General features: G+C 38.3%; 2 protein-coding genes and 1 long non-coding RNA gene across 5 annotated transcripts in view; 1 reads left to right on the top strand and 2 right to left on the bottom strand.

Annotated features, from left to right (window-relative positions):
• LOC134141493 (uncharacterized) overlaps window positions 1–120 on the bottom strand; it is an 18,068-nt gene extending 17,948 nt beyond the window's left edge. The window contains exon 1 of the long non-coding RNA XR_009958625.1: window positions 1–120. This exon is cut by the window's left edge and continues 24 nt beyond it. This is a non-coding gene — a long non-coding RNA (uncharacterized LOC134141493).
• A 24,220-nt stretch (window positions 121–24,340) lies between these two features.
• Window positions 24,341–53,075, top strand: DKK3 (dickkopf WNT signaling pathway inhibitor 3). Its single transcript, XM_062577871.1, has 7 exons — window positions 24,341–24,593; window positions 26,507–26,644; window positions 27,160–27,243; window positions 45,649–45,741; window positions 47,811–47,955; window positions 50,459–50,615; window positions 52,610–53,075. Exons 1-7 carry the CDS (start codon window positions 24,396–24,398, stop codon window positions 52,848–52,850), a joined length of 1,056 nt encoding a protein of 351 aa, XP_062433855.1. The 5' UTR covers window positions 24,341–24,395; the 3' UTR covers window positions 52,851–53,075.
• A 2,850-nt stretch (window positions 53,076–55,925) lies between these two features.
• Window positions 55,926–115,261, bottom strand: USP47 (ubiquitin specific peptidase 47). 3 transcript variants are annotated; one of them, XM_062577869.1, is made up of 29 exons: window positions 115,130–115,261; window positions 100,844–100,903; window positions 97,629–97,832; window positions 96,559–96,672; window positions 95,597–95,735; window positions 93,574–93,670; window positions 92,737–92,882; window positions 91,804–91,883; window positions 90,819–90,968; window positions 84,833–84,928; window positions 84,587–84,739; window positions 81,956–82,120; window positions 79,914–80,045; window positions 78,678–78,754; window positions 78,321–78,376; window positions 75,441–75,553; window positions 74,416–74,520; window positions 73,325–73,532; window positions 72,766–72,881; window positions 71,320–71,439; window positions 69,127–69,904; window positions 64,253–64,428; window positions 63,990–64,070; window positions 62,704–62,819; window positions 61,248–61,366; window positions 59,012–59,142; window positions 58,064–58,111; window positions 57,852–57,982; window positions 55,926–57,369 (listed from the first exon to the last, which is right to left on the bottom strand). In XM_062577869.1, the coding sequence occupies exons 1-29, from the start codon at window positions 115,166–115,168 to the stop codon at window positions 57,195–57,197; spliced, it is 4,125 nt and encodes a 1,374-aa protein (XP_062433853.1). In that variant the 5' UTR covers window positions 115,169–115,261; the 3' UTR covers window positions 55,926–57,194. The 3 variants fall into 3 exon arrangements, with proteins under 3 accessions (XP_062433853.1, XP_062433852.1, XP_062433854.1); XM_062577868.1 differs by having other exon boundaries at window positions 81,956–82,123; XM_062577870.1 differs by lacking the exon at window positions 100,844–100,903 and having other exon boundaries at window positions 81,956–82,123; window positions 115,130–115,260.
• Window positions 115,262–144,179: the final 28,918 nt, after the last annotated feature.

A 144,179-nucleotide genomic window follows, 5' to 3' on the forward strand; every position in this document is an offset into this window, starting at 1 on the left:
GAAATACCAGCAAGTAATCTTGTGGTTCGTGGTCCTGTATGTTATTCCTCTCTGGCTGGTAAAGTGGCGGCTGAAAACCCCCAGGGACTGGGGCGCGGGCAGACGACCCTGCCGAGCCCTCGTCGCTGCGTGGAGCCGGGGTCAGGTGCGATCTCGGGCAGGCTGCAGGCGCCGAGCCGCGCGCTGCGGCCCAGGCAAGGGCGCGCTTGCCCTCAGCGACCAGCGCCCGGCGCGGACGGCACCGCCGCTGCAGCGCTCACCGGGGCCACGGCAGGAGCAAAAGGCGCCGTTGGCCCGGCACCGCGCACGGCCCCGCTCTGCCCGCAAGGCACCGCGGCCCTGCGGCAAGCGGGAGGGGAGGGCCAGGAGGCGCCGCGGGCTGCGGCGCCCCGGCCCCGCGGGTCTGCAGGGAGGGCTGGCAGTGGAAAAGGCTGCGGCAGGCTGAGTCAGCCTGAGTGAGCGGTGATTAACGCCGGGTCTCCTGGCTTTTGGCGTTCAGATGGCGTAAAATCATGGGATTACTCAGGGCCTGGTGCCAGACCCGTCACAGCAGTCACCGTGGACAAGACGGGTCACACTGCAGAGCAGAAAGCAAAGGTTGCAAGGGAGAGAGCACTGTTCACAACAACTTCTGCTTCAGTGGAAACTCTGCTGCACCTACAGCAAATAAACTATAGACTTTGGCACAAGAGGGGCCCAGGACTGAAGCAGCAGGAATGTTGCAGATCAAGATTAATGAGCATTGGCAGAGCTACATGGAGAAACAGGCATAACACCTGTCTCCATCGTGCCTGTCTGGAGCTCGTGACACTAATCTCCTCGTTTCATAACCACTGCCTTCAAACCTGTTTTAAAACAACACCTTGCAAATCATCATGTAGAATATTTTGAGGGAATCTTTGCTAAGAAGAAGCTCCATTCACATCCGTGACAAGCCAGAAGAAGCAAGCGATACATATCTAGAAATGCCTTCATACAGACAGCATCTTATCTATTCTTAGGGATATATGTGTGTGTGTGTGTGTGTGTGTATAAAATATGTATGCTCCATATGTGTTGATAACTGAATAAGCATTAAAATGAGTGGCCGGGCAGAAGAAGGTGTTTCACAATCCCAGTCGGCCAAGGTGCTGTGCAGTTCCTCTCTGAAACCCTCCTTACCCTATAGTTATAACCCCAGCATGTGCTGCAGCCTGGATTTAACATAATTCAGTTTTGTTCATAAAGAAATTCCTAGCCTTGGTGGGAAGCTGGAGAATCTGAGCCTGGCTTGCAAATATCAGCAATAGGCACCTGATTAGTTAGATGCCACCATATAATTCATCCTTAAATAACTACTACACTATTACAGCCACTAATCCTTTCTGAGAAACAGAAGCAAAAAGAAAGTCATTAATTGGGTGACCAGTATGTGAGTACTGTACTTTCTTTAGGACTGAATGTACCACAGGGTTTGCTATGCTGTATTCCTTCCAAAAATGTTCCTCACTAAACCCTGTTCAGTGTCAGAACTCCTACAAATTTCAGGTGGTCTAGGAGCAAACTCTTTTTTTGTCAGCTAAGAGTAATTCCCTCAAAAAGACAGGAGTGAGAGTAGATTCAGGATTTTTCACTGTCTCAGGTCAGGATAATACTGTATTTTCACATTGTCCTTGCATGCTTTATCTTCAAGAAGATAATCATAGAATCATAAAATCAGTAAGGTTGGAAGGGACCTCTGGAGATCATCTAGTCCAACCTCCCTGCTCAGCAGGGTCACTTAGAACATGTTAGACAGGGTTACATCCAGGTGGGCCTTGAAGATCTCCAGAGAAGAAGACTCTGCAACCTCCTTGGGCAGCCTGGTCCAGGGCTCCGTCACTCTCACAGTGAAGAAGTTCCCCCTCACATTCACGCAGGACTTCCTGTGCTTCAATTTCTGCCCACTGCCTCTTGTCGTGTCGCATGGGACAACTGAAAAGAGTTTGTCCCCATCCCCTTGGCACCCTCCCTTCAGGTACTTATACACATTGATAAGATCCCCCCTCAGTCTTCTCTTCCCAAGGCTAAACAAGTCCAGCTCTCACAGCCGTTCCTCATAGGGCAGATGCTCCAGCCCTCTGATCATCTTTGTAGCCCTTTGCTGGACTCTCTCCATCTCTCTCTTGTACTGGGGAGCCCAGAACTGGACACAGGATTCGAGATGAGGCCTCCCCAGGGCTGAGTAGAGGGGCAGGATCACCTCCCTCTGCCTGCTGGCAACACTGTTCCCAATGCACACCAGGAGACCATTGGCCTTCTTGGCCACAAGGGCACATTGCTGCCTCATGGTCATTTTGTCATCCACCAGCACTCCCAGGTCCTTCTCTGCAGAGCTGTTTTCCAGCAGGTCGGCCCCCAGCTTGTACTGGTGCCTAGGGTTATTTTGCCCTAGGTGCAGGACTCTGCCCTTGTTGAACCTCATGTGGTTCCTCTCTGCCCAGCTCTCCAGCCTGTCCAGATCTCTCTGAATGGCAGCACAGCCCTCAGGTGTATCAGCCACTGCTCCCAGTTTGGTATCATCAGCAAACTTGCTGAGGAGGCACTCTGTCCCCTCCTCCAGGTCATTGATGAAGAAGTTGAACAGGATGGGAACTAGTACTGAGCCCTGGGGGACACCCCTAGACACAGGCCTCCAACTAGACTCCACGCCACTGATGACGACCCTCTGAGCTCTGCCTTTCAGCCAGTTCTCAAGCCACCTCACTGTCCACTCGTCTAACCAACCCTGTTATGGGAGACAGTGTCAAAAGCCTTGCTGAAGTCAAGGTAGACAATGTCCACTGCTCTCCCCTCATCCACCCAGCCAGTCACTCCATCACAGAAGGCTATCAGACTGGTTAAGCAGGATTTTCCCCTTGGTGAATCCATGCTGCCTACTCCTGATCACTTTCTTTTCCTCCAAATGTCTGGAGATGACATCCAGAATGAGCTGTTCCATCCCCTTTCCAGGGATGGAGGTCAGGCTGACTGGCCTATGGATGCCTGGGTCCTCCTCCTTGCCCTTTTTGAAGACTGGAGTGACACTGGCTTCCTTCCAGTCCTCAGGCACCTCTCCAGTTCTCCGTCACTTTTCAGAGATGATGGAGGGCGGCCTGGCAACAACATCCGCCAGCTCCCTCAGTACCGCGGCTACACCCCATCCGGGCCCATGGATTTGTGGATGTCTCGCCTGCTCAGAAGGTCTCTAATCCTTTCCTCCTCAACCAAAGGAAAGTCTTCCCTTCTCCGGACTTTCTCCCTCATGTCCAGGCTGCAGGATTCCTGGGGGCTGCCCTTAGCAGTAAAGACTGAAGCAAAGAAGGCATTCAGTAACTCTGCCTTCTCTGTATCCCTTGTCACCAGGGCCCCCGCCCCATTCAGTAGCAGGCCCACATTTTCCCTGGTCCTCCTCTTGCTGCTGAGGTATTTGAAGAAGCCCTTGTTGTGCTTAACATCCCTGGCCAGACTCATTTCCAGCTGGGCCTTAGCCTTCCTCGCAGCATCTCTACATACTCTGGCTGCATTCCTATAATTCTCCCAAGTAGCCTGTCCCCTCTTCCACATGTGAAGTGATGTTTGAATACTAGCCAGCTCTCCTGGACCCCCCTTCCCTCTAGGGCCTTAACCCATGAGATTCCGCCAATTAGGTCTCTGAAGAGCCCAAAGTCTGCTCTCCTGAAGTCCAGGGTTGCAATCCTGCTTGTTGCCTTACTTCTTTCCTGCAGGAGCCTGAACTCCTCCATCTCATGGTCACTGCAGCCACGGCTGCCCCCAACCTTCACATCTCTAACCAGTCCCTCTCTGTTGGTAAGGACAAGGTCCAGCAGGACACCCTTCCTCATAGGCGCCTCCACCATTTGTGACAAGAAGTTATCATCAGCGCATTGCAGGAGCCTCCTGGACTGTTTGTGCCTTGCTGTCTAGTGCTTCCAGCAGATGTCAGGGTGGTTGAAGTCCCCCAGGAGAACCAGGGCCTGTGATCGTGAGGCTACTTCCAGCTGTCTATAGAAGGCCTCATCAACTTCCTCTCCCTGGTCAGGTGGCCTGTAGTAGACACCCACAACAGTGTCCCCAGTGTTAGCCTGCCCTTTGATCTTCACCCATCAGCTCTCAGCTGCCTCCTCCTCCTCCGTCCCTAGGCAGAGCTCGATGCATTCCAGTTGCTCTCTCACATGAAGAGCAACTCCACCACCTCTCCTCCCTGGCCTGTCTCTCCTGAAAAGCACATAGCCATCCATGGCAGCGTTCCAGTCATGTGAGCTATCCCACCATGTCTCCGTGACTGCAATGAGATCATGGCCCTGCGATCTCACACAGATCTCCTGCTCCTCCTGTTTGTTCCCCATGCTACGTGCGGTGGTGTACAGGCATTTCAAAGAGGTGGTCGTGCCTGCAGGTTCCCAGGAAGGGTGTACGGGGGTCCCCCACAGCCATGTCCTAAACACACATCCCTAGCTGTATGTACCCGTTGGAGGCCCCCCAACCTGATTTGTGTTTTGTTGTCTACCCTGTCTGTACGACACCCCTCCCCCCCATTTAGTTTAAAGCCCTCTTTACTAGGCTGGCCAACCTGTTTGCAAAGGCAAATACACCCTGCTTGGTGAGGTGAACCACATCTCTTCCCACCAGCTGTTGATCTTCAAACCATGTTCCATGGTCATAGGATCCAAAACCCTGTTGCCAGCACCAGCGGCGTAGCCAGTTGTTGACTTGGAAAATCTTCCTATTCCTCCTCCCATGCCTCCCCCTAATCGGCAGGACTAATGAGAAGACCACCTGGGCTCCCAGACCCTTGACCACCATGCCCAAGGCCTCAAACTCTTCCTTGATTATTTCTAGTTTGTCCTCTGCATCGTTAGCACCCACATGAAAGAGCAGCAGAGAGTGGTAGTCTGATGAGCAAACAAGCCTTGGTAGCCTTTCAGATACATCTTGTATTCTTGCCCCCGGCAGTCAGCAAACCTCTAGAGGAGGAGTCAGGTCGGCAGATAGGCACCTGTGTCCCCCGCAGCATGGAATCACCCACTACAACCACCACTCATTGCCTCTTCCAAGTGGTCATACAAGGCACAGGGTCAGACAGCCCAGCTGCTTCCCTTGAGGCCAGGTCTGGGTTCTCCTCATCCTGGAGTGCACTAAGCCTGTTCTTCAACTGTAACTCCAAGTCTACAGGATGATTAGGGATCTTTCTTCTTTTTGTTCGAGAAGCAACTAGCTTCCAGCCTTCTTCGACAGTGCTGTTCTGTATTATTTCACTCTTCACAGAGTCCTCCAGCAACTACCCTGCTGCAGGGGATAGGGACTCTGGGAGCAGTACAGTCTCTGAGAATGCCCTGTCTATCTCCTGCTCACCTTCCCACATGTTTCGCAGTCTACTGACTTCATCCCGCAACTCTCTGACTTGACAGCACAAATTGTCAACAAGAGCACACCTCTTGCAGGAGGGCGGACCATCAGTCCAGGCCTTCTGGAGAGGCTCCAAGCACTCCCTGCAGCCTGAGACCTGTAGGGCAGCATCTGCTGCAAGCAACTCTGTCTGGGTTGAAGCTTCCGACACAGCTGATGCAGCAATTCCCATAGCTACTGGCAAATATGCTTTACAGAGAGTTACAACCATGTTAGCAAGAGTGGGCACTACTAGCACTGGAAAAAGAAAGATGTCCTCTGGCACCTAACTGCGCTTGTCCTGCGCAAACTGCTGGGCAAACTGCCGCGCAAACTGCCGCGTCTGTTCACTGCCTCTGTTAGCTGCGCTCAGTAATGACTATTTCACAAATATACCACCTTTCAAATCCCATTGAACTCCTTTCCTTTATGTAAAATAAAGCCTGAGATAAGCAGGAATTTTAACTATGAGAAGGGCATGTCAAGTCTGAAAGTTTTTCAGTGCTTTTCATTTCTCTTTTAAAACTCATTCAGAGAATCCATAGGCAAAACATTAGAGGTATTTTAGCTTATTTAGTCATTCTGTATCCAGTACGCACTTTAGTGAGAAAATCAGAACAGTCTGTCATTGAAAGACTACATTAAATATCATATGTATTTTTATAATGCCCCTTGGAAAACCACATTAAATACTGCATACATTTTTATAACACCCCAGTAAAATGTGAAATTATTTTACAGATTATAGGAAGTTTCTACTTTTGCTGTTTTCTTTCAGGAAAACAAGCAAATGTGCCACTGCCATGAAACCAGAGTGACAGCCAGTGTCCTGGCAGCCCAGGGACACCCACTAGATGGGGATATTTCCATAGGACACCCCAGGCCTCCTCGGTGGGGACCGTGTTCACGCAATGCCGCACAGCTCTGCCAGCACTGGCCCACGTCACCGTTTCAGATTCTCAGTTTGGATAGGAAACTTGTTATAAATATTAACTCTGAGTAGCGACATGCTGTTTGTGTCAGCTGGGGAGTTTTTCCCTTTGAAAGAGCAATGGATCCAACTCATTTTTAAGTTAGGATCCGTGGATGCATGTGTACCTTGGTATGTGCGCACACACATACATACTTACACGCACACAAGTGTCTCAGAGCCAAAACGCAGCACAGATCCTGCGCTTCTTAGCTGGAGTAGGTGCTCCAACAGCCTTTAACAGTTCAGCGCTTCTTAGATATGCAAGGCTTCAGGCGTAAACTAATTTTTCAAAGGTCCTTAAGCATTTGGTATCAATTAAGCTCATTCAGATTTTTTAAAGAATATTTAAAATTTGTCTAAAAATCGGACACTTTGATTTCTTATATGTACGTGCTTATGTGTAGGGGGCATGTAAAAGATGGTTGACGGGCATGTAGGGTATTAAACAGCCACCAGTTGCAGTGAAAAAACACTGAAGTGCATTAATGCTGTTTTCTTTTTGAATTTCCACTGAGTGGTTTCTCAGGACACCTTAATACAGGCTACAGAGATAAACTAACTTGGTGACTAATCTCAATAAGCCTGGCTTTTCTTGTCTGGTACTCTTACTTCTTTGAAAAGCAACACTTTCCCATGTTTAAATCATCCATGGCTTACTTTCTGCTGTAGGTGTTCAGCTGAGACTGACCTGACTATGTGTAGGATCCTTTTCTGCAGCCCAGTCCTTTTGTCAATGACCGTGAATTTGGTCAGTACTTCCTATACAACGGAGTCCACAAAGAATAGTGAGCTATGGAAATGCTGAGCTTTATGAGGCTCTGTTTCATGTATAAGTTTCAGCTTCAGAACTGAAAATTTCTCTTGGTTCCGCCCTAGTGATTTGTTGCACAGGTTTTGGGAGCCATGGGGATCTGCTAGACTCACTCGCATTCTGTTTGCAAGGACACCACATGATATTCCTTTTTTGTGAAAGAAAACAAAGATGATTTTGAAAGATCTCTGCATTCTTTAATGAGTGTTTCAGCTGCATTCTCTCCATCTCCCAGCCTCCCCATGTCCCTGATGTGTCATGCCCAAAATAACTGGAGACCTAGTGGTTTGGTATTTAGTGCGACCATGGACAGTTAAATGGTCTTTTTGCAAGCCTTGGGGAAGGCAGGTCCTACGTGAGCTCCCAGGACCCCTGGACGCCATGGCACATACTGCGGCACTGATCCACCCTATAAACATTATTGCCATTAACTGTTTATTCTCTCCCGCACGCAAGCTGGAGGAGAGCACAGGAACCTACGCTTTGCTATCAGCAGCACCACGCTGCTCTTTCATTTGTCGCACCCCTTTCCCATAGCACAGATAACAGGGGATTTTTGCCAGCTGTGTGTAGCTTTTGGCTGGCATTTGAGAAATAACTTGGCTGGTGCTTGGGAAAAGTATGCGGGGATGATCTGCCAGAGCAGGTTAACCCCTGTTTCTTTGACACAGCTAGCTTTCCTTTAATATTAGTTTCTACTAATTCAAATTCTCTGAACTGCTTTCCTTTTTCCTCATCCTATCTATTTATTCTGAAATATTTCAAATGGCTAATTAGAGGTGTGCATTAAGCTTGAGTGTATAACACATGGGAAAAAAAAACTTAGGGCCCCATCCTAATTACTTAAGTACACCATGAGTAAAAATTTTCAAGAGAGCTGGCAATTTTTCCCCAGTTTGTAGTTTTTCTGAAATAAACTACTGCTTCATAGTCCATGCAAGCTTAATTCCAGAAAGCTTTCTGACATCAGAGATACAGCCCAGTGGAAATGCCAGAAAGAGTCGTCCAAGCAAAGACCTTTAATCAAATAAATCAAGTTTTTATTATAGGGCAAGACAGGTGCTCTTTGTAAAATCATGTTTTCAGGTAAGTGTCTGCCTGGTCTCTTTGTAAGTAAATAGATACTTCTGTTAATGATAATGCCCCATTAACTTAAGAGAAGACAAGTGGGGCTTTGGCTCCAGATGCTCCAGGAGCTTGTAGGGCAGTGTGCAGCAGCACTAGCAGCCCAGCAAAGGTTACAGAATCCCTTAGATTCAAAACCACTTCTGATTTCCAGCCCTAGATCTGAAATGAGAGCAATACGCAGGCAGTTGGGTTGGATCTAGTCCAAGCTAGCATATGAAATTATACACAGACAACTGTAAAAACTGCAATTCCTAATGACTTTTTTTTTTTAAGTCTTGCTGTCATTTGCAACAAAATATTAGTCATTGGAAAATTCTTTTCTCTTACAGCTTTGCCATGTTTCAGGCTGCAAGTATGACCCTTTCTTATCTTTTATAAAAACAGTAGCAGTATTATGGTTCATGTTGTTCAACAGCATTCTCGTTTTCACAGTTCCTTATCACACACACACATCTTTATGCTTCCACATTTTTTCCATTGGCAAAGGAGAGAAATTATTTTAATCAAATGAGTGCAGAGCTTGCAGGAAAACCCTGTTTTGACCATCATTTAAAAGCTAGCCCCACCAGCTGAGTAACCCTGGAGATAGCAACCAGATCAGCTCAGTGGGACCCTGAGCTGACCCAGGCACAGGGCCAGGAATGCGCCCCATGTGCTGAACTGATCTGTCCTCAGCCCAGGCCTTCCAGCCACTCCTTCTTCAACCCTCCCCTAATTTCATATACATCTATCCATGCCAATGTGAGTCCTGAAAGGACTCAGAAAAGAAACAAGAGAGGCTGTGACTGAAACCAACATCAAGAGTTCACATTTCTTATCTTCAGAATATCCCAGCCTGAGAACTGAATGCCATGCTCATGAAAATCAGTTAGTGGAGTAGTATCGCTATAGGTAGCAGTATAGGTGTGCTATGCTAATGCTTCTAGTTTAGTGGCATGCTTTTTCTTTCCAGGAACAGGCTGAAAATGGAGGCAAGGGGAAGAAGAAGGGTTCATTCAAGACAAATGTGTGCAGGAATGACATATCAGTTGGTAGAAACCTCTCTACACAGGAGCTGGCAAGAAGGTACAGCATCATAATTTCTAAAAAAAAAATTGAGAATTAAATAACAACAGCAGAAGTAGATAATTTAAGGTACAATCCTGTTCCTTCAAAGGCTGACACAGATGTGTGTACATATGTGCAGATCTATGTAATTGCACTGTAAACACAGGGCTTTGACAGGTTGGTGCTCATACAGATGGTTTGTGTTACACAGGTGTATATAGACCATTAGCCTGCTTCTAACGAAGCTAGACATGATGCTGTCACAGACTGCAAGTCGCACCCTACAAGAGCCGTAGGAGAAGAGCGAGGGCCCCAAGAATTTCAGAGATCAAAAGAGACCTACTTTTTTAGAAGCAAAAGTGAACCAATAACTTTGCATTCCCAAACATAGCTCTCTCTTCCCTTGATGAGGTGACCGAGGTTATCACGAGTGACCTTGGCTGCAAGTTAAAGGGAGGTCACTCATGTCAGCTCCGCAGCGAAAAAAACACATCTCAAAACGTCATAGGAAAACCTTTGCTCCGCCTACCATCTAACTTTCTAAAAGTAAGTTAAAACATTGAGATAGCTGGCTTATGAACAAGTCTTGTACCCTGAATGATGGCAATACTGGAGCCTTCTGGGAAACAAGAAGAAGAGGCATGTGCCCCTTGACATGTCTGTGATTTAAGAGCATTGGTCAGAGTGATAGGCAAGGTCTTCTCTTCTCAGTTCCACAGGATGGCCTGCAGCATGCAGGAGGCAGCACAGGTAACTGCAAAGCTCTGCCAGGTGGCAAGGCAGGAAGAGCCCCATTCCCTGACAGGCTCATTAAAACTTATCAATAGCACTTAACACTTCCATTATTTATAGTCTTGTGCTTCACCTGCTTGCCCAGTGCATAAAACCTCCAACTCTCTCCCAACAAAACTTTTTATTTTCTATTAAAAAACATGGAAAATACAGTGTCCTTTTTTTCCCCAAGAAAATAAACAGAGATTTATTAGTTGTTACTCTGTTTTATTAATAAAATGTTTTTTGGAATACTTATGAATATATCAGTCTTTAATATGCCCTGGAATAGTTAAGCAAGTAGGGTACCCTGACAGTTTTAAATCACATAAATATCATAAAATGGATGAGGGTGGGATACAGCATACTGAGAAATTGGGTTTGCTCTTGCAGGACTTGACAGCTTAATAACATCAAGAAAATCTTTGATTGGAGACTTGGGAGCGGTAAATCAGAGAGAGAAAAAAGTATGCAGTCATGTGAAAGGCAGAAGCTGAAGTATAAAGCCTTTATTCCTGCTAACAGTGTAATCTTCCTAGTCAGCTCCAGGTGACAGGGCTGCTTGCCTTAGCCTGTGTGAGTCCAGAAAAAAGGAAAAACTTAGCTCACAAATCACAAGTCAATTGCCTTAATGTATGTAAGAATAAGATATAAAAATTACTGTCATTACCAGAGCAAAGTTCTTCACATGCCCATTGGACTCTTTATTCCAATAAGGAGAAAACTGAAACTACTTACTGGTGCATCTACTATATTGAACTCTCAGCACATGCACACCCACACAGGAAGATGAATGCATTCCTTTACCAAGGGAATTGCAATTCTATAGTCCTTCATAATTCCTTATTGTCCAGCAGTCCTTACAAGGTAGAAAGAAAGGTATGCAAGAATTTTAAAATAATTACATATATTTTTGCTTTTCACTCAGGAGTGGAAAGAGGTTCAATCATTAATAAGCATAGCAGATAGCATACTAAGATCACTTGAAAAATACAGCATACAAATTGATTAGTCAAAAAAAAAAATACATTTAAATACCTTGAAATACACAAGGACTTTGAAGGGGGATGTAAATCATTTCCAGTATGGAAAAATCTGAGAATTGAAGAGAATAGTGCCACTTAAACAAAATAGAAATGGAACTACATTTGATTAAATAAATACGATCAAAAATGAAATATAGCAGGAAAATACGACTTCACAGTCCAATCTCAGACTCCCAGACTTATTCAGGAGAACTATCCAACAAGTGCTTCCAAGTCTGAAATGTACAATCGGATGGACAGAGACGAACTGGCTTTTGCCCCCTGCTCACTACCACAAGGTGTCCCGATCCCACTGCTCTATTCCCAAAGTGCCACCCGAGTGTCCCTGCTGTCCTTCCCCAGCTGCTGTGGTGCAGTCGTAAATCTTTAATAGACTGGAAGCAGGAAGGAGGGAAATGGCAAGCTGAGTTTTAGGCTAGTTTGAAACAGAAGGCCAGCTCTGGACCTGGTCTCTGGAAAGCGCACTGGCCAGTGTCAGCAGAGACCTTCACTGAGGCTGCAGCAACATGATGCTGAGGGAAGAAAAGCAGAGACTTGCACAGGGGTGGGGAGGTGGGCAGCATGCAGGTAGCTCTGAAGTGGTCGTGACAGCTGTGGTGCTGAACTATCCCTCACTGACCTGGCTCCTGGGTGCTCATCAGTCAGGCGCGTTGCACAGCATCACCCTCGCAAGGCTTTCAACAGCCCTGTCCATGCAAGGGTTGACTCCTAACATCAAAGTAGGGCACATGGATCAAAGAGCCACAGCAATTGATACTCTCCATAAGGGACAAGGCTATAACCTGTGCCCTGTTCACAGAAAGACTCTCAAAGGTCCTGAAACAAAAACTCCGCACTTAGGAGACTAACAGACTTTCAAAACCCAGAGAAGCCACATTATTTAGAAATCAGAGGGATTCATAGGTGAAAGAAGTTATCTAATGCATTGACCAGTGAATGATTCACTCACCCTGGGCAAACTCACAGTGCTGATGAGACCTCAGTTGCACCGTCTCTGCATAGTCATCTCATGCCTGCTTGGTCCCCCATTAGCTCATCGCATTAGAGCAGGATCTAGAAAGTTGACGTGGCTTGTTTCACTGCAGGCTCACAATCATATTGATTTGCCAGTTTATTTCAAAATATGACTGGCAGTTGTATGCCTGTGTTTGAATCAATTGCTGATTGCCTGGCTCTGTTAGACACATCATTAATGCTCCCTTTGGTTCCAGGAGTTCTGTCCTCGGTACTTTGCAGCAATCTGGTCATTTCTTTTGTCCATTCATTTATTCTGAGCTAATCGCAGGCATTTCTTCCTCTTTTGCATAGGACCATACTAAAATGGTCATCATTAATACTTTTCAGAAGTTCTTGATGAATTTTATTTGAAAACACCATATTCTCTCCTTTTAACAATTGCTCTTTCCACAGTTCATTTTTTTAATTTCAGTTGTCCCCTATGGCTACGGAATATGTTGCTTTTCTGCAGGCATCATGACCTTATTGTTTTTTGATTGTTTCCAGATTAGTCACATCATCACTCTTTGTTTCTTCTAGTCATTCTGAGAGCCTGTTTCTAAATCATAAATTTAATACTAGTATGTAAACTTCCTCCAACTATTCTTCCTTTTCTTGCCTTTGCACAAAATAAGATCAGCAACAAGAGCTGCCTTCAAGGCTCGAAGCTCGCTACACGTCATGTTTTTGTAGCTTTCAGACTATGCGCAGAAGCTAGAGACTTGTCAGTGATGTTTCCTAACAGTCTGTGATCTTTTTCAACTGTTGCTGAGCAGCCATGCATCTACTGATAACATTTGTGGCACCTGGCAACGACATCAAGTCATCCCTCCTCCATTCATGCTGCACTGGCATTAGTACTCAGCTGCTCCTTCTGGCTGCCGTGTTGCACCATCTGCTGTTTGTAAAGCATCTGCTTTTAGTGTTTATCAGGAGTTTGTGATGATCAGTTTTAGCAGTGTTTTAAGGATGATGACAACCTTCATGTTCTGGGAGGTCTTGCCCAGATTGCTTTCTTGGTAGCATTCACTGTTTATTTTCACAGCTCTCATAGCAGTGCAGCATTTTTTCCCCATATGTCCCCCTTCTAGCACATTTCCTCTCCTGTTTGGGTAGTTGCTGATGTTAATGTCAGTATCACTCAGGTTTTATTTTGTACAGGATTGATGGCTCCTATTCCTAAGAGGTGACTATTTGCCTTTCACAGCACAGTAGCACTCTGGCCCGCTTACATTTAAGTGCTTGAAGATAACTTGTAATATAAAGTATTTGCTGCAGTTTTGGTAGTTTGATCATTGCCTCTGCTTCTAATTCTAATTATTAAGTAATTGTAGGAAAAAGTAGAAAAGTAAGTGTAGGAATTACTCCATGAAAAGTAGAATTATCATTCCTACCGAAGTTACAAAGATAGAGATATAAAAACCTTCCCATGTAAATGACCTCTTCTTAATTTTGTTACATTAGTAGATGTATGTATTTATTATATAAACAATGAAAATTTATTTTCATAATCTGCCAGAAATATCATGGTCCATTACTTTAAATTTTAAAGCACTCTGAATTTAAAGGAAGACGGTTTTAAAATATTTTTGTGTGTATAATATTTTTTTATTAAAGCTAGTTAATCATCATACTCCCAACAGATTGCAGGTGATGTGAATTTACAGGGGGGGGATACATAGTGATATTCTTAAAATCATATTCCATATGGTTTGTCAACCATGACCTTCAATAGGAATTCAAGTAAGTGTCTTGCCAGAAGGATGGTGGAAAAAAGGGCCAGAAAATAGCAGCTGAATACACATTCAACACAGCATGCTGTTTTGAGTTCTTTCATCTTATCTCAGAAAGTGCATCTCAGAATATTTATTAGACAGTTGCCAGCTCTTGCTATTTGTTCTTGTTGTTCTTGTTGTTGCAAGGGGGTTGGAGCCAGTAATGCCAGAGCTTGCAGCCCTCTCCCAAATGTTGCTTTTTAGTGGAAGCTCACTTTGATGCTTCCCAACAGCCTGGTGACTAGAAGGGGAGGCAGATATCCCCTCCCCACTCCAGAGCAGCAGGGAGGGCAGTGGGGCTCCTCCCTTTGCCTCTCCTGACTCCTGGCAGCATGTGAGAAGGCCCCCCGGGGTCCCCCACCCTCTCCTTTCCCTTTGCCATTCCTATGTCTCCCAACGTAAGTGCAAAGGTGGGTAGCAGGTGAGCATTTTTAATCAGAAAAGGAAAAATGCCTGAGAAACAGAGTGAGCTGATTTCTGCAGAGCCAGTCTGTTTTCTCGGATGAAGGTAACAAGGTAGCCCCTTCCCTCACTGCCTTGGCTCCAACAGCCACCTTGCAAAGCAGGTGGCATGGAGACACAGTATACTAAAGTAAAAAAACACACCCTAGAAAAGCTGGATCATGTCATAATGATTCACAGACTTGAATAAGGGAAGATGGAGGGACCACCTGTTTTCTCTTAATGAGATACATTTTGTTGTTCTAAATCATTCAATAGCTTTTTCTTATGTACATTAAGAAGAACCATATGCAAGTTAAAGTATTAGTTTATTAGTGACTTTGTACTTGCACTAGCCATTTTGAAGAGACAGTCAGCTGGGAAAACTGGATAGTCATAGTTGGAGCAAATGGATTAAGGCATCTTTAATTATGAATGTAAAAGTCAGATCTTTTCAAATGACAGATTCATATGTTTTTGCAGCCTCAGGGAAGCAGCCAGCTGTTAATGGCCGACTTGTATTGTGGGGTTTCTATTTTCTTCTCTTCTTTAATATATAAACCTATCCATTCTAACAACCACTAAAAATGTGTGGCACACAGCAGCTGAAAAAAAAAAAAAAAGAAAAGAAAAAGAAAAGAAAAGCAATATTCATCCTTGAAGGAACTGAAGGAATACTAATTGAAGCATAGTTTAGTAATTGAAGCATAGTTTAGTTTCACAATGAAAAAAAAATGTACAATACCGTAATTCAAAATATTAGAACTGTTTTTCTCTCACATGGGTATAAATCATGAGAAATCTGCTAAAAGCTGTGAAAGGAAGGTACAATGCCCAATTTTAGCTTGAATTCTGTTGTGTTTCTAGTGAAATAAATAATTGTATATGTGATGTTAGATACATAGGCACAGTGGAAATACTTTCATGAGATATCTTTACAAAGGGAAATGGAAAACCAAAATAAAGAAATGACTCAATTTCTTTTAAGGTTTTATCAGATTGTTTTCATTTGTTTTTCATTTTGAAATGACACTAGAAAAAGTTTTAAGTACCTACTAAACTTCAAAAGAACGAATTAATAAGGATAATCACTTATAGTGTGCTATTTAGAGACACTGGAAAGTCTAGTAGAGGAAAACTATACATTACAGAAGAGGAAGTACTTTGTTAGGGCTTAATCAGTCATACTTTATGTTTTGGATGATGCTATAATATACAGTTCTATGTTTTTCCCGACTTCATAAATGTTTAAGATATGAGGCTAAATTACCATCTAGTGTAATGCTCACATAGTTTCACCAAATCTGCAAGAAAAACGGTTTGATCTCTTATGTGATTAGGGAAATGTTTGGACCACCAGGTCGTGAGTTATCTATGAAGTCGCTGCTGCCAAGTAGCTGAACTTGATGCGTATTTTATGAACCTTGGAGGATTTCTTGAATGCCTAGAATCTGCAGCTGATCTAAATGGGTGGTTGATACGTGATCTATAATATTTTCCTAACACTTCTATTATTTTTGAGATTGTTGGTAGCAGCAAGGGCAAGAAGGGAACGGCCTGGCCAATATATGACACATATTCTTGGCCAAGGGATGAAAAATTTTTACTCTTGTACAGAGAGTACTTTCATTTTACAGGGAATGACATTCAAAATTGGACTGGAGAGTGAGGGATAGCCTGGACATATCACATACCCTACCGTCCACCAAGAGCAGGAGTGATAGAGCGAATAAACAGGCTGCTCAAAGAGCAGCTGTGCAAATTGTCCCCTACTGGTACCCCTACAGCTTGGAGCAAAAACACGTCAGGCAACTGCCTGCCTTAATGACAGACCACTGCTTGGCTCTACCCCGTATGCTTGTTTCAAAAGGGAATCCACAGAGCAGCTGCATATGCTTAGAGTGCAATGGCTGCACCCTCAAGCCTGCCTCCCCAGGAAAGCCATGCCCAGGAGTGCAGCGTTGAATCTATGACTCTCACACAAAGAAATAACCTGGAACCAGAAAGCCACTGTCTTCTGAGTATAGGGTTGGCAGTTGCCATACCTCAAGGGTATTGTCACAAATCTTCAACATTTTTTCTGAATCACAGAATCAGTAAGGTTGCAAGGGACCTCTAGAGGTCATCTAGTCCAACCTCCCAAAGATTTCCTGGTGCTGCTTCCACTGGGGCTTGAACCCAGGACCTTCAGCATGTAAAGCAGATGTGATAACCACTACACTATTATGGTCACACGGCACCCTATAATAGTTTAGCTCCCCAGGGGATGGACATCATTTCAGGGCTCTGACAAAATATCTTGAAGAGGTGAAGGTTGTGATCCATCACAGCAGGTCCCAACCCCTACGATGTACACAGGGAGATCAAATAGCCCAACTGATTTGTGAGTGGACAGGGATCCCCACTATACAGGAAGGATATTCCTTGCAACCCACTCAGCAAGCAGGTAGTTTCAGGTCTATGGGGCATGCTGTATGGGTGCATGATCCAGCTAAACCTGAACAGTCAGAAAGAGAAATCTTTGTTGATGGGCCAGGAGACAACCACCTGGTACTAATCAAAGGGGAAAATGTCCCAGTCTATGTCCCCCCTAGGAGACTCTCACCCAGAAAACTGTGACCGGATGAATGTACCAAGTAGAGTCACAACATTGCTACTCTCCATCCCAGCCTTGTACACTGACTGTAGTCAGAACACCAATGAGCTGTGGTGAGCATATTGAACTCAACAACCACAACAGCCTACTGCTGTAGAGTCCAAAGAATCAGTGCAGAACAATGTCTAGCAGTGACTGTTGTCATGGCTGTTGAATTTAGGACTGTGGGGAAAATGCATTATGCCCCTGGTTCTGGGCTGATTAGTTCTGTATGCATACATGTTATAATTTACTATATATATACACACACACATACATACATATTCACTATGATTTTGTCACTTGTACACCTTAACTGTTAGTTAAGCTAATACCAGAAAGGCATGGCTGAGCTTTGTCCACATGCTGTTGTCACTGATACCACGTCTCTGTCAGTCAGGTATGGAGTGTAGTGAGAACACCTGCGTGAGATCTGGCGAGGAGTCGGTGACTGGCAGGGTATGTGGTGGCAGGCCCATCATGTGAAACTACACAATGACCAAATTCCCATCAGGGCCAGGCATGCATATTCCATTTTGTCAACAACATCTAGCTGCTTCCTGGGCAGAAGCTACACAAGGGTAGCACAGCTGAGATAAGGGAACAGTTCTAGTAGATTTAAGGGGCCCTTACGAACAATGAATCAAGTCCTGCCTGGGTGTCCGACCCATGCGTCTGACCCAGGCCTCCAGGAGCCTCACATCGGCAACCCCTCCTTCCAGGTCCCATGGTTCCCCATGCAGCTTGTAGTGTAAATCCTTTATTAAACCTATCCTGTTTAACCCCTTATGAACACTGAGTGTCTCTCTCCACCAGTGTCTGACCCTCTCCCGCCCATCTTGCGGTCACAGAAATAAATACTGTCTTACAACTTGCAGAACCTCATTGCCACAAGCCACTATTTTTAAATGAAGCCAGTGGTTCTGAGTTGCATTTAAACCATCATGGAGTATGCGTGCCTGAAACCTGTGTACACAATTTGCACCTGCTGTTCAAAACTTTTCTATATTGAAAACATTATATGTGTAGAAAAGACCTCTTACCAGGCTTTGCAGTTTGCATAACTCAAATTCAGTATGCTGTATTTCTGTGGTCTGAAAAGCAGATACAATTTAGAGGTTTCATCTGGTTTCTTGCTGCCAAAGCTCTAACAGCATCTGGTAGGTGACTCACTACTCCCTCCGTTCTGGTCACGACTAGCTGGGTGAATACAGGGCACACTAAAAAAATAGACACTGTTGCTTAGTCAGGTCTTTACTCTTTGAAACTCAGGGTACTTCAAAAGGAAAATACAGTCCACAGAGCAATAAAAATGAGATCAAAGCATGTACATATCTCAAACACATAGCTGCTATCTCACTAAGTAACATGTCAATGGAACCAAAAATTGTTTGTGTTCTGCGTAATTCTGTTTTTCTGAGCAAATTACAGCTGCCACATGATGATTGTGTCTGAAAAGACTGAGGAGGATTTACTGTGTGTTGATAGGTCAGTATTTCACAAGTTGTTGGCATATGATCATCTAACTTTCAGAAAAGATTATGATCATCCTTGGTGAGTCTAACATGAAATAATGGAGCTCCACTCTAAATTCTGCAGGTATGAAGATAAAACTAACACAAGTCTCTTTCTTCCTTAATAAAATAAAATTAAACAAACCACAAATTTCTCCTTCAATCTATTAAATGCATGAAAAGATCCCCGAGATGTTCATCTGCATCTGAAAGTTACTCTTATTCTGACAAGGTGTGAAGTTAAGGATAGTCCTGTTTATAAGCAGCTCTGTGTGTGCATTTTTTTTAAACAAAGTCTTACTGCTTTGTGATTCAATTGATTTTCAAAGCAAATTCAATTAAGGTAGAACAAAGCTTCCAGAAGAGTATTAGATTATGGAGTTTTTCAGAAATAGTTATTCCAGGAAAGCTTTTCCTAAGTTACTCTGTTGATATGCCTCTCATTACGGTTAGGTTTCTTCTAAACATATGTTATCATTTCAGTGTCCTTAACTCCTGTTTACTTCAGTGGGATCTGAGAAACCTATGGTCATTAAACAATTCTACTCTAATTGCTTCAAAATCCCTATTTCTTTCCTCAATATTTCCTAAAGCTCCTAGATCTCAGACTAAGCTTGAAAGTTTGATAAACATTTAATGTATAAAAATAGAGAGTTAAACACTGACCTGACCCAGCAAAATAACTCTGTGGTTTTTTACACTTACAGTTACCCAGTCCTGACATTCACAAGTTTCCGTACTGGAAACCCTCAGGTGAATGGAAAAGATTTTTTACAACAACTCAGAGCTTGGTAAGTCCAAGCAATCTGATAAAACATAAAACAAGCAAAAAGAGTAGGCATTAAATACTGCTATCACATCTCTAGCTGTCTAGATATTCTCTCTCCCATAGAAACCCTTAGCTAGTACCATAATAAAAAAGCAGTCAGTTTCTCATGGAAGTTAAACTTACTGCTGATATGCTAAATAATATTTTTCAAGATCATAGTATGAATATGTAGATTGACTTTAGGCCTTGAGTATTCAGTTTGTCACTTGTTATTCCACATTGTTGATTAGTTGTATTGTGTCTGATTTGCACTCGGCTGCTGCCACTTTCCACTTTGAAAGCTGCTGTTAATGGGGACAGTGGCAGGATTCATGCTCCCACAGGACGCCAATTGCGATCCTCCAGTGATCACCTGTTATTGAACTGGTCAGCTCTCCTGTGCGCCTCTGAGCAAAATCACTGTGGGCCAAAAGCCACAGATGGGTACTGTGGCATGGGCACCCTGCGTACTTCATGGGTAAGGGAAAGGAGCAAAAGGGGGGGGACAGTGATTTCCTGTGGATGCTGTGCGTTCGCTCCAGAGCTTGGTGGGAGCTTAACAGGGGAAGCCCAGCTGTGGGGTGACCTGTTGGCAGTATCGGGCGCAGCAGCCCTCCCGGCCTGACACCAGCCACATGGCACAGTCTCTGCAGGGGAAATGCATGTGAGCTGCCAGGACACGTACGGCTGAAGATGGTAGAAACTGAAAACTGGGCCAACGTTTGTAGTTACCTCTCTTCACTCTGCTCTCCCTCTCTCATCCTCTCCCTTCTCTTTCAGCAGGGAATTTAGGTTTTCAGTTTCTGGGATTTTTGCCTGCTGGTGATAGATTTTGTCTTTATTGTATTGTTTTATGTTGTTTATGCTGCTGTACTTCAGAAGGCTGCCCTTTCATATTATAGCTTGCAGATTAGCTAGACATCTTGCTATTCTTTTTTTATGTCACTAATTAATTGATTGATTGTTCACAGTACCTGAATTGTTGGAAAGAGAAAAGAAGTCTAATAATGAAATGATAAATGAACAAGCAAAATAACAGATATTTGAAACACAAACAGTAGAATATAATGTACTACCTTTTAATGAATAAATAATATTTAGGGGAAAACAAATCAAACATGCACAGCTTTATACCCTGTTGCTTTCAGGTACACACTCTTTTGTCTCAAAATTCATTCAGCCAGAAGATGGTTTCTGTTCTCCAGAACCAGTGATTCAGATGATGTCTGCCTTTGATAAGAGTGCATTCACCATGACAGGGGACTATTTTTGACTCAAATCCACCTTCAGGATCTTGTACTGGGGCTGACCTAAATATTGCAAATTCTTTTATCTGATATATGTTGTTCCTAATTATGCTCCTCAGGAGAATTCTCCCAGTTCTTTAAATCTTTCCTTTTCTCAAACCTGCAACAGTCAGACTGTTGCTGGCTTTCATTTTCTGCATGTGCTTTTCCATTCCTTTCTATCCAACTGCCTCTTGTTTTAAGCTGGAAACTTACCAGGAAGAACAGCCTTTTTTCCTATATTCTGAACAAGAGTGTAATCCTAGTTCACTTAGTATTGTATGTGTTTTAGAAGGAAATTTGTTTTTAGCTGTATTACTTTGTCCGACAAAGGTTACAGCTCCTTGGGCTTCACCTTTACTATGAAGAAGGGGCACAGTTCAAAGCACAATCCTTACCATGTCTTAATTAATATGATTTCAGACAGCACTTTGCACTGGTCTGGCATGAGAACAAGCTATTCATAGTTAATTCTCTTTGTCCTCAGAAGCATGCTTTCAGACAGAAGCAATATTTCCAATTCAGGCACAGCTCTTTTCCTGTTTTAAAAATGAGCTGGAGATATCTTTTAGATAGTTACAGGTTTCCTAAATACAGATGAATTTTTATCTTTTTTGATTTGTTTGTTGTCATTGTTACTTTAATTATGCAAGAGGAAAATGGTGGAAAGAGGTGATAAATACTACAAGTTCCTTACAATCCTCAGCAATTCAAGACTGAGCATAAGACCCACTGAAATTCATGGGCATTTTCCCACTAACCTGGATTGGAGATAACCTAAGTGTAACATTTTCAGAAGTTTAAGTAATTAATACGTGTAACATTTTACTAGGTTTTATCTAAGCATAATTATACAAGTGTAACTATTTTCAGTAATATTGCACACATATAACTATAAAGATACAATTTTCTACATGGTCAATCAAATTCTGATACAAAAAGTCAACTTGGAAAGCTGCATCCCTTAATTATATCATAACTGTAAATCATAAAAGTACTCAGATATCAGAATAAGAGTATGGACTTGGATGGTTACATTAATGCAGCCATATCAGATTAAAATGCATAACCCAGAAGAGCTTTCTGCGTAGACAAATCCCTTTGTTTAGGCCCTCAAAACTGAGCCAATAAGGAAGATAAAGATTAATCATTACAACACCTAAGTTTCAGGCACACTACCATCTATGGTAATTTTTCACCCCAACATCCCTATACCCAACAGAGTGAGTAGTATTGACAGGAAAAGCACCTAGCTCTGCAGGGAGGAACATGATCATGTAAGGAATCACATGCAGCTGCCAGCATAGCACCATGGCCTAATGTATATTTATCTGCCTTCCAGTAAGGCTAATGAGCTCAAGCACACAGTGTGGTCTCAGTGAGGTAGACCTGGGTCACATCAAGCCAGCTCAGTGTATGAGCAAGGCGCATTACCACTTGTGATGCTGCCCATGGCTGTACCTGCAGAGCACTGTTAGGGGTGCAGTGAGCAGCAGCAGCTCCAGGTTGAGATGAAAAACTAAGCAGGTACTCCAGAGTGCTGTAGTCTGAACATAGAAGACGTCACTTGGCAGACCTGGCTATAACCATACAGAGTCCATGGCTTGTGCACACAGAAAAGTGACTGTGAAGTATACCAAGGTGATCATGTAAGAGCAGAAGAGCTACTCCACATTGGCTTCAGGTGCAGATGTGTCATTCTGTCCTACAAGTGCACCCTCACAGCTCACTCCTTCATGAGCTGCGAAAACGGAGTTCAAATCCATTAAAACAGGCCAGGTGGCAGTGGTTGCATTTTAAACTTATTCCACAGTGTTTCCCCATATTGGAAGGTGAAGGTAGTCTTAATTCACTGCTGGCCCCAACCACTGGCCCCTCAAGCAACACTAGTGAATAAAGCATATGCTGCAGCATCTTGTTAATTGGTCAAACTATGCATGATATTTTGTCCTGTAATATATCCTATTGATCTCAGGTTTATTTAAACCACTGTCATCAAGGCAACATGGGTCATGTTTGCAAGCACCATGTTTGCAAGCATCTGGCACCATGGCCCTCATCACATTGAAAGAGAAGGAGACTTTAGCTGTTCAGACCCACCGCCTCTAAAGGAATTAGGCAATTAGCCTGTGTTTAGATTATTCAGAAAATTGGTTTGAGGCCCAGATTTACAAAGATATTTAAGTATCTGGTTTCTATTTCATTTCTGCAGGAGTTAGATGACTGAATTCCTTTGTGAAAAGCCCTTGGGTCATTTTAAAATGTTTTCAGTGTGTCTGGTTTGATGTTGTGTCCAAGACCCTTAATTATTACTCTTAAATTTATATACAAATGCCCTGCAAAGAAGTGTTCTCACTCTCCCTGTCCCTTTTCTTAACAGATGTTCAACTATAGAAACATGAACAAGTCCTATATAAGTCTACTTCCTCCATTATCTATTGATAACAGGCAAGCAACAATAATCCAGCAACAAAAAAATCAGTATTTTCCCCACAAAACATGGTTACTCCTCAAAGCTAAGAAACTAAATTTCTAAATATCACTGGTGTGATTTGAATTATCCTCTTGTCATCCATACATTGTCAAGGGCAACATTATTAAGCTGACGTGAGATACTGAATGAACCAGGAATCTGAATGAAACATAAATTTAAAGGTGAAAAAGAGCAGTAAATTGTCTAAACATTTCTCTTCCACCACAGGATTGTTTCATATGCCATATTTCCTGGACTGTGATGGAACACAGCTAAATTATTAATTCATTCCAGACAATTCTCAACCCTCTTTATTAGTTGCGTTGTGTAGTCCAAGAAGTTTATATACGAAAATCAAACTATTTTACTAATAAACTAAGATTTATGATGTGTCCAAAATGAAAACTTCTATGGCACCAAAGAGAAGCATGAGGTGCTGGGCTGGGAGACTGATGGAAGGGTTTCTTTCCGGGACACAGGACCTTCTCATCCCCAGCAGCCTCTCCTGCATGTCCACAGACATTCTGAGCTGACCAAAGCTGCATTAGGCTGCCAGTAACTTTGGAATTTATATTGGTGCTTACTGTAATAATTCATGTACAGGAAATACTTAAGACTTAAATATTTTTGGTAGATATATTTACTCACAATATGCTACTATTTTACTCACCCAGGCTCCAGAATAAAATGAAGCTTATCAGCCAGTTTTCTCTTGGAACAACAAGGATGCCTTGCAACAGCCAGCCTGCCCGTGAAAGCTGGGGCAGTGCAGCACAGGGAGGAAAAAGTAACGTAGAGATTGGGGAAGATGCTCACTGTGAAGGTACATAATGATGATATGGTCTGAAACTTTTTGAGAAAAAATGTTTGAAAGGAAACAAGCAGGGGTTGGGGTTGGGAGCAGGGTGCTGGCCAGCCAGATGCAGGAGATGTTGCCTCTCAGAGATACAGCTGATCCTCAGAGCTGAAAAGATATAAACAAAGACATATAATGGAGAAGTAAGGCAGCTCCCACCAGCCTCTTCGCATTAAACCTGTTTAAAAAAATCGGTAGAAGCAAGGTCTCAGGGGCTGAGAGGCTCCTTTCTCTTAGCATCTCTCCTCCTCCCGCCTGTGCTGCTGCCCCCGCGTGAGGGCGTCTGCCGCAGGCCTGCGCCCTCCCTTCCCTTCCCTTCCACTCCCCTCCCTTGCTCGCGGGGCCGGGCCGGGGGCGGCCGCCCCGCCGCCCCCGCCCCGCGCCACCAGCCCGCGCCGGCGAGGGGCAGCGGCGGGAGCGGCTCCGCGATCGCACAGCGGCAGCAGCGGGATGCGGCGGGGAGCCGGAGCGGGGCAGCCGCGGCGGCGGCGGCTGCTGCTGGCGGCGGCTGTGCTGGGGGCCCTGTGGTGCGCCGCGGCGGCGGGCGGCGGGGGCCGGCGGCGGGCGGCCAGCCTGGGCGAGATGCTGCGGGAGGTGGAGGCGCTCATGGAGGACACGCAGCACAAGCTGCGCAACGCGGTGCAGGAGGTGAGGGGGCGCCGGGCGGCCGCGGGCTGGGGCTCCCCGCACCTGCGGGCGGGCAGCGCCGCGCTAACGGTTGCCGCGCGGCCGTTAAACCGCCGCGTTCTGTCAGCGCCGCAGCGCGCGGCCTCGGCGGCGGCTCTCGCCTCACAAGCGCGGCGGCAAGCGGCCGCGGAGACCCGGCCACCGGTGCGGGGAGGCGGGCGTGGGTGCCGGGCAGCGAGCCCCGCACGGAGCCGGCACCGCCTCTGCCGCGCTCCTGTCTGTGTCTGGCACGGTTTTTTTGCACTTCAGGCGTTTTATTTTATTTGTTTATTTATTTACCCTCCTTCGCAGATCTTCCAAGCAGTCTCTGCTCATTTCTGGTGTTGTGCTGCTACTGGCTCTTGCACAAACCTCCTCTGCGTTTGCGGTGCATGTGTTGTGGCGCTGGAGGGTGCTTAGCAGCAGACCTGTCTGTGCCGGCAAATAGCGAGGGGTTTGAACTAAGGAAAAAAACACATGGCAGGGGGAGGACTGGATAGTTACTTTAGTATCACTGTACAGATAGGGACTAAGACACAGGAGATAATCCCAAAAAAGGATTTAGAGAGGTAAGGCTGTCCTGAAAATACAGGTAGGGAAGCAGCTTACTCTTGGTATCATTGTCTCAATCTCAAATTACATGCCTAAAATCTCACAGGACCTGTTTCAAAACCAGGAGGACTTAAATCTAGATCCTGAGCCATTGCCTTATATCTCGGTCAAAAGATTCCTGTTATTTATGGTCTTTTTTTCTTTTGTGTTAAAGATCTTTCTTTTAATTCTGTCTGTCTTGAGGGGGAAGAAAAACATTTTACTGACAATCTACTGGGGAAACAAAGCTTTGTCTATTTTAATCAGATTGTTTCTGATTTTTTTTGTCATCTAGACAATTACTCTGTTCTACCTCTTTGCTCCATTGTATTTAGACTGTAAACACAGTGAGACAAACCATTTTTTAAGTATGCTTTACAATGCCAAAAATATGCTCAGTCATAAATAAGGTTGTAGTTAAAATTTCTGCTGATTTTACTGTTCTTATAGACAATGTTTATTCTGGATTGAGGACTGATCTGTATGCAGCACAAAATGGGGAATGTCTGAGCCACATGATAGCAATTAATGCTTTATACTTAAAAGGGTTTGCAGCTGTCATTTAAAACAAGCAGACACACCAAAAGGAAGAGGTTTTGTCCTGGAAAAAATTCTGTTGTTCAGCCTGACTGAACTTGTGGCCTCATAACTCTGTTACAGAGATTGCAAAATAACAAAAGTGACAAAATTTACTCAGAGTTTGTATTGTTTACAGGACTCATACCCTTTTGTTGTGCTTACTCTGTTTTCCAATTCAGAGAGCACTCTCATGACCTTCTTTTCTGCATTTAAGTCTTTATCTGGCATGCGGAGACAATGGGAAACGAAACAGGGAATCCAGCAGTCTGGATGTGTGTGCCCTGATCTAACAGGACCCCTTCTGTTAACTTTAAGGGGCTTTGGCTATGGCTCTTTGTCCTTCCAGAATATTTTCTCCCCATTGTTGGATGGGAAAGCCTGTCCTAAGTGTTTAGTGTTTTTCCGGGAAAGAGAGAGAGCTGGACTCCTGACTGATGCAGATGCCTGTGTAGATACGAATAGTCACTAATCTCAGCATATTTTTTCCTTGTTACCTGCATAGTCCAGAGCTCAAGGGTTTAGCTTTTCAGCATTTCTCTAGTCCGTTAAAAGCTGCCATGGTCACTCTCTGAAAACGGCTGAGTGAGTGCTTCCATGCAGTGGGGATCTTTACTAATAACATCATGTAATTAAACAAGTATTACTAAGGGCAGGACGAGAAGTGTTACTTGTTCTGTTTTATCTAATCATTGCTAATTTTCAGTTCATTTATTTAAATTTGCCAGATGGAAGCTGAAGAGGAAGGGGCAAAAAAACTGTCAGAAGTAAACTTTGAAAACTTACCTCCCACCTACCACAATGAGTCCAACACAGAAACCAGAATTGGTAATACGACTGTTCAGACTCACCAAGAAATTGATAAGGTATGAGAAAACACAGATAGAAAGCTGCTGGGTCTTACATAAGCTCTTCTCCAAAAGTAAAAACGGTTCTGCATGCTTTGGGGAAGAGTACTGTTAACTTCCTTTGATGCTGATTACTTTGGGGTTTGATTGTGTGCAATTTGCTTGCCTGATCACTGTGGGGGCATATGTGGTTAAAGGTTAATGTGAAATAATTTATTTTGTTTAACTGCTGCCAATAATGTGGGCTTTGAAGAGAAATGCCTACTAAAAATGGAGCATGGGTATGGCAATTATACAAAGCATAAAAGAATGATCATCTCCTGCTCATTTAGCTTCGTTACAGTGACATATTAAATAGATGAGGAGGTAGCCTTGTCAGTCCTCCTTCCTCCTCCCCCATGGTTTTATCCAACTCCAAGAAAATGGGGTGCGGTGGTGGGGGAAAGTTACTTTTGAAGAACATCAGACTGAGAGTAAGAAGGGGCTAATACAGTATCACAGTTTGATTTATTGTTCCTCTTTTGCCACATCAGGTTACAGATAACAAAACTGGATCAACAATTTATTCTGAGACAGTTATTACATCTATAAAAGATGGAGAAAACAAAAGAAATCATGTAAGTGAACACACATTTCCTTTTGAAAATTAAACAAATACTTAGCATTTATCATTCAGAAAAAAGTGGTATAATTAATAGATTGGGCTAGCCAGATTTCTGAGTATTTTAAAATAAACAAAACCATTAGGTGCAAGCAGTCAGATTTTTTTTCTTGGTAATATTATATTACAAATTGGAAGGAGAGTTTCAATGTGGTGGTTAGTCAGGGTGCTTTTTCTGATTATTGAACTCTTCTGTCAAATGTAAATATTGCACTCAAGTGGCAAAGGTAGTTATACAGCTCTTTCCAGTAAGTCTTAATAAGCCGTTCATATAACACTGCATTCTAGATGTTCTGTCTGTGCTTTTGAGTTTTATAAAAAAAATGCTTTACAGAATTTTAACACTGGAAAATAAATCCCAAACTGTCTATGATGGGTAGGCAGTTGAACAATATATGGCCCTATTTGCTTTTCGGCCTAGCCTAGTGGTGGAGAATTGTTTGTGAAATGTCATTTGGGGAGGGGAAGAAGGGAGCGAAATAAATTCCTGTCACCTCTAGAAACAGTTGTTTGGACGTTTTAAAGAATTAAGAATATTATTTGCCTAAGTTTTGCAAAGACAGATGCATTTACTGCACTTGTTTGTCGATAGTCTCATTAGAAATTCCCATCTTAAATGCAGGTTTTAGGGCCCTTGTCTGCAAGACAAGAGATGATGAGTTGGATATATCAAATAGTTCCACATTTTTGTATCAGAGTAATATCCTTATCCACAGGACTCATGAGAAAATGAATCTACATGAAAAGAAAATCCTATATTTTTGATGATAGAGTTGTTTTGCTACATAAGGAACCACAGTGAAAGGCAGAGGCAGTGAAAACTATTACTACAGGAAATAGTAAAATCACATGCATATTCTTCTGATCTTACGAGCATTTAAATGAGCACTTAAACTTATACATTTTGTCTCAAGTTTTTAACTGGCACGTGTTGGTAGTAACTAGAAAATCAGCTTCTGTTGGCTGGCTTTTTAATATTCCATCCAGCACTAGACCTCCCTGCAAATTAGTAATAAAACATTGCACCGTTGAAATTGGTAACAGTTAGTAAGTATTTCATTTTCCTTTCACTCCAAAGTCCAAATGCTGATTAGATTAAGAAACCAAACTATCCAGTGATTCTAGCAGTTGTCAGATATACAGCTGCAGCAACAACCAGGTGTTAAGTCTTGCAAAATTTCTGCCAGTGAAGACAATGGCACGTACCTTGTCATATTCTACTTAAAACAGCTATTAGATTTTCGTCAGTTCTGGTCACCTCAATGGACTTCCTTCATGCTCTTACTAGGACAGGGCTTCCTGTTTACAGAATCACACAATCACAGAATGGTTGAGGTTGGAAGGGACCTCTGGAGATCATCTAGTTTAACCCCTCTGCTCAGGCAGGATCACCTAGAACATGTTAGACAGGATCGTGTCCAGACAGATTTTGAATATCTCCAGAGAAGAAGACTCTGCAGCCTCTCCAGGCAACCTGTTCCAGGGCTCTGTCACTCTCACAGTGAAGAAATTCCCCCTCACATTCAGGTAGAACTTCCTGTGCTTCAATTTCTGCCCACTGCCTCTTGTCGTGTCACATGAAACAACTGGAAAGAGTTTGTCCCCGTCCCCTTGACACCCTCCCTTCAGGTACTTAGTCTTCTCTTCTCCAGGCTAAACAGGCCCAGCTCTCACAGCCATTCCTCATAGGGCAGGTGCTCCAGCCCTCTGATCATCTTTGTAGCCCTACGCTGGACTCTCTGCAGTAGCTCCATCTCTCTCTCGTACTGGGGAGCCCAGAACTGGACACAGGATTCGAGATGAGGCCTCCCCAGGGCTGAGTAGAGGGGCAGGATCACCTCCCTCTGCCTGCTGGCAACACTGTTCCCAATGCACCCCAGGAGACCATTGGCCTTCTTGGCCACAAGGGCACATTGCTGCCTCATGGTCAACTTGTCATCCACCAGCACTCCCAGGTCCTTCTCTGCAGAGCTGTTTTCCAGCAGGTCAGCCCCCAGCTTGTCCTGGTGCCTAGGGTTATTTTGCCCTAGGTACAGGACCCTGCACTTGCCAATGTTGACATTCATGAGGGTCTTCTCTGCCCAGCCTGTCTAGAGCTCTCTGCATGGCAGCACAGCCCTCAGGTGTATCAGCCACTGCTCCCAGTTTGGTGTTGTCAGCAAACTTGCTGAGGAGGCACTCTGTCCCCTCCTCCAGGTCATTGATGAATAAATTGAACAAGACTGGAGCCAGTACTGACCCCTGGGGGACACCACTACCTACAGGCCTCCTTTTTCTTCTACTCTCCATGACCTTTCAAAGATGATGGAGAGCAGCCTAACAATAACATCCACCAGCTCCCTTGGCACATCATGGGTGCACCCAAGGCCTATGGATCTGTGGGTGTAAGGTTTGCCTAAATGATCTCTAAGCCAATCCTCCTCAACCAAGGGAAAGTCTTCCCTCCTCCAGACTTTCTCTCGTGTCTGCAGGTTCTGGAGTTCCTGAAGGCTGACCTTAGTAGTAAAGACTGAAGCAAAGGAGGCATTCAGTAACTCTGCCTTCTCTGTGCCTTCATCACCAGGGTACCCACCCCATTCAGCAGTGGGCCCATATTCTCCCTAGTCTTCCTTTTGCTACTGATGTATTTGAGGAAGCCCTTCTTGTTGTCCTTGATATCTCTTGCTAGATTTAATTCCGAATGGGCCTTTGCCTTCCTCATTGCGTTCCTGATCCTCTCACAGTGTTCCTGTATTCCTCCCAGGTGGTCTGTTCCCTTTTCCACATTCTGTGTTGTTTTTTCCTTCTGTTTGAGTTTTGCCAGGAGCATCTTCCTCATCCATGTAGGTCTCCTGCACCTTTTACTTGACTTCTTACGCATAGGAATGCACCAATCTTGAGCTTGGATGAAATGATCTTTGAATATTAACCAGCTCTCTTGGGCCCCCTTTCCCTCTAGGGTCCTAACCCATGGGATTCCTCCAAGTAAGTCCCTGAAGAGGCCAAAATTTGCTCTCTTGAGATATTTGTGATCCTACTTATTGTCTTGCTTCCTCCATGCAGGATCCTGAACTCCACCACCTCGTGGTTACTCTAGCCAAGGCTGTCCCCAGCCTTCATATCTTCAACCAGTTCTTCTTTGTTGGTTAGTACAAGGTCCAGCAGCACACCTCTCCTTGTTGGCTGCTTCCCTACCTGGGTCAAAAAGTTATCATTTATGCTCTGCAGGAACCTACTGGACTGTTTGTGCCTAGCGGTATTGTCTTTCCAGCAGATATCAGGGTGGTTGAAGTCCCTCAAATTAGTTTACTCTGATAGGTGGCTTTGTATGACTATCCTCTGACTAAATTTTCCTTCTTCCAGTTCCTATTTTAATACTGTTATGAAAGTTGAAAATGACAAGTAGCAACAATAAAGTTGCTTGTGTATTCTGTACTTGGATTTTCTTGTATTTGGCAAAGCTAATAATGAGATGATGTGTTAAGTCAAGGTACAAAATAAATTTTAACAATTCTAAGCTACATTTTGGTTTTATATACAAACTGGTATATTTAACATATTCTAAGATGCTTTTTAATAATGAAATGTATTTAATGAAGGAAATTCAAGTGGGTTTTTGTTTTTGTTTTTCTTTTTTAAGCAAATATGGTCATCTTCAAAAATGGTGTATAAAGAAAAGCAAACCTTTCAATATTCTTTAGCAATGGATACAACACTCTGGTGTAGTTTCACAATGTATTTTGTTTGCTTGTCATAGGCATCTATCCACTCATCACAGCTGTAAAAATCTACATTTTCCTTTTGGGAAAATTGCCTCACTTACCGAACCAGTGCTGCATCCAGATCCAACATCATGATTAGTCTTCCAGCAAAAGAATTTGAGGGCTGAATACAAACATTTGTCAAATTTCATGATAGCAGTCCTTATTCCATTATGAAGTAGGTGTAAGCAGAACTAACAAGTTAACTAAGTTAACTCCAAATCATTTAAACACTGGGGAGCTTTCTTCATCAACATCCTTACTGCAGCTTCTGATGAAAATTCCATTCCCCTCTCCCACTTATTTTGAACTTTGAACATGTCAAGGGTACAGACACCTTATTTAGAGGTTGCCAAGTTAGATGAAAAAGGTAAATGCAAAAAACAACCAACAGGCATGCTTGGTTGTTATTTAAGGAAAGAGGGCAAACATGCATATATTAGTTTGGCTGAGAGATGCCTAGCAGAAGGAAGTCTAAAAATACTTGAAAATTGTAAACGTTAAGGAGGAATATGAATTACTTAGGGTACTACAAGGGCAAAGAACTATTCTAGGAGTAATTGCATGAGACTGAGAACTGGAAAATAGGATTAGAGCAGGAAAAACATGCTGCCAAGGAGAGATCTATCATGTGGAAGAAAGATTTTGTCCAAGGCCCTATTGCTTTGATCTATAAATTTAAGATAAAAATACTGGGAAAATGAATTGCAGAAAAATTTGCAGTGGCTCCTTAGGTCATTTTTAGATACTTAATTTTCATATCTAAAGTGTTGTGACATTGTGGAATGTTGCAGTTGCTCTCCAGACAGCAGGTTTCCCCTGCATGTTTGATGCTGGAAGAGTTGTTCTGCTTTTTTGCTGCTTATTTTACATGGTAGCAACAAAGCAATGAGTGTTTAGCTCTTGTATTCTCCAGGCAGCTGCAAATGGAAACCTTTTGAAATCTGTTTGGAGATTACCTCTGTGGACTTCTGTATACAACTAGTATATGCTGTTCTGTAAAATACATTCTTAATATTTATCAGTGATTTATCCCGCTGCTTGGTGTTGTAGTTTATAATTATATCTGTAAGTATTGACAGTCATTTGAAAAGGGCAGATACTGACATTTTCTAATAAAGCTCTTTGATGGAAAAGTTGGTAGCAGAGGCTGTAGGGGGCCAGCTGCCTGGAACAGGACCTGCATTTTGATGCTACTCAGGTAGCCTTCGGGTTGGTGCTCTCTTTAGAACAGCACTTCTGTTTATGTTTTCACTCTGAAAAATAGAGGAAATAGGCATGTGGTACCACATAAACTCTAGTTTTATGCTTGCTGGGAACTTTGACTGCTGAAAGCCAAACCTGTTTCATAGGTTCAGTTTGTAGGTTCAATTTATAGGTGTGGTTTAGAAAAGTTAAAGATTCTCACAGCTCCTGTTCTTTAGGTACTGTGACTACAATTAAGTGGTAAATATGAGAATTCATTGAACAGCTTAGCAAACCACCTATTCTGAAACGTGATCTCTGTATAATTGATTACAGCAGTAATTAATGATAACTGCAACTCCACAACAAATATATGTATATACAGCGCACACACTCATGTACACACACACATACACACACACACACACTGCATATACGCTGTTACAGAAATATTAGGGATAATCTTCGCCCCATACTTTTCTCTCTCAGACAGTGTTTCTTTTTGGCTTTGCATCACACAAGCATTCACTTTAGACAGTCCTTGTTGTTAGTAAATGATTCGGTTGATTGTATTGTGCTGGCCAGAAGACTATCAGTGTTCTAAGTCTCCAGAAGAGGAACTGGGCTGCTTGCCATTTCTGGCACTGAAATCCAGCTCTTGAGTGGTGCTGCATTATTTGGAGGTGCCATTTACATTCCCAGACTAACTTTCCCTTTCTCGGATGTCAGTGAGGATTGACAGTCACCAACATAGTTGACAGGCTTAGATCCAAAAGTCCTGCATCACTAAAGAGGTCAAATACAGGCTGGTCATGCAGATTTTTGTATCCATAAAGGGTTTTACCCCTACTTGCACCTGGGCTTAGAGCCCAAATGTTCTGTAATTTACTTCTCTTGGGAACGTTTGGTTAGGATGCAAGTTAAAAGAATTATTACAGTAGCAAACTCAAGTGTAGAACCTAATTAAAATAGCATCATTCTTTAGTAACATTCAAAGATCAAAATATTGCCCTTTTTTGGCTAGTCATGTTTCAATTGTGATACGTTAGCCTAACTAGTGAAAAGCAAGCATGAAAAATAAAATGAAAAAGAAAAGGTACAGTAAAGATTCGCTACATAAAGCTGAATTTAGCTGAATTTATCACTTTCATTCAGAATAATATTTTAGATAAACTACCTGTTTAACTCAAGGCTAGTGTATCTAAGGATTTTTTTTTCTGTGTTCATTTGCTTAAAAAAAAAAAGCAATAAGTGTTTTTTATCAAGTATATATTTTTTGTAAATCAAACTTTCTATGAAAGTTGGTATGTAGTAGTATGTATGTGTACATAGAAAGTATGTATACATAGAAGTATACCTGATTGCTCTCAATTCACTTTCTTAAAACAGATTTTTAAAGATGCTGATTCTAAGGATGATGTACTAGTGAGCTGGGAGAGTATCATGCATTATTCATTTGGCTTTAGCACAGTTCCTGTAAAAAATACACCTTTCTTCTGCCTGTCTTCATTTGTAGAGTTTTTTTTTTTTTTTTTTTTTTTTTTTTTTTTTTTTTTCCCAAGCACAACTGTGTCTTGTCAATATTTAAAAAGTAAGGTCAGTGTTTTTTTTGTGGGAGAGTTAGGAGAGTTCCATCTGCTGCAATTCTGTGCAAGGTGCTTACTCTTTCTCTGCACGGGATGTGGTGTCTGTATGCATACATATGTTTGGTATCTGCCTTCTGCAGATACAGCAACTAGCTAGTAAGTATTTTTGAACAGTCTCAGGTCCTTAGGAAATAAGCCCATGAAAGCAGGGCATTATTTCTGAAGCTAGAGGGTGCTGGCTGGATCCCTGCAGCTCTGTTCAGGAAAGACTCGCTTACCATTGTGAAATCTCTTTTATGCAGAGCAAGCTGACTTGACAGGTTCTGGAGGTGACTGTCTGGTGGTTGTTTCTTAAGTAATTACGGGCTTGACCTTAATGTTTATTTAAGAAAGTTGCCTGGAGAATAGAAACTTCAATAATTTTAAAGATTTATCTGTATAGATAAAATAGAATCCTCATACTGATGGCCCATTTAAAGCCTCTTACAGCCTGTAAGTAGAAAGATTTATCTTTACTTCAATAACAAAATACTAAACAGAAATAGAAAATAGTAAATATTACTCTCTTGGTACCTATCTCCCCCAAAAGCTTGCAAGGCAAAATTTTCTAGAGAAAAATCTCTTTTAAATATCTAAGCTGTAGCACATCATAACCAAGCATCCAGTTCTCTGGGGAGATCCAGAACTGATAAAATAATTGCTGGAATCCCTTTTGAGCAACTTCTATATGATTTCCCTAAATGTGTTCACAGCCACATACTGGAGTTGCAATATCAGAGATTCATGCTGCTCCAAGGAGGGGGTTCCTACCAATACTGAAGAGAAAAGAAACTTTGAAAATTGAGAAGCAAGCATTAGTGGAAGGGAAATTGCAATTTGTTCATTAGCAGCACTGTAGGGAAGTAGTTAATAGGAGAAGTTAGAACATGCAACATCTTGGTGTTGCCTTCTGCTTCCTGTTAATATCTCAGGACAGACACTTGTTTAGGTCATTCCAGTCCAACATTTTAGTTCAATCTTTTTGTTTCATTTTTCAAAGAATTTCTAGACCCTTGTGACTTGTAGTCAAAAACCTTAAACTATCAGTAGAGATATTAAGTGCATTCTTGGCTTGAAATCCTGGTCCCTTGCTAGCCAAATATCCTGGAATAGCTAAATCTGGTAGTTTTTCTATCCTTAGGCATTTAATTAATTTGCACTTTTAGGTTCCTTTTGGTTAACTGTCTAATCTGCACTGTTGACATCACTTGTTACATGCATCATCTCTTGTCTAGTACATTCCTCCCCTTAGGTCATTTTTAATGTAGGGGTAGAGAAAAGTACACAATTTATTGTACTTCTTAAGTAATGATTTGAGAGAGAATTAACAGATCTGAATCAATTGTCATTCTTTTCATATTCATATACTAAACACAGTAGCTTGAATAGATTATTACAATCATAGTGTAGACTAAAGTTTTCTGCAAAATGCATGAATAGCTTACAGCAGCACTCATTTTAAAAGGTGTAACCTAGTTCCACCACTCCTTTGTAAGCAGAATATCTACATGCTATTGCACTGTCTTCCTTCACATTCTATTGTTATGTTTTAAGTAGTTCTTCTCAAGTGCTTGCAAATCATAACTTTAAATTTTAAAACAAAAAGCCTCTTGTAGGCTAGATTCCCTTCTAGTCCCAATCTGCCTGAATTCCTGCAGCAAGACTACTATGTCTTTTCTTATCTTACCCTACACAAAAAACTATTGCTTTTCACTAGCAGATCTACCCTCTATTTCTGTCAGTCTCTTTTATAGCCTCTCCAAAGCATTGTGATGTGCATTTTACCGTTCTAGTGTGTAACTTTGTTAACCTGTCGAATCCTAGCAATCTACTTAGAGTCCACAGTTACTTCACTGGAGAAGATATCTAGTAGTCATGCAAAGTGAAGCTAGGAGTTGGGGATTTTGAGCCCACTTAATGAAACAGCATTCTGATAATGATCCTGAGAGGCTTGGATAGTGATACCAGTGTCCTGTTTTGAAATGAGCAAATGCATCCCCTGGCTTGTGTTGGAGAGCCAAGACTCTTCGGTCAAGCAGGGTTCAGACATTCTGAACATTTTTATGAAGATGTTTGTTTTCATTTCTTTTTTTCAGTGCCAATCTTGGCAATATAGAGTGTGAAGCTTAGGGGAATGTAGAAAAGAAGACAAGTAGCTTGTGCTTGTTGCAGTAGAAACACAATTGAAAATGATAGAGAGAATGTCAAAAAGGGAGAGAGGAAGTAGCAGAGATGAGAAAAATTGTGCCAATGGTCTATTGTCTCTGCTTTTGGAATACTCTTAGGGTATGCATCTTGTTTGTAGAGAAAGATATACACCCTTCCTGAACAGAAGGTATGATGGAGTGTACATGTACCTCGAGTGTTCATATCTAACTCCACAGGTATGAAGTGCTTCTTAGTGATGCAGAGGCTATTAAGAGATTTAATTTAGCTCACTGATGATAAGATGGTTAGTACAAGTAACAGTGTATCTCTAAGATCAAAATTTTATTGGTCATCTGATGTTCACTGGACTGCAGCCAGAAAAACCTGAATGTTAGCCTCAGTGAATGGAAAGACCTGTCAGCAGGGGTTTGCAAAACATGAGTGTTGCTACTGATCCTGCAGGAAGAAATGTCTCCAGAGAAGAATGATGGGAAAGCTATGTAATCACCAGCAGAAATGTGAATCATAGGGCTCTGACTACACCTTTATTTTCTGACCTTAGTGCATTCTGTGTTAGCTTGTCTCCTTAAAGAGAACACTACCTAGAAAGCTGTGGATCCACATGAAGAATCAGGAACAAGTGTGTACAAATATATGAATATATGATGCTTTTGTAATACTGTAGAGCTGCAATAGCCATGATGTGGAGAAAAGTGAGACCACAGTTTCTATGGACTCAGATATCATGCTTGGTGATCCTGAACAAGCAAGCAGGTGTAAACAGCTGCAAGACCTTATCAGAGTGAAGAGAAGCAAGGTGCCATTTGCTGAGAGATGGGGCAAACCAGGCAGGTGTTTTGGCTGAAAATACAGCAACCAAAGGTCAGAAAACACAGCTCATTATCACATATTTCTTACCTTAAATAGTGTTTTTTAAATTTACAGGAAAAGAACTGATACAAAAGAAACTGGGATACTCTTAATTAAAGGTATCCTGCTCTCATTTATATCTGCAAGAGTCTGAAGTAATTCAGATAACTTTAGTGAATTAACTTTACTAGTAAAGAAAAAACCTAAAAAAGAATGACTAGGATTTCCTGTATATTTTTCTATTGTTCTGGTTCAGTGCAAGTTTCCCCTGTCAAGTAAGGCAAACAAAACTCTTTAGTACTAATTAATATTCTGAAAGCAATGATCCTTATTAGTAATTCAGGTCTATGCCTGTGTTTACAGTTGTTTTAAAATTTGCCAGACCCTCATATGCTGTAATAAGGTGTATATCTATTCCAGTTAAACTCTGAACAAAAAGAGTATTTTAATGCAAAAACATACTAGCTGAAGAACTGCCTCTCCATTTCTATCTGCCATTTGAGTGGCTAAATATTAAAGGGAGAAAAATTTTCTTGGAATAAATATATCCTCACCAAAAATAAGCTATTACTGTAACACAGTCACAGTACCTAGAATTAATTCAGTTCTCAGGGTGATCGTGTTAGTACAAACAGAACAAGAAATCAGGTTTATCCCTAAAAGACTACAAGACAGACTTTCTCTTGAAGGGAGTAAGCGTGCATCCATTGCTTCTTTAGTGTCCAGCTGAGAGCCTAAAATATCAAAATCTTCCAGTGATAGAAATGATGTATTCTAATGCTTTTCTACCTTCACTAGAAAGGCTCTATTGCAGCAATTTAAACCCATTCTTGTCCCATTTACATCTAGGAAAATAAAATAGTCCCTTTTGTCTATGGTAACAGCAGTCTCCCACATAGTCATCTCTGCTTTAGGCATAGTCTGTTGTGGATGAGTTATTACCCATATTTAGTATTTCTGTTCTTATTATTATAGTATAATTATCTTTGGCTGACACCTTAAATAGTACCCTATTCCACAGTAAGGCTGTGGAAACCGTGAGCTCTCAAAAATGTGAATCACGTAAGAACAAAACACATAAGATTTGAAAGAAATTCTGAATAAATTCTGAACTGGGGGCAGGCTGGCATCTTACTGTCTGTGCTACCCTTAATTTAGTGATTAAGATTAGCAGGGAGCTAATAAATATAGAAATCCTGTTTTTCCTTTCTCATAGGTATTTCACATCATTGCTTTGTAGGGCTACTCTAGATTGTTTTGGTTTTAAAAAATTTCAGAATTTACATAGTTCGGCAGTGAATCATGGAAACCTCGTAGCAACTTCCAGTTGTAGAGAGGAGATGCCTGCATTAAAGTTCAGCCTCTGGGCACACCGTTTTTTGAGAGCTGTATCTTTATATGATTACTGACTACTTGGAAATAATGGCCCTTTAGAGCTCAGTAGCACAAGTTTACAGTGTTTCCATAACTGTTACTGTTTTTCAAGTTACTTGGAATAAAAACTGCAGTGTTCTAGACCACAAGATTTTAGACATATTTCTGGATATTAAATGTCAAAGAATTTCTGTTGTCCAATTAATACCTCCATAGGAAGGATACACTTTTATATTTGGACAATTTATTGCAAAATACTTAGGGAAATTTTCTTCATAAACATGAATCATATTTTATCCTCATTTGATAATCATATACCATGTGAAAGAAGTTCTCTTAACATGGACATTAGATGTAAACGGCTATTGCTCTTGGGTTTCAAATACTCTGATTTCAGAACCTTCTTTTCTCTATATTATTACAAATATACAAGATCTTGAAGTTTTTGTGAAATAAAAAAGGAACTGAGTCCACAGCATGGCATCAAGTTTCAGGAAGGCTTAAGGGAAGATTTTCTTGCCTGAATTGCTACCATCCTGCTTTGCCTATTGTAGATATTGGCTTGACAAACAGAAGGAAAAAAACAGAATTTTTCATGCTAAAACTTGTCATTGCTACTCAAGGCCAAATGCATGGGACAAGAAGAGACTGCTGCTATTGAATGCAGCTATTGCAATGTGTAGCCATATATGTATGTGTCTCTCTCTATATATGTGTATATCCTATGGTCCACTGCAGATTAGGTAGGATTTTGTTCCCTTTACTTACACACGAAAAGCTGTTCCAGACTTCACTCCTTTCTTAGTTGGATACCTTTTAGTTTGCAGACTAAGTTAATTCACTGCCAGGTTATGATTTACATATATATATTTTGTCTGCCAAAACTGAACAGTTCTCCTAGTGTGCTTCCTCTGATACCATTGCAAAATAGACTGAAATAAGTATTTTGCACTGTGTTCCTGATGGTGCATCTCTACCAATGTACTGCTCAGAAGCATTCACTGAGACTGTAGTCTTGCTAGGGTCAGATTATTGCAGCACTTACTGAGTAAAAGAGGGGGGATGGGAAAAAAAATCAAGTGAATGCTTTTGCAGAAGGTCCTGCTCTGTAATTGTAACAGGACATACAAAGTTTTGGAGGACAGATGAACAGAATGTGATCTGATGGAGCATCCAGTTATTATTGTCCTTAGTATCCCAACTGAGACATTTATCAGGGATCTTATATTATTTGATTTTGATTGTGTGTCCTCTTTTTCCCATGAAATCTCAGTTCCTTGAAGCTGTAGATAATGTGAGATTTTATTTATTTTTTAACCAGAAACACTAACTGCCTGGGAGTCTGGTCAGTGATAGGATCACTGTGTTTGTGGTGAGAATAAGCAGATGATAGAGAAGGGGGTGAACTTCTTACACTAGCTTTTGTGGCAAAGCTGGTTTATCAGGTGACTACACGCTGCTCAATTAATTCCCTGAGCATTTCTACAGCATATTAGGGCTCATGTAACTATGCTGCTTTTGGTACCTAAAGCCAAGTTCAAATAGCACTGGATGTGACCAACACCCCATAGTTTTCAACTCACATGACCAATCTTTTCAGTGTCCTTTTTTTAACGATAGTCCTTATTTTTATGAGTGATATTTACTTGGCAGGACAGGAGTCCTTTGCTTTGCTGAAAAGGATTACAGAGCTTTTAAGCTATTTCAAGGCAAATTAATTCATATCTCGTTAAAGATGAATGCATTATGATGTGCCCTGCCCAGACAATTAAGAGGTTAGGAACCAGAACACTATTGCAATTCAAACTATAAAGCAGTATTCCTGTCTATGTAATTCTGTCATTTTTCTAATACATGTAGTATATAAAGCAGTTTTTATGCTTTTTCCTTTAGTACTCAGTAGCTTTTAACCATCTGCAAGAGTAACAGAGAAGTTTTTAAGACCAGTCCTGTGTGGTGTGTCTTGTAGCAATTAAAAACTGGAAAAGGACATGTAAACCAAGAAGTAAACATTAACCCTTGGAAGTGCTAATTGCTGAGAAATTCCAATTTTAGTGTGAACAAGTGATTTTACAAGAGCAATTCAGCTATGGCTGAAATTATCAGTTTCTCACAGCTATGCTCTGGTAAGCCCTGGAACTGGCTGGGAAGGATGCATAGCTACCATTTATGGAGGTTCACATTTGAGTTTTACTTGGTTCACAAGTCTTGGAAGAGGAAATTTCTTCCTCTTGGAAGAGGAGTTTTTAAGAAATATGTGAAGAAGCTTTTTGTTTAGAAAAGCTTTTGAAGCACAGTTGTCCCAGCAGACTGCAAGAGGTTTCCCCAGATTGTTATTAAAAATAATTTTCTGATTATTGCACCAGCTGCTTCTTTTAGCATAGCTTCATTTGTGTATCTCCTGGCAAGATTTCTGAACATGTCTGAATTCAGTGCACTTTGCCTCTATATTTTACAGCTTGTGAACGTGAAATCCATAGAGGGTTAGAAATGAACACTTCAGAATGGCCATCACTTTGATGCAATGCGCTATTTTGGCTTACAGGCATTGCCAAAACAAAAAATGTGCCTGCCTCTCCTGGGTTGTTAGATGGTTTCAAAAGGCTTGTAGTCACAAACTGCAATAGGATCAGAATAAGCAAGGAAATGAAGCCACTTAGTTTCCATAGGGAAGGAAAAAATGGTTCTACTGTTTGAATGCCACTTACTTTTCTCATGGATTCAGTGTCAGAGCAGTCAGTGATCTTGGCAGACAGCTGTAGTGAAGAGTTTCTTCACTACAGCTCTTCACTACAGCTACACCTTACCAACAGGAGTGTTTTCTGTTCCATTCACTTCCTCCTTTCTTTTTCAGGCTTGATAAATGTGTTAATTACCACTGAAAAAAATGTATATGAAGTCACCAGCAGCCCTTTCCTCTCTGCTTTCTTGGATTCTAAGTTAAAGCCTGAAGAGCCAAGAAGGCAAGGGAAATTTGTTCCAGACAGACATTTGTCTGTCCCAGACAAATATTTGCTGAAGATATGAGTAGTGAAGAGAGAGTTTTGTTTAAAATTATCTTTGAAGAAAGAGTTTTTGAAGATGTGGTAACTATAACTATATGAACACTATAACTATATGAACATTGCAAATGAAAGCGGGTTTCTGAAGGCAAGCAGATTAACTCTGGCCTTGTAGTTCTGCTTTTTAAACTTACGGTGTTATATGGGTAGAGGATAACACAGTCCACATTGCAGTTGGCTGTCCTCCACCATTCAAGTACGATCTGCCAAAATAGCCCAAAGTGCTTTCAAGGACAAAGGCATGTCACTAGGTGAAGTGTAGAGACTGTCCTATTACACTGAAAAAAAAACTGTTGTATTTGTATGCTTTTCCACATAATGTAAACATTCAACTAGAAGGAATGTGCTCTTGTCAAAACCTGTTACACCAGTTCTGACTTGTTCACTCCCATGCCATTGCACACCTGGGCATCTATTTCATTTTTCTGGTGGTGGTGTTAGTGCCATACTTCACTATCACCATAGTCCTTAACTTTTCAAAATCCCAAATGTAGAAGCTAACCATTTCTTAAGAAAGCAAATGATATGTTGGCATAATATGCCAAAGACAAGAAAATCTAAGTTTCTTTCAGCCACAGTTCAGTTTTAAAAGCCTTACTCAAAGCAAAGGGAACCTTTTCCACAAATTTCAGTTGTCTTTTGTTTTGTTTTCTTTTGTTTTTTTCCTGTGGGCTTTGGAACAGATCCCAGCCTCCAAATTGCTTTCAGGTGTTACAGGATATTAACTGTAGGGTACAATATTATAATTAAGAGTCCAAAGGATGCTAAGTTTATACTTACAGCTCCTTCCTGACTTCTGCTGTTTACAGGTCATGCCATACTAATAGGCAATCCTACTTTTACTCTGCATTCTTCTTTAGCAGCTCTCAATAAGCGTATTTCCTTGCTGCTACATTAGATTCACTGGTGTAACTTCATAATGCATTTCAGAGAGATATACAGCACTGGAAGTGTAGCTAATTCTCTGCTGCATGTCAGAAGCTAGTGCTTTCTCTCTGCAGTGTACGCACACTGCTGCCTCTACAAAGACAAAAAATAAGTTAGCTTGCAGAATTCTAGAAAGGATTTTTTTTTGTATTCCATTGCAGTTAATGAAGATACTTAGTTTTGCTACTTGTTTGACAGTTGTTCTTTCTCAAGTTTTTTGTGAAGCTATAGTGTGATTAAGGGGAAAAAAAAGCTACATATATTCATGTGTAAGTGTTGCTGGGTTCTGCACTGACATTTGGATTATAATAAATACTTGAGTGAAGGAGGCTGGTTTGGAGGGTGGCACCAGATTTCACAGATTTAAGAGAGTATATGAAAATAGTCTTTGCCTTGCCTGGAAAGAAAACTGTGAAGGAATTTTTTTCCCCAACTGAAAAAAACTCGTAAAATTGGGATTCTGAACTGCTGAGACATAATTCAGTAAAAGGATAAAAAGGGGGATTTGGCAGGGGAATCATGAGTGCAAGAAAAAACATTGACTGGAGAACTGCAACTTTGATGTTAGGTGGTTTCAGAGCTAGAGAGAGTTATTCCATGAGCTTAAAAACGATTATGGCAAGATTCCTCCTCTAGAAAGTAACAATTGGAAAAACTGACTAAATGAAGCCTGGCTGCTTGCCTGAAAGCCTATGGAATAGGAATAAAATAGTATAGTTTATTTTGAATATAGCTTGGCGCAGATAGAGGGATTCATGAAAGAAGCTGACAGAGCTAGCTGCTAACTGGGAACCACAAAACCTCAAACATACTACATAACATTTTGATTTCTACCCAGCTGATTATGTAGCAACTCAAACTTAAAAGTAAACAAGCAAAGCACATATTATTACTGTGCTAGAAAAATGAAGCTGCAAATGCATTATGGTAGTTTATAGAAGCCTGGATTCAGTGATACTGAGTTCTTAAAATAATAGCTGAAATAACTGCTTCTTAATTATAAACACGTAACTGACTTAAAAAGGAACGAGGATGCAGATTGTGCTTGCCTTCTGTTCTACGCACTGCGTAATCAAAGTGTTTGAAAAAAACATCTCTAATGGCTAGAATGGGTTACCCAAACTCTGCTTTTCATGAAGAGCAGCCTTGTTTCATAAAGTGCAAGTAGCTTTTATAAACTTGAATATGAAGAAGATGTGAAGACAGTATAGCCCTTTCAGAGTGTAGTCATTTCCGTTTTCAAATGATTATGGGTGAGCTTCACTTAAATTTCTTACTGAGCTGCCTGTATTATTTATTCACAATTTACATTTCAGCCCAGCTGATCATGTACAAACAAAACCCAATTAAAGTGGGGCTGAGGAAGTCAGTGAGTTTGGGGGAAAATGACCTAAGGAAGTAGAAATACAAAATTAAAAGCTGAATAGAAACTTTAAATAAAGGATGCACAGCCAGGAGTTGATCTGCTCCAGAAAATTAGATTAATATCTACAAAGGAGTTGTCAAGTAGTTTCTTCAGAGGCTTCTGGAATTTTTGTATAACTCCTTTATTTTGATACTGGCAAGTAACAAAAATTTAACATCAACCTTATGATGACAAAAACCAAAATGCAGTACAAGTGACTCATGCAGGAACTGTGCTGTAATTTTTTCTTCTATTGGCTAGATTGTTTCTAGCCTGGAGAAAACACATTTCAGAGAACAGGGCTAATCACAGTTTTGAAGAAGTAACCATTAAATGGGAACAAAAGGCAGATTCCCTGTGAACCAGATATTCCAGAGATACACAGGCATACATACGTACTCTCCATATTAGACTCTTCCTCACTGGTGTACCTAAAGAGCCTGCAAAGCTGTTTTGTTCTTTAATTATGTATTAAAAAAAAAGGAGGGGGAAGAATTGGACCAGTTTGTACTTTCACCCTGTGCAGCACAGATGGAAAGCGAGCCTTCTCCATCACAGCACTTGTGGGATTTCTGGGTGGAGCAACTTCAGTTGGAGTCCGTGGTTCAGATAGGAACTTGGACATCCCTCTCAGCTCAAGCGCATGAACACTTTTGTTAAGGCCATGAAATACTTCCAGGCTTGAAAAAGCTAAACATGTTGCCTAAGCACCTTGCAAGCTTGAAGCCTACTCTGGTTGTGTAGCTAGAAGCAAAGGTTGATATAGCGTGCATTAGGGAACTGAGTTTTTTTTATTATTATTTATTTATCCTCCCTTTGATGTATATGGCTCTTAAATACATGCCAATCCTAGATTAGTATTCAAATCTATCTACTAAATAATCATGTGCAGTAAGTAATCTCTGGGGGGGAGGGGAACACTGAGTTTGTAATATGCATTTTGAAAGCATGTGAAATACAAATTACATTCTTGGCCTGGCTAAAACTTAGCAAAGGTGAGCTTGCTCCATTGACAGCAAGGAACTAGCAGAGGAATGACATCAGCTGAGAATCTATTCCTGCATATTTTGCAATATTGAGATGAAATTGAAAGGAGGATTTGAAATTTGTGTGTGTAGGTATTTAGATATTTGCAGCTGTGAGCTTGCAGGTGATGAGCCATAGCAATAGTTACATCACAGACATGCTAATAACCAAGAAAAGGAAATTAAGTGGCGTAATGACATATATTGCCTTCCAAAAGTACAGGCTGTAACATAGTGCTGGTGTTACCATAATGTTTCAGAAATGCTTAATTTTCCAGTCCCGTGGAGAGCACTACAGTTTGAGCATAGAAGCTGTTGCTGACAGAAGTGCAAAGATTCTTAAGTTTGTCTTAGAAGAATTTGTCTGCCTCTTACAAAGGAGGCCAGAGGAGTTAGCAGGAAACAGATTTCTCCCTTCAGCTTGTTCTTACTTGCTTACGGCGGCTAGCTATGCTGCTGTGTTTCTGAAGTTAGCACTGGTGTTGCTGGGTAAGAGGAGGGACACAAGTATAAAGCTACCTGGCCTGGAATCAAGCAAGCTGTTGCAGATATCTCCCACAGAGCATGAAGATACTCCTCCTGGCTGCTGCAGTGTAGCCTCTTCCCTTCAGTCTTGCCTGCCTTCTAGAAAACAGCCTGTGGTAATGAATCACAGCTAAACACTGATACAAGTGGAAGAGACTTAATGCAAATTTCTTGTTTCCTTTGCTCAAAAGAGCACAGCAAGGAGTGAATTAATTTTCTTAAATTTGCTTCTATTAATATTTCTACAAGAAGCTAAGCCACCTAACGCTTTGAGGGCAACAACTAAGTGTGCCAGGAGAACAATTATTTTACTATAGAGCTGTTGTCATATGGAAAGACCCAAGGAAAGCTTTTTTTCTGAGTTTCCAAATAAGAAATATAATCAATTTCCTTTTTTAAGAACTTCTGGCATTTCAAGGAGAGATATGGATTTCTGTCACATCGTGGCAAATCACACTTTTATCCTTTTCTTTAGGAGTGTATCATTGACGAAGACTGTGAAACAGGGAAATATTGCCAATTCTCCAGCTTAGAGTACAAGTGTCAGCTCTGTAAAACCCAGCATACAGTAAGTCCTGAATGATATGTGATGTTATGTGGTCTTTAGAAACTCACTACGTATATTATTGTTGCTGATGTCAGCAAACCAAACTGTTACATAAAGATGTAGTTTTCCCTGTGAAGCTGAAAAATGGATGAGTGGTTTCCCTCCCCCCCCCCCCCCCCCCCAATTTTAACACTACTAAGTTACAAAGTTTCTGTTCTTGCACACTTAAAAACCTGCCCCTGCTCCACCTGACTCCTGCTTGACTTCAGTTAGGTGGAGTAAGGACAGCATAAACTAAGGCACTATTCCCATAGTGATGGGAAAAGAGCGAGTATCATCCTAATTCTTCAGGCTCAGTTGAGAGTTGGCCATTTCCAGGTATTGACTCCCAGAGAGGAGAATTGCAGCAGGCTAATGTCTTCCCTGCGTTGACCACTTATACAATGTTGTAGCTCAGTTCTTACTGTCGGGATCTTATAGGAATCATTTACATTATTTGAATCCATGAACCTCAGGAAGCAGTCTGTCTTTTGAGTTAAAAGACAGATATTGTTGGTAGTAGCTATAGCTAGATTATTTACAGGAGGTGACAGCTGTGTGAGAAGTTCACGCTTTTTTTTTATAAGGAGAATAAGCTTTAAATTCAGTCTTCTAAAAAAAAGTCTTTTATCTAAACATCCCTTTCCATTTATCACAGTGATGGGCTATGGTGAAGCAAATCATTTCTCCAAGCATTTGCAGACTATTAAGTCCAGAAGCAAACCAACATTGCTGTAAAGTCAGATAATCAATAGAATTATTATAATCTAAAAGCAACAGGCTGCTCCTGCAATGATTTTAAAACTAAATTTGGTAACTTCAGGGAGCTTTAATGACTTTGCTGGATTGAATGCTTGCTTAAACACAGTACCTACAGAATTTCAGCTCAAGCATCATTAAGAAAGCTTATTCTTTGTGCTTTACAAGCTGTTAAATTGATCATTTTTCAAATTAACACAGAATAATTAAAAAACAAGATTAGGATGTTGCTGAAACCTAAACCCTCCCCCAACCCTACTTTTCTATGCAGTTCTCAGTAGAACATTAGTAGTATAAGTAAGGTAAAAATTGTGTCCTAGCTCCACTCCTGTTGCAAAGTGAGCTGAGACTGAAGGTGGCTAATAAGTTCTCTTAGAACCTCCACAATAGCACAAACAAACAAAAAACCCTCTTTATAATTAATAGGTCCTAACAGTGCTAGTGTAGTACTACTTCTAGCCACATGCGAGCACATCCCATGTGTTACACTGGAAAAGAAATACTTCTGATTTTGTATGGCTGCCCAGACAGGGCTTTACGCAGACTAAAAACAAAACAAACAACAACCTCTTAAAGTGCTGATCTTCTAGGAATCTTTAAGATATTCAAACTACTTAAAAACAAAACCCCCACCCAGAATGACACACTGATTTCATCGAGTTGATTCATTAGGTTTGTGCAGTTGAAACATTGGTACAACTGTCATCAAGGCTATCTAGAGATTTGCAATTCTCCTTTTCAAAGACACTTGGTTACAACTAAGGCACAGTTCATATTAGAAGTAAAAACAGGATTTTGCTAAGATTGAGTTTTGCTCCTTGAAAGCAACTCTTCTGAACAAACTATAAATTAGTGTGTTTAACAGTGGAAGAAGCAATATTTTTGTACTTTTTTTTTTTTGTTTCCCTTGAATGCAAAAGTCTGTCCTGAAATGCACGTTATACTTCAGGATGTCTGACTTTGGACAGTTATCATGTAAATGCTAAAAAAAAAAAAAAAAAAAAAAAAAAAAAAAAAAAAAAAAAGTTCAGAGCTTGCAAGACTGAAAGTATACTATATGTTAAGTGGTGCCATAACTCTGTCCTTGAGGCCTTGTCTATCAAACAGTTCTAGGTGTGCTTAAGTTGAGAACATATGCATGTAATATTCCTGCTGTTTAAACAGACTTGCTTATGTCCAAAACACTCACAGTTGTCTTCAGGACCAGGGTCTAAATCTGTGCTTAGCTGCCTGTTGATACATATAATTAGTGTTAGAGTGACAGTTTTGTCTTGTACTTTTCCATTTATAAGCATTGCTCACGGGATGTTGAATGCTGTGGAGACCAGCTTTGCGTTTGGGGTGAGTGCAGGAAAGCTGTTTCAAAGGGAGAGAATGGCACCATTTGTGAGAACCAACATGACTGCAACCCTGGAACGTGCTGTGCTTTTCAGAAAGGTATAGAGGTTTTGGTTTTTTATTCTATTTGTCTTACAATACAGGAGTGTTCATATTTAGCTCTTTTGCCCAAGTGAAGTGGTTAAATCTGTATGATATCACTGGGTTGGTCATTCTCCCTTGTCCTGTGGAATACACTATGCTAGCTTCATTATAAAAGCTTTAATAGCATTAGGAGTAGGAAGTAGTGTGACAGGAGCATACAATGGTGAAAGAAAAGCCTACTGCACAGAAATAGTGAGAACAGTGTAAGAAATATAAAAATTTAATGTTTATAAAGCATCTGAGTCATTTAAAAGCTGCAGATCTGTCAAACTTTCACTCAACATAGCAAAAATAAAGACATGAAAAATGGCTGACAAATTGATATGAGCTTATTAAAAGTGGCTTTACCCTTACGTCAGCAGATTGACCATCAGAATCAAATTGCAGATACATTTTGTACTCTGAGTTTTATACAAACTGTCTATGGCACCTCAATATGCAATACTCACTGGATAGACAGGACACACAGGAATGATATTTGAGATTAGGTTGCCAGTTCCACACAGGAATGTAAAACTTTATTTTAAAAAAAAAGGAGAAGAGGAGGAGGAGAAGATAAAGAGGCCTGGAATGAGTCCTAAATCCTACCTGGTCAACCCTCTCTCCTCCCAGCTTCTTTGCTGTTTTCCACCTACCAGTTTCTCACTGCTTCTGTCATAGCTCTTCTAATTTTTATACTGAGAAGACACAGTTCTAATTATCTTTCTATCCAGGGAGACATTTTGCTGTATTGCTCTCTCCTGTTTCTTTTTAGTGAGCAAGGGGTTACTTTTTACCTTCACTGACAAACGGTTGGGCTGCCTCTCCTGCCTTATCTCACTGGTGGATCAGGCTACTAGGGCATTTCAGGAGAATGAAGCTCATTTTAAGCATCATCTAAATGCAAGTCAGCCTGGTTTTTTTTTTCTTTTTTTTCTTTTTTCTTTTTTTCCCCTTGTTGACTTGGAATAATACACAGTAGACTTGCCATGTTAAGAAAACTTGGTTTCAGTAAGATTTGGTTAGATCATTTTTGGTTTATTTTCCCTTCATCAGCATTCCCTCCTAAAGCAATTACAGGTTTTGCTGAGCTCTATCAGAGATTTGTTTGTAATCTCTAACCCTGAAAGAACAGTTTTCATAAGGGCTCATGCTGCCACATCAGTAAGGTGTGGCAACTGGTGTGAGTAGTGTTAGGCAAGGGAATACTGCTTCTATAGCTCTGACTTCCATGGGATTTGAACAAGCAGCATCTTAATGCTGATTATTTCCACTGCATAAAACCTTCACACTGGTTTGAACACAAGATAGCGCTTGGCCTGAAAACAAACAAATTTAGAATAAACTTTTAACTGAGGAGGGAAAAATAGATAAAAATATTGACTAAAATTGGTGGAACACTCATTAAAACTTAACAGAGCTCCTCATTAAAGGCGATAGATTTCATTCTCTGTGGTTGTCTGCTTGAGCAGTGCTTTATGGTCTTCTGGTTAGGTGCAAGTGCAATTTAGGCTTAACCTTAAGGCCTTTTTCCATGACTGGAGCATTGCAAAAGATTGCACTAATATACGGTAAGACTGCATTTTTAATGGATATTTTGTATATTAAAAAAACAGAGTATCCACTACTAGTCTGTTTTGGAATTAGAAATTGATGGTACATAAACATATGTATTTTTAAACAAGCCTGTTGTATACAACTTTGATTGTGAACTCTTCAGGTCTTGTCTTATGTCATAACACAAAAAGTGAGGTGAGTGGACTAGAGAAGAAAGAGAATCTAATAGGGACATCTGGAAAAGTTGGATTCAAGATAAAACTCAAAACACTGCACCTTACTAGCACCAGGAAACCCAAACTACGTAGCCTAAATAATTCCTTAGGCAGGTTGAAATTCACCTCTGTGCAGAAACAGGGTGTCAAGCCCCCTATTGCTGTCAGTTTTGCTTATTGTAGAATCATCTATGTAACAAACTGAATGGCTGGGTAGCAATTATAACAACCTCGTTATTTAGTCTTTTGAACAGTTGTTCTGTACTTGCAATCTCTGTACTTGTATGTAAAGATGTAACAAAACAGGCTAATTAACACAGATACTTCTATAACAGAAATATTTCTACATGCAGGTTTTAAACCATTAAAACTGTGTTGCAAAGAATTCAATGGTAGTTTTATCCTCTTTAGAACAATCTTTAAAATCCCCAAGTGATGGAGTTGCACATTATATTGACAGTAGTTTTTATGAGTAAGTGGGAGTGGATCTTGCTCATTAAGCATAAATTTAAGTCTTAATAGCCTTCAGTTGTCTTACTCCTACCTAGTGGAAAGAGGGTTAAGCAATGTGTAAGTAGACTTAAAAAGAAGTTAAGTAATTCTGTCTTTGCCTGTCTTGTGTATAGAACTGAAGTTTTGAATTAGATCAGCTCGGTTTAACACTCAGTTAATGAGTTCTCTTGAACTTAACTTGCTTTGTCATGCAGAACTACTGTTTCCTGTATGCAGTCCATTACCTGAAGAAGGTGAACCTTGCCATGATCCTTCCAACAGACTTCTCAACCTGATCACCTGGGAATTGGAACCCGATGGAGTACTTGAGCGATGCCCATGTGCAAGTGGCTTGATCTGCCAACCTCAGAGGTAAAAGATCCTCACTTAAAAGCGTTTTGACTTACCGTGGCGTCACTGATGAGAAAAGATCTCAGACTTACTGTGTTGTCCTAAACAGATGCGCCTGAGTTTGGCAACAGCTTATTCCTGGTGTAAATGTAGTCTGTGTGTCAGTTTGGTACTGCTTTTTTAATCAAATGAATAATAGCAGCTGTTTAGAAATGACATTTTGATTTCATTCTTCGCACATAGCCCTTGTCCAGCATTTTTCTCTGTTACATCAGGTTTTGCTTGATAACTGTTGCTTTCACACGTACAGATCAAAAATATTTTAGTACATGAGATAGGTATGAACATGCTTGCTCTTGTACTGATGATTTACAGAAGGTAATTTCTATTACATGGAAAAAGGCAAATGTCTCTGCTTGCTTTTCTCATCATTTTCGAAATGATCCAAAAAAACATTTTCCGACAGCTGTCTTAAGATCTGCTGTCCAGATTTGAAACACTTCATACTGTGCAGACTTCTTCAGTATCATTATGACTTTCACAGAGAGTGAAGTAGACTGACTCCATATTTTCTGCTGGAAACTAGACCTTTAACCATATCATACCTTTCCTGCCATTCTTTAAAAGCACAGTTGTTTGCATTATCAGCATCTTTGGAAGAAAGCAGGATCGTTTCAATAAGCTTTCTTCAAGTTTCTTGCTACCTTACAACTTTCATTCTAATGGCTTTTAACAAAACAGCATAGCTACATTTCTTACACACGGCGATAGAAATGTAGATTAATTTCTTGTCTTACCTGCCCAACATTATTTCTACATTTTTTTAAACACATGAAAAGCTATGAAATAACATTTCGTCTCATAAATTTGATCTAAGGAAGCAAGCAAAACTGACCCTATCCTTATAGCACTGGAATTTCAATTAATGAGCAAGTACTGTCAGCTTCAGACAAGATATGTCAGCAGTACATCATTATGTAGTGAGAAGGAAAACATTTCAGATGAGAATATGGAAAAACAGAAATATATTAGGATGAAAATATAACTGAGCCACCCAGCTATAGCCACCAGAATTATTCACCTGTCTAGATAAATACTACAAGTGCAGTAATACTGTGCATACTGCCCTGCCAAGCACTCACATGGACAACAGGCTAAAGCTAGTTTTGTGAAATTACGTGGTGATTTTGAACCTTTGCTATTAAAAGAAACAAATCCTCCCATCTCTGCTTGATGTGACCCTTGGCTGAATGTGTGCCTAGTCCATCCTAGTGCCTGATAAGCACAGTGAAAACTATCGTTTATCACTTCAGTTAGTTGAGGAGAGCCTGGCTGGCCCAAGCAGTAGTCAGCCTGTATGCCATAACAGGGACCTGCAGTCCTGTACTGCCCCTTGCAGTGCTGAGGAACATCAGATGCACAACCTGACTAATCAAGTCCAAATCCCCTGTCTTCAGTCAACAGATATAAATTATTATTGTTCCATTATAAAGTTTCTGTATCGAATGTGGGATGTTTGTCTGCAGGTAACTGGACTCACTTTTCGAACCAGTAAGAACTGCAGCAAATACAGCTATTGGGCTGTCCTATTTAGGAGCAAATCTATAGTGTTCACAGTTTGCCAGATTTAGTTTGATGACAAACATCATGGACATTTTTTCTGCATTCCTTTGAAACTAAAGCATTTTGTTTCTTAACTAGGTACTATGCCATTAACAGAAAGGAGCAGTCACCACGATTGCTTGTGCTGCAGCCCACTGCCATCTTGTGTCCCAGTACTGAATGTGTTTTGCTGTTAGGTTCTAGATATCTTGGTTCTAGCTCTGGGTGTGGAAATCTCATCTTCAGCTCTCCAGCTGTCAAGCATATAAGAGTCAGATGACTGTCAAGTCAGCTATGTAGATCTGACAGTTTTGCGTGTCTAGCGTGTTTTCATGTGGGGAGGGCATCAAAAATTTTTATTAAGGAACAGGCAAAAGATGCACTGTATGACTATGTCTTTCTTTTCCCAACAGCCATAGCACTATGTCTGTGTGTGAACTGTCCTCCAGTGAAACCAGGAATAATGAAAAAGAAAATCCCTTAATCGTGGATGAGATGCCGTTTCTCAGTTTGATACCCAGAGATATTCTTTCCGATTATGAAGAAAGCAGTGTCATTCAGGAAGTACGTAAAGAATTAGAAAGTCTGGAGGACCAAACAGGTTTGAAAGAGCCTGACTCGGCTCACGACCTGTTTTTGGGAGATGAAATTTAATGTCCAAATATAAGACAATTTAGTTATCCATAGTTATTCCTAGGAATTTTTGTCTAGTGTCTTGCTTATACAAACAATAAACACATACTGCTGGATAGAAGTGCAATAAAAGAGGTTTTCAAAGAGCATCCTTTCCTGTGCACCAAAGCTGCATGTTCCAACTATTGTTGATTTTGTTTTATCAATCCTTCAACCAAACCTCTGATTAAAGGCAAACGAGAAATATTAGTGTTTCCTTTGGATTGGTACTTCCCCCTTTTTACGTTAGAACTAAAATTATCAGTGCTTGTACTCATTAAATATATTAACTTATTAGTGACCCTAGAAGTTTTAAGTATTTCCTGTACATATTTTTAGAATGGTTTATTTTTCTAGAGTAAGAAATATCTAATTGCTTTGGACTGTTTTTGGCCATTGATCTTAAGCTATGTATTTTTCTTTCAAAAATATAATCAGTGAAGCTGCAATATATAGATACTGATTTTTTTTTAAACGTTGTGGGAGGATGAAAAGGATACCTACCCTTTTATTCAAATATACCCAAAGCTCTTTCTCAGCTGTGTAGAAGGGAGGTCATTTGTCTTACAGTAAACTTCAATCTAACTTAAGTGCTTGTGTTCCACAGCTATAAAGTTTTCTGCTTTCACAAAGAATGTTCCCTAACCCCTGCCCTCCCTCGCAAGGGTGTATGGAGCACATTACCAGGAAAACAAAAGAAACAAATATCACCACAACAAAGCTCACCAAAACTCAAACCCCACACCCTAGCCCTCCCATTTTTGCATATGGAAAACAAGTAATGTGTGCACTTATACATATATAGATTCGGTTGTATATAGGAACTTTCATGCTGGCTGTTCAGGGCTGTTTATCTCCCAAAGGCAAAAAATCTACTATTTGAAAATGCAAAAACAATATAAATGGACTGAATACCAAGAATACAGATTCTCTGTTTTACACTGAAATATATCTATCTATACATATATCTCTATTGAGAATAGTGCAGCTGCATTTGGAAGGCTACAGCCTTCCTAGAGTAAATTACAGCACCACAGAGAGGGCAGCATTTTGCACTGTATGAACATACCTTCTTGGGTAATGTCGATTCAGGGATCTGTGGACTATGCTCCACCGTCACTTAGCATTCTTGGCAGAGAAAGGGGTAGCAAACACAAATCTATTAGTTCAAATCAGCAGTAAGACAGCCGAAATGGCTTCTTGCTCGTATCTAGGGCCTTCACACCTCTCCCACTTGACTCCGTCTACATCCAGAAGAAATTCTTCAAGAAATGGTTTGTGCTTTTAATACACTTCATAGGTATAAATCTCTGTGTTACAAAGCGTGAATATTATCAACCATTTTAACAGGTCATTGATTTAAGAAATCAATTGAAAGTTAAGAATAAAGTCTGCTCCATCGAACTCCCAGGTTCCCAGCTGTCTCACAAAAGTTTGCTACAATTAATGTCTCTTCCACTACTAATGATTTTGGGGGGTACAGATTCCACCATCTGCTATTGGTTATGTTACCAGATATTATGAGGCTCCAGCCAAGTAACTTTTCACAGAGCTGCTTCCCAAACATCAGTCCCCACTATCTATGTCAAAACGGTGCACCAAGCACCAATAACTAAGCAAGAACAGTTAGACTGTGGTATTAGCCTGCAAGTCTCCCACCAGTTCTGCTCTATGAAAGCCTTTGAACAAATTGCTTGGGTGCCAAAATTCGGGTGAATAATGATGATCACTATACTACATACAGGAGGGATTAGAACAGCCTGGCCTTTAACTTAAGGATTCATTTCTACCACCAATTCTCACATCAACACATGCATGCACACACACACACGATCTCTGCTCAATTTGAGTTCACTGAATTACCTCTCCTTTCTATCCCATATAACATTATGGCACTTCAGACAGCCCATCTATACAGCAATTTTCCTGTTAAAAGATCTTCCAAGAGAGTGGAGATTGTCCATAAACATAAACCTATTTAAGAGGAACAACATTATTCTCCCTTCAAGTTTCCTGATGTCTCAGCTCCTGAAAGGCAGAACAGTTGATTCTCATTAGCAAGATTTCAGCAGAACTAAAGTGATTAGAAACTCTAAGAACTAAGATTTGCACTAAGGAAACTTCATTTCCTTTAAAATACCCATAGTCAAACTCAAAACAAAAATGGTAAGAATATAAAGCAGATGCTGGAAAATATCTCTGACAACACCCGGGACATACATGCCAGTACAGAAGTGTGCTACTGGAGAGAAAAATCATTCTAACGATGCCCTTCAGTTTTCCATCCAGGTTTTCATCAAGACTTGCAAGTTTAAAACAAACTGCTCCGAAGAATTTGCTCAGCTAAAAGTTCCCAAGTAGTGCAAGAGATTAAGTATTTATTCAGTCTCTAGCTTTTGCATCCCTACATGGCTGAGCCTGAAGAAAATTCATGACAGATTTGATTAATTCCTTCCCCCTACCTTCCAGCAACTCGAAGGCTCCTCTGTGGCCTCTGTATGCATGTAACTGGTAGTTTAGTTAAGCTATTCCACCTACTGGCTGGTGCACAGCATGCTTCCTGCCCTTCTGCTTCCACCTCACCTACGTCGGAGGCGAGGCAGCACAGACGGAACAGAAAAGGCTGAACGAGGGAGCTGCTCTGCACAGCCCCGTTTCTCAAGCTGCTGGATTCCCCAGGCTGCTGTATGTCACTGCGCACAAACTGCACATTCACTTCCTCAAATACCTATGTCTTCTCTGGGACAAAACTTAGCTGCCATCATACCTGCAGCCTGCAAGTTTCACTGGTGAGGAATCCAACTCTAGAAAGGAAGCTCAGAAGTGAAAAACATTCCCTGTGAATATAAGCAAAGAGCAGCAGCAGACAGGTCGTAAACCACCTCATGTAATAATACCCTGTGTAAAAGTATGGGGTATGTGTGCATATATGCACACATGCATACACACAACCTTGAAATTCAGACCCACTGTCTTGGAAAAGTCTGCATTTCCATGAAATAATTCTGTAATTTTTCAAATAAATCCACAACATTTAATGATTAAAATAACACAACAGAATGAACAAATGTTTTATTGGCATGTTCATTGTTGTAAACAGCATCTGGCATGAAAAAGTTTACCAAAATCTTTCAATTATTATAAATTAGGTGGTTTTCCAAAAACTACGGAGACTTGTTCTCTATTGATCTTTATGGACCAAAGCAAGAAAATTGCTGTTCCTAGGCTTTGCAATGAAATCATGTTGACTGCATCAGTCTTTGCACCACAGCCTGAACTACCAAGAAGTTTGTATGTTGAGGTGTTAGAGGTTGCCAAATATTTAACTACATATAGCTACGGAATCAACTCTAGGAAAAAATATAATGATTTTCAGTGGGTGGAAAAGATGCAAACTTGTAATAGTCTCAAAAACAAAATGTACAAAAAAAAAGTAGATGAACAAAACAAAGACTTCATTAACAAGGGGAAATACAATCCTAAAGTACCCAGCATTGTCAAACATAAAATGAATACGAATTTAAATAGGCAACTATACTTTCAAATGTACACAATGAATGCTGATATGTGAAAAGAAATACCATGGTAAATAGCTGAACTGCAGTTCTGTTAAATGGAGAGGGCAAATTTTATTTACACATTGAATGCAGTAATAGAGCTGCTCACCAGCTTCCATAACCTATTAAAAAAACAGTTTACCTTACAAGAGCGTTGCTGCAAAACGAGCCAACACCTGCTGGTAACTTTCTAAAGACACCTGTCTTAGCCTGTCTGTTTTGTGGAAGAACAGTCTAAAACCTTACACTTGTAGCACTTCCATTACACTCTTCGACCCCTTGTTGCTGCTTTCCTATAACCAATGTGTTAACATTTACTTCAGACTCTCTGATGAGGTAATGTGTGTATCAGTGAAACAAACAGAAGAAAAAAAGGATTCTTTCATGGCCTTTGCACAGCTTTTATTATTAAGCTATGTATATCCTGTTTGAGGCTAGTTTCACTAGCTACTATGTGCACACAGTCCTCAAAAATTCCCACTCATTTCCCTCTCCGCCCACTTTTTAGTTCTAATCTTTTATTTGCACATCCCTTTCAGCTTTACAGTACATTTGACTATAGTGCACAACATGATTCCAAGTCAAACAGTGACCCAACGGGGCACTGTGCTTCTGACTGGGAATGCAGCCCAATCAGTGCTGGTGTCAGCGCTTTACACCTAATGAGTGTCCTGCCGTAATGGCACTACACAGTAGTAGTGAACCTTTTTTTTTTTTTTGATTTTATTTTAAACAAAAAAATTCCCCGGGGAAAATGCTATAGCAAGTATCAGTCTTGAGTCAAATCTTTATTTGGTGCTCCATCCAGATAAATTTTTAGTGCTTTTTCTTTACGAGGAGAGTAGGTTACCCGGTGTCCAGTTTTCTGCAGTCTGCTGCTTTCTTTTTTCATCAGTTCATTTCTCTGCTCCTCCGTTAACTCCATTAATTCTTCAGTTTTATCCCTAAAATGAAAATGTACCTTTAAAAAATACCTATCTTAAAATCACCATTTTTCATGGCAACATTTTTATCCTAGTATCATGTTTCCCAGGAAGCCACATAAATGTCTCAAGAGATCACCTCAGAAAATAAAATCTTTGCTTGCCAGAACTTACAGCAACACTCCCACAGATTTCAGTGGGGATTCACATATATACATCTAAGCATAGCAAATATTTTTATATCCAGCATTATTTTTGATGTTTTGAGAGGAGGAGAAACTAAGACAATAATGTTAGTTTTTGTAAACAAAATAAACATCATTAATATTCAGGCTTGCAGGAAGCCACAGAACAAGCATTTTAGCGCAATGTTTTCAACCCTCTCACCCTAAGTATTTGTCTCCAAGACAACAGAAAAATAATATTTTTAGGCTTCTGTTGATTATATCATTCTGCAATCTAACATGCAGATTTTACACAGTTTATTATACTGTAATACATACCTATAAAATATTACTGCACCATCATCACAAATGTACAGAGGCCAGACATTCAGCGTAGATACTTTAGGATTCCAGTCCAAGTCCTGGTGAATCTCCAGTACAGAAATGTCACATGGAAATGTTCCTCTACCCTGAGAAGAAGCAATTACTTAGTGAATAAAATCACACATTTATTCCAATACGATATAAAATGTACTTATAGTCTTACTAACCTTTGCAAACTCTATGTTTTCTAAGGGTATTCCACTTATTTCACTCAGCTGTAAAATAAAGAAAAAATAATGGTTTAATACTATTCCACACCAGTATGTTATGCAGCATCTACACAAAGTCAATAGGCATGCCAAATCTAGAAGTCCAATAAAATATTCAAAAGATGTCAAATAATCTTAAAAGTGAAATGGTACAATTTTTGACACGTCTGCTGTGACAGTATATCTCATTTCTAACCCCACCAGCACAGAGGCAATAAAAGCAATTGATAGTAGGAAAGTTCCAAAACAAAGTGACCAGCTGCCTCATATTAAACGTTAACTCTGGCAGCTGGTCCGCATCATTTTGCCTGTATCGAATGAAAGGTATTGCCCAGGTGACCTGGCACTGGGGAAAGCTGCAAAAGGAGTGGAAGGAAAAGGAAGGGAGGGGAGAGAAAAAGGAAGCCATTTTTCTTTCCAACCAGAGCATAATTCAATTTACCAGATACTATTACACAGTCCCTGAACAAGAGCTCCCAAATTCAGACATGAAGACACTGAAAGGTTTGATATTTTAGAATACCAAAATAATCCCTTGGGGAAAGAAAAAAAAAGTGACAAAAGTTTAACTTTGCTTTCACAGGTTGTGTTTTTAAAGGATAAGGGCCACCAGCTGAATTCAACTTTATGTTTCCTCAAAGCTTTTTATTATTTATTTTTTTATTAAATGCATGCATGCCTGCACTCACACTCTGATACCAGCTCATTTTATGAAGCCAAAAGGTAAACTGATAATCCCTATGGATTTGGTAACAGGAGGGGATAGGCTCTCAGTTCCTGGGGGTGGGGAGGAAGCCACCAAGTAGCAAGATTTTGTAGCTATGATGTTATCAGTGCTACACAATGAAAGAAATCAATAAAGCTCTTAGAAACCACAAGAAACTTGCATCATATTACACATTTTACCTTCTCTCTGAGTTCCTCAACACTGCTGCTTTCCAGCACTACTTCCTGGAAAGAATCTAGTTTCATCTCTGATGGCCTCCATCGTCTTGATAAAACAGCAAGCTGTGACATAGATTTCATTTTTTCTATTCCTAGAAAGTGAAAAGAAAATGAATATAGTAACATCACAAAATACCCTGTTCAAGATTAGAAGTTTTTCCACAGCACGCAGCTTGACTACACAGCCAGTATCTACTCATCTAACCAGGGGCTGACCTCCAGATCTTGTATTTGCATAATCTTCCTCAACAGTCGGGTATGTGTTCTTTACCAGAGTAAAATCGCCATCTTTTACTTCTGGATTTTAGTAAGTTTATAGTTAGTGTGTGAAATCTGCTTTACACCTATCATCTTTAAGGAGTTTTAATATTTCCTCCAGTCTTTTCGTATCAGTTTCAGGTAACAGATTCTTCTAATCTAAACAATTATACTGCTAATGTAACTATCAGATAAACACAAGTGATATTAAAGGGCTAACGTTTTAAAATCAGTCCATAATTTTGTTATTCAGCATGCAGAACAAGTGGCTTTAACATTTCTGTCTAATATTACAGTCTCACTCCGCATGAAATCACCAAAACTGCTTAAGCTTCCTTAGTGCCTATTACGATCTCATCTATGACTACATTTGTGCTGCAATTCAACACTAACCTATTGTCTGAAATGAGAATGCAACTGCTTAATCCTTCTTGGCGTTTATTTCAAGTCTGAACAATTACACAAATTTTCTTCAGAACTTAAGAGAGTTATTAAATTAAATATATTTGCCAATAGTATGATGTAAAGCTTAACTGTAAATTATTCTAAGTCCTATCATTTAGCTGTCTAATGCCTTCAGTGTTTTGCTGAAGAAAAAGTGTGAAAGTGGTGATGGTGAAAGGCCCTACAAACTCAGACTTAAAGCAGCTGCCTTAACTCTTCTGCCAACATCTGTGGTGCAGCAGGTACCCACAGCTTTCAGCTCTCACGGAACACAGTGGGATCGGCTGCATCTTCTACAGCTGGATTAGAGCAGCACGTCTCGAGCAGGGTTGGACAGTTATACAAAATATTACAAAACACCTGGAAGCCTCATGATCTATAATACAGCATTTCTGTGAACTTGGGTTGGCTACAGTGATCTACAAAGTTGTCACTTCCAAGATTCAATCACTATGGAAATTGTGCAGCAAACTAATCGAAAATTAATCTAAAAACTTTAAAACTGTGTAACTTTAAAGCTATTGATCAAGCGTGAAAGGACAGAAATGTCCATGGGAACCTGCGAGCCTCCTGAGCTTCCCACACTCATTTCAAAGTTCTGCTAAAATTCTGACAATGAGAGCATAAAAAATAAAAATATCATGATCGAACACAGCTATAAAAAGTGTTTATAATACTAGTGAATGGAGTAACAGTTATATGAGACTTCTAAGCCAGTAGGCTTGTAGACTTTACTCATTTTCGTCTTTCTTCACACTTCTTGTCTATCCTCTAACAGAAACATTAGAGAAAAACAGCAAGGCCTTCACTCCCCCCTCCCTCATGATGCTTTTACATGTGGAATAAAAATTCAAAGTGTATACGCAAAAGAAAATTTTAAAAATGCCATATTTAAGGATATTTCACCAGAATTTAAGAAAGAAACAATCTGTTCACTGAAACTGGAGTTCAAAATTATTTTGACATGCTAGACCTGCTGAAAAAAGTTAGTATTTCATAAACAAAAATGAGTGCTTTTTCACTCCTGTCTGAAAACTACTGAATAGTTCTGCCATCTTAAAAAAAAGTGTGTGTGTTTACACACACGCACGTATTTTTCTTAACCACAAACATTACCAATACAAGTCAAAAAATTAAGGATAAATAAAAACATAAGGTGCCAGTTAAAGCTCAAGTGCCTGTATAGTCTAAAGTATAGGTGCTCTTACAATTATTATTATTATTACATACAATAAAAACATATGCACAAAACTATCTACAAATTGTCAAAAAATTTCCAGAAAACCTCTGTAAAAGTATCACTATCAATTCTTTAGTACACTGCAGCCATAGGAAATCTACACTTACACAATCCCCGCACAGCTTTACACAAAACTTTTGAGTCTTTTTTTTTTATTCTTCTTTGGCTGCTTCTATTTGTCTAATAAAGTTCTACTAAAATGTCACTAAAAAGAGTCAAAAAAGGAGGAGGGGGAAGGAAAAGCATCATTATTACCATCAAGTATTTCTAAGAAGACCTCCCAATTGCTTGAAATATTGATATCTTCTTCATAGACATGATAATCCAGAAACACAGTGCCTGGATTCTTCCAGGTTTTCTTTCGTAAACGAAACCTGTAAATGCGGAGCAAACACTAAGTTTTCAATCTGCTCACAGCAAGCTACCACTGCCACATAGTTTAAAACAGAGTATTTTCTGACAAAACTGAAATATAGCTCATTTATATGAGGTTTGTTATGCTTATCAGGTACATCTTTAGCATTCTGAAAGAGTCTTGAGAGCAAGGTATTGCTCATGCCTTGTAATGCTGCATCATTCAGAAACACAGGCCTGTGTGTGCTTGTTCGGTGCAAGAAACATATAAGGAATAGTAGGAAGAACAGTTTCCTCTACAGGATGAGAAAGCAGTGTATTTCCCAAACACCTCCCACAGTTTCTTCACCAATTTGGGAAGTGGCAGGGGAGCACAGAAGAGCATTGGTATCTGGTTTATGTAGTTAGTCATACTGCATCCAATCCAGTCACAAGATAAAAGGATGAATTTTGATTCAGATACAGAAGTAAAGAACAGTATAAACAACTAAAATGGGATAAAATACAAGTACAGAACTCTAATTGTAATTGCATATTCCAACACAGAAGTAAACATAATTTTTGTTGTGTGTCATGTAAGCACAGGACACTGGACAACATGATCAAGCACAGCAGACAAATCCTCTGGCCCAGTCAGGGGCTGTACTAGCGAGGCAAGAGAAAAACCTTGTCCAGGTCTATGTTTCCACTCCCTTTCTAAGCATGCAAGGACCAACACTCCTCTTCCAGTGTTTTGCTCTGGGCTGACTTTCAGGCATATCTCAAGACCCCATGAGCTTGCTTACCAGATCTTAAAGGTTTGTCTTAATTCCTGTTGGAAGAACTAGATATTCCACAGCACCTACCACATCCTTTGTCACTGACAGCAGAGAGCGACTACGGGGAATCAAGGCCCCAAAGTGAGCTCAGACTTAAGGAGATGATTGATTGTGGATAAAGAGGAGGATACTGTGTGCTGGATCAGTACTGAAAACATACCCTATGACAGATTTCAGAGAAATGCGCAAGATAAAACTCATTGCAGTGAACTGCACTTGGCCTGCCTCCATAGATAAGAGTGGTTTTTTGTGGACTATTTAATACTCTTCTTTCCGAAGAAAATTATTCTTATAGATACAACAATTTTTTAGATCTAAAGTTTTAGTTATTTTGCACGCAGAAATTCTATGCAAGTAATATTCCAGTTGATAGAATGATGTCAAGAACTGTAAATTAGCACCCGTATCCCAACTTGATACAAACATCACAGTAACTTCTTTCTGCTCCAGTCACAGCTTCATTTCTCTCACAAAAGAAATGATACCTTTTAAAGTGACATTTAATCAAGTTACTTCAACCCTGATTGCAGTCTCCCTACCTGTCAATTGTCAAGTCTAGGCCACACTGTTCTCGAAGCTGAGGAAGCAGTTCCTCTTTTGACTGTCGGACAGTCATTCCTTTTGCAAAAACAGCATCCAGAAGAAACTTGCATGGCTGTGAATGTAACAGATACAAAATAATCACACAGTTGTAAGTAAACAAACCCCCAAAAGAAACTGAGAACCACTCTCCTCCTCCTCAAAAAAAACAAAACAAAACAAAAAACAAAAAAAACAAAAAACCACACCCCCCCCAAAAAAAAACATGCCCACACCACCAAAATCCCAAACAACAGAGGAAACAACACTGGCCTCTCATTCAAATTTTGAGACTAACCCATCTACCAAGCAAAATGACCATTAAAATGCCTTTCCATAAGTGAACTAGTCAACAAATTGATTCAAATAAGGCTTATCTATTTTGTGTAGCAGCAGCCCTTCGATAGATGATTCAAAAACTCGGAATGCCACTGCACAAGATGTCTTGTGTTTGAATTATTAACTACTAACATTTTATTAACAACTTTAAAGAATCTGAAGAGAGTGTTTATAAGAAAGCCATATCATAGTAACAATGTCATCCTTCTTGACTTTTTAGGTCAGATAAATCAGAGCTGGAAATGATTTTTTAATTAAAACAGTCTTGTTCCTTTCTTTACCATTTTAGCTGCACTCTCTTATGCTTATCCATTAACAAATATTTTGTAGTTTGGCCCAAAAAGTAAATTATAAGATGCACATGAGGTCAACTTCTAAAGACTGCAATCTCTAGAGGGAAATTACTGTATAGGTGAGCTATGTCATTCCAAAAGAGGCTTCCCCACACACACACCTTTCAGGATTATTATTTTGCAAAAAGCACTGTATTATCCAGCTAATCATTCCGATGAGCGCTGCCTGCAGTACAAGAGCAGCAAATTATTCTAGCACTATACTACTGAAAAGCGCAACCACAAGCAAGTACAATTCCTTATTTTTCTTAAATGTAAGAAATGTAGAATTCGTGCCAAACATTTTCATTTATTCTCAATTCACACTGCAGAAATAAAGACATTTAAAGGAGGAATAATAGATTACATTCCAACTGAATACTTCAGATAATATGAGTAGAAGTAACCTCAATTTCCTTTTCTAAATCCAAGAAAGCTTGCAGGAAAAGAGGCAGAGAAAAGGAGAGTATTTTTTTTCTTTTTTCCAAAGATTTCAGAGAACAATCTTGGCTAAGGCATGCATTAGTATCTTCATGAATCACTATTAATTGATCTTGAGCTATTCAATCCCTTACCTCCGGCTCATTTACCAAAAGCTGGTAGACTTTGACTCTGTATTCCCCCTTCTTAAGGGCTCTTCCAAGCCTAATAGTAATCTAAAGAAAATAGTATCTGTTAGAATTGATCTCAAAATCAAAACTGTATTTTGTAATATACTACCAAAAATGATATAATGATACAACCTGGCAATTAAGAAAAAGATGTAGATTATGGTTTTTAAATTTGGCTACATTGTATCAGTGTATCTTTTAATTATTCAAAACCACTTCTGAATAACCTTATTGTCATCAGAAAATGACGAAAGTGTCTCATTCAGCCGAACACTCTCAAACTCTTGATTGCTGGCATAGACTCTAAAGACTTTGAAGTGAGAGGATGGAACTCCAACAAAAGGCTCCAAATGTTGCTTGAAGGCAGACAGTGTAATTCTTTTATCAACATGCACCATCAACCCTAAGCAAAAATGAAGACGGAAACAGCATGAAACACTGAGCTTCAAAAAAAAAAAAAAAAAAAAAAAGTATTACTTTGATATAGTCACAGTTATCACCTGTAGTAAAATTACTGAAAAGTCAAAATTATGCTCAATAGCCCTATTCACATTTTATCTCTTGAGAGATAAAATGTTACCTTTAAGACCTGTGCAGTATTTGAAGTATTTATGGGCAGATCTCTCTGGAAAACACACTAACTGCAAACTACACCATTTCTCGATCAGCAAACCTGCTGTAAGCAGCACCTTCCCTGTTCAATGAGACCACAGACAGTGGGAATGAAACAGCATGGTTGCAGGCGATCCCCTCCCCAGCTCAGGGAGAGCTACCAGCAGGCCACAGTTGGGCCTGGCTAGGCAACTACCACCCAAACTTTTTTTTCCCCCCTCATTTTCAGGATTAAAAATTTTGGTGAACTCTCTGAGATATCAGAAGGCAAGTACCAGTCTAGATAAAAGGAGTTTTTCACTGAATATTTTTCTGTTAAAGTAAGAAAAACTCCATTCTGGCAATCATAAAATCACAGAATCAGTAAGGTTGGAAGGGACCTCTGGAGATCATCTAGTCCAACCCCCCTGCTAAGCAGGCTCACCTAGAGCATGTTAGACAGGGTTGCATCCAGGTGGGCCTTGAATATCTCCAGAGAAGGAGACTCCACAACCTCTCTGGGCAACCTGTTCCGGGGCTCTGTCACTCTCAGAGAAGAAATTCCCCCTCACGTTCAGGCAGAACTTCCTGTGGTTCAGTTTCTGCCCATTGCCTCTTGTCCTGTCGCATGGGACAACTGGAAAGAGTTTGTCCCCGTCCCCTTGACACCCTCCCTTCAGGTACTTACACACATTGATAAGATCACCCCTCAGTCTTCTCTTCCCCAGCCTAAACAGGCCCAGCTCTCACAGCCGTTCCTCATAGGGCAGGTGCTCCAGCCCTCTGATCATCTTTGTAGCCCTACGCTGGACTCTCCCCAGTAGTCCCATGTCTCTCTTGTACTGGGGAGTCCAGAACTGGACACAGTCCTCGTGATGAGGCCTCACCAGGGCTGATAGAGGGGCAGAATCACCTCCCTCGACCTGCTGGCAAATCTTCCTAACGCACCCCAGGAGACCATTGGCCTTCTTGGCCACAGGGGCACATTGCTGCCTCATGGTCAACTTGTCATCCACCAGCACTCCCAGGTCCTTCTCTGCAGAGCTGCTCTCCAGCAGGTCAGCCCCCAGCTTGTACTGGTGCCTAGGATTATTTTTCCCTAGGTGCAGGGCTCTGCACTTGCCCTTGTTGAAACTCAGAAGGTTCCTCTCTGCCCAGCTCTCCAGCCTGTCCAGGTCTCTCTGAATGGCAGCACAGCCCTCTGGTGTATCAGCCACTCCTCCCAGCTTGGTATCATCAGCAAACTTGCTGAGGAGGCACTCTGTCCCCTCATCCAGGTCATTGATGAAAAAGTTGAACAGGATGGGAACTAGTACTGAGCCGTGGGGGACGCCACTAGCCACAGGCCTCCAACTAGACTCCACGCCACTGATGACGACCCTCTGAGCTCTGCCTTTCAGTCAGTTCTCAAGCCACCTCACTGTCCACTCCTCTAACCCACACTTCCAGAGCTTCTCTAGGAGGATGTTATGGGAGACAGTGTCAAAAGCCTTGCTGAAGTCAAGGTAGACAACGTCCACTGCTCTCCCCTCATCCACCCAGCCAGTCACTTGATCACAAAAGGCTATCAGGTTGGTTAAGCAGGATTTCCCCTTGGTGAATCCATGCTGGCTACTCCTGATCACCTCCTCCATATGCCTGGAGATGACATCCAGAATGAGCTGTTCCATCCCCTCTCCAGGGATGGAGGTCAGGCTGACTGGCCTATGGATGCCTGGGTCCTCCTCCTTGCCCTTTCTGAAGACTGGAGTGACACCGGCTTCCTTCCAGTCCTCAGGCACCTCTCCAGTTCTTCAAGACCTTTCAAAGATGATGGAGGGCGGCCTGGCAACAACATCCACCAGCTCCCTCAGTACCATGGGTGCACCCCATCCGGGCCCATGGATTTGTGGATGTCTAGCCTGCTCAGAAGGTCTCTAATCCTTTCCTCCTCAACCAAAGGAAAGTCTTCCCTTCTTCGGACTTTCTCCCTCATGTCCAGGCTGCAGGATTCCTGGGGGCTGCCCTTAGCAGTGAAGACTGAAGCAAAGAAGGCATTCAGTAACTCTGCCTTCTCTGTATCCCTTGTCACCAGGGCCCCCGCCCCATTCAGTAGCGGGCCCACATTTTCCCTGGGTCCTCCTCTTGCTGCTGAGGTATTTGAAGAAGCCCTTCCTGTTGTGCTTAACATCCCTGGCCAGACTCATTTCCAGCTGGGCCTTAGCCTTCCTCGCAGCATCTCTACATACTCTGGCTGCATTCCTATAATTCTCCCAAGTAGCCTGTCCCCTCTTCCACATGTGAAGTGATGTTTGAATACTAGCCAGCTCTCCTGGACCCCCCTTCCCTCTAGGGCCTTAACCCATGAGATTCCGCCAATTAGGTCTCTGAAGAGCCCAAAGTCCGCTCTCCTGAAGTCCAGGGTTGCAATCCTGCTTGTTGCCTTACTTCTTTCCTGCAGGAGCCTGAACTCCTCCATCTCATGGTCACTGCAGCCACGGCTGCCCCCAACCTTCACATCTCTAACCAGTCCCTCTCTGTTGGTAAGGACAAGGTCCAGCAGGACACCCTTCCTCATAGGCGCCTCCACCATTTGTGACAAGAAGTTATCATCAGCGCATTGCAGGAGCCTCCTGGACTGTTTGTGCCTTGCTGTGTAGTCCCTCCAGCAGATGTCAGGGTGGTTGAAGTCCCCCAGGAGAACCAGGGCCTGTGATCGTGAGGCTACTTCCAGCTGTCTATAGAAGGCCTCATCAACTTCCTCTCCCTGGTCAGGTGGCCTGTAGTAGACACCCACAACAGTGTCCCCAGTGTTATCCTGCCCTTTGATCTTCACCCATCAGCTCTCAGCTGCCTCCTCCTCCTCCGTCCCTAGGCAGAGCTCGATGCATTCCAGTTGCTCTCTCACATGAAGAGCAACTCTGCCACCTTGCCTCCCTGGCCTGTCTCTCCTGAAAAGCACATAGCCATCCATGGCAGCGTTCCAGTCATGTGAGCTATCCCACCATGTCTCTGTGATTGCAATGAGATCATGGCCCTGCGATCGCACACAGATCTCCTGCTCCTCCTGTTTGTTCCCCATGCTACGTGCGGTGGTGTACAGGCATTTCAAAGAGGTGGTTGTGCCTGCAGGTTTCCCAGGAAGGGTGTACGGGGGTCCCCCACAGCCATGTCCTAAACACACATCCCTAGCTGTATGTACCTGTTGGAGGCCCCCCAACCTGACTTGTCTGGAAACTCTGGAAGGCAGAATGAGTAGTTGTGTCTTTAGAAAGCTGTTTTTTAATGTATGCAATTTGGACTACACCACAGGCTACAATATGACTCTATTGTGTCATGACTCAATGGGAATAAATAAAATGCTATATATTTGTATTATCTAACTAAATATAAATTACTTGAATTATAAACCTCTTCATGTTGCCATATTAAAATTTTCCCTCTCAGGATAAACATTCATATAGCAACTATGAAGGCATCAGAATTACTCTGAACAACTGCATTTAACTAGTCCTACCAAAACAGAGGAAAAAAATTACACTAGTTCAAAACTAGCCAGAAAGAAAGTTTTTTTGAGTATTAAAGACAACAAAGTTTCGTAGCAGCCTTTTTTTACTTTCGTAATTACTTAATTTCTATCACTCTGATTTTAGAAGCAAAAATGTTACTGTTTAGAAAGTAAATTGATAAAAAGACCATTTGACTCTTTATGCATTATTATAACTATGTCAGAATTTCTGGGTTTATAGAAAAATCTTTGCCTTTTGGATTATCTTACAAATATCTTGTTATTCTTTAATTATGCTTCTGTTCATTATAAAACATAGGTAGACATTGAGCATTGTTTTAAAATGACTCATCTTTCATATGACAATTAAACTACTTAGGCTTAGCAAAAATATTCTTCTGTATTGTACTGAACTTGCACTGACATTTTCACACCTGTCAGCCATATGCTTCATGCTACCTAGAGCACTTCAGTTACTGAAGAGTAGCAGTCTATTAAAGAATGAGCATAAAGTAAATTTGAATTTTCTTCACATTAAAATTAATACAGATTTTCAGGTTTGCTGATGTAAATGTTAACACAATTATTGCTCTGTGAGCAACAGTAATAACTGCATTTTGAAACAGGCAAATCAGCATCAGATGTAAAAAGAAAATAGTTGCTATAAGACACCTCAGTTGTTTATCCAGAAAATACTTTAAATGAATGGACATTAATGTGTCACAATACACTTCTAATTTTCTTAAAAACAAAAGATGATGTTCAAATATTTAATCACTCTTAATTAAAAAATATAGGCTAGGTTTTAGCTGACTGAGATACTGCATCTCCCATCTCTGTGCTTTAACTATTTTTTTTTGTATCTGACGTATCAAAACCAAATTTTTCAATACTATCATTAGACAGAATACATTATATAAATTAATTATATATATATATATATATATATATATATACACACACACACACACACACACACAGTAATAAAAGCTAGGTTATTTTAAGACACTTAAAAATACATACATTTTTGTCCTTCTCCTGAACCTTCATCTGTAGTGTAGGGTTCTGACTTAAAGTACATATATTGTGCTTCTCCTCTGCTCTTGCCACTTTCATCATATTCACTGTCTGTGCCAGAATCTTCTTCAGCTGTATCCCAGGTTTCTTTTTTCCCCTGATTTGCTTTTGATCGCCTACTGCTTGTGATACTATGAGAATCCAATCCATTAGCCAAGGGAATTGGGGCATTGTCCACATTGCATAAAGTATCGCTGCTGTGACTGGAACTCAGGATGTCGCTGTCCACCGAACTCGTGCTCCTGTCGTTATTCACATCTGAATCTGACCGCTCCTCAGACTGGAGGTTTTCCGGATCAGAAATCTGAATTTGGTTTTCAAGTTCTCTGTTTTCTGCTGATGCTGAAGAGTCTATTTCATTTAAGGGTGATTCAATGTTTTCAAAATCACTGGCTTCTGTGCTTTTGCTGCTATCCCCATTATCTGCCTCCTGCTGCTGCTGCAGAGAGTAGCTTTTAAGTTTTTCAGTGCTTTCTTCCAGAACTGCATTTACATATTTCATATTACCAACAGGTCCTTTTACTCTTTCACAGACTTCATCCAAGTTGCCTGAATCTCCACTAGACTTCTGATAAACTGTTCGTCTGAATTGAGATCCAGGAGACTGCTCTGGTAAGGAAACATATAGTCTGATTGTATTTGCATGACGATCCAAAAGCTTCCATAAGTGAGAGTCTGTATATGCTGCATGACGATCTAAAGATTCTGAGCTTTCAATAAATACCTGAACATAAAAAACAGTATTTAACCATAAAGTATTATTGTAGGTAATAATAAAAAGCAACAATAGCAAACGCAGAGGCGTTTCTTCAAATAGCAAACTTCATGTACTAGAGGTTTTATCAATATACAAGGTCATCTTCAATCAAATATAATTTAAAATATACTTTGGGGGAAAGATGCAATAAAGAGCATATAGCTTAAGAGCCATTTCATTCTTCCTTATTTTCATACTCATGTTAAGATTGAAGTAAACCGTAACTAGACTGACAAGCTGCAAAATAAGCACAATCAAATATTCTTATGTTCAGAAGGATAATTATATACCAAAATATACACCACAACACGCATCCTCAATCTGTACAGCAATACTGCTTATGGTAGTATCTTCATAGCACGGATAGTGAGGCTAACCGCGACCTCTTTAAAGTTGGCAATTCTTTTCCTAGTTAATATATAGCATAAGCAAGAAATCTTTAAGTACATAAAATGGGTAAATATAGGCCAACTTAGAATACACATGACCAAATTTTTCTTTCCCCTTTCTCAAAGACTACTACATTGTAGCGACAGTCTGGTTGATACAACTGAGTAACAAGTCAATCAACGTCATTCTTTCGTTCAGCTATAAACCAATGAAGTCTTCATTAATCTTTTGCTTATCCAGGACAATGTGTTCTTGAGCTAAGTTTCAGGGCTGAAAGATGCTTATAACAGAAGAAACGCTCATGACTAGCGACCAGTTAAACTACTACTACTTTAATAAGAAGGGCAATACTATCAACATTATTGAAGTACTAAAGTTACTCTTTTCTATACAACTATTGGAAATATTTACTAAATGCTTTTTTGCAAAAAACTATGTAAATTCAGTTAGGGGAATCTACACAGTCAAAGTTACTGGATTTAAGGCCAGAATCCACCAAAAAAACCCTGCTCTTAGCATTTATTTAGTTATATTTAGTTATAAATATATTTAGTTATATATTTAGTTATATTAGTTTATTTCTTAAGAGCTTTCATACTGAGCACAAGCATAGCTGTTCAGAGTGTTTAGAAACCAATTAGATAGATTTCATAGTAATACACCAACCCTTCTGCCCTAAAGAGTTGATTTTCATTGAACCTTGGTTCAGTAAAACCAGTGAATCTTCACCATAAGGTTTTTATCCTCACTATCATTTTGACTTCCCAGTACTAACCAGACTTTTGATTCTGAATCTGCTCTACCTTGTTATATACATTCAGTTTCATATACAGCCTACAGTATCATCAGCATCACATTTGCTAGTTATCAAAAAAGACAGTGGACAGTTATCTATTAAAAGTCCTACATAGATATCCCTAAGTTCCACAGCCTGTCAGTAAAGCCTACAAATACAGTACAAAATTAAAGATTTAAGATCACACATAATGTACCTTGTTGCTTCTAAAAAAGCCTTCAGCTTTTAGCGTTTTGCTGGACACATTCAGAAGACGCAAGTCATTGTAGCAACGTTCAAATACTACTCGCATTGTTTCAGCGGGCAGGTTCGTAGCCTAAAATAGGACATTGACAGTATGGTAATATTTGCATTATACAATCATTTCAAATATTTGAATTAATATTTCTAGGAGTATTCGAAGTTGAATGTTTGTTTATTGACTTATTCACTCCAAAGGTAAAAATGGTCTAATTAAAAACTACAAAGACAGTGGGAGGAAAACCTCCCAACCCCACTCAGTCTCAGTCCCTTTCCTCCATCCTTTGACAGATAGTTTTTCCCATAAAGTAGAAAGACCAAAAATGTCTGGATTTTCTGAGAACTGGCAAGTTGTTAATTCCTATAAGAGGAATCAATCTTATTCCTCAGGGTATAAGCCAACTGAAAATATACATTACTGTCTAGCATCAGGTTTTGTACATTCTTTACTTAATTCTTAGACTGAAATAGAATTATTAAAAACAAAAATTCCACCTATTTCAAGTCCTACAAAATACAAAAACTAAAATGTTGAAATTGTTTCCATTTCAATCACTTTTTATAACTAATACTATGAAAAGTGACACCAATCCGAGAACTGAATTACACAGAGCTCATTAATTAAAATGGTTGTCTTTTCCCAGTGCAACAGAAGCAGTAAAGTTCCATGGTGTAAGACTATTTAAAAATTAATCTTGGATCTTAATGACACAGAGCTGCTGGGATGAAGAGGGGTCTGTGGGGAGAACACGGACAGCTTTGGATAATAACTTTGATCATGGAAGCCAACATGGGAAGTTATATGCTGGTTCAGTTGTATGGTAACAGTTCACTAGTTCTGGCACTGACAGGGTAACTCAGTGAGATAATTCAACTTACCAAGCCATAAGGACACAAACTTGACTCTTAATGGAATCACAGAACAGCGAGGCTGGCAAGCACCTCTGAAGGTGCCCTGGTCCAACCCTCCTGCTCAAAGCAGGGTCAGAAAGGGGAGGTTGCCCAGGACAGTGTCCAGTCAGGTGCTGACTATCTTCAAGGATGGAGACTCTTCAAGGACGGAGATTCCACAATCTCTCTAGGCAGCCTCTCTCACAGTAAAGAAGGTCTTTTTTGTGTTCATTCCCCCAAAGTACTATTTTCTGATAAGTTAGTAAGCCAGACAGTGGCTAAGCTGGTGCAAAGGACAGCACAAAGCTATGGATGGAAGCAAGAACCAGACTGCTGCTCTTAGCAGCAGTGAGCAGATAGACAAGCTCAACTGTAAAAACTAAATTCTTACATGATGCATAGGACAAATGAGCTGTAGCAGGTGCAAGCTCTCATATATTTAAATTATGACATTTTTACAATTAGACTAAATTAAAATATTATAATACAATGCATGATAATTGTAAATTACCTTTGAAATTAGCTGTTTGAATTCTGAAACTGTTTGATTCAAATAAGCTCGTACACTTATTGGAGGAGCAACAGATTCAGTCTTTAGATCAACTATATGAACCTTTACCATGACCTCTGTAGGGAAGAGGGAAAACAAAACAAAAGCACATATACATGAGAGGGAATTCAACAGAGGAGAACACCCCACATATATATTTGATATCTGATGTACTAGTTAAGGGCTTTCATTAAAAACATGCAAACAGTAAAGAATTTTAAAAATAGTCCCATTGCAGAATTCATTTTTCAGACTAATTTTAGTGCCAAAGAGATTTCAAAAAAATTTTAACTTGCCAAGTTTTCCAACACCTTGCAACTGCTTCAATTAGAATGGCATTTGCAACAGAGCACAGTATGCAATTTTGAATATTGACAATTTCACAAAATGTAGTATAAGAAGAGCTTTTCTTCTCTCACACATCATAAGCAATTTCTGTATTACACAGCTTTTATTTTCATGCCATCGCATAATGAATGGTTTTAGTGCAACTTTGTCCATAAGCAACTATGTGACTTACCACCAGGTTTGTAGCACTGGAAAAATTGGTCTGGTCTTCTTGTTTCCAATAGCAAGTCAAACATGTAAGTTGACTTCACTCCTCCAAGTAATAAACCCATTGGCGTATCCTCTTCTCCTTCATAAGATCGCTCCAAGTAGTCATGGAACTCATCGTATTTAACGAGACGGCAGCAGTCCAAAGGAACAGATTCTTCTAAATCCATTAGCTAAAAGGGGAAAAAATGAAATATTGTTTAATAATGACTTATCTGTAGGTTTAGCTTTTTCCTTGTAAACTATTTGTGTATATTCAGGATGAATCTATTACTTTTACTTGAATCTACAAATTTCAATCTGGTTCAGGTGAAAAAAAGCATATAAAAGTGTGAAGTTCTCTTCAACAGAGAAGACAATACGGAAATTTGCAAATACATACAGAAGCACATCAAGAAAGGTCTCAGAAATATGTTCAGACAGATGAAAACACTGCATAGCAATTGTATCAAATGGTATCTTAAAAAGCCAGATGAACTCATATGCACTAATCATCTTTCACATATCTCAAGGTGTTACTCTCTCCAAGTCCATACTGCCTTGTTAGCACTGTTGCAGCAAAATACGTACATTGTAAGAACAAAACAGTACAAGTAGGTTCAATTCAGCCATTCAAGCAAAATTGCAGGCCTTCAACTGCTGCCTCTTTTTGGTGGACAAAGATCGAGAGATATGTTGGTGACCTATGATGTAACCGTATTAGTTATGCAGGAAGTCTCTTGAAAGAATTTTCTTAATATTAATCTAATACCACACTTTTACTGTCATAAAAATATAAAAGTTCAGCATTCTTTCAAATTATTAAGACTACAGACTAAGTAGCTCTTAGATTATCTTATTTTAGAATATTGGTATGTAAAGTCATACAGCCTTCTAAAAGGATGCATTGTCTGGCAAGTAACAGAAAAACTTGGACAATTTCCAGATAAAAGAAGTCTTCTATTAGAAAACCCACAGCATTAGAAATACAGAGATTGATGATGCACAACAGCAGAAATACAAAATGGCAACAAATTAAATCTAAAAATTTAACCATACTGTTAACCCATGACATACCTTGTAAGCTATTTCAACAGCTTCCTTCAGCGTCCTGTCCTTATGAACCTCTAACTTGTTCTCCATCATTATTTGCTTTATAGGATGCATGCAGAACAATTTAATCTATGAAATACAATAATAAGTTAATTAAAAATTATCACAAAGGTATTCGCAAATTTCTTTCATATTAGAGTACATTTAAATTTACAATCCTATTTTCAACAAATATAATATACATCTCTATTTCTACTTCAGCTATGGGACAGTTTCTGTTCAGCTGGTTACAGAACTGCAAATAGAAAATACCAAGGGTACAATAGATAGCATTAGGGTATTTATTTATGTGCCGATATCTTTTTGCAGGCTGGGGCATAACGTGATAATAATCCAGGATATCTTTAAACTCTATACAGCATACAAACTAAAACTTAAACACACAGCCTACAAAACAAAATGCACATAGAAACAACTGATATGAAATTCCTTTTTCACATACACAGCTACATATCTTACAGCTGTACAGAACTTTCTAAGAAAGCAGCTGACTGATTCTTAGGCAGAACAGTGCACTGACATAAGTATTGTTCACCTGAACTCACAGATATGTTTTGCTTGCTATCATTGGGGGGGCGGGGAATCTACCTCCTTCTACTGAAGGATTAGTTTAGAAATGTTTTTTCAGAAAGCAAAGGGTCACAATATTATATGAAAAAGATTTAATAGTATGAGACAGCTTATATATAGCACAGCATTGTTTGGAATTCATTTTGCTTAAATCAAGTGATCGACAGATTAGTATTACTAGAGGTCTACGTATTTTTTTAATTCTAATTCCAGTTCACATAGAAAGTATGAACTCTGTCTCTGGCGACCTCTATTAGAGCCTTCCACTGTGTACAGGCTTCCAGCAGGTATACAATTCTTTAGAAAGAGCTATAAATATGAACAGATTTATCATAATAGAGTTATGGCATTGCACTAACAATTTATTTTTTAAAATTCTTATGGGAAATATAGTTACATTATTCAGTAGAAATTCTAACCTTGCAAGTGTTGCGCTCAATTTCACGCTGTCTCTTCTCTTGTTCTTCCAATTCTCTCTCTTTCTGTACCAATTTTTTAATATGCTCTGGATATTCATGTGCTTCAAGAAACTCTGCCAGTAAAAAAAGAAGAGTCTTAAATTCATACCAGAGAAACAGAATTTTGGTAAATTTCTTATAGATTTTCTACTATGGGCAATGTTTTAGCAATTATGGATAATTTAACTAGTTACCTTTCTTGCTTTCTTCCTTCTGCTTTCCCTCCAAATTTTCCAATAAATCATGTCACATTTTCCTTTTCATGTTTTAAATGAAACTGATGTCAGCCCCCCCCTTTTCCCCCTCCCCCGTTATATATCAAAAATACCAGTTAGGACAGAAAATGCTATTAGCACAGGTAAATTAATAATACAGTCCCAGTAAAGTAAGTTTTGCTGTTTATGAAGAAATATGCTAAGATTGAAGTATATAAAAACTGCTTGAGTCATTTTTTATTATACAGAAAAACTCTATTCTAGGGAAATGAATAATCTGATAATAAATATAGGACATATTGTCTACACTGTGATAAAATAAATATAACACTTAATAGAGATCACTGTACTACACGAGATTTTGTTCCATATAGACATAAACAGAACATGTAATACTTCAGCAAGTTAAAAACAAACAAAAAAATAAACTCTCGCATAGATAGTCATCTCCCAGTCCCAGAATCACACCTATCCCAAGGAATGGGACAAACTGTTTTCCTGATTTAAAAATGCATTTGGCATAACAAAGATGGATCTCAATTATTTCACATTTCTTTGCTACTGAGTCATTTTCAACCATAGCACTAGTGTAAAAATCTATTCCTAAAGACAGCTTGGTCCAAAGATGTTCTTCGTAAGATTGTTAAAAGAACGGTTTTGTTTATATTTTTAAACTGCATAAAACTTAAAATCACTGCCTCTTGTTCAGAATGGAGAGTATTGTTTCAGTCAAAATACTGAAACAGTTTAGGTAATATTTTTTTATTGTTCTTAAGATTACTACTTCATCTATTTTTTCATAAAAGGCTTTTCCCAACAGTATCCTACTTGTGTTGAATACACTTCCAACCTGTATAAACTATCCAGATACTTTTATATTAAAACCAAATAATGTATATAAAATAATTGTACAGTTAAGAATCATGAATTCTCAGAACAAATGGAAAATTTTATCTTATAGAATACTTAGGGTTTTTTTGTATTTCCTCAATGAAAATGTAATTGTTCAACTTTATAGAGAAAACAGTACAAAAAGGTAAGTATTCCTAATATCATGTCTGAAAATACTGTATGCAAGTTGAAACAATTTCTGCTAAAAAATAGATGTGGCTTGTGCTGATTAGAATGCTGACTTGAAATGAAGAATTTGCTCAAAAACTCCTTCTTAAATCAGGATACTGATACAAAAGTAGTTGCAATTCTCCTTTCGTTAATTTGAGGGTTTTTGCATAAGCTTAGTTTTTTAGTCTGTATTCCAAGAAATGATTAAAACTTGTTTTACTACTTCTTGCACTGCTAGTTTGTTTCCTTGCTTTTGTTAACTGTCACCCCAAGTTTCTCATAGTAAAATTCCAAATGTTATCCCAACAGAAACAGTTCAAGGAAAGGGGCAATTATTTGTTTATCTCCTAAAATATTTACAACAACAGAGTAAAACATGCAGAATGTTATTTGCAAAGGGCTTTTACTCCATCCTCACTTGACATGGAACTTCATATGCACATAAACATATCCATGTGTGTCCTATAATTTGTATATTAAGTTCTGGAATTCATCAACTCTATGCAAAAAACAGATAGATGTTACACGCTGATGTGTTACAAACATAATAACCAAACATACAGATCTTTTGTGCTCTTGCATGGTCCTCCAAAATAACACATACTCCCCAAACGGGGCTACCCATTGTGAGGTGGTCCAGTCCTAAGATTCCATTTTAATAGTAAGATTCAATTACAGTGTATCAAAATAAAAGTAAATGAAATCCAACTACCACAATATTCTCCCTACAAATTTAGATTTTAAGATTCCTAAGAGCTCAAATCCATTCTTCAGGACACTTTACCTCCAAAAAGGCTGGGATAAAAAGAAAAGTGACAGGTTTTACTTCTCTTTCACAGTTTACGGGACTTCTCATCTGCTCAAGCTATTATGAAAAATTTTTCATTGATTGATTTTTTGAGCATTTCATGACAGTAAAGTTCCAAGAACTGAACTTTGTACACCCAGAAAACAAACAACTTACACCAGGCTAACACTACAGCCTACAAACTGATGAATCTCTCCTTATAAGGGAATCAAACTGCTGATCTTTTCCTTTAAAAATATAGCTTTGAAATTACAAATTCATCTTTGTCTTAGTTCCACTAATTATGGTATTAGGAAAATACTTGATTCTTACTGGCACCACAATAATGTGGTTAGCCACTGCTGTTTGGGCTTCATTTCCATAGCTGAGCTTAAAATGGCAGATGAACACAAGTGGGTAAAACAAAACAAAAACAACCTTAGTGCTATTCCCTTCTAGGCTGATACTAGTTTGAAAACAGAGTTATATTTTTTTCAGTTTTTATTTCCTACTACATCATTTTGGCTCCCCCAATGTGCTAGCGCTCAAAGAGATTTTAAATCAGAAACATTCATGTTTTTAAGCAAAGTGAAGTAATGAAAAGCTATAGAAGGTAGCTTGCTTTGTGAAAGTAGCTTGCTTTGTGAAAGTTACTTTAGATTATCCTAAAATTAGTGATACCATCATCCTCACAAAAATCAGAATTCTTATCACATGTAAAACGTCCCCCTATTCCAAAATAGAATCTTACTAGCTAGGAATTGAAAACACACTTACTTGCATTTCTTGTCGGATCCTTCAGTCTATATATCAGCATGTATGCATTTGTGGAGCTGATGGAAAAATAAAAGTAATTATCTGAATTTACTGAGTAAGGCAATGTGACCTTCAGAAGTTGTGTTTTCTTTTCTTTAAAAAAAAAAAAAAAACTACGTCATATATATGTTAGCTATACACTAACCAAAAAGATTTTTAAAAAATAAAAAAATATCACATTACATTAGGTGATCTGAAATAGTTGTCAGGACAGCTTTAAAAGCATTTTAAGCAGTTGTCACTATTTTTAAGCTAGCATGCTGAACGCATGCATCTTGGCCATTCATTTGATTATAGTAAAACTAGAGTAGTACTAACCTAGCAAAAGCACTGGAGTAATAACCTCTGCTTCCAGAAGATCCACCATATGTTTTCTTAATATCTTCCTGAGTTATCTAATAGGAAATCAATTTAATAATTATTTGAGAAACTTGCAATTACTATTTATTCACAAGAGGAAAACTGGCTTCACTCAACACACAACATTTATCATTCTAAAGTCTTTATTATTTCCCATCAACTTATTTACTGAATGCAAAAAAGGTCTTTCTCTTTTGAAGTGATCTGTCTCTTCTTTTTATACTGAACATAAGTATAAACCTTCTTTTTAAACGTGAACTTCTTACAAAACTTTATCCAGGTTCTGGATTGCAACAACATTTATGGATACATTTAACACCTGAAAAATTTCAGCAGGACAAGTATAACTGCACAATCTGAGTTGTAGACCTACAAATACACTTCTCTAACCAAACACAAAGTACTCTTCACATATATTGGAAGGCAAGTTACTAAACCTAGTGCAGCTTGTATGCAAATAAAGGCTTCTTTATAAACCATCCCTCTCTGAGCATCACAATCTTATGTAATGTCATGAAAACTAGCATGAAGTGAACTATTCTGCAGCCTGCTTTTTATAAACTTTTCCTTACAAAACAGATAGAAATATTATAGTAAAAATGTCATGTGAAGAATATGCTATGTTTTTAAATATAGAGAAAACATGGGGGAAGATGGTGAAACTGAAGGAAAGATAAATGGGAGAGCAAATGGAGGCTAAAGACCAACTGTTCCTATCATATGGGCTAAATCTGGACACAAACAGCCTAATAGCACTCCAGGCACCTAAATTAAATCTGACTAGCAACTATAGATAGTATAGAACAGGTTACACTGGAGACCAGTGTCATGGTAAAACATACAGCTAGCAAATAATGTTGGTACAGTATCTGATAAGCATTGCTGCCTGAAAGGAGAGCTGTTCTTTTATTTCAAGCACAATGCAAAAAATTGAGGTGGAAGAGAGAGAAGGAAGAGAGAGGCATTGATAAACCTCTTGCTGAGTGAAAAATATGCACATTAAGATGAAAAAATAAAACAAAGTAAATGCTTGAAACTCCAAGCATAGATTTTGAAAATACAATACACTGAGCTTAATTTAATACAACCGAAGGAAAAAAAAAAGAGAGAAAAAAAGAAAAAAGAAATCACATTACAAATTTAAACTCATGGGTTCATTTATGGATACAGGGGAAATAAAAATAATACTTTTACCTTGCTAACATGCTGATCATTAAAGCTGTACCATTGGTCATCACTGAAAGATTTTATACAGGCATAGTAATGGCCACCAGCAGCACTTCCAGAGTGAACCATAACAGAAAAGAGCTCATACAATAAAGAACTCTGGGGAGAGAAGAAAAGGGTGGGTAAAATAAATTAAGTAAAGAAAAGGTAATCAACTGATCATTTTAAAAACATTTCTTTCTAAAATAATTACATGAACCCAAATGTATAAATATTTGTACATTTCAGAACAGAGCTGACATGCTAAATGCTATACAAGAGGCAAATACTGGAAGCAGGGAAGAATTTCCTGTTTTACTGGTGGAAAGAGAGATAGGAAAGACCAAACAACTTAACAAAAATGAGACAGACAAGCTTTTGAACTGGCTTAATGCATTATTGCTGTTGCTTTTCTGTACAAAGACATACAAAACCAGAAACCTCTACTCCAGGTTATTTACTAAATTTTCATACCCAAAATGAAACAGCAAGGTCATGCAGCAGGACACGAGTTTCATATTAAGCAATACTGAAATTATTTCTCAGAACTAAGTATCAGACAGAAACCCTAAAGGTAATAAAGAAATTAAAAACAACAATCAAACTCCTAAAAGAAATCACTAACACAACTAACGATGCCCTAAGATTACACTATTCCTAGGCCCTAAAATAGTAAGTAAGAACAAGCAAACACCTTGAAAAATGCTTAAGATGGAAAGCAGTCTTAGCATTACAAGGTTTCATTTCCATTACACGATTATCTGCCACATTCTTTTAATTCCTAGCATTTGGAAGTTACTTTTCTCTACAACATCATATAAATTTTATAGTATTTTCTAAATATTTTTACTTTAATTCCTCTTAAAAGGAATTAAAAGAATGCGGCAGATAATCATGTAACCTTAATACATATTGTTCAACAGTAACACTGCATTCAATCAGCACTTTGTAATAATTTTCCCTATGCTATCATAAAACTTTTATAAGTGAGAGGATGAAAGTTACAAAGGATGCATCTTCAATGTTGCATGCACCTAATTCTAAAAACAATTGTTTGAACAGTACTTTGGCACAGAAGTGTTACAAGAATTAAATATTTATAGATTATACAGAAAAGTAGTGCTCTGTAAATGTTTAACATATACTGTATCCACCTTAATATATCCAAATCAAAAAAGTTGTAAAAAGAGCCCAGAACAGTCCATTGACAGCTAATTTGTCTTGACAACAAGTAATAAAAAACCTACCATGAGTTAATCAGCCAAAGCTACTGTCAAAACTAAGATTTGACATTTGTGTTATAATACTTTTTCCCTGTTCTAATCAAGTGATTATCAAGTAAATTTCTTTTTTCAGCTAAGGTTGACAGAACATTTCTCAAAATCACTTTCAAGTGACTTAAAGTAAATATAAATAGGGATGGAGGTACACTACAAAGTACAAGCAAGTCTTAAATATTTAATGTCAGTAACAGCTGCTTCCTAATTGGGATAAAATCTACTGGTCACATTTCAGATTAGCTAACTAAGGACACACAAAGCATATACACTGTAGGCATCAGCAAGATTTTACAAGAATTTTCTGCTGGCAAGAAAACCCTTGCAGGCTTTTATTTCCAAGCTCTTTGGTAACCTCTGTGTCACAGAAGAGGATGAGTGCTATCCTACACTGACTTGTTCAATTTCTATATATTAAGTCAAGATGACTGAAAGAACATTTAACACTTGTCAGATCCATCACCATATTTACCCAACCATTTTTTTTTTAACTAACAACAAATAAATGACAAAAACTGATCATAACTTTCCAATTCTTTTCTACTAAATTGCAAGACACTTCCATAGCAAAAGTTAGTAGGCCTTTGACATCCTCAAATAAAGAACACTGCTCACAAGACAAATCTATCTTCTATTTGAGGATCTCTTGCAGAAGTAAGTTATCTGGGAACTCCCAGAGTCTGGCCAGTTGGCACTGAAAGGCATTTAATTCCCACTTTCCTAAGGAAAAAAAAAAATATATTATTTATTTACCTTTTCACTGCTAATTTTAGAAATTCTTTCAGCTGCACTGTTGTTTTCGAGGCAGATTCCTTCATCAACACCATCATCATTAGAGAAATCATTGCTCATCTGATCACTGTGACAGCTGCCTTCATTCTCTGCTCCACTATCAGTGCAACTCTCAGTCTGAGGAGACTTCTTAAAAATAAGCCGCTCATATTAATACTGTACAACACTTAAAGTTATATGGAACAAGAAATAACAATACATTTATGAATTTAAAATATTAGGCATTGTAAGAGCAGAAACATAACATTTTATAACTCATCACAGCAGCATCATTCATGTTTTATATGTGGTGAGCCTGAGATGCAGAGAAATTAAGAGAATGAACTAACAGAATAATGTTAGAAAGTTACATTTAATTAAGATGTAATGACAAAGAGCATGAAACAGTTCCTACAGATTGCATTATTTGAAAGACAAGTGTCATTAAATATCTCTATTTTCCAATTTTGAGATTCCTATTCAGCTCCCTCAAAGTTTTTCCTTTTTTTTTTCTGAGTATGCATCATATAATGTTTTTAAAGTTCTACAGCAGCTAAAAACATACACAGATGTTCTCATCAGCTTTCCAGGGAAGCATACTTAGTCCTCAAGACAATGCAGTAAATGCCTGTGAGAGATCAGTATTAACAGTCCGTCTGTCTATAAACGGAAAGGTACTTAGTGAATATAGGATATGTTTACACTACAGCTGCTATTTCCAAATGATTATCATCTCCATGTAATCAGAAAAAAAGTATATTTTTTCAACTGCTCAGACTTATTACTTCTCAAAGGGTTCATCTTAAAGGTTGCATTGCATACACAAGTTCATGTCATGGAATTTAATAGAACTATAATATTGCATTTTGAAATACTGCTATCAGAAAATAGTTTTTTCCCCTTTCTTTCTTTTTAGAGAAAATAGAATAATTTTAAAATTGTATTTCAAGATTCCAAATAGCAGCTTTTATCTGCTTTGCTATGAAAATTAAATCTAGATCTTTTACAGAAATACTAACATAGCTGAGGCAAATGTTAAGAAAAGCATTTACCTACACAAACAGGGAAAATGTTTGAGATTAAAGACTCAGCACTCCTTTGGCTTGCTTCATGAGGCACTTTCAAATCTGTCTAACTAAAAATATTTGCCCAAGTCTATCTACACAGCATACAACCAAGTCCAGCAAATTTAAGACTAAAACTCCAATCTGCAAAGCAATGGAACACCTCAAAAACCTAAAGAGATATGCAATTCAGCCTCAAGAAACAATTTATTTTTTCCTGTTAGTTACCGTATTTGGTCAACAATCAAATTTAATACCTGGCAAGATTTCATCAATTACTAGCCCGTTTCATTTACTACTCAATTCAACCAAATTCCCTGAATTGTAGTAGCAGATATCCTGAAAGTAATACTCTTGAATACTCTGAATTCTAATACCAGACACTAAGCTCTACTATATCTAAAATTCTAAATCCTGTTATAGCCAAAATTTATATAGGATTATCAAATTATATATGTCTCCGTTAATCAGAACCCATTTGACTAGAAATATTTTCACAAACAGTTGAAGTGTTTTTCCATTTCAATTCATTGGACAGAGTTGTGAAAGCAGAGTAAGACTGCCTAGTGTTCTGTTAGCTTAAAAGGAAGTTGTCACCAACACTGGGAAAACAGTTTATTTAGTACCACTGCTATTAGCTGATCCTCTTTCTGTTTTCCAGTGAACATAGTTGAGATATTTTGGCTCAGTTCTAGTCCCAAATCAATCATCATTTTCATTTAATCCACCACTAACATCCCGAGATTTATCAAATTACTTACAAGGCATATTTTGCAAAACAAATGTTTTCAGATGTTTTTACAGAGCTATACAAGCCTATTGTACTACATATAAAATGTAGCATTTTTCTTATTTCTTCCCTACAAATAGGAATACATTGCTGGGTAAACACAATAGTTACTAAAAAGAGCTAGCAAAGTTGCATGATGTTTTCAGGAATGGAATGGGAGAAAGTCCGTCTTTAAAGTAGAACAGCATTAAATAATTTTTGGTGAGTTTAATTGTACAAAATTAATTTTGTCCAAAAGTAGGAGCTAGGTCAAAATAAGTTACAAATCAAAAACAGAATTTTGCGAATCTCATTTCTACAGCATACACAACATCATGATTCACAGGGACAAAATTAATCATGCATGTTTTATGGACTAACCTGTGTTCACAGCTTCAAAAGTTTACACCATTGCTTGTGAAGAGAACAGATTCAGACACAAATTTAAGATACATTTCATTCTGGATTTGCTTGATATGAGGAAGCCTTGAAACCTGTGCTTTTAAATCTCTTATCTGGTAAGATCTCGTAAGAAGTCAGGCAACAACTCTTCATGGAAGCACGCAAACCTCACAGTGATTAGCAAACGTATTTCCTTTTCAAACTAACAAAAATCCCCACAAATATATTTTAAAAGTTCAAATAAAATGTTGCCATGTCTGAAGAAAATTTTATGTAGATGAATAATATTGCTAAAATGGACTTATTAGACTGACATTTTTAATCTACTTATTTCAAGAAAGTTAAAAAGAGATTTTTCTCTGAAATTGAACACTTTACCTCATCTTCAACATCAATGAAGACATTCATGTCTAGCTCCTCAGGAAAAGTCATGCGATCATTGAGTTTAATTCTGTGCATAGTGGTATAATCAAAGTCGAATCTCTTGAGTTGCAATGTCAGCAGATATGGAAAATGCAAGAATCGTAGGCCCTAAGCAAAATAAAGTGGAACAGAAAAGATTACACTATTTTCAGGATCAGTATTTCATAAATAATTTTAACAAATTATTTGGACAGCATTTACCTTTCTTGCATCGCATTTTTTCTTACATCTTTCACAAAAATACTGATTGGGGCCATCAAGAATCTCAGGCTGAATGAAAGCATGAAGTGCTTCTTCCTAATAATAAAAAAGATGGTACCCAATTTTTAAAAAATGCTTACTATGTGTGCATAAACCAGAACGATAAATTTACAATGAGATTGCAATCACACACAAATTACTCCAATCACTTAAATCTATGATCAAAAATTCAAATGACAAATTTTGATAGATTGACGTAAACAGAGTCAGAAAAACATTAAGAGAGACCAACCTCTCTATTCAGCCCAAAAGGTAAGCAGTCAAACCATGAACAACAGCAAATTATTCCTAAGTATATTTCATTCAGCATTTGATGGATCCATATGGCCCTGATATTTTATACATCTTCTAAAATAAAACTTATCCCTGTTATCTTGCACATCACATTCAGTTAAGTCTGTACAATCAGTGTCAGTGTTATGCATCTGTGTAATTATGCTTATTTTTTAATCTACTCGGGCCCCATCATCTCATATTTCTTCTCCTAAACTTTTGGGATGGTTCTTCCCCTCTATTCTTTCAAGAATAGTTTTTCCAAGCAGATGTCACAATATCAATGGGTTGGCAGGGGAAGAAAGTAATAGTGAAAGTTGCCGTGTGTGTGTGTGTGTGTGTGTGTGTGTGTGTGTGTGTGTGTGTGTGTGTGTGTGTGTATAGGAATTTTTGAGCTTTACTCCCCATGTAGTGAAAATCTTATATGGCCATCTTCTATGAATATATAATTAGCTTACTAGTAAAAAGACTTTATGAAGTAACTGACCAACAACGAGTTACATCCTCCAATAGCTACTTAGATGATCTGCCTTAAATAGGAGTTTAGTAATTTCCATCTTCCTCCTCAATGCTGCAAGAAATAGTCCAAACAACCAAACCGACCATTACTCCTCCTCTTAACATTGTTTTCAACAATAATATTGTACAGAAACTGTGTTTGTACTTGGAAAGAAAACTGTTCAAACAAAAGCCACTAAAAAATTGCGATGAGCTCAGTAAATTATTTTACTTCCAATTTTTTAAAAGGTAAAGTCTTTAACCCAGTTAGGTTTGCAAGCTGAGAGCACACCGGGTTTCTGAACTTTAAGTGGTACTCTGGAGTTTTCTGTTCACCTGTGGAGGTTAAAACAGAAATACCACTAGCATGTTATTTACCTGTTTAAAGAGAAGATCGACACAAACAATGCTTTGAAAAATCATCTATTATGATGGAGTGCAGCTGTTCCCTGAAATCTGAACAAGTAAGAGGGGCTTAACTGGGCAAAGCAAACTCACCAATTGCAAAATGGCTGGCACAGAACTTAAGATTACTATCTAAATCATGTTGTTTGATGAATCAGACTTTGGGAGAAAATCAAGGATATGGAAAGATCTTCAAAAAGCCTCCAATTCTTTCCTTCTCCCTCCATTTCTTTCTGAGAATTCAGGGAAGCACTAAGAACAAATAACAAAACAAATGTTTCACAGCCCTTGCTTTTCCCATATGAAAAAAGCTCTGTCACTGTTCTAAGAGGAGTGAGTTTACACAAGGATTGTACTCATAAGTACTCACAAATGAGAAATGTGCTGAACCCATCAAGAGCACAGAGAAGGCAGTCATCTCGCTTCACTATTTTTGTATTCAACCAGAAAAGCAGTTTGCCTCTGAACAAGCCTGAAATCACAGTTCTCAGGCAGAAAGACTCTTTAGATACGTGAAAACATTTTAAAGAGTCCAAATGCGACTACTGTCCACATAAATGTGCTTCTTAAATACAACAGAGGCCTGGTTGCTTTTTACTAAAGAGCAGCAAACAAGTAGGAAGATACCGTACTGAAGTGTGAGGAAGCCAGAAGACTAATGAAGTCAATGCAAGCTATAACTCTGCTTAAATAAGGCTGGGGGCGGGGGAAAGGATTAGTACATTTTGACTATTTTGTAAATTGATTGAAGAATATTGAGCAGTATCTAAATGAAAGCAAAAAAGACAATAATCAATATGAAAAACACCAAATGTAGAAGGTAGCATTAATGGCCACAGAAGTGTCTCTTATGAGAGAAACTGAACCAAATGCCAGTTAAGACAATGTAAATATATTTGCAATGTTCCAAAGGGGGAAAAAAAAGAAAGAAAAGGAAAAAAAGTTGCAATTCAATCATCAACAAACAAAAAAACAAACTATATGTGAATGATAGGACAGAAATGATTATGTAAACTCATGTGATGTGCAATTTAACAAGGAGCCACATTATACATTTTTTATGTATGGAAAAAAGTGATGTTCATACAGTCCCCCAAAAACTGAATGAAGTATCATGAGATACAACGCATTATGCTTAGTGATTTCATTGCTTACCACCAATAGAGCTGTGCTTTGAAAAACATCAGTAATTATCTTAAGAAATTCATTATTTTGAGCTATATAAATATTCAGGTATCTTTCAACCTTTGTATGAGTACTATATTGCTGTTCTTTTTGTCTACTCCTTTAATTTTTTTCAGATTTTCTATGTAATCTTTATAGCAAAGTAAATTTTACTGATTACGACTATAATGCAATTGACATTCTAATGCACTTCATTTTCTACTCTAATTACTCCTAGTTCACTCATGAAACCAGTGACACATTTTCTACCCAACACATTTTAATCACATGACCCTTTTTTGCACAACTGTTCCTCTGGAAAAAAGTTTGTCTCTGAAGAAGTAACTCTTATGCAGTTTTATATCACATAAGCATTTCCAACTTTACCATGAAAATATACCATGAAAGATCAAGTAATAGATTACTATGAAAAAAGTCATTCCAACTTTTTACAGTTAACAGAATCAAAGAACAGGGCGGAAGGAACTTCTGGAGGTCATCTGATCCCACTCCCAGCTCAAACCAGGTTCAGCTTAGAGTAAGTTGCTCAGGGCCTTGTACAGCCAACTTCTGAGTATCCCCAGTTCTTAATTTTCTAATCATGAGACTTACAGTTCTTAGCATACTCAAAAGCCATAATAAGAAGGCCAAATGAATTGCCTTGCTAGTGAAAGGCACTTAGGACACACTTTTCTCCACAAAAACGCATTATGACACAGCCAGTTGCTTGACAGGTATCTTATTGCAAGTATTTATTTAAAACCTGTGAACAGGTGCAGTAGAATCTTTACGAAAAGCCATATAATAAATAGAACTTGGGCTAGACTGTTCCTAGACGTCCATCTCAGACTTTCAAAATTCATCTGGTTTTTCAGTTATCCTCCTCTCCCTTTGCTAATCTACATGCCCAAAGAATACACTCAACTAAAAACGAAAGTGTATTATTACCAGCCTAGCTTTGCTTTTAAGACCATAAAGAAAACCTTTACTGCTGTCAAATTCAGGCATTTACACAAAAGATAATACTATTTACAAAACTTACTGTGAACTGCTGTTCCTGTTTACCCACCTAAGCTAAGTTAAAAGTTTTTAGGTTTGTAACTCTACCAGCCTCAAAAAGGGCCTGACACATTGTATTTAATGGTTTTTAAACCATGTCCTTGAACAGAGCAGTTAGTCACTGAAGAAGTACTTATATGATTTGAGAAACATACTGACAAGATCCCAGTGCCCCAGTGATGCCCTAATGAGGTTAAAGCTACACTACATAACATGAACTTTGGTATGTCTGTGTGGTGGGGGGGAGGTTGAGGAGGAAATCAAAAAAAAAAAAAAATTAAGATTCAAAACATAAACCTTAGAAACATACTGAATAATTTTAGAATTACTTTATATTAGGAAATAAAGGAAATAAAACATTATTCTTCTCAAAAGTTCTTCAATGTTCCCATGTATTTAAAAAACAATATATATATATGTATAAATGCAATGTTTCAGGTATCTACTTTTTTGGTAGTACACAATGTCGAACAGTGGGATAATAAACTTTACTTGGCATTCTATAGATTAACCTTACTTAAAGCTTGTATATCCATTCTCTCTTTTTAGAAAGTAATGGAAAATCACTTACCTCTAACTAGAGTTCTTTGAAGGTAGTATCCTCCTTAGATCCCCTATCTTGGGTTGTGTCGCCTGCTGCAAGTTCCCTCAGGAGCTGACTAGCAAGGTCTAAAAAGTTTTACATTCCCTTCTATAAGCCCTATTAGCGCATGTGTCAAGATTTTGATCTTTCACTCATACCCTTCCACCTACACCTACTAAATCACCATCTATGGATCAATGGAGGATACTACCTTCAGAGAATTCCATTTAGAAACAGGCGATTTTTCCCTTCTCCAAAAGCAAGTATCCTCCATATCTCCCCACTGTTGAAGACTACAAAACTAAAAATAACATCTGCTATAGATAATACAAATGCAGGGAGGAGAATCAACTGAATATAATCAGAGTAAGTATTAAAAATAGCTCAAAAATTGAAGCATCAATACAAACTGCAACCATGTAACACACTCAGTGTAACAAAAAAAAATTTTTTAAACTGTTTTCCTTACAATATAGTAAACCCAGTAAATGCTGATTTACAGGACAAATATCAAATGTTAAGTAATCTGTTCTTAATTGTTCCTGTGTTTTTACAAATATACAGATATTCAGGTTTCTTTATATCATTCTGCTATAGACTTCTTCCCTATCAAATAATTTCAATTTGAGACACATGTATGATGCATTGTTAAATGCAGAATGCAATTATGAAATGAATAAAGTTTTCAATTTTCTTTAATAGATCAAAAAAGTCTTTGGTCACTGAATAAAAATTACAATGAAAAAAATCTTGTTTTAGTGAATATTTTTAGAAATGAGTTTTAAAGGTGAAAAGAGAAGCCAGTTACATAAGACACCAATCTCTAACTGGAATTGCAGCTCAAAATACAGCTTCAATTAGTTGGATGAATACTAAAAAATTTCAATGCAATGTTAAAAAAATTTCAAAGGATTTTACAAATTTACATCTTTCTCGTGAGAGCTCAATATCCCTCATATCTTTACTACTCCTCAAAATTGGCATTTAAAGATTTAAAGCATGAAGTACTCTGAAGCTACATCACAGTTTAATCTAATTTGATAATTCTTAACAAAATTATTGTTAAGAATGACAGACTATTAGAGCTTTAAAAAATAGTGCCAATGTACTAAACACAAAAGGCACAAATACTTTATATACAATAAATAATCCTGGTAAGCCAATTACCCAACATGTGATTATTTTAAATAATAAACTGCTTGATGTATTCTCATTCTTTCTCATAACTTCATCCACATTATAGATATTTTTAAGCCACAATAGTGGAATTTTACAGTTTGTAATGACTTCTTTTTGGGAAAAAGAAAGAAATAAGCTTTCACAAATTTACTAACAAATGTATGTGCTTGCCAACATCAGTAATACTGGAGCAAAAGCAATCAAGAATATGGATGCACAATAGGATTTTGTGTTACCATTATTATAACTTGCTTGTTAAAAGCATATGGTATGTAAGAAATGAACTTCAAAAAGTACAACAACAACATGGCAAATAAACTAAAGATTCCAAGTTAATGTTCTGTTCTTTCACTAACATTTTCAACAATGCTCAGAAAATTTTGCAGATGTGCCAATAAAGAAAACAGCCCAAATAAAACTCAGTGATCTCACAAAAATATCTCGGGTAAATTCCTGAGAATTTTTTTAAGGAAGAAAATAATTGATGACTGCAGCCCTAGCGCAATAAAGCTGCATTTTCCCTCCCCTTATACATGCACCAGTAGGACTCATTGAAGGGTGAAAGAAAAAAACAAAACAAAAAAACCAAAAAAGCAAAAAAAAAAAAAATCTTCTAGAACTTGCTAGCTGGTTCACTGCACAAAGACGAACACCCCAAGATGGAGTATCTAGGATGATACTTACCATGTAACAAATTATACCACTGTCGCATTATGTATTCTATGTGTGTATGGATGCACTATTAGTCAGCATAATAGTACACACCACGCTAGCAAATGCCTGGTTGGAGCCATACGGCCGGATGACCAAAGGAATATCCAGGTAAGTGTCGATTCTCCAGCCTTCATAGCCACATTCTAGACATCTTACATAGTCTTTCAGTTTGCCTTGATACAGCTGATTTATAAGATCGGCCTGAAACAGAAGTGTTCAACACAGCTTGAAACAAACAAAACATACTTCTCTTTAGTTTTACAACAAAATGCCTTTTTTATTAAATTTTAGTTGCACAGATACGCATTTAGAATGTACCTTCCCAAAAGGGCATTTATTTCTTCCTGTTTCTCCTCTTTTTCCCAGCCCCATCCCCTGCAAATCAAGCCAGCTTCTCTAAGTACACGCAACCATGTTACATCAGCTTCACTGTATACCTCACACTAAAGTTCTAAGAGAGATTATAAAACTACCAAAATCACAGATCATGTTGAAAACAAGCACAATTTTGCAAGTATCATTAATAGGTTAACTGATATTGGAGTCCTCTTCTGTGCATAAAAGGCTAGCTAAAGAAAAACAGAAGAGGTATTTCTCCCTCTACAAACCTGAAAACTGGCCCACAGCTTGGCCAATCATCAGAACATAATGTGTTATGAATAGATACCCATCCTTCTCCTACATTAGGAGGGGCTTGAGCTGAAAGAGTCCACAGCCTAAAAAAATGCAGTCTGAAAAATACTGACAGTGAGGAAATCCCCACAGAAGGAGCTACACACTCGCTTTCTGCAATTCAAAGACTAAGGATCCAGACTTCAGAATATTTTACTTTCAATCAGGGAATGAAAACATAAGCACTACTCTCAGAAAAATCTTACATGAGAGTAGCCTAAACAGTGCCTCGAGAAAGAAACAAATTATAACTACTACAGACTTCAGTAATCTGATACTTAAAATTCAGTTAACATTTTTCACAATCACCACCACCCACATGCACCAAATATACCCCCTCAAAATACCCCCCTGATACAATTACCTGCTCTGTTTGTTTCCATTTCTGCTCCAAAGCATCAAACATGACTCTACAAAGCTCTTGCACATCATGCTGTTGCCATGCTGTTAGGAATTGAAATTAATCTTAATCAAAACAAGAAAAGTAAATTAACTGCAATATTACCTGTAGTCTAAAAATGCTTCTTAAAAAGCTACACATTTGTTTTCAAATCTGTTCCTAAAATACTATTCAGTATATTGTACACAACTGGGCCAGTATTCAATTCCACAAGCAGTTACCTCTCAAATTAAGTTAGAACAATGAGTAGCCAACTTGCTCACAATGTATGCGCACAAATGATAATTCTGTATAAAAGAATGAATAAATATGGAAATAGTATGGAAATACTAATGTTCTAAATTATAAAATAAGCTGGCCTTAACTTGTTTCCCACTGTGTGCTATTTCTCCAAAATTCAAGTTTATTTCCATGTCAGTGTAAGGACACTGAAATCCAATTCCTTATCATCACTTAAGTACTCCACAGGGGATAGGAAGAGGAGAAATCAGCAGGTTATGGGGAAAATCTGTACTGTAGAAGTGTCAAAAAACAAATGCAAAGTTTGATTTTAAGTAGAAAGTAATATGGAGAATTCCCTAAGTGGAATATGCATTTGACATCTGTACTTCAGAAGAGATGCAAATTTCTTAAAAAGAGCTACTTCTTCAAAATAATTAATAATCATAATGACACCTAAATTAAAAAAGTACTGTTTTTAATTTAATGGCCTAAAACTTACAGAATTCACTTCTTAGAAATGAAGCATCCATTTAAGCTATTTTGTTTCCATTGAGGTGGACTATAATAATTCTTTTTAATAATTCAGGTATTTTTCTATCAACAGCAGTTTAAGCCTCTAACAGGCAACTGATGATGAAAGATAAAAATCACATAAGCTTAATAGCTTCATATTACCTTCACTACTATCCCATCCAAAACTCCGTGTAACATCTGTTGTTTCAATTGCTCGTTTTTTGCTGGTCTGCAGTAAAACAAATAGTCTTTGAAGCTGGTAGGGGATGCTTGTCACTGGATCCTCTTCAGATTCTTCAAATTCCCATCTATTTGAAACATAAGATATTTGACAATTAAAAATGCTTTGAAAGTAATATTCAAAGGGGCATTTAAATCAGCATTTATTACATTTCAAGGGGTTTGCTAGATATCAGAGGTTAACTGAAAGTATCTTGGAGAAAGTTAAAATAATTCTTAAAGTTTATTTTCATATTTGTAGTGAACTAAATACACTCAAGTGTATCAATCTAAAATATCAATAAAATAATTCGGAAACCATTCTCTACACATATACAGACATGAACTGCAGTTAGCATCAAACTCCATTTCAGGTTTAATGCTTTCAAAACCGGACAAATTCTTTAAAAGATCTGCCACACCACACACCAGTAACATACCTGAAAACTCTGGTAAAATGTGATGTTTTTAAGCAGGTATAATTTACAGTAGCCTATCCAGCTTGCCTTCAAGTCTTAAAAGAAATGATCTTTTTCCATAGGCAATTTTCTCCAATCATTTTCCTGCAATCTATCCTTCATCTCTTATCCATACCACTCTATCCACTTTGGAATTAAAGATTGCTACTTAAGTTCAGATACATTTCAATACCCAAAGAAGAAAGTTTTGATATGAGAAATTCATACAGCTCTTCTAGCAATACATACTTGGACAGATGTAATACAGATTTTTTTTTTTTTATTAAGAATTTAAGAACAAGTTTTGATCATATATACTCACTTGTATAACGCATTTCTAAATTCTGGAGTCATAAAAAGTGTTTGTAAAAGGCTATTCAAGTAGCAAGTCATTGCTTGATTTACTAGCCCCACATAGCCTATAAATACAAGAAGAACGAGATTGAAATACTGTAAAAGATAGGAAATTACTTTGAGAATTAAAATATATTTGACTAGAAAAACAATTCCATGACCTTGTTTACTCAATAACTGCATCTGGCTGTTGTCATTAAAAATGGTTTTGCACTATAATTGCTCACTTTGAAGAGCAGTAAAACATTATAGTTTACATGTTACACATAAAAGTGCCTTGAATTTCATGAAGTTATTTTAATGATTACCAATTGTTTCACAATAATAACCAATATTTTACGTCAACCACTCAATCAAGACATAAGCAACACTATAATAGTTTTAACATATTTTACTGAAGAGTCCAGAATTTATTTTTAAAAATTTTGTATTCTAGTTTATTGCCTAGATGTCAGTTAAGAAATACTCTAATTTAAATATAATTTTTATCTGTATTGGTTTGTACCATCATCTCAGAACTACAAATCAAAAATCTCTAGTGTGACCACACATTTTGAAAGACATGTATCTCAAAATCTTTTCCCATAATAACAAAGACAGATCAATTCAGCATCACATTTTTATTAGCTGATGAAATAAATTATTTACTTATATTAATCTTACTATCATTTTGGGTTGTCTCCAAAATGTGTAATATTAATCATTGAAAAGCAAGCAGCTTATGTGGAAGCACAGTGCAATAAAGAAATTAAACATGCCCATTCACACTCTGAAGCTCTCAAAATTAAATATTAAAAACATCTCAACTCTATATTGGTAATAAAAGGCAGCTACTCCTTGTAAAACACAAAGATCTTCTATGAAGAGACTAAATTAGAAGACTTTTAACTCCAATCTATACAGCTTCTCTTTTCACATTTGTATTTAGGTATGTAGCAAATAAATATACTAAACTGTCAAAAGAAAGATCATGAACAAACACGAATTGGCCTAATAGGAGTATTTTCTTTGTGCCTGCTCAAAACATTAATATCAGCTAGTGGTCTTACTACTGAGTTATAACTTTATGGGCACATCACAGCATATGTGTACGTGCAGAGCAAAAACACTTTTTCCATTATGTATATTGTAGGACTCCGATAATAGCTGAATAAATGCACACGAAAGAATTAAAAAGAACACTGCTAAAAACCCAAGTGAGTGGTGGTACAGAATATAGGTAAAGGATAAAATCAGAACATAGGAGAGTATGAAACTTGACACGGACAACAGACCCAACTAAGTACTTCATACTTGTGATGTTACAATCCCAGAACTAAGCAGCTGTCCATCCTTAGGCACAGCTGGATGGCATTTTGGCAGAGAGCAAGAGAGACAACAATAAAAAGCTTGAGGACAATTCCAGTCAGCTTGTTTTCCCTCCTCCTGCCCTCGGCAAAATCTCTTCCTTCTGATAGCCACTTACTCCGTAACATTTCCTTTGAGCCAATAAAGGGACCAGAAGTAAACCCAGACTGCAAAAGGTGTCAGAAAACGCTGTGTGGTTAGGCAGAGATTGTCGTCTTCTCTCTTCCTCTGCACAAAAAAAAGGGCGCCCAACCTAGTGAGATTTGCCCTGGCAGGAAACAGCCTCTCTTTAAAAGTGTTTTAAGTACTTACTAAGCTCTCAGTGAACACACAGATATTGGTATGAGAATTTTTGGGGTAATACAAAGGTGACTACTCAACATGGCAGCAGATTATTACAGAAAAGGAGGTTCTCTGACATTAAAACTTTGCACTGCTTTGTTACAAGTAAGAAAAAAAGTGTGATACAGATCATCTGCTTCCAAATGACATGAGAAGATCCTAGAAAATGTGATGAAAAAATGTATTAGTATTTTTTTTTAATACATTGCAACTTCTTTCAAAAAACCTGAAAATGACACTGTTTGAAAACATGCTGAAACAATTCCAAAATAGCATTGCCTTTACAGGAGAGAAAATTATACCTGTCTCTGATTTGCTCAGGACTGAAGAATAAGAGTAGTTTTGACTGACGTAATCATTAGTACAACCAACAGAGCCTTCTCTTGGAAGAGGCCCTATAAATCTGTCTTGTGTGCTGTCATCTGCTGTACCTGACTCCTCCTAAAAACATAAATATACTTATTTTATGCAAAAATTAAGCAACACATTCTTTACCAAACCATCTTTCTCAAAGATGAAAAAATCCTTTTGTTAGTGTATCACACACCGAAAGTTTAGGAAAGAGCAGGTTTACAGTTGCATATGTAACTTCAATTCTGCTCTAAAAATCCTCAACCCCCTGAAAATGCATTCTTTTTATTAGTGGAAGTAAATGTCCCTTAGAGAAGCAGCAATATACTACTGTATAATCAAATACAGTGCTGTAATGCATACAATAGACAAGTCTGCAAGATCAGTTTAGCATCTCTTCTTACTAACACTTACTGATCTTTTTGCACTTTAAGGATAAAAAAAGGAAAAAGTAAAATTAGCAGCAGGTAACTCTGCTGTCAATAAAAGACTGTCCTTACTGAAACCTCTGTCAGAGCAGCGTAGCATTATTTTCAAACAACCAGGGGAAACGGATTAAGTATATGACAAAACTTCTATTGTTAAGACTTGTCTCTAAACAAGATTAGTTAATTACATAATCATAGGAAACTACTTGTAGTAAAGCATTATATAAAAATTTGACAAACTAATAAAAACTGACAGTAAACAATTACTCATCAAGGTAAGGGTACTCTTACTCAGGAGAGACAAGAAAGTTTAAAATACTAGTCTAAAGAGATCTGATCAGAAGGCTCCTGAGAAGGACTATATGAAACGTATAACCCAATTTCATTTCACGTTTAGACCTTATAACAAGAGCAATACTTCAGAAATACATCTTAACCCCCTTTCTCTGCAATAACTTACATAATTCAGCAAAGATTTTACTTACCGACATTATACGAGGCTGTTCACCATCTCTGTCTGTCAAATGCAGAAAGTTCTTCTTCCCCGACTCAAAACCAGCATCAAGAATACTTTTGTCACTGTTTTGCTCTATTGGAGTCTGTTAAAAGAAAATTAAACACCCTTTAAAATCAAATTTATGTGCAATTACAGATTCTGTCCAATTATACTGCTTCAAATAACTTCTGGAAAACTACGATAAGTAAAAGTTAACAATAATTATCCAGTATATACAAAACATACTTATCATTAATAATGAAAAACTTGGGAACAGTTTAAAAGATGGAGTAAACTTTGTATTAAAGCACAGTTTAACACCTAGAAACTGGTCAGGCTATTCAGGAGATAAAACACTGGTCTACAAGTTTTTGGCAGAAAGCCAAATGATCAAGTGTCCTATATAGCTTGCATACACCTTTTTATAGAAGAAGAAATGAAGCTGCTCAAGCATAAACATGACTTGAAATAAGTGTCTGTTTCAAGTTCTATAATGTCTATTTATTTTTAAGCAGTTTTATGAAGCTTTCTACAGGAATCCATAGGAATCACGTAACTTAATCCAACCTTGATTTACAATAAAGCACAGTAATAATATCTTAGTCATAATTATTTTGTATTATAAATTCAAGCATAAAAAAAAACTAGCAAAGTCACTACATACCATGTTTCTGTTGAGAAGAAAATGCTTCTCAAAAAAAGACCACAGGAAACTGAGAAAGGAGGTTAATTACCATAGATATTATTAAAAATAAATACTGAAAAGTGAAACTAGAATGACATCTGAATGATCACAATTTCTTTTGCTCAATATTAAATAGGTACATGAATTAAGAGAGTTGAGAGTAAAACAATATATAAAATAAATTTAGCAAGTCAACACAGCAGTGTTAGACTGGTCTAGTGTACCTATTACAGTTTTTTACAAGAATTAAGTAAGAAAATTTAACAGCAGTATGTGCTATCAATAGTGCTGTTCTATAACATTAAGATTTGAACATTTGCTCTCAACAGGAACTTTTTTTTAAAAAGGGGGGTGGGGGCACACTTTTGGCATACCATATCAGTTACGTTATCTCCATTTCCCCACACTAAATCAAAAGTTCCATTCACATAGCCCACTTTTGAAGCCACATCTTCAAACAGCCTTTTAAGTGGTGTAGAAGCTGGCAGGTTTAAGGTAATACGTTCATTCACTGTCTTGGAATTTGTGGTATCTTGTACTATACACAGCACTCTGGGCTCCTCAGCAGCACTTTCTATCTGAAATGACAGCAGACAACAATTTAGTGAATAAAACTATGAACATCTTAGAGTTTACTTGGAGGGGGGTGGGGGAATGACAACAAAATTTTACTACAAAGACAGGTGTTATACTTTTACAATCTAACGATCCTGAAAATAGATTTGTTATGCTTGCTTTCAAAAATAAAGGCACTTCCAGTGCCAGGAAATCTACATAGAAGTACAATTCTTTTTCAAAGAATAAGGAATTTGGATGTATGGGTCAGTGTATAGAGAAATAAGTGCTCAAGTTGCACAGAATATCAGCTATGAAATTTATTAAAACAAAAAACGCACTGCTTCAAAGCAGGAACAAACTTCCAAATTATCACTTCAAGCTCATATCTTCCTTTAGCATGGGCATAAAGGCTGTTCAGGTAGAAATATGCCTTTTGTGACTCCATGAAATGCAAAATAAAGGATCTGCAAACTTCCAATAATCTTGGAAGGCAATCATTAAAGTAAAAAAGGCCTTTTTGAATCAAGTCACCATCAACTTTATTTTACCAAATCCACTGCTGGATGAGTCACAGGAGCAGTCTACACTGCCCAAGTGGCTACTGTATTTTGTCATATTTTGAGAACTACAAAAAAAAATTAAAACAGCAACTTCAATAAACCTGAAATCAGAAAATTAATAATTTTGAATGAAAAGGGCAATAAGTGAAGTGGAGATAAAATTATACAGACCCAGATAAGCCAAGATAATGACATTTGGGAAGTCAAAGGTCTACTGAAACATAATCAACCAATTCTCTCAAAAGGCTTTTGAGTTCTAGAACAATAAGGAATAACTAATATTTAAAAACAGGTCACACAAAGAAAGCGTGAGGTGGGTAAAAGGACCAGTTAGTCCCCAAGGAGTCAGCCTTTTCAATTTGTAACGTACAGAAAACATTAGTAAAGCCTATGAGAACACCAAAATCTCAGTCTATGGCTGAAAAGCATATACTCTTCAAAGGCAAACAGACCCATGATGTGCCACCATTTTCAGTAGATAATATTAGCAAATAGCAAGAGCTATGTTCCTGCTAAAATTGTCAACCATCCCTTAGGAGAGGTCTTACATCAGCAAATCTTTTAAGAAAGAGAAACATTTTAGAAGATCCTGCATCCCATTTTCCCAAATTTCAAGATTAGCTGATAATCTTTTGGTAACTCAAACACAAAACATTAAAGGGATTGCATTGCCTATTCCCAGCATCACCAGAAGAAAAAAGTGACAGAGGGGCAAATACAACTGCCTCCCACAATCAGCATTACTTTAGTTCACTTTAGACTATGAATTTTCTTAAGACTCTAAAGCCCAGCTTCTCTAAGTTTATCAAATGTACTGAATTTCAATACAGGTCATCAGCTGCATGCTTAAAAAAATGCAGTATACCATTTCTGGAAAGAGTAAATCTTTAATACTTCATATGCTAATCTTCATTGGAGAAAGTCAGACTTAAAAACTACATTCTTAGAAGACAGCTAGAACTAGGACTGGTACATTAACCAGGCATTAAGAAGAAAATAAAATTCAGGATTTCAAGCAACTCTGACATGTCTTATCTTCACTGTTACCCACAGCACCCACAGAAACATACAGTGCAGTACTTGAGCAAACTGAAATTAAATTTCAGCAGCTAAAACTTCTCACGGGTTTTAGTCTTTACATTTTCCAGCACAGCTTGATTCTTCAGCTTTTTCCAGCCAAAGAACAAGCAGTTTGTCTCTTCTGTTGTGTAATTAGAAAGAAGAAGATGAAGTTGTGTCCTAGTTCAGTAGCTCACATTCTTGATTCCTCTGGAGAAATAGCAGCTAAAACATAACAAACTCTTAAGACTAACCTATATACATGACTTAGATTCCCTGGAAACAGTAGATTCTTATTCTGGGTCTAAACCCATCTTCCTCTCTAGAACTATGCAGAGAGGTTAGAGGTATTTGGTACTACTATAGTTTTACCTACAACAGTATAAATTAACTAATTCAGTTTTAATGATTCCCAGAGTAATTTTGGACAGGTCTTGCAACTAGGACTGCTAATGTATATAAGCATGTCAGGAATAGAAGTTCTCAATCTGGGACTTAATTCCTTCTTGTCCTACTGCCTTTAAATAACCAATGCCACAGCTTCACTCTTTGCAGAAAGCAACCATAAATACAATTTCTCCTGCTCACACTTTCTCCACCACTTTTGATAGTGAATCAGTTGTGACTAATATTGGAGTTGCTACTGAAAATAGTTTGAAAGATATTAGAAGTAGGTGAAAGATGAAAAACCACAGGGATAAAACAGTAACATTAAGAAAACAAATTACAGAAGATTACAGAAGATTTGCTGGTTAGGTAGCTGCATGTTCCATGCCAGACAAATCCTCTCTTCCTTGTTCACAGATGTAATTCTGACAAACTGAACCAGTTTAATTCAAGGTTAGTACGGCAAAAGATACTGAGCCATCACTTACGCTGTCAGTGCTTCAAGTTATTCATAATGAATACATGAAGCAAAAATAACCCAAGACCAACATGTTTATTCATAACAAGCATTCACACCTACTTTGTGAATCAGACTGCCACAAATGTCGTCTTTGGGACTACTTCACTATAACTGCAGTGTAAAAGGCAATGCTAGCAAGTGATAGACCTCTGAATTATTTTGACAGATTCAGACCATTGGAAAATTGAATCTGTATAGCAAATACCAAACATTTTAATCATTATATAACCAGATATACTATGAGAGAAATAAACTTCTATTTTTCTGATGGAAAACTTCAGAGGGCCAGAAAAACCCATACTAACATAAAAGCACATGAATGCATAGTTCTTTGAAGCTTCTCCTGTTAGAACTGCATCTAATATACACATAATCTTTGTATTCAAGAACATGCACAAAAATTCAATAGCTCATGCTCATGTTAAGAATTACCAAAAGCTACAGCACCATGCTGTTACCATATATCTTGCTTATCATTTTATAAAAGTTGATTTCATCTGTCTACCTGTGAAAATTTCTTCTTCATTTCAGCAAAGATACTTTGTCTGCAACTCCAAAACATATCCTATAGTATATAAAAACAAAATTAACAAATGAATTCTTTAAAGTAGTAAAATTATTTTTTTGCAAAAAGTTTTACAGTTTAAGTAGACTTATTACTGAATTCTAATCTACCATGCACAGAATAACTTTAAGGAAACAGCCTCCAAAGACCACAATTATAAAAGTTCTCTATTAATATAGAGTTCAGTGCAATTTTTAACATCAAGTTACTCAAGTCTAGGAGCAATGTTACACAAAATGTTAGTAAGTTGTGATATACTACAGACAATATTTAATAAAGTTAAAAAAGGAGTGGAATAAAAACATGTAAACAACAATTCAGGAAATAAAGTCATACTAATAAATTCCTTCATTATATTAAAAAGCCCTTCAGATGAAGGTAAACATTTTTAACATTTTTACCTCAAATGGCTCAAGTACAAGATTAGCACATAACTCTAATTCAGTTAACATAACATAAATGAATTAGCTAATTTCATATGAAATCATTCATTCATTTCAGAGCTATTCTTGTTTCAGTATCATCCCATTTTGAAATACTCAGCTTAAGGTAATAAGGTTACTTATATATAATAATATATATATATATATAATAATAAGGTAATATATTATATAATATATATAATAATAAGGTAAAATGAGGTTACTGACTTTCATTATTTGCAAAACGTTACAAAGAGTCTGCCTTAGCTTTTCTGTTGTACTATCAAACATGCAACAATAAATGTTATCTGTACAAAGCTGTTGGCCAACTATAGACAAACATCAAATAAACTGTTTTCTGAATCGGAAACTTCAAAATTTTTATTTTTCCAGAAAGAAGAAAAGGAGAAAACGAAGAATACAATTGGAAAGAAAATTACATTATTTTGCACCTTCACTCTTAACTGCATGCGCTACAGCAGTCAAGATCACTGCAACACATAAACTACTGATGCAACTTTTATCAGTGTGGCCCATTTGCCCCACCAAATGAGCTACAAAAATAGCCACAATTAGACCACTCCATTTAACTTCTGTGAGCAGGAAAACAGGTGAGGACAGCTTTAATTCCTTGCACAAAGAGAAGAAATAAAGTTCTAGGCTTGAAGTTCTGATAATTTAAGATTTGTAATTGTGTCTAGTAATTGTTTTCTTTACACACCAGCTGGTAATTTCAGACTTGATATAGGTTTTAGAAATTAAGACAACACTTCAAATGTTCTGCTGCTATTGTGTTCACCTGCTCTCAGCTGACAGTTATCTACATCTTGCTAATTGACTTAAAGGTTAATAAGCAAAGTCCATGAAGTATAATATTAAAAATCAGCAATTCTAAAATTATGAAAACCATCAGCATATCATCTTGTTCTAAAGACTCAAGTCTCCCAACTTTCCTTCTACTGGGCAAGGTCCAAAGGACCCTTACACTGTCACAAATTTCCGCTTCCTGGAGGCAGACAAATTAAGTCTGGTAAACACAGGGTGTGTGTAGTTTTCAGGTGTGCTGTTTTTCAACTGGTGCATGCAGCAGCAGGTGGGAGGGGAGGGAATGATCCAGGCATCAACAGAACTGGAAAGAATTATCTGCAAGTCACTACTTTTATCAAGAGCTGAGAAGCAAGCATAAGAGCATTCTTATTTCCCAGTAAAGGACTGCTAGAGGATTTTCAAGTTATTTCATGCTAAATGAGTTTTGCATGGTACAACTTGATTTTCCATACTTCATTTAATGAATCATCCACAAATCAAACTTGGAAACTATATTGTTTATACGATGTCCCGTAATGAAAAGCTTTCAATTGCTCTGACAGGACAAACTACATATAAGCATACATATGTCAGTCTTCTAAATGCAGTATTCCACACTTTTCAGTTAAAGCATCAATTGCACCACTTTCTGAATATCTCAAAATATTCACTAACTCAATTCCGCATTTTACAGAAAAGCTGCTTTAAACATGGAAACTTATGCTTTATAGTACAATAAGGAACAAAGACCTTACTGTATGTAAAGATGCCTAAATTTTACCTGATAAAAACGAATGTGGAATTCATTGAATGAGTCATGTGTTACACCTGATAAAAGAGATCAGTTTATTAACAATACAGTTCAGGGGTTCCAAACTAAGGTACATATGGTATTCAAAGAGGTACACACAACTGACTTCTTACTGCCTTTACCTTGGAAAAGGCAGAGGTTCTGGTACCATACACATCCACTCTACCTTCACAAAGTCCTCAACAGAGCTAGAAAATGCTGCTACTTTACCATACTATGACAGAGTGTGCATAACACCAGTAGCTCGGCAAAGTAAGCTGGGGAACCCTCAACACTGCTACACTTTTAGATTATTAAAAGTTGTCCAAACATCTAAAAGGCAAATGCAGATTGTTACTTAACACTGCAATTTGGAAAACCATTCTGTGATTGTTCTATCATGTAATTTTTATCAAGTTAATGTTTTGGTCGGTAAATACTTGGGATATTCAAAATTCATTATACATCACATTAAAAAAACCACAATTTCAGATGTAACCTCTTAAACTATAATACTGCAGTTTTCATCCCAAGTCATTCTATCTTCTACATACTTCAATTTCTATAAAGATGAGGTTCCCAAACCTGCATATAGACAGATGTATTAGACCAGACTTGCGTAAGAATTTTTGTAATATACAGGAAATTAAAAAACAAACACAAACAAATGCAAACAACAGACCAGACACTGATGGACACTGCAGAGAGCCCCCATGCATTAACATTTTCCCATACACCTTTCTAGTGTGGATGCAACCTATACGGATACAAGTCCACGAGAACAAATAGCCTATAAGGGCATAAACCATACATAGTCTACAGGGCATAAAGCATACTGTAGCACTGAAGTAGCTAATACTGTACTTCTGTAAACACTAACAAGTGAAGCATTGTTATTAGTGCCATCTGCAAGACTGAGACATCAGCTCTGACCAGCAGCAGTCTTAGCAACACATTTAGATGTGCTTGCTATTCTTCAACTTTGAAACACTACGTTTACTAAAACTGTATAGTAGTATTTCATTAACCTTAGATGGACCAACCAACTGAGATTAATTTTATTTTCAAATGACAAGAGAGTCACCAAGATCTTAAATCCTGTTTCAATGCAAAACTATTTTTTTTAAAAAGATCAGGGACTGAAAGTGAAACCTAAAGCTAAGCTCAAACTTTGTGTAAGCTTTACCTAATGTTTCCATAATTAGAGTATTCAAACAGGGAAAAATACTGACAAAATGAACCAGTAAGTAAAATCAGAATTTTCAGAACAAGAGTTTAAATAACAGATGTGCAAAGTTTGGCTGCCAAGTTAAGTTAACAGCCTAGTGAGACTTCAAACAATCACTAATACAGAAGTCCCTAAATGTTCACACCCTACAAATAATTCTCATAAATCATTGCAATACAGAGGAAAGAAAGATCATTAGCAAGTGCCAATAATGTGGCAGACATCATGCTCACAGCCACAAAACGACTTGGGTGATAAAGCGTTAGACAGCAATTCTCACACTTCACATAGCATCAGCAACCCAACTCTGTAGGATATGTACACAAGTGACTACTGCCTATCAAGTTACTGCTTGGCAAACTTTGGGGTGTGCATTCTGGGCTTGTCTAACTGATTGTGTGCATGTTTCCAGCAATTACAAACACAAATTTAAACCTCGTAACTTAAACCACAATAGAAGTAGTTTTCACTAATATGCTTTAATTTCTGAAATATTACCGTGTAAAAATACTCATGCAGTAACTACAACTGAACTGACAAGGAGTTTGTTTCAACTCTTCTTCTCAGCACCACCAAACTGTTCTTGGATCAGCTCCTTGAGGACCCACAACCATACTCCAGGGATCCCTTCACCTATTCTAAGAGCTCCCAGTCTGCTATCAGCAAACTTTATGCATTCTGACAACACCGCATTCTGCATGAAACATGAAAGCCAAAGCCCTTTCAAATATACACCAAAATAAAGAGAGAAAAATAAGGGAAAAATAACAAAATCTATCTAGGTTTCAATTTCCACTCTAAAAACTATCTATTTACGTCATGAATTTTGAATTAAGGATCTCATGCAGTCCTTAGAGCCCACAGCTCCCTTCTCCCACTGACTGGGCTGATCATGCTCCATACTTCTTCTAAGCCCAGCAAAGCTATCTTTTTCAAAAAATATCTCCCCTAATACAAACAAGTGAGAAGGTCACTCTCTTGAGGAAGTAAAAGAGTGAGTGTAAAAGCCCCTGAAATGAGCGGAGCATTGAATAGAAGTTTTCCATCACTTTGGATACTACTGTATTTACTAAACGACCAAATAAAAGAAAAATCTGACTCACATTTGGCCGTGTTTTAGAAGAAAGAAGCAACCTTCTTGAAAGAGAGCTTACAGAACTAACTCTGGGAACATCACGTGCTGTTATTCAACACAGGTGCCTCACTGCAGCCTAGTTTTAGTTAATCAGGGAGTAAAGCACTCAGCCAGAAATGCCTAAACCAAAATACATTAAAAAAAAAAAAAAGTATCCTATAGTGCACCTGTAGTAAACTGAGTAATCCATTTTTCCATTGATCCGAGGAGGTCTCAATAAGCAGAACCATTTTCAGCAGTTAATTCACAGAGTTTCTACTTTTCTTGAGGCAAAATAATTTTGAACAACCTTCAGATATAATCATTTAACTTTGAATTAGATTGACTTACTCAGCGGTATCAGGTTTGCGTGTGCTGCAGTAATACGTTTTATCCTCAACCTCAAATTCTTTGCTGTATCTAGAGAGACTTCAGGTAAAATCCAATAACTGTCCTTGAAAGCTAGTGATCAGCATTACTGATGAGAAAAAATACTTCACTCAGAGCCTAAAATACCAACCTATATTCAAGAATACATATGCTGATTCTGGTTACTTTCCAAATCACTGCACCTTCTCCTCACTTCCCCCTCCCTTTTTTTTTTTTTTTTCTTTTTTCTTTTTTTTTTTTTTTGGGGGGGTGGGGGTGGGGAGAGAGAGAACAACATCAAGGATTCACGAAACTTACTGAAGCACTCCCAGTCTATCCTTCTAACTAGCAACACCAAGACGACAAAAATAGGAAGGCTTATTAATTTATTTATTAGGTCTGCCTGCAGCTAGAAAAATACCATGCAATTCTGCTAAACCACTTCCAGACGATTCTTTTTCAGTCCTGATACATATGCTATATAATCTTCTGGTTAACACTAAGACTTGCAGAGGCTTTACTTACCTTTCCCACTCCACATAAACGAAGTTGTAGAAATACAGAACTATCATCTACAATCAGCAGTTTACTGTCTATATTAGTACTTCTGCACTTCTACTCACAACCCTTAAGAACACTGAACCTAAGGATAGTCCTTTAATTGTTTTCCATATGTAAGATGAAAAAAAGGTTTATTTTTCAGATGGAATAAAAGTAGAGAAAAACGATCAAAAAAGATGTGCAGTTTTGGGGGCTCCCCTCCCTGTTTTTTTAATACTATTTTTGAAAGAGCAATAGAATTATTGTTTCAGTTTGGCATAACTGAAGTGGTGTAGGTTTGTTTTTACTGTCACTACTTATCAACTTTAAATACTCGTTTTCCTGTACATCTGGAAGACAAAGATTTCAAAACATTTCTCCATCCCCACAAATACAGCTAGAGAAACTTTGCAGACAGGGCAAGGAAGGGAGAACTAATTTAGTTTTACACAGAAAATCTATACACACAAAAATCAATAGATCTATCATTCTTTTAATTAAGAATTTACAACATACTTTAGGAGAGTGCCAATATAATCAAAATCTTAGAGACTTAAAACACAAAAACAGGCTATCCCAATTATGCTCCCCATTAAAAAGTTTTAAGTCTGACTTCAACACTGTAAACTTCATACATATGTTTCAGTTTACACAAGTAAATTGCTTCACTGTTTTACTCATGTACACATTTGCAGCATTAGATCCTGCGTTACATTGCTTCCTTCTTCAGTCGTTTAGCTATGCTTTCCTCTCATAGTACATGCTACATTTTAGAAGAAATAAATTAATGCCCTACTGATACCTCACCAAGCTTACAATAATTAAAAAGTTATACTGCTATGCAACAATATGAACATACCTGCCTACTTTGTAAGCCTAACGCACAGTAAGACATTGTTGAATTTACAGTATACTTAAAACACCTGACACTTTCAAGGCAGCCTAAAAACTCTGAATGCAGCAATGCTCTAGTTATGCAAGCAGTTAAGGCCTGAATAGCTGGAAGAGCTGCCAGAAGAAGCAATCTTGCTCCCATCTGCTTATTTCCACCCCCAACACTGTCCCCTTTCTTCTACTGGTAAAAATGGTCATGCAGAGCTGGCTCAAATAGCTAATCCGTCTTAAAACTAATCATTTCTGGATGCTTTTTCAGTGGGTTAGTTTTAACCTGAATCAGTTCTCTAACTTCTCAATTGAATCCTTAACTGTTCTTGGGAATGACTGAGTGATGTAGTGGTATCACAGACTAGTAGTAGTGTTTTAAACATATTTATTATAATACAGTAATAATTAAGTTACTAAATACCAATATCATCTGGATTTAAACATCTAGCTTGTCCAAGAACGAAAGCTGTCACTATTGCAGCAAGTCATACTGCCTTCTCCCCCACCTCACAAGCACCCAGATTTCCAGCCTGATGCAGGTACAGGATCACAGACAGAGCTCATGGAAGAAGGTTGAGGCCACATAGAGACCAATGGCCCTGGCCAGACATCCCTGAAGAATGCTTTCCTATGGAGGGTGGCGGCCTGATGAAGCCAGGGGAGATCAACAGTGCCACGAAATTCTGTAGCAGCGCCTCTGGGATCTTTACTATCCTCTTCTCTGCCCCATGTAAAGTTAGTTGCTCTCAAAGACTGTCTCATCAGAAATGCTTAGCTCTAGTAACTTTTTTTTTTTTAATTAAAAATCTGTTTGCTACCTCACTGCAATAGAGTAGCATACCTGCTATAAAGTTGTCACTCCTGTAAAGTACAGTGATATTCATTACAGTTACAATGGATACACACTTCTAAATCTAATGATTCTAACTTTCTAAACATGTCCAAAGATAAAGCTACGCCTCAGAAATAGAATACTTTTGTAAGGTTAGTATTTAACTTTGAGTGTTTGCTCTTACTATTGTGGATTTCTGCATCATTTGTAGAAAGCATTTATACAGAAGTATAAATATATAAAAATATTCTATATTTTCTATATATTTTTATATATGTAAATATATAGAAGTGAAAAGAGGAAAAAAATGGTATTGGACCAGAGAGAAAAGGTACATTTATCCTCAGTGTATAAAGGACTACAGAAAAGAAGGATATGAGAAGTGCGTCTGAGGACAGATGAACTAGATATCAAAACTTTTATTTTTCATTTTTACCAAGGCTACTTTCCATCTCTTTGAAATTCAATATTTTAAAGGATTTTAAATGTGCCTTAAAAATAAGAAGATCTGGTTTTCAAGACATTCTTACCTTCTACTGATCCTTTAAACATGCTAAATTAAGGTGGTTAAAGATTAACTAATTCCTTAAAAAAAAAAAGTCAAGTCAAAGGTAGCAACTGTCAATAATGCAAGAGAACAAACGTCTCCTGGTCATGTCTACAGAACACACAAAACTTTACCAAATGAAAAAGGCAAAAATCGAAACAGCAACCACTCTCAAAATGAAAACAACAACAAATTAGAGTTATTCCATCAAATCTCAATAAACAGCTTTACTTTGCATTTGGAACCTTACTTCCTACTTATTTCTCTCATTTCTGTGAAAAATTTTAAAATTTAAAATGATATTTTTGGTGCTTGGTTTCTCTCAACAGTTGAGAAGTTGGTATATTTCACTCTCTTACTCTTAAAGATTATAATTTCAGCTGATCATATTCTCCTTCATTCCTTGACCCTCAGTCATTTAATTTCTTGGAGGGGGTTTTTCCCAGTCGGACTAAAACAACCATGAGAAGCAAATGCAAATGAGGTCTTATACATTTGCAAACTATTTGCCAGTCTCTATATATTCATTACAGTAAATATTTTTATTTGGATCTGAATCAGCCTCATGTTTATATGGTTTTATTTGTTTTGCATCTTGTCTTTATTTTCTTTAACATTACCCTGCTCCTTGTTTTTTTTTAATATATTTTTTCAGAATATTTTTGATGTAGGAACACAACATCGCACTTTGTCATCCTATAATCACATCGTTATTTCCTATGGAGAGTTACAGTAGCAGTGGATGTGCTTTCAAGTTTATTGTCCATTCTTTTAAGTAAGCAACTGCCATGAACTTTAACCTACTATAACAATCTTTCTTAGGCTCCAAATTTGCCAAAATATTTGTGTTCTCAATCAAGAGATGTAGGTGTAATTATGAAGGTATGACAGTGTACACATGAAGAAGGACCCAAATAATGCCTCCCTATTTATGAAAATTTAATTTACAAATGAAAAACATTTCCCATTTTAAGCAACTATATCTGCTTTCTTTTAAAATTTAATTTTCATCTTTATTTTTGACCTTACAACAATATCCACAGAAATCAATAAACATATTTGCCTTCCTTTTCTTGAGTTCTTGCAGTATTCCACAGTACTTCTCCTTCCAAAGGATGCAAAGAAGCTAAAAATAATCTTGCTATTTATGCCTCTGTTTTCAGACAAGACAATACCTACAGTGAAAACTTTCATAGTATATCAAGTTTATTTCTTATGTAACTTTTAAAATTAGAGTATTCACCAATCCTACAGAATTCATATGTGCTTTTTCATGTTACTAAAAAAGGCTTTCATTACTTCTGATTATGGAGAAAATACTTCAGGTTCTACTTCAAGAATGCTCTTTTAACGTGCAAAGAACTTCTTAGCCATAGTGCATTTCCTTTTAAGGAGTTCAGGTTGTGCACCTGCAGAATAATTCACGTCAAAGAAAACATTTTGCTGAACTACTGCACACTAACCATTTCTAAGCTATTTCAGAGAACTGCCAATTTAAAATTTATTGTGATTTTTCAAAGGTACCTAAAGAAGCCCTGTATACTGCAGCTGCAATGATTAAATGCTTAAATTTAAATTTAATTAAATGATTAAATTCAATCAAGTGATTCTTTTGCTGATTTTACCCCTCAATTTTTTAGGATGACCATCATGTCCCCCTTCTAAATCTTATATTATCTTCAAATGTTGAGCAAGACCATTTGTTCAATACAAGCTGATTACATGCAAACCACTGCAAAACAGGAACATAGAAAATACTATGCCAGAAATAGTTGTTGAAACTGTGATCAAGTTGGTTATCATTTTATCTGAAAGTTTACAGGAAAATTTTAAAGACTTTCTAGTATTTTCAATGATCAGTTACCTAGTTTTATTTGAACACCATTGTTCTGAGAATACTTTTTGCTCAAGACAGGAAAAATGTAACAAAATACAAAGTAAGCAGCTCACCTGGCAGCATACCATACTCAAAGGCTTGATACTAGCCTTTGATATCAGTTTTAATTTTTTGCTATAAGAATCTGAGACCTTTTCAAACTGAATAAAAAGCTTGCATACGTAACTCAATCATTCAGTTTCTAGAGATGTGACTTTCCAATTTGCTTTCTTAGATATGCATAAACATATTTTCAAATACAACAGGAGGACTGGAGCTGTGACTGGATATATGAACATCTATATATATTTTAGTGCATTACCATATCAATCCTAAAGTACTCAGAAAAAAACATTCAAAAGAACCTCTTGAAAAAAGAGGTTTCAATTCTGACAGGACTAAAACCTGTGAGGAGGTAACAGAGTTAACATAAGGGGCTACTTCAGTAACTGTCCGCAAGTTTTGTTCTTACATTAATGTCAGCATACTCTTATCAACAAAAGTAAGTTAGATAATGATGATTTTTATCAGAACTGGGGCTAGGAGAGGAACTTTTATTTTTAAACTATGATATAAAGCCACATTGATCTAAATGCACAAGCACTTAGGTTTTAAAACACAGAAAAACAGAATTAACAAACTATGGCTATTTAAAAAAGGCAACAAACAAAGTACTTGAAATAAGCAGTTTTGTTGAACACTGAAATTCCAAGTTATAGAAAGACAGCATACAAGCCAATATCTATCTCTGCATAATTTAATACCGACAGATATTTAAAGTATTCTCTGCCTCTGCAGAAGGCAGAGAATGTCTTAAATAAAAGCCTATTACCATGAACAAGTTTGAGGAAGAGCAGAAAACAGTACAAAACGTTAATGATTTAACTTATGCTAATACTGCATGCATTTGATTTAGCAAATTTAATCACCATCAGTCCACAAAGAAAGAGATGACTGCATTTTTGTTTGCAGTCATGTTCAACATGTATTACTTCCACAAAAAGTTAAAGTGATAAGTTATTTAATTGTCAGTTTCTGCTACTGAGTAATAACTTTAGCTAGTAACATTTTAAGACCAGGATTCCAGTAGCAAATAACTGCCTCTTATACAAAATCTTTCCATCAGATGTTCTCAAAGTACTATTAGGTATTAACCTGATTATCTTTCTTATACTACAGATCAAAAATCCAGATGTACAGAAAGAGGAACTAATCTGCAAAGTTTACCAAGAAGCCTAGTGCCTGTCTTAAGAGGGGAAAAAGATCTCACATACTGCTCTCATGTCCTATTCACCTAATTACATTACTACATGAATATTGTTCAGATAGCGTTTGTTCACAAGGAACAAATGATTTTGTGGAAATCTCTTTGGATGCTCTGTTTTGTTTTTTTTTAACCTGAATTCCAGATTATTCGCTAGGTCAACAAAGTGGTCAGTTTCTCTCCTTGTTGCAATGCTATCTTCATGCTTTACAACAGAGCACACCAGAAGGGAAGCCAGGAAAAACTGAGAAGTTACATGGTTGTAAATACTAGCAGAATCTCTTAATATACTGAAATAGAATGATGACAATGTCATCGTCATTAAAAAGAACAGCACCCCTTTATTAAACTGAATTACAAAACCTCTTATTCAGATTCCTGTTCTTCTAAAAAAAGAAGTTAGAATGATAGTCATCAAGAAATATCTTTTCTTTTTCCAATGTAGAAGATCAAAACGGATTCATTAGTCCAGGGATGAAAGGACTCGCATCAGTTAACTGTGAGAGAGTAGTTGTGCTACCTTCTTTAATAGCAATAAGTACAAACCATATATATTTATTATGACAATTGTACTTTACATAGTTCATGCTGGAACATGTTGAAAATGTATCTGTGCAGCATTTAGGAAAGTTGTGGTACAGACATCTCAAAAACTCATAGCAAAACACACATTTTTATATTGTTATCAATTCCGGAAGTCTGGGTAACATCCCCCAAGTTCTGATACACCTTAATTTTCAGAAATCTTAATAAAATCTAATCACATTATTGTCATGCAAACATATGCACCTTCCTAATCAACTGTGTTGATTAGAGGAGCATTTTATTATCATGTATTTGAGTTAGATTCACTTAACAGAAGTTTCAAGTCTACTTTAGAGATACAATGAACCTATACAATGTCTCAAAGATACTAATATGACTGCCTGAGCACAGCAGTGTAACTACTAGTATTTTCCATTCATGCAAGCATGCTGTTATTCTCTACAAAAGCTTACAAAAAAAATGTATTACATCTAACAATAATCTCAGCTCCTGTCAGCCTAAATACATATACATATATACATGAACTGAAGGCCTATAAATAACCTAACACCTATATTTCTTCTCTTAAAACAAAGTGGCTGATAATACTATATAGAACTCTTACTACCATATACTATCATGGCATTATGTAAGCTTGTAGTCAAGAACCAAAATCATTTTCCCATCCACTCCTTTAGTTGATTAGTCATTCCCCAGATTGGCCTAAAGCAAAGATTTCTTCTTGCTCTTCTATCCCGGAACACAAAGGAAAAAAATACAGCAGTGCACTGATTTTTAAGAGACCTTGGTTCATATCCCACTTTTATCTTTGAAAGAGTGCAAGACACTGAGGTACACAAGTAATAGCACTCAGGCCTTTTGGAAGAGACAAGAAAAATGAACAGTAATCCTTTATCCACTCAAAAGTAGGGGTGGATACCCCTACAGAACTGAAACTCCAAAAGATGTGTTTTGTCTCTGGTTGCTGATAATGACATAATAGGAAGATTTAAGGGAAGGCTGTTGGGAACTCAGACCTGGAGAATTCTGTTTAGCCATAACTCTCTGCGTCCTCTGCCATGAGACTATTAAGAATCTCTGAAGGATTTAATATGAATGTTAGAATGTTACAGTGTAACACTTGCAGATCTTCCTATCACTGAATTTAAAATGCAGAAACACTGAAAAATATTGGCAAAGTTGATGATAAAATTATATTATGACACATACTTTACCAGAGAAACAGAGCTAATCTGTTTCTCTCCTCAAAATATGTTTGACTTTTTTATATTCTCTGAGAAAATTCCATCAGTTTTTAAACAAATCCCCAAAATCTTACAGAACTGACTTTTTAGAGAACAAGCAGTCGTCATACTGACAGCATTCTCAACATTGTTCCATTTTGTTTGTTTGTCAAATGCACAAGGGAATAATATAGAACGTGAGAAAATGTTAAAAAAAGGAAGCCACTCTCAGTAGCATGCGCAACCAAGTTTATAGATTTCATACTGTATGCTTAAGATAGCCCTATCTATAAATCATCTTAACTTTTTTTTTTATATTCCTCTTCCTTTACCCTAGCTTACCCTCCCTACAGATAAAAGTAGGATAAAATCCTAGTCCAACAAGTCAGTTAAAAATACACATCTGAATCATATGTATATTCTGAATACAACTTTAAAGCCAACAGGGGTACTATTAATATATATAACTAGAGAAACAGCTCAGCCAGATTCTTTTATTAATCAGCTAGTTCATTCCAGTTATCCATCAAGTCATAAAACTTTTCCTACCCTTTTTCTTTATTTCTAGGTTTTGATTTTTTTAAAATTACTTACCCTCCATTCCTTGTCTTATGTTTTTAGAGACTTCCCCTCCCGTAAAAACAATTTAATTCCTGAAATCTTTGAATTTAAAAAAGCAAAAAGTTTGCTTGATCCATACATATCCTTTACTTTCCTGTACAAAGATACATACACAGAGGTTTCCAAAATTCAGTACTGGTGTTTGTTTCAGAGTTGTGCTCACAGATCATCACTTTGTTTTGCTAAAATCCATAAAATTAAAGTCCTTGCCTGTCAGAGCTTCCCATATACATGCACGATAGAACAGGCCATTGATATTTGATGAAAAACAACAGGAGTGGTTTAATTTAACAGAACAGTAAAATGGTTAGAAAAGAAGGCTGAATGTGTAAGTATACCTGCTCATGAAGTAAACTTTCTACTAAAATATTTCTGCAAATATTACTCTACGAATGATTATGTCCAAGCATTTCATGCCATCCTGGAGGTTTCTCTCCCTTCTGCCAGCCCTGAACGGTATCTCTCACACTTGACACGTGTCATTCGCCTATCATCTCAGGACAGAAGCTTAGCCTTCCTCTTTCAGCAGGCTCTTATCTCTAGCCGAAGGCCAAAAGCAAACCCTTCTCCCTCCCTCCCAAACGCGGAGGAAGCTCGGCCCGCTCCGCGCCGGGGAGCGCGGCCCGTCCGCGCAGCGCCGCGGCCCGGGCGCCGCTGAGGCCGCCGCCGCCTCCCGGCTGCCATTTCGCAGGCAGGTGCCCGTCCCTCCGCGGCCGCAGCGCACGCAGCGCCGCCGCCGGGGCCCGGCCCGGCCGCAGGGGCCCTCCCGCTTCCCCTCGCCCGGCCGCGCTCCGCAGGGCCCGGCGGTTGGGAGCCGCCGCGGCCCCGGGCCGCGCCGCGCCGCCACGCAGGTCGCGGCCGCCCGGACAGGTGCAGCTCCGCGGCCGGTCCCAGGCCCCACGCACCGGCCGCCCCACGCGGGAAGCCCCACTCCGCCCCCTCCCCGGCCCCGCGGGCGGCGGCCCCGCGCCCCCCCCCCCCCACAGCGACGGGCCCGGTGTGTCTACGCCCGCCCTCCCCTCCGGGCGGCGCACGGCGGCGCCGAGCCAGGCCGGGCCGGGCCGGGCTAGGCCAGGCCTCCGCCGCCGGCCCCGCTGCCCGCGCCGCCCGCCCGCCTCAGCCTCGGCCCCGCAGCCCCCGTCCCAGCCTGGCCTCCCCTCACCTCTTTGGGGACGAGCTGGTTCTCCTCGCTGGGCACCATGGCCGGTGGCGCGGCGCGGGGCCCGCAGCAGGCTCAGCCGAGCGGCGTCGGCAGCGGCGTCAGCAGCGGGAGGCGGGGGGACGCCCGCGACGCGTCCTCCGCCCCCGGCGCCGCCGCCGCCGCCCCAGCGCCGCGCCGCCGCCCGCCCTCCCTGCGCCGCCGCCAATCAATGGCAAAATGGCTGCCGGCGCCGCTCTCGCGAGACCGCGCGGCGCCCCCTGGCCGGCCGCCAGCGCCGCCGCGCGGGTGCGCCACGCGCCGGGCCGCTGCGCGCGGGGGAGGCGGGGCGGGGCCGCTGCGCGCGGGGGAGGCGGGGCGGGGCCGCGCAGGTGGCCAGAAGTGAGCGGCGCCGTTGGGGGCTGCGCGGTCGGCGGTTGTTTTCGTCGGGCGCGAGAGAAAGCGCGCAAGGGCGCTCGGCGGCGGTGCCGTTTCCTGCCCCGGCTGCAGCAGGCCTCGGCCGCCGCCTCGGCGCCGTGCAGACCAGAGCAGAGGCGGGACGTGGCGCCCGGAAGCGGGGCTGCCCGGCCCTCACAGCCTGCCCGGCGGGCGCCAAGCTCCGCGGCCTCCGGCCTGCCCTTTGGAAGGCAAGCTGGTACGAAGGGCACGGGTTGTGGCTTAAGTAAACTCTCAGTTTATGTTACACGTTTTTTGTGTGTGTATGTGTGTGACTTTCCCGTGCTTAAATATAGGATTAGGAAACCAACGTATAGTGAAAGACTAAGGTAGGTGTAATCCTGCTAGCGCACGTGTGCTTTCCACTGCACCCAGAAGCTTCTTTGAAATAGTACTGTGAAATTAAGCACATGCTGGCTTCTTTGTGAATTTAGGGCTAACAGCAATTTCAAAGGAGACACAAGGATATTTCTTCAGCGTCCATTAATTGCTGGTTTTCTCCACAGAGAGCTTATGCGTATCTGTTTCTTGTGCTACCTCAGGCACGCTAAGGATCAAATATTAGTCTTTAAAATGGCTAAAATACACCCTAGAAGAAAAGTAATTATTCATTAATGCCAACTTTATTTGCAAAGTATGGCCCTTTTCAGTTGAAGAACTATTTTACAGGTAAGTTAACATTGTTCTCTGCAACTAGAGATTTTACACTTTCATAGAAATAGTTTTCTCATTATTTTAGTGTCCTCTTGTGGAAGAATGCAGAATGGAGAAAACTTTGGGTTATTTGTGGGGTTTTTTGGTCCAAATAGTTTAGCATTTTGGGATAATTTTTGAAACCTACTGTATTCAGGATTATTGAAAATCTATTGTGACAATTTAGTAAAATAAATGTCCTTTTCCTTTTAATTATTAATACAAAATATGTAACTCCTCAGCTTCCTGACTGTCATCCTGCTCTCTAAAAGGTGAGAAGTAGCATGTTTTGGAGTTAGTATGTAGTTGTGAACATTTGAAAAGGGGCTCAAAGAGGATACTTCTATAAATAATAAGGTCAGTAGTTGTATTTTCATCTCACAAGTGTTCTATGGTAGATGCTACATTTCATAACTTATGAATCCCAGTCCTTGATCTAAGCACAGAAATCTACTTATTGAAAGTTTACATAAATCGCTTATGTGTTTTGGCTATGTAAATGGAGGAATTCAAATTATTTATATAGTAAAGATGAGTGGGTTCTTAGAGTCATTCTCTGGTTTTACAGTGTGTAGCATCTTAAAGTTCTTCATCTTAATGAGACATTCATGCCCTAATGTGATGAAGTAAAACACCCAGACAGGAACCTAGGAGTCCTTTGCTTTTAATGGAATTTTATGTTAGCTCAGTATTCTGTAGAGCTGCCCCTGTACAGGAGGGAGAAATGTATGAAATGACTGTTTTTATAGAAAAAGAAGTATGAAATTAATAAATTCTTGTCTTTTAGAGAAGATTTCTTTTTACTGATGAATAACAGGTGTTTTACTGATTGAGGGTTTTTTTTCTGAAAGAGACTTTAGTAAATATTTTTGTGGAAGCAAAGGTATAATTCTACAAATGATGAAAAATAGTATCAACATTTGTAGATATTCAGAGAGGCACAGCCTTTTGGTGATGCTCTGTTGCCCAGTAGTGTCCAAAGATCCATGAGATCAGCAAAAGAGTGTTTGAGTTGAAGACTCAGAACAGAGATGTGAGCGTGCAAAAGAAAAGAGATGCAACCATGAAGGAAGTGTCTGGGAGGCTTGAAGGATGATTTGTGACTATCATTATATAATGATTTGTGACTATCATTATATAATGATATATAATAGATGCTTCTGTTTTGTTCCCTTGTTTTTTAAGGGGCCAAAGCCTCTTGAGCTTGGGGGATTTTTCCTCTTTTGTACAAGAAACCCCAAATTTTAAGAGCCCAACATTTTCAAAGATGGGGCTTTTAGAAATTCTTTTGACTTCCTGAAGTGTTATGATCTTGCTTTGTGTTTTGCTGCCATCTGTGCTTAACAAGGGGCAAAGCCATGGGACTCAATGACTTTAAAATATGTTATTCTATTGAGATAAAGAGGTAGCTACCACAAATCTGTCTCTCTAGATATGAATCAGGGTTTTGCCAGCTTTTGGAACTGTACAAACACCTAGTGTAGTAAGTGTGCATAGAACATCTTTAATGATGTAATAATCTCTAGTTAATAATTAAATCACTATGAGCTTTTGAAATTTGTGCATGCTACAGTATTTAATTGCTATATATGAGACTTTTTAAAAAGGAGTATTCATAATTCAAGTTTCATTAAGGGAATCCTGATCTTCTATAGATGTTAATTTAACATAGCACAAGTTTAACTCATTAATAATAATAGTTATTAATAATAATGATTATTAATAATGGGAAAGGTGGTATCTCAAGCTAAAAATGATACCAGATTTGAGAGTGCAGATAAAATTTTTAGGCCATTGATTACCTGTAATTCAGAGAGAGGTTGTTAGTGAATGACAGTCACGAGTATTGAAGTATGTCAGTTTTCAGTAAGTGTCACCTTTTTACTAGGTTTAATACAAGAAATCACAAGAAGGCATGCATCATAATAATGAAAATATGATTATGGTCCGTTGGTATTTTAGAGTAAATAGCATGCCTTCATTCTAAGAGAAGATGAACTTCTAAGTTAGCCTGTGGGAACTGGATACCTCTCTCTCCACAGGCTCTTTCAAAATTATGCTTTAACCATTTCTATGGTGAAATGCTGCTGTCCCAACACCCATATCCAAAATTTGATGGGTAGTGAAAAAAGTTCTAAAAAATTAAATGGAGGGAATATTAACACGTACCTCTTATTTTCAGTTGTATACTGAAACACTAGGAGTGCAAAATCTTAAGAAAATGAGTGTTGGAGTACAAACTGATGTTCTTGCTCATACATTGCTCATACATCTTGGTCATAAATTTTTCATACAGAAAGCCTGTTTAAAGAGGTAACATACATGAATGTTGTTCATTTGGGATTTCTTCCTTGAAGTATTTCAGCTCTGAGTTTTCAAATAGACTGATGGTGGGAGGTCTAGTTCCCATTTCAGAGGTTGGCAGCCTTATTTCTAGAGCCAGTATAGCAATGCATGTTTTTCTTGGTATTGCTGTATTTAAAAAAGCTTGAGGTTTGCAACCCTTGGCAATTTGCTAATAAGTATCAAAAGGAAGTTGCCATTTTGTAGGTGCTAACACTAGGAATGTGGCCGGTGCTGATGCACCATTCTTCTAGAGCTCTGCTGTATTGTTAGAGCTTTGAAGAAAGCAGCTGGAAGCCTCTCCCCTTTTCAGTCTTTGGAAAGTCCACTTCCGCTGATAGAAGCAGAGATTAGTAAACGTTCAGGATGTTACAATCCACCAGTGCGTTGTACTGCCGGTCACTTTGTTGTTTTAGCCTCATGTAACTCTTCCAGAATCACACCAGCGGTCCTAAAGCATTTCTCGGAAAATCTTAGGCTACCCTCTGGCCTACTGACTGCACCATCCAATCCTTTCAGAAAAAACCCTGTTAGGTTTGCCCTTATGTGGCCTGGAGTAAAGATAGGGTCAGGGGAGAAGACAGGATGGTGGACTTAATGCGAGGTGGAGAAGAGACAATTACATGGACTAATGCATCTCTAAAGATAACTCCTGCTGCTTCCCTTTACTGGATTTTAGCTTGCTAAATATGAAGCAGGCCAATAAAAATCTAAGACTAGAGTAAATTACTGGTGAATAAGATCTTTAAAAATGGACTACTGATAACTTTAATTCTTCTGTAATTGTTGTTAGAAAGGGGCATTTATGTTTTAGTTTTTTAATGGGTCATTTTCTTGAATTCATTGAGACTCAAGAGCTGGACTCAAAATATTTAAAGATAAAGAATCATTACATAGTTTTCTGTGATATCTGTTTAAAAGAAAAGTGCCTGTAGTCTACCTTGTCTGAAGTAGTATATGTACTTAAGTATAAATATATAAGTATAATAATATATATTATTCTATTTATATATAAAAGTATTTTATATATATATATAAGTATATGCACTTAAATAGTGTTTTCTGCTATAATCTCTGTGAGCATGCAAGTACTTTTCTATTCTCTGATGCTGTAATCCCTTTTGCTTAAGACTTTTTCAATCAAAAGCAGTTGGGGATTATTTTAATTATTAATCAGCAACCAAGATTCATGGACATTTTTGTTAAAAATTATCTTCCTACGCTGGTTTCAAGACACTGAGCATTAAGATATTCTGAAGTTATTTTTTTTCCAAGATAGCATTAGTCTTGTGTAGGAGCTCTCTAAGGGATTTGAAGTTTAAATTACAGATGCAAAGGGAAGTAGAAGTCCTCGGAGAATTTTGCAGGACCAAGGATTCCTTTATTAACACTGTATTGTTGCATCAGCTTGACTTAAAATTTTCAACACTGTGTACTTAAACCTACAGAGCAATTTCTTGCATTAGTAGTGTAAACAAAAGTATTGACCTCTTGATGTACTTGTTAAAACCGTTCTGGTTGTTTTGGAAGTAAAACATGCACTGGCAGGACCACTTTCACTTTGTGTGAGTGTGAGATTGGAAACGGATGTGGGATGGTATCATGTAGAGTTTTAGGGATCCCAGCAAATTTTACACTGACTTTACTGCCCTAGGCTCATGGCCAGACTGTAGTAGGGAGCCTACTGTAGCTCTTCTACCTAAAAAGTGCACCAGCTAAGAAATCTGCTTTCTCTTTCTAAACATACAGACTAGTAAGGTGTACTGTGTCCATCCTTTTTGGAATATGGGCTAGCATGTTGTCTAACCCCCTCCTGTAGGGCTAGCGGGATGGCGCGGGGAAGGCATCTCTATTCACACCAATGTAACAAAGGCTTAAATGCGGGAAAGTGAGAAAGGAGAGTTGCCTTAAGTGCATACTGTTATGGTAATGTCAGTCACTGAAATTGTTCAGTGACTTCAGAGGTTCAAAAAAAAACCCCTTACACTGACATAGCTGGTATATTTAAAAACATTGAATTAACACTTATGGCATATGAGGATTACTCTTGGAGAGTCACCGTGAGAGTGCAAAGGCAGCACTAAATAAGACTCTGTAATGTGCAAAAATAAGAGTAGCTTAGCTTCACATAGGACTGCTCTCAGCATGGACTCTCAAAGTATTTATAGCTGCCCTTGAGTCCAGGAGAGTTAAACAGTTCAGGTTTGCAGTAGAGGTTCCTGGTGACCCTTCAGACTAAATCTGATAATGTTTAATATTAATGGTGAGTGCTAATTATACTGCTCACCATTTTTTGGTCAAATGGGATGATTTCCCATCATCAGCAAAGCCTAGTATATAGGCTTTGACCCAGGCTTGTGATCCTGGGTGGCCTCCCTCCGAATAAAAAATGTTTTCTTCACGTTTTCTTAAGATGCCAGGACTGTGACTATAAGACAGTAGTGCCCAACTGCCTGGACCTCCCCACATGCCCTCTCGTGGTTCTGGCAAGTGCAAGGGCAGTGCAGGATCTGAGCCTTGGGCTCCCTTGCCGTCCAGCCTCTGCAGTTGGGCTCCCTGCCCTGACCCAGAGCAGGGATCTGCCAGCCTTTTCTGCAGGGGTAGTGGGAGGAAAGCAAGAGCGGGCTGTCACCTCTCTTCTTGTTTCTGTATAATGCTGCTTAGTGACAGGGCTCGACACATTCCCATCTGCTTTGCTCTGTACAGTCACAAATCATTTGTTTCCACTGGTCATGGGGAATACTAGGAGAGACTGGGTTATTTTGTAGCAGTTTTAGGGTAAGGGAGAGTTGCTGCTGTAGGTTGGTCCTCCTCCCAGGTTTTACTCATATCACAGGATGATCATGCGTCTGCAGTCTTGCGGCTTTCTGTTTGTGGGGGTATGGCCTGCAGAGAGCAAAAATTGTGTCCCCAAAGGGACAGGACACAGGGTATCTCACAGTGAGACATTTCTAAAGTGACTTTTAAATGAAGGGGGTTGCTTGAGCTTTCTGCCTTTACCTGTTGATTTTGTTCTCAGATGTCACACATAGGGGAGATGCAGGCTTTCTATCCACTTCAAGTTGTCCCAAGATTAAGATGGGCTTAAAAAACACGTCTTCGTTTCAGACATTATGTTCAGCTCTGAAAAGGATGTTGTATGTACAGAGCTGTTGGGAGGCTTGATAAAACCCACTCTGTTGCCAGCTTTGTAGTTCTCTGAGCTCAACCTTGTCCTTGTTTTGCAATAGGTTGTCTGCTGAGTGTCTGTAGTGTTCTAGGACTTTAAGGCCTCATCTGCTGTGGGGGTTGCTGGACGCTTTCTTCCATGGATTTAGTGTAGCTTTACCTTTGGCAGCAGCAAAGGGAGCTGCCAGAGGTTTGACGTTGCATTTAAAATGTCAGCTGCCAGTCTATGGCAGCTGCCAGCACTGGAGCTCTGGCACGGGGAATGCTGTCAAAGGATGAATGCAAGGAATGTTAGTATGGACGTAGTGTGAGTCAGGCTAGGCTGGGACTTGTCTACAAAGTGTCCTCAGACTGGTAAAACACTGAAATCTCCCAGCAAGTTGTTTCCTATTCTGCTTGAGCCATGTGATGGAAAACAGTACAGACTCTTAACTGTTATGTTTTAAATTCAGACCTAAATATTAGTAGCTTGTCAGACTATGGGGTCTGCATTGATACAGTAATTCTGTAGAGCTAGTAGTCTTTCTTCTGAGTGAAAGATTAAAAATAAATGCTAAGTTCTGAGATTCGAAGATTTGAAGGATCTGGTTTCTAAAAGCAATCTCATTTTGTTCACATGTATGTCAATTCTAAAGTTTTTGGTTTTTGAAGTGACTTCTCATCTAAATGTTTGGAGTACGTCTGTTGGTTGGATTGAAATAATTTGGGGGAAAAGTAATAATAAAGAATTTTAAGTGCCGCCTTGTTTGTCATTACTGCCTTTTCAGAAAGATGTCTCTGGAGAAGAGATGCATTTCCCCAACCTTTTAATTTGAAGGTTTAGCTGCAGAACTGACTTTGAAATGTGTGCACTTTTATGCTGATTTGGGTCTCCTAATCAGTGCTAGCATGGGATGTAAATTTCTTGCTCTACTATTACTTGTTCTACTATTCTGCTGGCAGCTGCCATAGACTGCTTTGCCCAGTGCAGAGTAATTGTGACAGTTAAAAGTTCAGTGCCTAGCCATTTGCCTGTTGCCTCTCATTTAGACTGGGCTTGTTAACTGGGCCTGTTGGATAGATGTAAGCACATCTGGGACACCTACATAGGGATGAATTCCAAATCTTTTGGATCAAATCCATTCATGGAACTTAGCTTTTCAGCAAAGGGTTCTTTTAAATGTTCATTTTAAAGGAGGAGTGCTCATTGCATTTTTTTTGGGGGGTGGGGTCTGGTTAGTAATGTAGAGTGCATCTACGGGATGGCAGGAGAGCATGAATTAGAGGGTTCTGTATGCCAAACTTCTTGATAATGAGCTGGGCCATGTATAGTACTTAATGCATTTTTTTCATATAGAATGAATGCCTGCCACTCTTTATCCAAGAAACTTGCCTCTCTTTCCCTGCGCTTTTGCTCATGTGTTTTTTTTGTATTCGTTAAGGTAACAAAAGATTTACACTAAGCAGCCCAACCCAGTTTCAAAATACTAATATTAGTGTATAGATCTGTACTTTAGATACTGCCAGTAAAGGAAGCACTTAATGGAAATCAAATTCTGAATATACAGTTGGGAAGTACGTCTGCCAGGATAAGAGAGCCAAAAGCATGCATGAACTTGTTGATGTTCCAGGTTTACTACCACATACAGGAAAACTTGCATAACAATACCACCTTCTACCCTGCATTCAAGATCTGTGGGTTTTTTTTTTTTCTTTCTTTTTTTTTTTTTTAGTCCAGGAAGGTTTCTGAAATGAGAAATGAGGAGGGTGCCAATGTCAGATCATCAAAGAGTTACCTCATCAAAACTGCCCAAGAGGTTATAACAAAGATAAGTCGTGTTTGTCTTTTAGAATTTTGTCTTTTTGGATTGCTGAATTCTAGGAAAAAAACAAGTCTGGCTATAGCAAAAATTTTTAAGTTTGTAAAATGTGTTAATAAAAAGAAATTTTTGCTAATCCTTCAATCTGGTCTTTCCTATTTTATTGCTGCTACTTCAGCCTTTCTCTAGTTTTGTGTCCTAGGTTTCTCAAAGACAGGCTGAAGCTGTAGCATACCTGTCTTTTGTTAATGCTCTCCCTGTATTGCTGTGTTACTTATTTTCATGTCTTCAGATTTGTTCAGGATGTAGTACACATTTTAGGAATGAAGAGGTTAGGGAAGTTTTAGGTGCCTCATAAAAACATTGATGTTCTTGGCAGCCTTGGTACAGTCATTTTGCTGCAGTCACAAGTAAGGAGCATTATCCTTTTTGGTTGCTATATTTCCATACAGCCAAATTAGATTAAACAATCTAGAGAGTCCTTTTGAACATTCCTCAGCAGTACTAGCAATTTTGTGGTGCTTCTTTTGAAAATTGAAAGGGCAACTGTTGCATAATTGATGTTAATGAAGCCAGGAATCACTGTGTTAAAAAGAAATAACAGTGATTACAAAAAGATGTTTTGAAGATATTTTCATGATTTTTTTCAAATAAGAATTCACAGCATCAGAAACAGTTCTGAAAACTTCACTGCTTTTGGTTTATGGTTCTTTGGTTCTTTGGTTGCTTAGACAATGGCTTTACCTTAGGATGAAGTAACAAGCTGTTTTTTTGGTTTTTTGTTTGTTTGTTTTTTTCCTTTGAGGAAATGATTGAAAGTATTTAGAGTCAAATGTTCCATGTATAGGCTTTTATTTATTTACTTGTTTGTTTATTTTGTCTCCTGCAGAAGGTGACTATTTTAAATTTCAGACAAATTACTGGTTAATTTTCATGTTGGATTGGCTCTTTCAAATCCATCATGTGGCTATGGATGATGCCACTCGATACACTTGAATTGCTTAATGACTTTTTTCCTAGACAATGTTATTTTGTAAAATAGTAGTTACATAAGATGTTCCTTCAACCACAGCATTATTTTGGTACCAATATGCAATATGAAGAACTCTTGTTAAACCTGTGGGATATTCACAGGCAGAGCTAAAGAGCTAGGTATGAAACTGAAAATAAGCCAGCATTTCTTAGGCTATGGTCACTTTATCTGTGTAAAGTCATGAAATGAGAGAAATGTAATTTCAAATAAATGATTGTTTTGGTCGTGTTGCTTCCCTGACTATTTGCTTATGTACCTTTCGGGAAGTTGTAAATATTATTAACTGTATAAGATGCTTAATGCATCTTTATGTTCTTACAGCCCTAAATCTTGCAAATAGCTGAGATCTATGGATTTGGACTATCAATTTACATTCCATTAGCCTTTTCAAGTATGCCAGTACTGAGATAGGGTATGGTAGTTAGCATATGGATGAGTGCAGCTATTTTCAACCCAGAAAAGGAAGTCTTTGTTTTTAACATTGAGAATAAGCTCAGGAAATCTTTTCTACTGCAAACTGGACATATCTACAAATTAAAAGAAGTTAGATGTTAGAGGTCTTTAATTAAATGTTAGCTGTGGCATGATACCCTTATCTAATATTTTCTGTTTCTTTGAATTTATTATACATATTTTATTTTGTTTATACCTCAGTCTCAAAAAATGATCTTAGTGATTTTCTTGAGAGCAGAATTAGGCCCTCTTCTATCACTATCCTCTGAAGAGGCTTGGTATAACTAGTTTAACATCTCTGAGTACTCAGACTTTTTAATTTTAGTAGTTTGGTCTTAACACCATACTAGCAATACTTCCTTGTTCTCTGTGAATATTATATAATTTTCAGAAAGCTTATGCAGATCTCAAGTAGGGGAACAGCATGATACAGCTGTATGTGAGCATTAGACTTTGCTATGCATGATGTAATTCACAAAGCTTACAATTTTGCAAGCTACTGTATATACTGAATACTTTCTCATGTGACTGTCACAACTGTTTCCTGAGCGCTCTCAGTTCCACTCAAAAGAAGCAATTAAACTTTTATGTAAGTTTGGAACTTACCTTGATTATAAAGACTTCTGCAGAAAATGCCATGAAAAAGTGAAATATCCTCAAACTTTGGAAAAGAATGGGAGACACAGAAGGAAAAAAAATCTAACCCCTGTAAAACAGAAGAACTTGGATTTGTGTGTGAGGAAACCCGTCCCACTCCTGACACTGACGGTAAGAAGAACAAACAGAGTGAACAGCACAGAAACAAAAATCAGCTGAACTGTATACACAGAGATTCTTCGAAGAAGCAGAACACTTTCTCCTTTGTGGGCCTTTATACTAAAGAAAGTAGAAACAATGAAGTTCCTAATACTGCAGTGGTTAATGCTAATCAAGAAAGCTTTAGACCAGAAAATATTATATAATGAAAATGCAAAACATTAACATTAATGTCATACAAATCCATCTCAGTTGTCTTCCTTCATCCATCACAGCAGTCTATCGTTGCTGCAAAACCTGAACATAATGTATTGAACCACAGAGGCTGTTCTAGGTTTCAGACTCCTTGCAAACAGAAGGTTCTTGATCCTACTGTAAACTGTTTTAGCTGTGGACTCATAGTAAGATTTAAAAAGAACAGGAAATTACATCAGGAAGTCCCCGTTGGTTGTTTACCAGTAGCCAGCATCACTGAAATAAACAACTGTACCAGCAGCACAGAGCCTCTTTTGTCACGTAGTCCAGCAGCACTGGAGAGGAAAACTCTCAACTTGGGAGTTGAATTCAGGAGGAGAAGCCTAAGGAATAAGGGAGCTTCTCATATGAATTTGAACACTGGAGCAATATGCAGCAGTTTTGCTCATAATCAGGAGCTTTTTTAAAGCCTAGAAGTTGCTTTTGCCAATATCACTCTGTAATTAGAACTGTGCTAATGATACAAGCATAGAAAGAAGTTATATGTAACTTTAACAATTCTGGATGTTACTCAAGGGATTTGTAAGAAAGGATCTCTTTAGAAACCTCAGTTTAAATTAGTAAGTCTTCATGTTTGCAGTATATTAAACTACACTTGCAAGGTGAAATAGTATTTTAACTTAACTTGTGAAGGGAAGACCAGCTATAGGAATCCAGAACTTTTAGTTCAGGAGATGATTTATTTTCAGGAAATCTCATGGAAATAATTCTACCTTCCTTACTATCCTCTTATAAATGGCTAAAAATGGTATTTCAAAATGCACATGGTAGCTGAGGGGACAGATCTAGCCAAAATTCTTACTACATCATTTGCCAAATGCTGTCTATGAATCTGTTGAAAAAATTGTGCTATTTAGTCATGATTTTGGATAAGGAATGAGCTATTTCTTGAATTATACAAGTAACTTCAATAGCTGCAATGCTTTACTGGAAAGTACTTATTGTGTTGCCAAACAATTCTGTGGGAAGAATTCCTCCAGTTTCAGAAAGCGATTTTTCACTGTGATGCTAATAATAAAGAAATTTAGGTAGAATGAAAAATAGCCAGTTGAAAAGAATAAATAGTCAGTTGAAATCTGACTTTTCAAGATTAATTCAGAGATTGATGATAGTTACTCCAATTGCACGTATACTGATATTTGGCTCAACTCAGCCTTTAGACTGCTTTGCAAATCTCCCCAACAAGCAGACAGTCATTGCTGCTGCTGCTGCTTCAAGAGAAAGAAAAGAAGTCTTTGAAGAAAAACTTATAAAACTAGGATTTTGTGACACTTAAAGTAGATTAGTCGTCTTCAGCTCCATTTTATTTCGAGTTGTGAATTTTCACTGCTTGCCAGAGGGGGAGAAGAAAAAAAAAAAAAAAAAAAAAGCTCTGTTGTGGGAATTCAGGGAGGAAGCTCACATCACCTGTGAGGAATTCAGCAACCTGGACTTTTTTTCGTTGTTGTGGTGCTGTCCGACCTTCTGGCAGTGCTCGGAGCAGAGTTAGGGCGTTCTATGATGTTGGAGGTGTTCTTAGTTGGTCAGTTAGATAAACTTTGTGGCTTTTCATCCTTTGAAGGAAGCATACTGTATGTACAAGAAGCCAGCTCCTGGACTGTTATAAAACTGGCCTATTTATAAAGTTAGTGAAGCACTGAGAATCTTAATTTGAACTGTACAGTAATAGGTATATTTCTTTTTTAATGTACTCTATGTCAGTAGAAAATTTGAAAAAAAGATTTTTTTCAGGAAAGACAAATCCTCTGTATTGGTCATTATCTTTGAACTTAAATATTTCTGAAACTCCTGCTTATTTAATAGCCTCTCTTACTAAGTTCCTCTTACAACTAGCCCTTCCTTTGAATGGGTTCTGCAAATATCAACCACTTCTAAGGACAGAAATTGCAGTAGAAGGTTATTGGCCTACTCAGATATGAGTTTATGCAGTGTTATAAAAATCTTACACTTTATAAAGCATCTTTACTGTGTAGACATGACCTCTGTATGGCACAAATCTGTTATTTCTGATTTTTTTAACAGGATTTTTAAGAAAGCAAAGGAAGTTCAGGTGAATAGAAGGGACCCAAATATATGAGAGTACTTTAGGGCAGACTAATAGTCAGAGGTGGGATATATAGATTAAAAAAAAACAATTTAAAAAAGCACCTTTATCTTTAAAGGGGCATTTGCACTGTTGACAGCGTCAGGCTACTCTTCAAATTAAATACATGCATCTCCTAAGTCCATTTTATTTGGAGCTCTCAGACTCCAGCCAAGATAAAAATCTCAAGTTCTCAGATGGATGACCAGTGTCAGGAAACATAATGAGCAGATCTTGTTTGCAGATGTGGTAAGCTCATGTATACATGTAACATTATCCTTCCTCTACGCCTGTACCTGCTTTATTCTTGTGCCAGAAGCATTCAGATCTACAAGAATTGAAAGAGTGATGCAGAATCAGAGGGTTCAGAGGCAATTACCACTGGATCCAAGAGGATTTTGCAGAGGGAGGAGAACTATGACGTGTTCTAATCTCTCCTTAAACACAATTTGTTTTAGACCCTAGTTTCAGATTGAATATATTAACCAAGTACAGGGTTTAGAGACTCCAGACATTAAGTGCACTGGATTCAGAAAGTGTGTGTGTGGGGGGAGTGGTGCGTGGCAGGATTGTTTTAGTGAATACAATGAGATAGGTTTTGAAGTGAAGTGGATAGAGTATCTCTTGACTAAGTAGGCTTCCAAGTAATTGTTAAGAACAGGTCCTGCTACTAGTTCAAAACCCCCAAAGATTGTTTAATTATATAGGACCAGATTTTCTGGTTTACAATGCAAAGTTTCCTTGCAAAGAGCTGTTGTTCGGGAAGCCTAGCATAGAATTTTCTCTTCCCTGCTCCTGCAGAAGGGCAGTGGAGGAGGGGAGAAAGGTGTTCTTGGGTCGCCCAGTGTCTGTTGGGGTAGCGATGCGGGCTAATAAATATGCTCTGGCTAGCCTTCAGCTAGTTTGTGTCCCACTGTCAGCAGCATAAACTGAGCATGGACAAGAGGTTTGACGTGTCTGTGGTTCAAATGCCTGCTGTCCTGGGTAACTACGGCTACTCCTAGTGCTACTCTATGAGCACAGCTGATAATTGAAGCTGTACTGCCTTTCATTCAAAGATACCAAAGAATTTTGTATTTGTGTAGCTGTGTTACTCAAATATGCACAAGATAGTGTTTTTTACTGTCTTTCAGAGGATTAAATAGAGATGCAGAGCTGCAATAGACCATGACAGAGTAAGGATAGAATCTAACATTACACAGCAGTGGTGGAATCCAGTGGTCCTCTGTCTACTAGCTAGTTACTTTAACTGGAAAGTAACTGCTTCTTTTTAATGACACCTGCAGGGACTTAATTAAAATAGCTCTTTGTAATAGCTTGTAATAAATTTCCATATTGGGAGAATGGAGAGCTTGCTATCTAGAGCTGCAACAGTAAAGCCAAAGTGCATGAGGCTGTTTCAGGTGTGAGCAGGTTTGCAGGAAGGCCTGGAAGATTTTGTGACCTGGAAGACGAAGGATTTTTGTCTAGAAATGCATGAGATCTTTAGGCATGCTAATAAAATTAATTTCAAGAGATTTTAACTATTCCCAGGAGAAAGTTGATTGTGCATGCATGCATGTGCAGGCTCTTGTGCTGTTCATTATAACAGTAGTAATTTCTTTCATTCGTGCTGGTAAAATGAAACATTTAAAATTTTGATTTTGTGCATTACACATTTTAAACATGGAAATAGAAAATTGAAATATTTCACGAAAGTGAGATCAGAATTTTTATCTTACTAAACCTACTTTCTTTAGTTTTCAAAACAAATTTCTGCTGAGGCTGTGTGAATTTTGTTGACATGACATTTCAGCTGGAAAAACGTGATTGGAAAATTTCAGTCTAGGTCTAATAACAGTATTTCTCTGATCTGTGCTATTCAATTTATTCCAACTCTGGGTGATCATAGTTCTTGTGTGTATGAGTTAGCAACGGAACATACAGAAAGAACGTTAGTACCCGCTCCTGACTTTTTAGCAAGTGAGAGTTTATGAGTGAAAACATGTCTCTGTAGAATGGTCCCATTGGGTCTGGTTCATGAAAGTTTTCAAGGTCTGCTGCACAAAATCCAGCAGTACTTCAGTTGCATAGTGAAAGGTAAAAGAAAGGAAGTGGAATTTACCAACTTTTAGCATAGGCTGTCTGTAAAGTTTTGCTCTTATTTGCACCAGAAATGCAAGTTCACTTAGTTTTGAATGTGTCACTGCAAGCTGGAACATTTTTCTAGCTATTAAAGAAAACGAAGATAGAGCTTATTTTTAAGAGTTCTTAGTTCGAGGGAGTGTTGGTTGCCATCTTTGATTTTCCACCATGTAAACGGGTTTCTGGTCCAAAAAAATAACAATGTCCTGTGGGCCCTGGCTATTTTCCCGTTCGCACCCCTGTTGATTCCTTACCTCTTGTGTCTCAAACCCCAGATCACTTCGAACAGGTCTAGGACACTTTCTTTAAAACACTTTCCCCGCAAGATGGCAGTATTGCTTCAGGGAATAAAAACACCAGCACCGTCTGGGATATCTCACACATTCTAATATTTTCTTTTTATGCAGCATGTGGGAGAAACTCTGTGAAAGGTGTGTTCATTTGTATTACCTAAATTCACATAGCAACACTGGTCACAAAATAGGATGGGCTTCATTCATTTGCTACTATGTTTGCAGACTTTGTGATGAAAATAAGTTTTCAGAGGACTGTAATGATTTCTGTGAACTATATTTGAGTCATATTATTTTGATTTGTTGTCATTATTCCAATGACAATAATTTCAGATGCATATATCCACTGAATACTTTTATTCTTTCAGGGCTTGATCCTACTCTCTGAAGCCACTGACTGGATCAGAATTTTAGGGTAAGTCCTGTAAAGTAATGTAAATAGCAAATAAGGAAGACGAATATAATAATTCTTAAATATTAAATGCATCAATTATTTTGTTGTATCTTATTCCTTATATGACAGAACAGGTATGATGAAAGAGCTGCTGTTCAGTGAATATTTATCAAGGTAGCACTGACTGACTTCTAAAGAAATTAGGTCTAGTTATCTCTGATTATAAAAATAGGTCTATCAATGGCGTTATCCATATGGAACAAAAGGCTGGGAAATACAGGAATCCTCGCTGTGTTATCTTGGATACAGTTCAGTTGCACAAAGATGAAGACATTTTAAAATGTCATTTTGCCCGTAATTCTGATTTCACAGCACATGAATTGCAAGCATATTTTCTAATTCTTATGGCTGTTCACATGGTTATTTAATACCTCTGTTCAGATATTCCACTTGACAATAATCCAAATACAACGGGAATACAAAACCATTTTGTATTCTTAAATTAGGAAAACATTTTCCATGATTGCCTGGAGAAATGTCTCTTTTCTACTTAAAGTATTGAAGGAAATAGAGTTTAGAATCCAGAGTTGGCAATGTTTATTATTTCAATTAAATACTGCATGATGCATTATAATACTTTAACAAAGAAGATTTAAAGTCATGTCTTATTTTCTTGAAGAACAGCAAATAAGCTTGCCTTTTTTATTTCTTTAATTCAACATGTTAAGATATGGTTTTACTTGGAAGTGCAAGCTAAGTGAACTCTTCTGGTACTAAGATAAGATTACTCTGCAAGTATAACTCTGTACTAACAGCACAAGTCCTTGAACTTAATGTTTAGAGACACTAAAATTCATATCTTTGTATTTTCCCAACCTGGTGTGTATGAATTGAGTATTTAGTTTCTTCTTTAATGTACTCAGAACTTTTATTGGTGCATTTCCCCTATTCTCCAGTGATTCACAGCTCCCCAAACACTGACTTACCATTACCATCACTTACTTTTGCTACTTGGAGCACATTTTTTAAAATTGCAGAGGCAACTTTACACAGATATAAATAATAATTAGAGAGCTAAGTCAGAGCCTTATATGATAGGGAATGATGAATTCTGCTCTTTCCTTCCTATCATGGCATAGAGACTAAGTAAATAGATATAAGAAATACATGGTATCTTCATTTATATCACCAGTGTATCTTCTGAGATGTGTAAGCACTGGAACACATGGATGGTAAAGTGTGAGAGCTTTAGAAAAGTAGGTTTAAACACTGGAAGTTTTGCTGACCTGCAAGAGCCAAAATTTCACAATTGCAACACTGATTTAAAAAAAGAGAGGCAGAGTGAATCTAACCTCATGGCTACATAAAGCCTGCGATATTCTCCTACGTGACGCCTCTACTACTTGCTCCCTTACTTATCCTGGCAGTAGGAGAAGTCTGGCTTTATCTGCTTTCAGTGGAAATTGAAAAGCCTTCTGCTTCAAAGGGGAAGACAATTAAAGGCCTAGTTTGAGGCAAAAGTTGAGAGATTATATTTAAGGAAACTTAGTAACTGAGGCTATTGTTGATGAAATGCATTATTGATCTCAGGTTCAAATTGCACACTTAAAAGTCAAAAGTTGTTGTTTGGTAGACTATGTAAAAATAATATCTCTACTTACTAGTAAATAAGAATTCAGGTTACAAAGGAGTATCACTGATCTAGTCTGATGCTGCTATATGTGTAGTCCTTTATTGTGGAAGTTTTACTGAATGCATTTAAGTCAGTTTATTTTTTTAGAAATGATTTAAAAGGTGTTTAGCTTTAACAATGTGTTTCAGGGCTGCTTAGAAGCATGCCTGAAAAATACTCTTGAATGAGATATTCATTAGCTTTATAGGGGTGCTTATAAGACAAAAGTGAGACACTTATACGAGGTAGCTTTTATCACATATTAGTTCCATAAGTGTTTGTGTCTACTTGACATGTGAACAAATAGAAGATTGTGTTTTTAAGGATTGAAGGTCAGTACTTTTCATGCATACGTAAAACAAAGTGCAAAGAGAGAGAAAAGAGATAATGTTGTCCTCTAAGTCTTTAGAGCACCTAATTAAAAAGCGCATAACAGAAGTGATATACATCTCAAATGGATTATTGAAATACTGACAATTGGTTAGATTCTCACTTTTAGTATGGGCTACTAATTTGTCACAGAATAAAAATCATTCAGGCTTATATTATGATCCATTATATGAATTTTCGTAGCACAGTTTTGTAGTTCCTTGCCATTCTTCAGTAATTCTTGAAAGTCATGTTGACTTGACTAAAAATTACTGGAAGTGGCATAGGAAGAACTGGAGGCATTTTCTTTTTCTAATATCTCACTGCAGTCGTGAAGGAATTTACAAAGATGCTGTTGAATACAGCTGGACTAATGAAATATGCTTCCCACTCAGTATTAGAGAAACTTGCTGAAATTTACGGCTTCAAATTTGCATCCTATTTTACTTCTCCATCATTTAAGAATTTATGTTAACATCAAAAAGAAGATACGCAGAGATGAACATTTAAATTTAGATTGGTTTGTATCCCGACAAAGATGCACCATTAGAAACTAGATTTTCCAAGAGCGCACATTATGGTCTAGAAGATAAGATAGGGTTAATAAAAATGCCTTCCAGTAACTGAGTACAGCTCAAAAATCGCTAGGTAAGTCCTTTTTATTATCTTTTTTTTTTTTTTTTTTTTAAAAAAGTGCAAATAATATGTAATGAAACTCCAAACTTCTGTTCAAAGTTCCTGGCAATTATGTAATGCAAATGTGTCAAAGCTTAATGGATAAATAGACATATGGCCAAAATGTCATTAATATTTTTAGTCATTTAGTAATTAAAGACATGTGTTGTATTGTGAATAACAAATTTTCTACTGATAAAGATTTGTCAGAAGTCTTTGGGCAAGATTCTACCTTTTATTTTTGCTACAGTAGATCTGGAATAAATTTAAAGCAAACAAGTGTCAGAAGAACATGAACTGTGGCTTGCGAAGATCTTACATTAGCATATCTGAGTTTAGAATCTGTTCCATTTGGTGTATATAATTTCGATCTTCCAGTATTTGGGGGGAGGAATCAAATAAAACCTAAAAACAGTAATACTAAGATTAAGCTCATTTTAAAGATAGGGTGCTAATATCAAAAAATATTTAATTATAAGAAAAGGAAAAGAATGAAGACTTCTCTGTAGGACGCAGAGCTCTACTCCAGGTGCAGGGAGAACATTTGTAATTCCCATCTCAGAGGGGGAAGAAAAGGAGCTGACATTTATTCATGCTTGACCTTGATACTTTGCAGTGTTTTGCATTGCCAGCAAAAAAAGTTATCAGACAGCATGTTTTATGGAGAATATTTGAAGTGAGCTTGGCTACTGAGAAATAGAAACCTTGGATGTATTTTAAAATAAATAAGCACTAACTGAATAAGCTGTGAGACTAAAGCCTTTGACTATGCTTTTTGGAAGATAAAAACTCTCCAAATCACCCAGTATTTGAAACAGCTGTCACAGCACAGAATAGGCAAATGCTATGCCTTTCATTTCCAAGTTACCTTTACATTTTTGAGAGAAACATTGCTCAAAAGTAGTAGGTGCATAATGCAATATAAGTTTGTAGCAGTCTGTTTAGCTCGCTAATCCCTTACCTAGTAATGAATTGGCATAAGAAGACTTGAGAATTTCTATGGTATCTGTTGAATGAGTAAACATGTAGTGGTGGAAGTAATGTATGGCTCAGAGATTAGTAGAGGAAATCTCTGATACCTTTTGTAATGACATTTGCATATAATAACCTGAAATTTTGTCTTTGCAAAGTTGTGATGACTCCAAGAGATTCACTGAAATAGTTACTGCGTGGGTGTGTTGTGTTTTTTTTTTTTTTTTTTTTTTGACAGTAAAGGAGGAAGGGTGGGGTCTACACTGAGAATGTAATTTTCTCTTTGTTTAGGCAACAGGAAATCAGAAGCAACTTTACAACTCAGGATAAAAATAGCATGAGAAAACTGAGGTTTTGAAGGCAGGGTAAAATTGACCTCTCTTCAGGAGGAAAAATCAAGCTGATGATGTGCCTGATTGGCTTGGTGGAAAAGCGATATAGAAGGCAGGTTTGTTTTTTTTGTTTTGGCTCGGACTGGTGTCTGGAAAAAGCAACCAATGAGGGTTTAGGGCTTCTTTGATTGTTTAGTGCTGATCAAGTATAAGTTCTTGTACTTTCCAAGGTCCCTTTTCAAAGTATTGTTCCAGATCACATTAGTAGTCATGCCACTTAGTCTTTGTAAGCAATGTGTGAAACTTTTACGGTAATGAAATGTTTCTTGATAATTTAAAATACAATGGTAATTAAGTGTATATTTCTCCAATACTCTATGCTATTGAATGATCTTAAACTAATCCATTAGAAAGGATGAAATATCTATGACTGATTTTATGCAATGTTTTCATCACTGTTTCAGCACTGATGCTGAATTTGCAACCAGTGGAGGACTGAAATTCTGAAAGGAACTTTGAAGTAGAGCAAAAGAGTTGGAAACTTAGTGCTTGAAGATGGAGCTTGACAAATTCAAGGAAGGGGTTACATGACTGGGTAGAATGTTCTTGAGTACTTTCAGTGGATTAGAAAAAGCTGTTACATTGAGTTTCTCATGTGATTAATCAATTTATCAAGTCAGTTAAGGATTTTCATTGATTACATGGAGGGACAAAGAAGGTTTCTTTTCATTGCATCTGCCTCATGCTTTCTTATTTTTGCGTATTTAAATATTTTGTTTCTTTGTTTGCTGGACTAGTCCTGACCAAAGATGGGAGACTGAACAGTACTATGCTGTCATTTCTGGAGGACATTTTTTGGAAGCCTAGTTATGTTTTTGTCTCACGCTTGTCAATGCCACCTGGCTTGCATTTGTGAGATTTGGGAGGAGTAATGAATTCTCTTCTCCCCAGACTGACTTGTCCATGTTTAGACTGACAGAGGCCATTGAGACTTCTGGTTTTCTATGCGCTTCTGTTTCATGGAGTGTAGTTCACTTTTGAAGCTCAGTTCAACCCCATTCAGTGTAATTCCATGACAGTGCAAGGACTGCAGTGTTGTTGAATATCCTTACTTTTTTTTTCTCTCTAGTGTCTGAGGACACTTTTTCATCCTTTTTACTAATGATCTGTATTATAGACTGTGAATGTTTAATAGCTATTTTGTGCGAATGATTGGGCAGACTCAGTGTTTCTGGTTATCTCTTTCAGATTTAACATCTACAATGTATGTTTAGGACTTCAGGAGAAACTAAACTCAGTGACCAAGGTGGTTTATACCATGACACTCACTTGTTTTCTGCTAGGAAAAGTACCCCTTTTTAGTCTGTCATATGTGGAACATTATCAATTTCATGCTTTAATCTTGAAAATACTAAGAATTTTGCTTTGCAAAGCTTGCAAATTTTGGAGAAGCTTCAGTGCTTGCAAATTTTGGAGAAACTTCAGTGCTGTGCAATACAGTAGGCTGTCTTCCCTCAATCTGATTTCTATGGTTGAACCAATAATAGAATCATACCGTTTAAAGCAGGATTTCTCAGCAAAGGAACTAGAGCTCCAGGGAGAAAGTATCTGAGTATCAGTGATCTTAAAATTATTGCCTGAAAGGCGTTCAAAATCTAATAATTCTAACACTTTCACTTTTCAAGAAGATCAAAGTGCTCCTAGCCTTTCAAATACCCATCTCTTTGATTTAGAAAGCAACAATTAGTATGCAAATATGAAGACTCTAAGCTAATTGAATATTAATTACTCTCTGAATATGCTACTATTGAGAATTTTAAACATTAAGGAATAATTGGTAAAGGCTGACTCTTTAATTAAACCACAGCACTGTGTGACTATTGATGAATGGTTTAGTCATATTAATTTCTTATTGTACTCTATCAATATGGAATTAATTTTTAAGAGATGTATGTTGATGCTGGATAAGAGGTTGTGGATTATGATAATACAATATCAGCTCTATGTTGCTTCATTCAAGCATAATGCAACTTAGCAGAGGTGAGGGGAAGTAATAGATTTTTTTTTAATTCAGCTCTGAATTCAAGTTTCATTTATATTTTTATATTACATGTTAAATAATTCTCATTTCAAAACTGTAGGCAGTGTGATTTGTTAAATTTCTAGTGTGTGGATCTTGTTCAGGGACTCAGCTAAGGTATTTAATAGGAGGGACCACCTCTATTATGCAGCTCTGAACAGGAATCAAAGGTGGATCTGTTTCCATATGACATGAAATCATAAATTTGCTCTGGCTTCCTGCAGCCACAGTGTGGGACCTGGAACCTGTGATGCTGCACTGAAAATGTTTAAGTTCCAAAAACCTAAGTGAGAGAATGAAGATCATTATTATGGAAATGCTTATTGCTTCTTATGGAAATGCTACTGGTACTTAGCAAAGTGGAGTCTTTTGTGACTGTGATACTTGTTCACTAAAATCAGTAAAGAATGCTTCCAGACTGAGAAAACAGGATGAAATGAGTGGGGAGAACCTAAGGTACAGATCAAGTATATTTGGTTTCCATGTGGTTCAGTCATAGAGTAATTCTGGTTATCTAAAATAACCTGAGAATCTGAGAATTAGCAAACTTCCCTCTAATGAACTAGCGGAGTTAAGGAGGGAGCTAAGCATTTGAATGATTGCTGGGAAGGATCCAGTGTGGAGATAAACACCAATCACTGGCAAGTATAAAAGAGGCCCAGAAGAGCTACCATAATCCTTAACACAGGATGTTTCAGAGCAGTAATATATTTGCAGAGGAGAAAACTAGTACACCTTGCTGCTTTTAAGTGAATTGAGTACATTGGTGAGCTCCAGCAGAGAATAAAAGAGCTAGGGATACTTGGAATATCCAAGGAACTGATGAGCCACCAAAAAGGAAGAGCCTGTTTATATGGGAAGTGGTAGCACAGATTAACCCCTGTATTGATAGAAGGCTTGGACCTAGTTGTTCTTGGCCCTCACATGAATGCACAGGCAGACAGTGCAAGAGCAGCAGTGGCAGAAGCAAGAGTGTTCAATACTTGTTGAAACTGTGGAAAGGTGAAGCAGAACTGTGGTCCTGCTTCCCAGGAGTATAGAGCCCACCTGAGAGCAGAAGACAATTGTAGTTGCTTTCTTCAGTCTCATCTAAAGAGATGGATTAGGGGCAGGAGAGAGACAAGTATTTTCAAAGCATTTCTCTGTCAAACCAGGGAAGTTTGACTTACCTACATACCTACCTGAGCATATAGATGACACTTGAGCTAGGATTGCTGTAGTACATTTTGAAGATGCAGCCTGTAGCAAGTATAGATTCTGCATGTAGATGCAGGAGGGAGCACAGTTTTTGTACAAGTTCCATTGCTTTCATTTCTGATGATGTGGTATTAGAGAAGTGTGATATCATAGCAATTTTTTTTTTGTTATCAATACATACTGACTTATTTATAATGTAAACCTGAAATATAAGTATAGATTCAGAGCAAGAAGACTCATAAGAGGAAAACATACAGTAGATGCTTAATGTATGCTGTGATTTGTCACAAACATTTTTTTCTTGTTTTATATTTCAAAATATATGAATACAATAACACATGCTGTATCAGGTAAGAATAAACTGCTAGTGCAATACACCTGTCCTCAATGAAGGATAACATATATCTCACACAATTACATTTATATTATGTTACATTAAGTTATATTACAATAGAGCTGTTTACTACTGGGATGATTTGATCATAAATCCAAAAATCACACTGAGCAAGGCTATTAGTGTTGGAGTGTCTTGTGTTAAGTTTACCCTGGTGCAGTTTCTGGTCGCCATCTGGAAGGAAGCCAACTAGATACAAATCAGCACTTATGGAAATAAGACCCTAATCTGTGTTGGAGTCACCCTTCAATATAAAATATGTATGGATATATTGGGGGGCAACATTGCCAACATATCTTTTTTTCCTGCTTCATTGTGTACAGTAATTCAAGTGGAAAATGAAGTGACAAATTAATGATATGGATTTGCAAAACCCTTTTGAAAGGAGCAGACACTGTTGGCTATAAATTTAAGCTTATGAGGAAGCTAAAATGGGTGAAGACGAAACAGATGTTGTGCTTATCAACGTATTACCACACCCTACAGGGCTCAATTTTGTTCCTGCTTGCAGTCAGTTGCAAGGCTTGTATTAACATTAGTGGGAGGAAGCTTGGCCTATGTCTGAACTATGTGGGGGCTGCCCAGAGAGCTCTTCAGCGTATCTGTTAAGCACAGAAAGAGAAATTACAACAAAACCCCACAATCCAAACAAGCTCTATGTTATTTCCAAAGTATACTACTGAGCTCTCTTAGATTAAAGAGGAGGGCTTGGGAGGGTGGTGTTGGGTTTTGGGTTTGTTTTTTTTCCTGCAGAATAAGTCACTTGAGAGAGAGGAAAGAGGTTTGATAGCTGACCTTGGTGCACTGCTACCATGGCAAGTTGCAAACCATTCCTGTCTAGATTCTGGAGGTTTTGCACACTAGCTAAAAGGCAACAGTCCAACACAGTTACTGACTTAATTACTTAGTTCAAATTTAATGGCTTGTAAGTTGCTGGTTGCAACTTTAGGGTTAAGTTTCTCATTAACTCACATAGGCTGCTGAATTCTGGCACTAAAGTTGTGTTCTCTGAATGGGTGACTCCTGATGAAGCAATTTGAGATGTACTATGATCTTCTAGCAATGCTAAATAAGGATCTCCTGAAAGGTGTGAAGTCTGTACCAAGTGCAGAAAATGGCAGAGTGCCCCGTGAGTTTCCTGAGACTTTTGAGTGCTCATGATTTGGTATTTGACAAGACCCATTTAAATTAAATTGGATAGATTGCTTTTTAATAGTTTGTGGGTTGTGAACCATGTAAGAAAAGCTTCTTAAGAAGTCATCAGCATTTGGTTTAAGTTTTAAATACTTCACTTGTGTTACTTATCCTAAAGAAAGTCTGGAAAGGGAAACGTCATAAATTAATACACAATTTGTAAGTTATTATTTGCCTCTTCTTGCTATCATTAATTGATTCTGGTGGAAAAAGTCCAACCTAGTAAAGAATCTGAGCTTCTGAAGCTGAAGAAGGGAACCAGGTATGAGCTGAGGGGCATGAACAGAAAAAGATGCAAAGAAACTTGGAAAACAGGATCTGCCCATGTAAAGGGAGAGAGTAGAAGCAATGAACTGTAGGGTTTGTCTGTTCTAGGACTGGAAACGGGCCAACAGATCAGAAATCCCATTTGGAGAACGTCTTGTCAGACCTCAGATTCTGGGTTAATGTGCAAATCTTAATCTTTAACAGAAATCTGCCCAGAAGCCTGCTGCCTAGGCTGCATTGGTGAGGGCAGCAGAATTACAAGTAGTAAAGTTTTATTGTGGAAGTGTGTGTGCGTGTGGGGGGGGATGTTTGTTTTTACAGGGCTTAGAGTGAAAGAAGGATGTCGATGGAGTCCTGCAGACTGTTGCTTGGACTTACAAAACTGCTGAATTAAGACAGATCTTGGGGGGGGGAGGGAGAGAATGTACTTTTTCTCTTGCAGGTCCCTTTGGTCCCACCTGCCTCCATGGCAATGTGGGAAAATGAGTTCTGACTCTGATGTTTGTATGGCTCAGTTTGGAAATGGATTAATGATGGGCTGCAGCAACTGTAGCTCTGTAGGATTTGATTGAAAGTGAGGGGAAAAAAACATTTTGTCACCAAAGTTTCTAGCTGGATAGTCTCAGAATATGGTGAAGAAGCAGACATATAAGTGAAATAATACCTCCTCATGTAGTAACATTGTCTGGATAGACTGATCTTTAACTGCATGTGATTCTTTGCATACAATAATGTAGTCCTAAATTTGGATATTCAAACTGATTATATAAAGAGTGGTATCTTTTCTTTTTATTGTTTTTGTAGGCAAAAGTATATTCATCATTCTTCCAGAGTAAAGTATTTAAAATACTATAAATAACTTCTCAGCAATGCTTGGTTATTTGCATTAAAACTGAACTGTTTGAGTAATGAACAGTAATTTAGAATTGCAGCCAATATGGTAAAGAAATAAAGCCCCATTTTATACAAGTAATTTGCAGATTGAGGTTATTCTCCATTAAATAATGATCTCCCTGCTTGACCTGAGGGAAATAAGAATGTCAGTCAATCAAATGAGGACTTTAAATACATAAACTAACAAAAATGTTAAATTTTAAAAATTTAAAGAAAGCTTTGATTATAAACAAGTTGCTTTGTGCTCAGTTTCTCTGTCATCTTTTTCCTTTTTTTGCTCCAACATCTATTTTAAAATGTTAGCTTCTTCCTGCTCTTGTTCTACCTTGGGGAAAGCTATATGTAGGTACGTTGGTTTATCACAGTATCTGCATTAGCCAAACGTATTCCTAATCAGCCACAAGTTATTCAGATGGTAAATAGGTGCATGTATTGAGTAGCCTCTGGAGTCAGGTTTGCCTTGCTAACTGCAGCCTTACAAAAGTCATGAGTCATATCTGAAAGAAGATTTATCCAGTGCATCACTAGAGCTTAAGTAAATGAGTAGTTTTTACCTAAAGGAGATGTAGGAGGATCAAAATGCATCACAAACTTCTGTGAACGAAGAGCAAGTTTCTCACCTGTGTGTAATCTTGGTGTTTTCAGCTGATTAACTTAAATGAGGATTTTGTTGCTGCTAACAGAAGATCTGACTGGGGAATCTGTGTAACTATAGAGCATCTGGTCTATTTCTTTTCCTCTCTTAACTAAAATCAGATCTGTTTGCTAGAAAACGTGGAAAACCTCGAGGCAAAAAACGGGAGCCTCTAGTACAGGAAATCACTGCAGCTTCTGGAAACTTTCATGTTCAGAACAATAAAAAAATCTCTTCAGCTGTGAGTATGAAAGAATAGCAAAGCCACCCTAAGAGATCAGTAGTTTGCAGGTAGATATAGATAGATTATGAAGTCTCTTATTGTGCCTACTAGGTCCAGTGAAGTATTTTATTTTCCAAATAGAAATTTATCCTATCATGTGATTGATCAAATACATTGGTCAAATAGCTATTCAACCAAGAAGTACTGACCCAGCTATTCCTTTACTCTGTCGGTAACTGTGGCTTTTGCAAAATTTCTGTTCTGTCTACACTTTTTACCAGGTCAACATTATATTAATTGTGCCTACAAAAAAAAAAAAAAGTAGAAAGATGAGAGAATTACAAAACTGTCCAAATTTATATTATAGGCATACACTAAGCTGTTAGTGAATAGAACATAAAACTGGCTTCCTATCAAAATATGAGACTCTCCAAAACCATACGAAGGCTCGTGTGGGTTTGCTGGCCCTGACCCCATTATGGAGTTATGCTTATGCCTGCAAAATGTGTGTGTAAAATGCTACTAAATCAGAAGAACTCTTCAGCCACTTGGTTCTAACACAGAAACAAATAACTTCAAACAGGGTGACAGTGGTGAATCCAGCTCTACTCCTCTTTTCAGTATGGATATTATATTGTAAAATTACTGTGACTTACTGGAAGATGTCTTAATGTCACAATTTCTTTTTCCAATGTTAAATGAAACTGAGAAATCCATGGCATAGGCTGGATATTCCAGTGGAAGTTTTCTCTGTATCTGGTTGCTCTCTGTTCCAGTGGTTCTTTGGTGCAGCTGGCAATAGACTGGATGCGAATCTTCTGCAGACAAATGTCCTGTCTCTCAGCATTGAACCCTGGAGTTGAGAAGTGCAGGTGAAGCAGGAATGTGCTTGTGTCCAGAGGGAGCTACAAAATGGAAGAACACTGAGCCTAGTGATTCGCATACCCACCCTCCATCCCCTTCCCCCTCTCAACACCCCCCCAAAAAATATAGAAAAAGAAAAAGAAAAAAAGCAGCTACCCTTATGTTGGGTTTTGGTATGTAGAGTACTGAAGCAGCTGACCTGGCAGGAGCTGGACCTAGCCTGAAATTAGACTATTCTCGTCATTATAGTTTGAAATTCCAGATTTATGATTTATTTCCTTCCTTTGGACTCATTTTTCCTGGAAATTTGATAACATAATAACATTAATTCTATGTAAATTAGTATTTTTATCTTTTTGGAATATTTGCTTAAATCATTATGTGAACAGTAGAAGAGGGTTTATATGCAATGTATTTAATGACTTGTCACTTCAGTTTAAGTGAGTATGATACAAACTGAGGTTAAGGCTGAACTGTGGAGAGTTGGGGAAAAATCCAGTTAAACTTGAAACATTTTATTCTTTCTTCATATGAATGCATGTGTTATATTTTTAAAAAATACTAATTAGATGTTATAATAGAGATGACTATTGCTAACCATTTATCTCTTGCCTCTCTGCATGTAGTAATGTAATGTAAGAAATAATTGTTAACTATAAGGAAGTAGAAGTTATGCCAAGACATATCAACCTTTCATGTACATGTCACTGAAACAAAATTGTTTTAAGAGTGGTAGTCCTCCTCTTATGGTTCAATGTTACCTTTATTTCAAAATACTGTGAGCCTAATTGTTCTGTTGGAATACTGTAAACCACGACACTGATATTTCATCTGTATTTGCATGAGTGACAATGTGAACTTATTTTTTTCCCTGCTGTTATAACAGTAAATGGAGATGCATGTTTACCACAGGGGTCTGCATGAATTTTACATTTGGGAAGATGTCCCCTACAAGGAATGTCCTTTCTAGTACTGTATGAATTGGAAATAGCATTGGAATTTAGCTCACTGGATATAGCTTCCTTCAGCTATCCTCTGGCTAAAAACACTGGGTTGTGTTTCCTGCTGATGAAAATGCGCTTTGCTCTACTGACACTGGAGAATTGCATCCTCTCATTCTGAAACAAACATTGTCTCTTTATTTACTACTGATGTTTAGATGTACTTGAAGGTCCCACCTGGAACTTGGGCTCATTTGTGGTACATGCTGAGGAAACCAAATGATAAGACAAATACGATGAAAGACACAGTACCAAACAATTAATCATTACTGCTAGCCTGTATCACCTTGCCATACAAAAGAAAAAACTCTATGCTACTTGAATCAAGCATCAGAAATGAGATCCTTTTAAAAGAAGAAAAAATACTCAGTTTTGTTTGAGTTTACTCTTTTGCAGCAAACCGGAAGTTTCAGCGTCCATATAATCTCAAACCAAAGCCAACTTTTGTAAGTATAA

This window comes from Rhea pennata, chromosome 5 (genome assembly GCF_028389875.1).
Source record: "Rhea pennata isolate bPtePen1 chromosome 5, bPtePen1.pri, whole genome shotgun sequence".
NCBI classification, from domain to species: domain Eukaryota; kingdom Metazoa; phylum Chordata; class Aves; order Rheiformes; family Rheidae; genus Rhea; species Rhea pennata.

Coding starts and splice junctions, on each gene's coding strand:
- DKK3 (XM_062577871.1), top strand. CDS start 24,396: ATGCGGCGGGGAGCCGGAGCGGGGCAGCCGCGGCGGCGGCGGCTGCTG. Junction 24,594..26,506: donor TGCGCAACGCGGTGCAGGAG/GTGAGGGGGCGC, acceptor TAAATTTGCCAG/ATGGAAGCTGAAGAGGAAGG. Junction 26,645..27,159: donor CTCACCAAGAAATTGATAAG/GTATGAGAAAAC, acceptor TTGCCACATCAG/GTTACAGATAACAAAACTGG.
- USP47 (XM_062577868.1), bottom strand. CDS start 115,168: ATGGTGCCCAGCGAGGAGAACCAGCTCGTCCCCAAAGAG. Junction 59,143..61,247: donor CTTCTTAGAAATACTTGATG/GTAATAATGATG, acceptor TTCACTTTCTAG/GAATAGAAAAAATGAAATCT. Junction 57,370..57,851: donor GGTGCAGTAATATTTTATAG/GTATGTATTACA, acceptor TTTTCATTTTAG/GGATAAAACTGAAGAATTAA.